General features: G+C 47.8%; 6 protein-coding genes and 1 pseudogene across 10 annotated transcripts in view; 5 read left to right on the top strand and 2 right to left on the bottom strand.

The window, feature by feature from the left end:
• Window positions 1–30,210: 30,210 nt before the first annotated feature.
• LOC147242204 (uncharacterized) lies at window positions 30,211–41,937 on the bottom strand. 3 transcript variants are annotated; one of them, XM_086190364.1, is made up of 5 exons: window positions 41,753–41,937; window positions 36,779–39,560; window positions 34,672–34,818; window positions 33,967–34,047; window positions 30,211–33,156 (listed from the first exon to the last, which is right to left on the bottom strand). In XM_086190364.1, exons 2-5 carry the CDS (start codon window positions 39,540–39,542, stop codon window positions 33,038–33,040), a joined length of 3,111 nt encoding a protein of 1,036 aa, XP_086046490.1. In that variant the 5' UTR covers window positions 39,543–39,560; window positions 41,753–41,937; the 3' UTR covers window positions 30,211–33,037. The 3 variants fall into 3 exon arrangements, with proteins under 3 accessions (XP_086046490.1, XP_086046491.1, XP_086046489.1); XM_086190365.1 differs by lacking the exon at window positions 41,753–41,937 and adding an exon at window positions 41,113–41,202; XM_086190363.1 differs by lacking the exon at window positions 41,753–41,937 and adding an exon at window positions 41,308–41,593 and having other exon boundaries at window positions 30,213–33,156.
• vsnl1a (visinin-like 1a) lies at window positions 41,716–78,285 on the top strand. The gene is made up of 4 exons (XM_086190366.1): window positions 41,716–41,988; window positions 49,135–49,301; window positions 73,946–74,161; window positions 76,338–78,285. The coding sequence occupies exons 2-4, from the start codon at window positions 49,140–49,142 to the stop codon at window positions 76,533–76,535; spliced, it is 576 nt and encodes a 191-aa protein (XP_086046492.1). The 5' UTR covers window positions 41,716–41,988; window positions 49,135–49,139; the 3' UTR covers window positions 76,536–78,285.
• A 1,280-nt stretch (window positions 78,286–79,565) lies between these two features.
• On the bottom strand, window positions 79,566–83,378 carry sf3b6 (splicing factor 3b, subunit 6). Its single transcript, XM_086190367.1, has 4 exons — window positions 83,219–83,378; window positions 82,277–82,395; window positions 81,825–81,963; window positions 79,566–80,139 (listed from the first exon to the last, which is right to left on the bottom strand). Exons 1-4 carry the CDS (start codon window positions 83,246–83,248, stop codon window positions 80,050–80,052), a joined length of 378 nt encoding a protein of 125 aa, XP_086046493.1. The 5' UTR covers window positions 83,249–83,378; the 3' UTR covers window positions 79,566–80,049.
• Window positions 83,379–85,123: 1,745 nt separating this feature from the next.
• Window positions 85,124–88,843, top strand: LOC147242201 (uncharacterized). Its single transcript, XM_086190553.1, has 6 exons — window positions 85,124–85,233; window positions 85,324–85,464; window positions 85,575–85,655; window positions 85,745–85,875; window positions 85,963–86,212; window positions 86,391–88,843. The coding sequence occupies exons 1-6, from the start codon at window positions 85,150–85,152 to the stop codon at window positions 87,516–87,518; spliced, it is 1,815 nt and encodes a 604-aa protein (XP_086046679.1). The 5' UTR covers window positions 85,124–85,149; the 3' UTR covers window positions 87,519–88,843.
• Window positions 88,844–95,852: 7,009 nt separating this feature from the next.
• Window positions 95,853–106,451, top strand: LOC147242200 (protein NLRC3-like; annotated as a pseudogene). Its single transcript, XR_015110761.1, has 6 exons — window positions 95,853–95,904; window positions 96,319–98,116; window positions 101,629–101,802; window positions 102,648–102,821; window positions 105,620–105,792; window positions 106,078–106,451. The product of XR_015110761.1 is annotated as a protein NLRC3-like (transcript).
• A 7,376-nt stretch (window positions 106,452–113,827) lies between these two features.
• Window positions 113,828–117,552, top strand: LOC147242199 (uncharacterized). 2 transcript variants are annotated; one of them, XM_086190552.1, is made up of 6 exons: window positions 113,828–113,935; window positions 114,026–114,166; window positions 114,277–114,357; window positions 114,447–114,577; window positions 114,665–114,914; window positions 115,093–117,551. In XM_086190552.1, exons 1-6 carry the CDS (start codon window positions 113,852–113,854, stop codon window positions 116,266–116,268), a joined length of 1,863 nt encoding a protein of 620 aa, XP_086046678.1. In that variant the 5' UTR covers window positions 113,828–113,851; the 3' UTR covers window positions 116,269–117,551. The 2 variants fall into 2 exon arrangements, with proteins under 2 accessions (XP_086046678.1, XP_086046677.1); XM_086190551.1 differs by having other exon boundaries at window positions 113,830–114,166; window positions 115,093–117,552.
• Window positions 117,553–136,702: 19,150 nt separating this feature from the next.
• meis2b (Meis homeobox 2b) overlaps window positions 136,703–137,500 on the top strand; it is a 25,614-nt gene continuing 24,816 nt past the window's right edge. Inside the window, exons 1-2 of the mRNA XM_086190559.1 lie at window positions 136,703–137,095; window positions 137,405–137,500. The exon at window positions 137,405–137,500 is cut by the window's right edge and continues 137 nt beyond it. Of these exons, the coding sequence (XP_086046685.1) occupies window positions 137,084–137,095; window positions 137,405–137,500 (108 nt within the window). The 5' untranslated portion in view covers window positions 136,703–137,083. The remainder of the gene's footprint in view (window positions 137,096–137,404) is intronic.

The raw sequence follows: 137,500 nt of genomic DNA, 5'->3' as shown, positions 1-137,500 counted from the left end.
TCGTTCAGTGGTTTGCTGCTCCTCTCTTGCTGTTACTGCAGATCCGCTGATTTTAACTTATTTAAATAAATAAATTCAAATCATTTAAATTTAAATAAAATGTATTTATTTGTAAAAAAAAAGAAAAAAAGATCAGATTTAAATTCTGGACCGCCTGGGCCGAGTGAATATTTTCTTTTGGAGTTTTTGAGTCGGACTCATCTTGAACTCTGGTCTTCCTTGTCACTTTCGGCGAGTCTTACGTTTAAACTAAACCTCTTTTGTTGTACTTCCTCTTTCATTTTGAAAGCATTTAGCTCCCACGTCGAGGTTTGCTTCGTACTTGCTGTCATTTTCTGGTTGAGTGTTGCCCAGGTCTTGTTCTCAGTCCTGGTCTCCGCAGCCCTGTTCCCACCTGTTTCTTGTTGTGTGATTGGTTCACTTTGTATTTAGTCTGGGAGGCTTTGCACATCAAGGCGTGTATTTCAAGTCTCCACCTACTTTATCTGAAGGGCTGAGTGAGAGAGACCCTCCGTGACTTCAGGGCTCCACGCCAGCAGCCTCTGATACCAGTGCAGCTCCATCAGCCTCACCTGCAGCAGCACACAGGGGCAGCACTCCTCCCTCTACCAACCTACTGCACCAAGCTAGCAGGAGCTCTGGCCTCACGGTGCTGTAGGGAAGCTGACCATCACAACAGTTAGCCACAACTGTCACGTGCACTGTTCTGCGTTTTGTGTTTCTGAAGAGTTTCACAAAAGTTAAAACAGAACAACCACTGAGCTGACCACCCAGTGAAGTGAAGAAAGAAGCTTCCAGTTAGGGATGTCTGAGACACGACATGGGAAGGCTCCATCTTCCCTGACTGCCGAGCAGCCTCAGAGAGAAGAGAGTCTCAGTGTAACAGATTTATCTACAACAAATGAATCATGTAAACAAACCAGGGTTTAACTTCAGGGGCGCTGAGGCCGACAGAACACACGGAACAGTCCTAACTTGGTGGAAGTCATCTGACACAGTGAAGACACCAAAGCGTTGCTGTGGTCCCCTCATACTTTGGTTCACGACCAACAGAGCTGTAAGTCCGTCCTGTTTTTCTCCTGCAGCAGCAGGAGATGAGCAATGACCACAGGCACAAAAACAGTCACGTGACCGGCGCACTGGGACGGCTGTGAGAGAGCTTGCAGCTATCCTTTAACAAAATGATCGACTCAATCGATATCCGTGAAGTGCAGTCCAGACAAATCAGTGGGTAAGAGATGGAGGCTCGGCACTGCAGTAGACTGTGTGGCCCTATTTCCTTTAAATATTATTATGATACATAACAGCTGTCAAGGCTCTGGCCCATTTCTGTGTACCTGTTCAGGTTACTGAGGCAAATATATATTAAATAAATATGTATTCCCCTGATGGTCCAATAGATCTCTCGTGAAGGTACATTAAAGACAATGGGATTTATTTTTTCTAAATCAAAACACTTTAATGTTGGGGTTTATTCCTGTCCAACAGCTTAAAAAGTCAGCATTGGTCTCGCATTTCTGACGCTGTGTCTGAGGCGCGTCCTGTCCCCGCTTGTCTGTGTTGGTGGGGCTGCAGCAGGGGTGCGGGGGCCTAGGGGGGCAGCCGGTGACAGCATGGGGATGGAAATCACCTTTCAATATATTCAGAGAACGTTCATATTCAGTGAGCACATCACACAGAAAACATAGCGTGTTTAAAAATAAAATCATGCATTTACATGAACACGTGTGTGTGTGTGTGTGTGTGTGCGTGCGTGCACAGGGGGGGGGGGGTATCTAGGGTGGGGGTTTATTGTGAAACAGCAGCTCAGGACTCAGCCGGGAGCAGCAGAGGACATGGCGGTACACGCTAGCTCCTATGAGTGCTTGAATATATGAGGCACTCAGTTCAAGCCACTGTGCTGCTCTGGCTGGAGGGTGGGGACAGAATTCAATGATGGAATACATTCAGAAAGACATTATGGGCTTCAGTACTGCTGTCAGTCTCTGGAGGCAGAGATGCTGGAATGAGTCACTGGAGGCCTCTCACCTTCCTAACTCTTGCGTGTACTTGTGAAATGCTATCAGTCACTGCAAGTACTCTTCTGCTTCCAGACCTGTAGCTTCTGCCCAGGTGCGTGCGAGCGTTGCTGGTTTCGGTCAGGATGCTGTGGGAGTCGACCTATGGGACAACACAACAGGTTGTTTGTGTGTCCATGTGTGCCAAAATATACATTCGTGATGTAGAAACCAGAGATGGGGACTCGGGTAGGACACTCGGCGTTTGAGGAGACAGCCAATTGAGTGGCCCGCTGAAGACAACGGCATTTACAGGCATGGCTTCACATTTCCACTTGCAAATCTGAGGACAGATTTGTGGATTTCCTCTACATTTACAAGTCTGTCCACGCACTCTCACCCCCCATAGACTTGGACTTGTGCTCACCAGACTTGAGAAATTTTGTATTTGGTGCGTTGAAGCGTCACTGCAACGCATTTTGGCCGATTAGCCTTGGAGTTCCATTGTATTCATGGATGTGTACAGAGAACTGGTGACAGTGAGCAGGGGGCGGGGCCTTTTTTTAAATGAACTAATTTATCAAGTGAATAAATCCATTTGTTACATTCTTAGTATTTCTATTACATCACGTTCATTTCTATTATAATTGTGTGTTTATCTTGATTCACTAACAAATGTATTTAACAACTGTCATAACAGAACAGTGGGCACATCTATTGTTGATTTTCCTACAAATTTGAAGATGACCTCATTTAAAGATAAAATCCACTGCAGGAAGTTGCCTCGAGGTTTCAACAGTGTAAAACAAGGACGCGTCCATGCAGACCACCAGAGTTTGGGGCACCTCTTGGTGGTGGGTGATGAGGAGACTGCCCACGAAACTCACTTGCTCTGGGTTTACCTGGACAGGTGAGCTGGTCCGTGTCGTGACTCTGCACTGATTACATTTCTCAAGCAAGGAACAAACAGATCCCTGTGAGACTGATATTGATGTCATCATCTGCTGACTGCATTTTTCCAGTTTGCCCAGTATGAACACACTTGCTTATAAATCAGATTGTAGTGTCGAGTTTCGCTGCAGAGGACCTGCAGTGCTTCTCTGGCCCATTCGGTTCTATCTGCAGTTCCTGTGGTTTAGCAGGGACGGCTGCAGTGGTCCCGCCACGCCTGACAGATTCCTCTCTTCAAAATCCCATCTGCTTAGTTCAGCACTCCAGCACCTGATGTACAGCTTTGCTGCCTTATCAGAGAAGAAAGACTCGTTTCTGTGTGTGTGCGTGTGAGAGAGGGAGAGAGAGAGAGAGAGAGAGAGAGAGGGAAAGAGAGAGAGAGAGAGAGGGAGAGGGAAAGAGAGAGAGAGAGAGAGAGAGAGATCCCTTACCTATCACCAAACTCCATTCACTGCAGTCGGAGCATACCCGACTATAAAACTCTGGTCATTCTTTTACACAATCACTGAGGCTGGTATGAGTCAAACTGACCACTTCAGTTCTGCAGCTCCATGTTTGTTTCACCTGCTGAGAGGCCATGATGAGCTGGAAGTGACGAAATCCTCCCTAAACTCATTTTGTTCTGGAAAATGTCCCTCATTTGCGATGCGCTGCTTTCATCCACCACCTATTTAAGCCGTGATGCATCACCCTAGCAGTTTGTGTAGGTTGCTTTATTACGAAGACATGCTGCAGATCTGTTTGGAACAGTTAGTTGGTTATAAAATGTCCCTTCAGAAGAAAAGGTCCCAGCTGACTTTAATGCTGTGATATTCAGCAGAGCAGCTCAGGGGTTCTGAGAGGGTAACGAGCCCGCTCAGAACCCCTGAGAGGAGGACACCAGCACACGACGTGACAGTGGCGTCGACACTGCTCGTCCAATCATGCTGCGGTGGCACAGGGAGACACAGCTGTAACCGCAGCAACATGACTCATCAACTTTGATTGTAGCTGGGTTTCACCTACAAAACGCCGCCGTGCTGGCGACGACGTGACGTGGCGACGTCTCCTCCATGGGCTCAGCATCTTTGAGGAGAAAGCGGCGGGGCTGAGGCGTGACATCCCAATGCTGCTTCAAAAAAACCATGACGGCTCCTGAGGAGGTTAGCAAAGATGCTGCTCGTGCATCAAGTAATGATACTAGTAAGAATAATAGTAACAACAGTAATGAATTGCATTCATAAATCACACCTGTAATGAGGCGAACGCTACAGGTGCTTCACAGTAAATAAAAAGAAGACGCAATATCGCGAAGAAAGTCATCGCACAAGCGAGGCAATCTGATGACTGACTTAAGTACACAGGGCACTAGAAAGAGAGGAACTGCAAAGAACACAAACTTAAAGCAACGGAGGAGGAGGAGGCATTTCCACTGATTGGCTGAAGTTAGCATGTGCTACCCGTTAATATGTCCCACAATTACCTGTTCCTTTCCCAGTATCTCTGATCAACTTCTCTGATGATTCTGTGACACAAAATGTAGCAGAACACTGTCGACATTCGCCCTCCCCTCTGCGGTGCAGTTAGCTGCCTGCTAGCTCCACGCTAGCATTAGCAGTGACATCTCATTGGTCAGAACCAGAAGTCAACGGTTCTTTGTGCCTTGAGGTTGTTCATGTTTAGAAGAAGGAGGAGGGTCGATGTAGCAGTTTACGCTGTACAGCCTTTAGCACATAACCCCAGCGCTGAAGTATAAATACTCCAGGTATTACTCCACTCCACGTGATTCCCTGTCTTTCATTCAAAGTTTTTCGAGGTAAACTGCAGGAGGAGGCGGTGAGTACTGCTCCTGGATAAGCGCTCCAAGCTCATCCCTGTGATCGGATCATTCGACGGTGATGGTTCGTTCGCCTCACATCCTGAACCAGCCTGTCATCACCATGGAGGCTGACTTCAGTGTCTTCAGGAGACGGCCAAAGGAAATCATTTTAAGATTTTACAAACTCACAAAATAGATTTGGGAGCCAAACTTTCAAAATTGCAATCACAAGACAGATTCTTTAGCAAAACCCTGCACTTTTCTTTTTTCGATTCCAAGTCAATTGAATTTGTGATTATCTTAAAAGTTTTGTTTGCAATGAAAGCCGTTCTTTCATTTTGGCTGCATGATAAAGACAGAAAGAAGACCTCAGCGCTGGGGGAAGCAAACCTTCATGAATGGCAAACACAAAAGAAAGCTTTGAATTCACAGACGACATTTTCAGATAACCGCACATAAATTTTGCCCCCAATACAAAGAAATTGCAGTTTGCTCTGAGAATAGTTTTGTTTGATTCATACTAATGAGGTGCAACTCCACGGGTGCAGCAGCTGCAATGCTTCACCTCAGTAGGATGACACCTGGGGGGTGACTCAGGTGTCGTGGCGTCACGGAGGAGCTGTGGCGTAGCGATGCAGAGGGGAGGGAGAGCTGAATTTATGGCTGCTGATCGTCTAAAAGAGTTGTGCATTTTATTTTCAGCACAAAAAGCTGAAACAGCCAGCAGACTGAGGGGATGTTGTGTGTCATGGATTACAAGCGCTGACTATACTTTTAATCGGTCATTAATACAAAAACACTGATGAGTGCAGCTTCGAGGCCCTGAGCTGTTCATCTGATCTGAGGCTTTAAACTCACAAGTGACGGAACGAGCACCGACCCTCCGGCTCTTGGGGGTCCGGGGGCCACGCAGGAGCCGCGGGGTTCACTGTTCCAGCAGTTTTCATCAGGGCCGCTTACTCAGTGTAAAGTCCCTGACCAGAAACTGATCAGTTACATCTCCACAGCCCTGAACCTCAACACTTAGTGGAGTAAAAAGCCTCATCAGCACAAACGGTCGCTTTATTCTGTGGTAGTGATTACGAGGAACATTGGGCAGCTCCAGTCGCTCTTCTTACTCTGTAAAAATGCTCTAAACACTTGATGGAAACACTGTAGTTTCCGAAAATATGGGCAATTCAGAGGCTCCCGTTAAGGACTGGAGCGATCGTACCGGCGGTGCTCACGTGAGGAGGTCAGATCAAACACCGCCGCTCGCGTCTCCGCCTCCCATCATTAAAAGCTCATCAGACGGGGACCAGAGCGTGTAAGTGGGAGGAAATATAGGAGCGCGTCACAGGACTTTGTTCTTAATGAAGTTTGTCATGAAGTATGCATGCATTAGCCATTAATGAAAATGGCAAGGGGGGAGGGGGGGGGCTTACTTGCTGGAGGGCCTAAATGATTAATTGATTTTTCACACAAATTCCTCCATTGATATTGATTACCATTAGTGCACTTTTAATTTACTGCTGCCAGGAGATCTTCCCGCTGTAATTTACATGAGTGATACAGGATCAGAGCGGTCTGCAGGCTGCGCTCCCGTTTTATCCAGATTACTGATATTCTCAGAAACACAGCATCAGATCAGACTGGCCGTGTGTCGGGAGACATTATTCATCCCAGGAGCTGAAGCCATTTTCATGTGGAAATGCTCATCCATGGTTTTGGACGACGAGCTACAAGAGGAGTTGTCAAGGGGAGCACTGGGATTCTGTGTGTCGAGAAGCTCTCGGGGTTTCAGACCCCGATTTCTCTCCCCGACCGACTGTGGTCACACTCTCACTGGCTTGAATGTATTCAGGTTGAGGACATTTGGACGTCCTCGTTAACCATCAAGGTCTCACCTGACGCCGTCCTGTGTTATGTCACAGCCTTGATCAGGTACCTACCCTACTGATTAACCTTCCTTAACCACCTGATCCACATCATTTTATTAGTTGAGGCTGCAGCTACAGCAGGAGATCGTGTCCTACATACCTGTGACCAAATCACAACTGGAGCACTTTTGCGCTACTATGGGTTTTTCCTTAAGTCTGAATTCTTGCTTGTGTTGTACGTCGCTTTGGACAAAAGCGTCTGCTAAATGAAATTGTAGAATTGATCAATTAAATTCCTCCCAACATTATTTCCAACTTTTCTATCCTGTCAACTCGTGACAGTTTCACTTCCGTTTCAGCTGGACGTTAAGGACGACTACAAGTTAGGAGAAATCAGAAATCTTAATTCAAGTCTTGATGGAAGTGTGAACGAGGACTCTCAGGGATGTGAGCCGCGAGCAGGTAGGAGGGCGGACACGTCGTAGTTTGTGCTGCCTCGTTCTAACCTCTCCCTCTGGAAGGGAAGTGAGAGAGACGAATGATTGTTGGACCTGGAGACGGACCAATCGCTGCCTCTTCTCCTCCGCTTAGGTGTTGCCCGCTTCACTGTGACTCATCGAAATATCAAACCGAGGCAGGCGAGTCTGCGACAGAGGAAAATGCCACGCCACTGGCGCCATCCTCTATGCGTCATTAGGAAAACAGAGCTATAAATGTTGTGTTGGAGGTATAAAATACCCCACAAACCATGAAATATTTACATCATAAACGTACACAGATGACTTTACTGGACTTTAACTGGAAAGTTCTAAAGACGCAATTCTGGTCGTGACTCTCCTGGCTGATATTGGAAGTGTTGCTCATAAATGTTCAAATTAACCCACTGAAGGACACAATTGGACCCGGTTCTGATCGTCCGGTCTTCATGGGTGGCTTCTGCTGGCTCCGAGCAGGCAGCCCTCATGAATCGTAATGTGTTTGGAGCGTCTTAGGAACGTCACAGCTGCCTGTGGGAGGATCCTGCTGATAGACGCCACTGACGTCGTCATCTCCGCTACCACTGTCTAAGCTTTCTTTTGGTTGTCCTCTCAGGATCTGGTGTTTTCTTATTAAGGGGTTTCACTCCAGAAGATTCTGGCTTACTTTTGAGCGTGTGGTCCATGTTTGCACGCTCCATTCGACTGCACCCTGACATAGCGAGGGGTTCGCGGGTCGGGACAACGGTCAGAAATGCTGTGAGACCTGGTCAGCAGAGCAACCCTCAGCGGTTCATCGGGAGGCACCTGAGCGCCATCAACGTCTCAAAAACACTCATGTTTAACCACGTCAACATTTGCCAGACATCATTAGCTTTGGAGAGTCAAGCCGTGCGGGTCTTCCCTATGAAGACAGATGAGGTCAAATAACCAGATTAAATAAAAGAGATAAATAATCTGGAATTAAGTATTAAACAAAGTAGAGCAGCTGTTTTCTCCTCTGCTGATTATTTCCAAATACGAATGTTAACGGACGAATGGGATGAAATCAAATTTCAAGCAGCAAAAATGGTGTTGACATTGGTTTAAGATGAAAAGATATTTTATTGACCTGAACTGATACAGTTGAATCTTTAAGAGGTCCCATTAGGAAGTTTCATTCCACCGGCGCGAGTGTGAACCCACTCTGATTGGCCCCATCCATCCCTCTTATCACCCCTCAATAACCTTTCGATACAAACACAGCTATGGAGCCTGTTTAAAAAAACAGTTTGTGCCTCCACTGTGCTTCTCTAACAGCTGCAGGAATAAATTAACTGTCAGGCATCCAAGATGAATGGCTACTTTTCCCAGATGGGGTGTGGGCTCCATGGCAACACTTCTACCACCTCTTAAAATGCTGCTCTGTTTTCGGTAGTGATTTACTCATCTGGGTTCTGTCTTTTGCCATCACAGAGTAATTAGGTTTTGACAAAATGCAACAAAATGTCCCGTTCAGCTCTTCTGCTGACAGTGGGCACGTCACTTTCCCAGCCTCGGCTTGTTGCTTCTGAATGCAGACTAAAACACTGCAAACAGGAAGGAGCATCACCTCTCCCCTGGTAGCAGGGCGGCGTCTCAGCTGCTCTCCCGCTCATCAGCTCCAGAGATCGTCAGCACTCCGTTCACTGGATCCCTGCTGTCTTAAAGCCTTCATTCCAGCCAAAGAGTAGCACCTCATTTCTGACACCATTTGGCGTGCAACCACGAGCCACGTAGTGCCGTTTAGTCCCACCCATTGAGCCAGACATCAGGCATATCAGACAGTTTATTTCTATTATAACCCAACACCTGAGTGCGTTTTTGTGTCCAAACCTAACCAGACCGTGAACACAGTTCCTTCAATCTGATCCTAAGATACTGGATTTGCTGCCAGTATTTTTGAGGGCCGTTCTCATTGCCGTGACTTGCTTCGCCAGACTGACGTTCCGTGTTCTGCCGGCAGGCTCAGCCCCGTGCTGGCCTGGATCTCATGGTCACAGAGAGGGAGACAGAGGCGCTAGCAAGGAGACATAACGCACATCTGCTCTCGTGTGTTGCCACTATGAGTCTTGTAGTCCAGATCAAAATCAGTGCAACATGTCTGACTGGTGAGAGAGACTCTGTTGCTGCCATTTCTTGAAATGTCCTCAGAAACACACTGGAGCGTACCGGCGTTTTTGATTCACCAACCAAGGCAGCCATATTCCCCCCAATAGAGAGCAGTCACAGTCTTTAAACTTGCCTCACCTCACTCACCCCGGCCATGTCAGCACTCAGACCTCCACTCACTGATCCTGGTCTGCCGCCTCTCTTCTACTCTGCTGCCACCAGTTGGCCCCCGTCGGTGGCGGAGGGGCTTGACGGTCTCCTGCCACACAACTAAACTCCTCCTCTATGTCGGCTAGTGACCGATCCTAAGCAGGATGTTAACTTTAACTACTACGTGACCTGTTCAGACTATGGGGAATGGTTAAGATGTGCAGTGGAGTTGTGTAAAAGTATTCAGAAGTGTTGCAGGAATAGCTGGTGAGTGCTCAGGGACTCGCACCAAAGACGAACACCATTTCTCAAAATAGCTCGTCTCAAAAGCCTCATCTCAGCAGGACGAAACCTCCAGATTGTTTTTCTCTGACCACCAGCGCCCTTCATCTACAACAAGAGTTCCTCTGAGACTTCGCTTCTGTTAAGTGGAAAAGCTTATTTACCTCCACTTCTGGCAAAAGATCAGATACCAGAGATCCAAGGTGCCTGAGTTCCTTTAGGACGAGCTGCACGTTGGCTGGCAGCATTTTGAAGGCCCAGAAGGATTGACGGAGACGAGCGAGGGAGGGGGTGGGTGAGTCGATGGTCGGGTGGCCCCACAGGCACATCAAGAGGGGACCTCTTAGCACAAGACAAGAACTGCTCTGCTCAGATTCGAGAGCACCTGGCAGAGAGAACGATCAGAATTTAGAACCTTAGCCAGGATCCTTGGTGGCTCAACAGCCCAGTGATCGGGATGGCATTTCAATATTATCCACTGACAACAACTTCTTCAAGCTAAACTTACTGATGTAAGTAATGTTGATGCTGTTTTGATGGTGATGAAAACATCGTGGCTTCGGTGAATATGTTGTGGTTACACATCGAACGCGTGTGTCCCGCGGTAAAGTTTAGTGTTTGTTGGTTTCTGTGGATCCGAACATGTTTGGCGTCGTCTTCAGCCGGTACAGCATCATTGGCTGTGACGCAGCTCTGGTCAAACCGCCACTGTGGAACTTCCTGGACCTCACATCTACTGTGTTCATCTTGTAACGTCAGAGTCTTTACGAGCCTGGATGATTGACAGATAAGAGCGGTAAACAATAGATGCCCGGACCTACACAGTTCCATCAGGCTTCACTTCCTGTCTGTGAGACTAAATTGAGGGCTGAAGAAGTCAAGAACAAATGTGTGTGAGAACATTTCAGGACCGAGGCCCAAGATTCACCGTGCCAGGGCTACACATACTCCCTTTGGGATCACCTCAATTTAAATGTCCATCTGTCTCCCTCCCCTGTCTGCTCTCCTCGCGGTCAGAGGTCCAATCAGGAGTCCTGACCAAGGTCATCACTGCTGCTCTTCCTCTTCCTCCCTCGCGACGTTTTTAATCCATCAACTCGTCACCCAGACAGGAACAAATCTTCTGTTCCCACCCAGAAAGCTTTTGGCCTCGACGTTGACTAAACCGGCTTCTAAAGGCAACACGTTTGACCGCCTCACTGCAGCTTTGCTGTTTCCACGTGTTAGCGGAGTGACAGTTGAAACACGCCCTCCCGGGCCTGCTCCAGCCAATCCCCCTCCGCCGGGCCCCTGAGACGCTGCATTATCATGCGGCAGCAGCAAAACTTCATTAAACTTTCATTGTGTCTTGGAGCGAGCTTGATGGGGGCTCTAAGCTGTCCGCCTGCATGTCTCTGAGTACATACGTTCCTCTCTCTGACTCACTCTCCTCATCTCTCTTCTTCTCTGGTCAAACCAGAGCTTGTTAAATAACACACAGCCCCCCCTGAGATTTGCTGCTAAGTGTGTTGTTGAGCGCACGGACCGGAGGACTCACTTACTCACTTATAGCTGTCTCTGCTGGTCTTTGAGCTGCCATTAAGAGTCAGGAGAGAGAGCATCTGCACTGCCAGCTGAGAACTGCAGGAAAGCTTTAACTTTGACTCTGTGTATGTGGCAAACCTCATGGCCCGAGCTGGTACTCTTCTTCTTTTTCTTTTTTTTTTACCAATGTTAAGTACTACGACTACTTCCACGGTACTGCACCACTGCAGCTTTGTCTGGAGCTTCCCAGCAGTGGGTGTGTATGCACCAAGTTACTCTCCACGGACTAGAGAGGATCCTTTTGTAAATGCAATCTGGAATCAATCGGACTTGCTTGTGGCAGGATTTGTAGAGCAGATTTATAGCTGCTCACCCTCCGCGTGCATTCGCTGCAAATGGGGTTTTGTTTCAGCCTCTGAGTCAACAGCACTATCTCACTATCTCAGCAAACATTTTATTAGATGTGTTGTTGAACCGGGTGTCAATATTTCTCTGAAAGCGTTATTACTCTCGCTGAGTGTATCATAGCTGCAGTGAGTCAAGGATCAAGAGACCCGCTGTGCTATTTTTAAGAGCTGATAGATAGACGTTCAATGTGAAGTTGATATTTCATGTTTGTTGGCAGCGATGTTGGCAGTGCTTAATTCATTATATCTGATTAAGTCCCAGCGATTTTCTATTCTGCCAGTCTAAGCAGCACAGCAGCGACGGTGGTGCAGAGAGCGCCGCTCCTCTCCTGCTCCTGCTAGAATTAAATTAAAGGAGGGACATTTGTTTTGTTTCTGTTTTTGTGTCCGCTCTCCCTCAGGGAGGATGCTGGAGTCCCACAGAAGCTGTACAATCAATTTTCCCCGTTGATGACTGTTATCATGAGGTGCTGGGCAAGTGTCGTTTCTGGTAAGAGAAATGAAAGCAGTAACAGGGACAACAGAAAAAACACTGTTACTGTCCGACTGAACCGTCACGATCCTCAGTAGAAATGGACTGAAAAGGTAAGAAACACTCAAAAAGCACTTGAACGGATGAACCATCTGTCTGTCCTGGCATCATTTCAACCAATCAGAGAAATGACTTCACGTAGAAGCTGAAGCCAGTGGGTAGATGGCAAACATGATCTTTTCCAAGGTGAAAAGCCTTCCCTGGCAGGCTTGGAAGAAAAACTGTCCAGTGTGCGGCGTAACGGATCCTGCAGTAGCATCACGTAGCATCATGTAGCATCACGTAGCATCATGTACCTACTGGCTCTGCAGCAGCCGCCACTGTTGTTTGGAACAGTTTTGCTGTCGTCACCTAAACCAGGCCCTGTTTTCTCACCAATTGGCCACACCACTTCTGGTGGGGACACGTGCACGGGGTCTCTTGTGAATGCAGTTATCTTGCTATAAATGCTTCTTCCTCTCAGCACCTCTTGACTCACCTGCACATGACCGAGTTCATTATGGTTTGATTCTCTCCCTGCTGGTAGTGTCAAGCTCGCCATGCACACGCTTGGCAATAAAAAAAATGGGAAAATTTGTATAAATGCCAGAAATAAGGAGAAATAATTTCTTCCTTCCCGCAATTTGGGATCGAATCTGTGAGCGTCCATGTTTCAAGCGATTGCTGGGTAAAATGTCTTTGCAACCCATCCAATAGCCAAGTATCCTTGAACCAGCCAGCCGGGCTAAATATAACTCATGAGAAGCTGGATTGGTTCGTGTTAGCCAGGCCCCGCTGCAGTGACAGCTGCTCATTCCAATCACAGGACGCCATTTGTCAGCGTGTGGCGTAACGGACAGTAGATCAAAGCATCCGCACCTTCAAAGGAACGTCTTCCCAAAGGTCCTGCAGTTCACTGGAAGCTCGGTTCCTCCTGGATATTCAAGCGTGTAGCCGCTAATTAGCGAACACAGTCGTATGAACAGAGTTGGCTTATTATTTTAAATGGTTTCACGGTTTGAGCTGCTCCTCAGTGAGCATGGAAATGATCACGACCAGCCACTAGTCTGAGCCCACATTAACTGGCTTCTGTTGACCACAAACTCAGCAGGGAAAAGAGCCTCCACCTCCGGTTCTGTGGACCCCCCCCCCCCTCCACACACACACACACACACACACACACACACACACACACACACACACACACACACACATCAACAGATGCAGAATGAGACACACAACAGCAGAAACAAGTCAAAGAGGGATGGAAAGTGAGACAAATTGAGAGACGGACGGTTAATTACCAGCCGTGACGCGTCCCTGAGTCTGTCACCTTGAGATCATTTAACATTCATGGGGCTAATTCTCAGACAGCAGCGGTGACAGCCAGAATAAAACCACCGCCGTCTTCCTCAGATGAGTGATGCTTGTTGGAGGGAAGGAAGGACGAAGGACGGGAAGAGGGGGTTGACACATGGCCTGTTACCATGGCAACGGGTCCCATGTTGACCTGCCGAACATCAATGAATTCCAGTTTTTTTTCTTTTCTCCTAGCTGGACTCTCTGCTGCTCTCTCAAGTTTGAAGCCGCTGACTTCGCTGTGACGCTGCCAGATCATGAGACCAAAGATGCTCTCTGCCGTCTACTGAAGATATCAGCCACGCTTTCATAGTCCGACTCCTGCAGCTTCACTCAAACCAGTCCAAACCAGTAAGAAACGTGCTGGTAAGACTTGCGTTGCATAAATCACCAGGATGTGTCTGACAGGCCGGTGGCTGGTATTTATGATGGTGAATCACTGGTACCGGCTGATCTTGGGCCACACGTGATCCCTCACCTCTGTCCAGCTGATACTAAACTTATACACTTACGCTTACGTATTTACACTTTTGTAGTGGTTATGGACGGGAGTATGGTAACACACTCCCGGATCAAATGATCCCAGAGTTTAATCAAAGGGCTTTGATCCTTCACCTGCATCAGAAGCGCTGCAGCAGTAGAAATATGAATACAGCATCATAACTCAAGTCCCTCATGCCGGCGGCCTCTGTGTGTCATACGTAACCGGTCACGACTCTCTTGCTGTTACTGCGTCAACAGGACGAGGAAAACCCAGGGATTCGCAGAAAGGGATGGAGTGTTGTTAGCTTAGCTACAAGTTAACAGCAGAACTGCTTTGACTGAACCGTTACGACAACAAGGCACTGCTGCTTTTACTTTGAAGGCAAGATCTCTGCAGTGGAAATGGTCTGAGCCTGACAAGACAGACTGAATGAAAATAAAAAGACCCGGTTTCCTCGTAATGGCGAGTAAACTTGGCTTCGGTTCAGTTTTGTGGGTAAACTGCAGATCGAGTCCTCGTGCGTTTGTATTTTTTTATAACCTGCAAAAGAGAAAACAAAACTTGACACCTTTATGAGTACCTTTACACCTTTTGTGTTTCTTCTTTGCTGATGCGTCAGCTTCACCACCACACACACATTAGAGAGAAGAAAGCAAGATGGAGGCTGAGACATGATGAATAGATGTGTTTCAGAGTAGTAAAACTAGTCACCGTCAGCTGAGCTGCAGAGGTCATGCATCCTCATCACCCCCCCATGACTCAACCACCGCTGGATGCTGCCGTGGTAACGGGGGTAAAAACAAAACACCTGCATCATACAAGCTTCCAAAGAAACACGCTGCACTGCAGGTGTGACGCAAACCCACCCGGACATGTCGATGTTAAACGTGAGACTTCAACCGTCAGCCGCTCACTGTCCCTTGTCCTCATTGCATGACAAGGTTTTCTCCTCGTGACTGCAGAGGCCGTTAGCTCGTAGCCACATCAGCTGCTGAAGACCGCCAACTCAGGCGTATCCACTCGCACGCTCAATACTGCAAGACTTTTATGTGGAGTAAATTACTGAAGTGAAGCCGCTCGGTACAGGACAGGAGTTCATTTATTTAGTTAATTCAAAGCTAATTAATGGAGCAGCTGCAGTGAGGGATGGACACGCGACACACTCACCAGACTGAAAGCTGACATCGTGAAGGGGTGAGATGATTTCTCTGGTTGGGATCTGAAGGGTTTGGTTTTAATGCTGTATTTTTTTCTTTCATGATGATTACTGTTTTGATTGATGGGTTTTTATTGACGTTCGGACCATGGGCACTGGAGGAGGACAAGTCAGGTATATTTTTTATGAAAATACAAAAAAATGTACTGCTTCAGGGTGTGTAATAAGAAAAGCCAGGTTTTTAACTTCTCCTCCACTTTGAACATGAAATTCTTCACTTCGATTCTTTATAATTCGGGGGTTTTAATTTGGGCGCGAGCGCTGACAGACGAGAGCCCTCTTCTTCACTTTATGCTTGAGTCTTGGGACAAGGGACTAAACAGGTTTTTCATTTTCAAAAAAAACATTTTGATAATTACCGATAAATGAATATATTTCTGTTAAATGATTTATTGTGTACCCAAACATGCTTTGGTTAAACCTCCCAGTTGTGTATTTTTTATATAAATTGCATGTTTGCTGGATCAGCACTCCTTTTTTTGTCAACACCATCAGAAACATGAAAATACTTTAATAAATGATCATTTTCACTTATCAGGCTTCCCAGCCCTCCTAGTTCTGCACACATATCTTGAAATCAATGAAATAACAGTCTGAAAGCCAGAAAAGTTCATGTTTAATGAATATAATTGAAATGCTACAGATGAAATACATTTGGCTGTAATCTTCAGACTTAACAGTGACATTTTTGTGCATAAAAACCACACGTGAACTTTGGAAATGTGTTATTCTCTGAACAAATACCCTCCAGGGAATAAAACAAATGCCCCTTTTAAAGAAATACTAAAAAAAGAAATACTGACACAGTTGACGACGCACCAGCGGAGCGGACAGGGCACTGACGGACTTGACCAATTCAAATGGAAGGAATGATAAAATCATCACCAACTACAAAAATCTCACTCAGAACGTCTTCTGAATTCTCACAAAACTCAAACAGATGAAAGAAAAACACCTGAGCTTCGGAGGAATTTCTTGAAAAACGTCTGAATGTAAGTGGACCTCATGAAATCCACGCAGAATTGCATTTTGTGTTCACTAAAATACCATCCATCCATTTTCTTCCACTTACTCCTGTTAAGGGTCGCGGGGGGGGTGGAGCCTCATGCAGACTCCACCCAGAAAGACCCCGTGATCCAGCCAGGGCTCGAACCCGGAACCTTCTTGCTGCGAGGGGACAGTGCTGACCACTGCACCACCAGGCTGCCATCACTTAGATACATTTCAGGTAAAATCAAAGACAAAGGTGGAAGACTTATCTTATTTTAACTTAACTTCTATTTTACATATATATATGTGTATATATATATATATATATATATATATATATATATATATATCATAACTACACAAAAAGAAGTTTTATATATATATATATATATATATATATATACATATATATATACATATATTTGTAGTCCATGATCTCAGGCTACTCTGTTGTTTACGTGCTCCAGTTTGGTTCAGGAGTGGGTACTGGGCATACTGGTTGAGCCTGGAGGGGTTGTACTGGATGACGCTTTTCAGAGGTTCTAAAAAATACATTTTGTGTAGTTTTGATGATGTTAATCTTTGGTGGCCAGGATGTTTCTGTTTCTGTGTTTCTAGCATTTTCTGAAATCTTGATTCACTGAGACGTGAAGCAGACAAAAAAAGAAAGGTGACGACACAGATGAGGGGCGGCTGCTGCTGACTGAGGTGGAGGACACACTTGAATGGCCGACCCCTCCTCCAGGCAGAGCAGAGACGCAGAGTTTGATTGTCAGTTGAGCAGGTTCTGCTGGTGAGAACGTTGAGGAAGCAGGACAGACGCAGGATGAGCAAAGGTCTGGCGTTTTCCACGTGTGACTGCTGTCTGCTCCCCAAAACACACACATGCTGACTTCACTTTAACTTCCAACCTTCTTATTAGCGTCTTCATTGACTGAAGGTCCGGCCATGGAGAGAAGAGCATGGGAAAGAGAACCCGGGGAGCGGTTGCATGTCCAATCAAAAACACATCATAGATTCTGGTGATTTGTTTTGCTGCACTGCAGCAGCGTTTCCCTCGCAGTCCTCCAGACACGAGGGAGAGGACAAAGAAAACCGAGGAACAAGCAGTCAGATCTCGGTTCAACTGTGCGATCGCTCGCTCCCGATCATAAGACATGACGCTGAGCTGACCCCTGGAGTTCTTCTTCTTCTATCATTCCTCGCTCTCAATGGCGTGCATCACCCCGTTAATCCTCTCTGATCTGCCATCACTCCAATCAACCAGTTTCATTTGGAGTTGGCAAACTCACCGTGTCATTTAATCAGCAGCACTAATACTCCTCCTTTCCCCGGCATTTCACGTCCCTGACCATCAAAGTATTTTATTAGCCTCAGCGCCAACGCAGACATCAATTCCAGAGACATCAATATTCGTCAGTGGAAGGCACCGCTCGCCTCTTGATGAAATGGACAGACTTGACGAGTCTCTACTTTCAGTGATACACCAGCTAATCCCTGCAGAGGAGAGTGAGACAGTTGAGTGAGGGAGCGCAGTCCTGGGTCAGAGTATTGACAGCCTCCCCCTGTAGAGGTCATCCGTCTCTACACCGGTTCAGTCCTGGAACAAACCCGCCTGCAGGGAAGCGATGGGGGGTGCAGGTTGGTCTTTCTCCCCCTGCATCAAGTGGTAAACTAGTCAGCAGTGACAGGCAAATAACCCAGCAGCCCCTAAAACACAAGACCACATTAGGCAGGTGAGACATGATTGGACGAGTGATGGAGGCGGCGGAGGAAGACTTCTGAACTTCACAACTGACAGGAAGAAGGGTGGACTTGGTCAGCCGTGTGTTCTTGGATGAGCAATGTGCTTCAAATGTTGAGGTGCTAAACACGAGCTCACGTCAACGCAGGTCAGTGCACGCCGGCTCCATCACACTGGCGCAGTCAGAAAAGTGTCTGCTCCTCCTCTGCACCTCTGACCGTCATCGCGTTGACCTTCGCTGTTTGCATTTTGGGAGTTAAGGCTCCACCCCCTAATTCTGTTTCCTAAATGTGTGTAACACCGTCAAACAGATTCAAAACAGGAGAAATAAAAACAGACGGTGGCCCCCACAGTGGGTTCCTCCAACTTGTCATCAGACCAAATCAGGCACTGATGTGGGCGTGTCCTTACGTGGCCCCTGTTCAGTAGGTTGTCAACTGCAATCCTGTTCGCCAACCACAACAAGCAAGAGGAAGACGATTCTTCAGCCCTGACATGAAGGCTGTCCTCCATTTTTTCTCCAATAAAGACAAATGGACACAATCTGAAGGAAGGAGAGGGGAACTGCAGCCAGACGGCGAGCATCCATCTATCTTCCAGGTTCTCCGTTGCTTAGGAAACAGCAGACGTTTGACCAACCAGTCTGAGTAATCCCTTCTTCAGTTTTCTTGTCAAGATCAGTTACCTACAACAAACACTTCCATTGCAGTGACTTTGCCTTCAAAATAAAAGCCCCAATGGTGGATGACTGGGATGTCACAGCTAGTCAAGAGTCTTCAGGCGTGTTCTCACTCAACGCAAGGCAAATTTTCGCGGGATCATTTGTTTTTATTCGCGCAAACTTTTTTCCCCCATGAGGAGAATTTATTTCTGCCATTTCTTTCCATCATCAACCATGGCTGACGTTGCAACCGTTGCTGGCTTGTACCTGTTGTGGAAGTCCCAGACACGGCAGAAAACCAAACGGTGCCATGTCTGGATCCGTGACACAAACCGGGGGCTGGGTGAATCCCACCGCCTTCTCCAGGAACTGCACTGGTCTCTGTACTTAGGCGTGCTTAGTGTCGTGAAGCTCCGGGTGACCACACACTGTGACGACTAGTTTCTCCTCCACTTCCCGACTCAACAATACTCAAACTCAAATTGAATATTTCCAACTTGCATGTGGACGAGAATATGCGAAATTCGCATTGAGTTTTCGCGTCATGTGATCGGTGTCATTCTCGTCGCCCTGTGAGAATACACGGGAAGTCGCGTCTATTCGCCTCCCTACTTAGACTTACATGTAATCTTAATGCAGGAAAATTGGCGTCACGTTTGGTGTGAACACACCTTCACTCGGAGGAGTTCTGACTGGAAGTCCGTTGTTAGCTTGTTGGTAGCCAGGCGAACGACCCGCCGTCTCCGTGCTGTAAATTTGCACGTTTCTATTTTTACGAAGATCATTCCATAATTGAATAATTGATAGTTGCACACCTGCCTTTTAGCCACCAACTCCAATCAGCGGATGCCAACTGGCCAAGTTATGAAGGGGACGGTTTGTCTCCAAGAGACCACCTCCTTGTTTGATCGCTGACCTGATAGGAGCTTAATTAATGTTCCTACTGTTATCAGTAAGTTGCTCATATCAAATGTGATTGGTTTGATTGACAGTATTATGCTTCACTGTGTTGCTGCCATGTGTTTCCCAAAAATAGATTTCCGTCCGGAGGAGTTGACTCCCCTCAAGTTATTCTTGTGATTACTGGATCTGGAGAGGGAGGGAGGGAGTGGGCCAGCCCATCCAGAGCAGCTTAGACCTTTGGGCTTTCAGAGATAACACCTAAGCACGGTTCTCTGCAGCAGCCGGAGACACACTTCAGAAACGCACGTGTTCAATGATCCCCTCAGTGCTTGGATTTATTCTCCGTGGCCTTCAAATGAGTTTTCCAGCCTGATGCAAGAAAAGTGCAGTAAGTTCCTCTTCTTCCCTGCTATCAGTCGCTTCCATGTCTGCTCTACCTTACCAGGCACCTAGCGACTTACGAGAAACACTGCAGTGAATGTCCATCAGCCTGTGAGCGGTGATCACCACAGTCCCCACAGCAGGTTTGTCCTGTCTGCTGTCGACCAGCACCGTGGAGATCAATGAGAAAATCAGTGACCCACCACGAATGGGGTGGGGTGGTGGTGGTGTGGGTACAGGATGAAAGTGAGTGTGGAGGATCAATGGATGTCCCCTCACCACTCCCACAGCTGAAATAAATACAGCTAATTAAGCAGTGGAGGGATCGCTGACTCTGAGACCTCCAGCCGAACAAATTAAACCAGATTCTGTATAATGTAGGTCTGGGGAAAAAAAAAAAATCAAACATTGCAGGCTGAGATCAATATGGCGTCTTAACTGCTGCCTCAGCAACTTTGGATCAGCACTGAGAGGCTACTTTCACTTTGATCGCACCCGTAAAATCTAGTCCCATAAAGCTGACAGCACTGGCCTCATCTCCAACATGAACGCCCCACCAACACTTCCTCGTGATCCTGGAGCTCCGCTGAAATGTGTTTCTCTTGCTTATGAATATTCACCATAACCCTGCCGGGCGGTGCGGAGTCCAGTTGAGGTCTGCTGTTCCCTGAATACTGAGTGGAGGTGGGCGTCAGTACGCCCTGATCCTGAGCACGTTATTTCTTAAATCATCTTCCTGCTGCGTGAAGTGGTTCGCTACATGACAAACCATCTCACACTCCTGACGGAGAAAATAAGTTTCGTTAACGTTTTTCCATTTCCATAAAAAAAAAAAAAAACCCACAACACAACAACCAACCTCACCAGACAGGACAGAATCACATGAAACAACAATATTAATTACAAAACATAGAATGGGGGAGGGGAAGTCTTCTTAAACAGCGAGCAGATCTTCCTCTGGTTACTTGGCATCTAGAATTACACGACGAAAAAAGTAGAAGCAGCAAGCCGAGCTGGCATCTGGGTTGCTCTGTGGCACCAGTCCCACGGCGAGGAAGTGCACTGGTTCACAGCAGTAAAAGCGGACGGACAAGTTTGAAACATCACTAAATGTACGGAAATAGATGAATATAGAAGCAATGGAACAGGATAAGGAGAGTAAAATAAACAGATACAGGGCGATGGACCGATATGAATATGTAAATATGTTACATACATCTATGAAGGGTTCAATACTGCACAGTTTTACCTAGAAGGCTAAATTTGTACACGTTAATGCACAGGTTTATAACTGCAAAGCTGAGTTGGTGTGTGTGTGTGTGTGTGTGTGTGTGTGTGTGTGAGAGAGAGAGAGAGAGAGAGAGAGAGACTTAGGAAAGGTGTAGAGCTTCATAAAGGATTAAATGTCTACAGTCGAGTCATCAGCCTGGTCACAAAGAGGCTTAGAGGTGATGAGAGAGATCTTAAAACCAATCCTAACACAAACACAGAGGTGAAAATATTCAGGAAGGCTTCTTTCACTCTCAAACTATAAATGAGGAAAAGCTCTTTTTCCAGATGAGAAACGTAAATCTGATTAAAGGCATGTCTAGCGTCTCCTCCGCTGAGCCTCTGGCCTCCTCCCTGGTGGACAAGTCATTAGACTGGGAGAGTGAGGCGGCAGCCATGGCGTTCTCCATAACGCTGTCTTGGAAACGTTAACGGCTCCGGCGCTGGCGGTTCCGACAGCAGTCCAGTCACACTGGTGCTGAAGGCAGGAGCTCCATCCAGCAGCTTTCCCAGAAGAAGGACAGCTGCTGGATGTCAAACGTCCCATCCCGCGAGTCGTCGGTCTGGGAATAACCCAGACTGGCTGTCCTGGATGTGCCAGAAATCCTTTTCTTTTAATTCTAATTTCATGTAATATTAGCAGCCCATTAAAGTAGCAACTGTTTTTAGACAGATTAGCAGCAGAAGTGCAGTCTTCTAAGAAGGAACGCATTCCCCAGCTAGTCCTCAGCAGATTAACGCCCTCGCCCATCAGGCCTGTGGGGTTCGCTGAGAGGCAGACCGTGAGGAGTCATCGGGTGCGGGGAATTTATGACAGCCCCTCATTTTCATGTCAGCTCAGTGGCAGAGAATCAGCACCGACACGCACCCTGAATATCAGCTTGTTTAATCAGCCCAACCTCTACATATGTGTTGACTTTGCAGACCTCACACAGCACCCAGAGGCTGGAGTTCCTTCTTCACAAATGCGAATGTTTATCGTTTTACATCTCGTGACGTACAGCAGCTTCCAGCCTGGACTATGGAGAGATGCAAAAGGCCAATGTTCAGCATGTGGGTGGATAAAAACGGTACCGCAGCATGTGTGTAATGAAGGACCATAATGGCGTTATGAGAGATTTTGGCACTTGTTAATTCAGGCTATTACTAAATGGCCCCACCTACGTTCCTCTAGCTGATAGGCTCTGGCCCAGATCCAGCATCCACACACTCATCTGGACTTTGCCTCACTAAAATAACTACTCCTCATCACCCAGCAGCACATTCTCCTGATGCCCACAACAGCTCCTGATACAGTGGACTCCCATGATGCCCTGCTCTGCCTTGCATGGCTAAAACACCACAATTACAGGAAATACTCAGATTCTTGAGTTGTTGGTCCGTTGTGTGTGTGACCATGTGTAGAGTGTCGTTTGGCTTCAGGAGCTTTTCTTCACATTCTTGTGCTGAATGACTTCAAGCCTACAGCCTGACAGCCCAGCTGATCGAGTCCCCTGTCAACAAACGATGACGATGTTTACATTCTCCCAGTATTCCACCACTGTCCCTTTTTTTTGTCCTCATTCTGAAAATGACAGGACGGAAAATAATTCCATCCAACTAGTGAGGCTCGCCAGAAACACCAGGTCACAACTGCATCCTGGCAGCACCAGCACCAGCAGGCAGCACCAGCACCAGCAGGCAGCACCAGCAGGTATCAGGCAGCACCAGCACCAGCACCAGCAGGCAGCAACAGCACCAGCAGGCAGCACCAGCAGGTATCAGGCAGCACCAGCACCAGCAGGCAGCACCAGCAGGTATCAGGCAGCACCAGCACCAGCAGGCAGCACCAGCACCAGCAGGCAGCACCAGCAGGTATCGGGCAGCACCAGCACCAGCAGGTAGTAGGTAGCAGGTAGCAGGCAGCAGGCAGCACCAGCACCAGCAGGTATCAGGCAGCACCAGCACCAGCAGGCAGCACCAGCACCAGCACCAGCACCAGCACCAGCAGGTATCAGGAAGCACCAACACCAGCACCAGCAGGTAGCAGGCAGCACCAGCACCAGCACCAGCACCATCACCATCACCAGCACCAACACCAGCACCAGCACCATCACCAGCAGGTATCAGGAAGCACCAGCACCAGCACCAGCAGGCAGCACCAGCACCAGCAGGTAGCAGGTAGCAGGCAGCACCAGCACCAGCAGGTATCAGGCAGCACCAGCACCAGCAGGCAGCACCAGCACCAGCACCAGCACCAACACCAGCACCAGCACCAGCAGGTAGCACCAGCACCAGCACCAGCAGGTAGCAGGCAGCACCAACACCATCACCAGCACCAACACCAGCACCAGCACCAGCACCAGCAGGTAGCACCAGCACCAGCAGGTAGCAGGCAGCAGGCAGCACCAGCAGGTAGCAGGCAGCACCAACACTATCACCAGCACCAGCACCAACACCATCACCAGCACCAACACCAGCACCAGCACCATCACCAGCAGGTAGCAGGCAGCACCAGCACCAGCAGGTAGCAGGCAGCACCAGCACCAGCACCAGCACCAGCACCAGCACCATCACCAGCACCAGCACCAACACCAGCACCAGCACCATCACCAGCAGGTATCAGGAAGCACCAGCACCAGCACCAGCAACAGCAGGCAGCACCAGCACCAGCAGGTATCAGGCAGCACCAGCACCCGCACCAGCACCAGCAGGCAGCACCAGCACCAGCACCAGCAGGTAGCAGGCAGCACCAACACCATCACCAGCACCAACACCAGCACCAGCACCATCACCAGCAGGTAGCACCAGCACCAGCACCAGCACCAGCACCAGCAGGTAGCACCAGCACCAGCACCAGCAGGTAGCAGGCAGCAGGCAGCACCAGCAGGTAGCAGGCAGCACCAACACCATCACCAGCACCAGCACCAACACCATCACCAGCACCAACACCAGCACCAGCACCATCACCAGCAGGTAGCAGGCAGCACCAGCACCAGCACGTAGCAGGCAGCAGGCAGCACCAGCAGGTAGCAGGCAGCACCAACACCATCACCAGCACCATCACCATCACCATCACCATCACCATCACCAACACCAGCACCAGCACCATCACCAGCAGGTAGCAGGCAGCACCAGCACCAGCACCAGCAGGTAGCAGGCAGCACCAGCAGGTAGCAGGCAGCAGGTAGCAGGCAGCCCCAGCAGGTAGCAGGTAGCAGGCAGCACCAGCACCAGCAGGTAGCAAGCAGCCCCAGCAGGTAGCAGGGAGCAGCCAGCACCAGCACCAGCAGATAGCAGGCAGCACCAGCAGGTAGCAGGTAGCAGCCAGCAGGTAGCAGGCAGCACCAGCAGGTATCGGGCAGCACCAGCACCAGCAGGTAGTAGGTAGCAGGTAGCAGGCAGCAGGCAGCACCAGCACCAGCAGGTATCAGGCAGCACCAGCACCAGCACCAGCACCAGCACCATCACCAGCAGGTATCAGGAAGCACCAGCACCAGCACCAGCAGGCAGCACCAGCACCAGCAGGTAGCAGGCAGCACCAGCACCAGCACCAGCACCAGCACCAGCACCATCACCAGCACCAGCACCAACACCAGCACCAGCACCATCACCAGCAGGTATCAGGAAGCACCAGCACCAGCACCAGCAACAGCAGGCAGCACCAGCACCAGCAGGTATCAGGCAGCACCAGCACCCGCACCAGCACCAGCAGGCAGCACCAGCACCAGCACCAGCAGGTAGCAGGCAGCACCAACACCATCACCAGCACCAACACCAGCACCAGCACCATCACCAGCAGGTAGCACCAGCACCAGCACCAGCACCAGCACCAGCAGGTAGCACCAGCACCAGCACCAGCAGGTAGCAGGCAGCAGGCAGCACCAGCAGGTAGCAGGCAGCACCAACACCATCACCAGCACCAACACCAGCAGGTAGCAGGCAGCACCAGCACCAGCACCAGCACGTAGCAGGCAGCAGGCAGCAGGCAGCACCAGCAGGTAGCAGGCAGCACCAACACCATCACCAGCACCATCACCATCACCAGCACCAACACCAGCACCAGCACCATCACCAGCAGGTAGCAGGCAGCACCAGCACCAGCACCAGCAGGTAGCAGGCAGCAGGCAGCACCAGCAGGTAGCAGGCAGCAGGTAGCAGGCAGCCCCAGCAGGTAGCAGGTAGCAGGCAGCACCAGCACCAGCAGGTAGCAGGCAGCAGGTAGCAGGCAGCCCCAGCAGGTAGCAGGTAGCAGGCAGCACCAGCACCAGCAGGTAGCAAGCAGCCCCAGCAGGTAGCAGGGAGCAGCCAGCACCAGCACCAGCAGATAGCAGGCAGCACCAGCAGGTAGCAGGTAGCAGCCAGCAGGTAGCAGGCAGCACCAGCAGGCAGCACCAGCAGGTAGCAGGTCACTCATGGGGGTTGCGGTACTTCATAAGAAGTAAAGGAACTCATGTGGACAAAAGTCAGAAGTGCAGGTACTCAGGACCAGTGAGTTCAGGCTCATTTCCTGCACCTGTAAGATGAAGAAGTCTTGTTTCAACTTTTGTGGATGCAATACAAAATCGTGTGCGGCGAAAAAACAAGAATGATTGTAATGCTGACTCTCATCAGTCTTACTTTTGATGCCTGAGATCATGACTGGAGCAGATCTATGAAACAAGACCTTTGAGGCGAAGCATTTGATTTAGGAGCCCTCAATAATAGCAAACATTTTCCTAACAGGTTTATGGACTCAGTTGAGTCACGATGCTGGATGATGTTTTGTAAGTTATATTCTCAGCGGATGACATAACAGGGTATGTTACTCACTGCCCAGCGCACGAAGCTCACACTGCTGTCAGGTGTGACTTGCAGCCAATACATGAAGTCATGAAAGCGCCCGGCAGCTACAGAAGGCACCTGTCAGAGTTACGGTGGGCCTCTGGAGTCCAAATGTGGCTGCACAGGGTAGGAATGGCGATACGGGGGCTGTAGTCTCTTTGTGCTGTCAGCTGAGTGAAATGGATCAATGAATGCTGATGGAGGGTGGGGTTTTCAGTGTTTTATGGCTGTCAGATTGGCCTGCACACACCTGCAGCTCACCTGAGTGTGTCTACACTCGGCTCGGGGTGGGATCTTACCTCCCCTCTGTGTCTGCAAACCAACACATCAGATACTGTTTGTGACATTCTTAATCACTTCTTCTTTGTATTTGAAACAAGCGTCACACATAAATATGTCCCCCAAACCATGCAGATGGAACTGGATTGTGTGGATCCCACTCCAGTCAATTTTGATTCTGCAGAAATTGCTTTCCTGTTTTGGACAAGACGGTCGAGAGACACCCGTTCTTAACGAGAAGCTTTCTTTGTGTTTATCAAGTGTATATTAATAGCTCTCCCAGCATGTTGCTGACAAACCAAACCACCAAAGACGTTTGTTGAGCTGTAATATCAGCCTCTCAGATGTTGTAATCATGCCTGGCCCAGGATGGATGTGCATACAAACTCCTGAGAAGAAGAGGCCACATGTGGTCCAGACCGCCTCTGACTGTGGTGTCAGGGTGGTAAATGGACTCGTTTTAATACAGCGCCGCTCTACCTAAGCAGCACTCAAAGTGATTTACAGCGTTGTCTCATTCACACACACACACACACGCTGATGGTGGAAGCTGCCATGCAGGAGCAATTAGGGGTTCAGTATCTTGCAGGTGTCACTTTGACAGGGTCATAGGGGGAAGTGAGGATTGAACCAGCGACCCTTCGCTTGCTAGACGGCCTCTTAACCTCCGAGCCACACCACCCATTAACACCATCTACCAGGTGGGTTCTATGAAGGGGGGTTCAAGGGATGTTTAGGCTTCAAGCGATGAGTGAGTGGCGATTTTTGCCTGAACCTTGTTAACCACGTTTCCATGTACTTCTCTGCCGAGGTCCTGATTGTGCGTCTTGGTTTGACCCACCAGGGGCTGACGGGACCTCCTGAGGGATTCTTTCCCTTTCCACCCAGGTGTGGGTCTGAGTTTGATAGAGAGAAGCCAGAGTTTAAAGCTACAAGGGCACTGCCTCGTGCAGAGCAGAGTGTTTTGTTTGGCTGATATTTAACCGTATTTCACCTTTTTATTTTCTGCCAGTTTTTTGTTGTTGTTGTTGTTTTTAAATGGCCGGCCTGCCACTGTCAGTGTTACCGCACCGGGTTTTCTGCCTCTGGGAATTAAATACACCAGGCTGGGAGCTGGGTTTGGCTCAGTGTTTGAGGCGAGCTGCTCAGGCAGGGTCACAGTCAGTATTTACTGACGTAAACCTTAAAATGTCCTCCACTCATGTGAATCCTGTCTGAAACCCCACCTTTACATCCGCTAGAGATTTGGGGTTTTTAATTAATTTTGTCTGTGGTTTTGATGTCTGTTTTTTCCCTTGAATTTGTAGCTGCCTCTTAATTGTTCTGTAAAGTGACCTGGAGTGTTCTGAGAGGTGCCTTTAAATAAAATGTATCATTAATATTAGAATCATTAATGAAAAACACTCTGAGCTGAGGACGAGGGAACCGGACACACACCAATCCTGACTCATTTGCAGGTTTTAGGACTCTGTGGTTACCTAAACCAACACAAGGTTACGGTGAGACTTCAAAAACAGGAACCCACAAACAAACGGGTGACATCACGCACGCTCATGTGTCCTTGTGACAACAACATTCATGTATGGCGACCTTGATGTTCAACAAATTACAAGTTCTGTATATGCTGCTGCTTCAAATGTACGGCTGAGTCAGCAGGAAAGTACTTCATTGGAGGGCAAACGTGTTACGGCCCAATGCTCACTGCATGTTCACAACATGTGGCTCTGCAGAGACAAGCGCTTGGTAGCCTGTGGTCATGAGCTCAAGGGAACTAGCCTGGCCCTCGCCACACTGCCTACAGTAAAATACATTCAGTAGGTGCGCAAACACTGGCCCGTGGCCCCCCCCTCCACTCGCCCCTGTCCACCTCACCCTCCAGCACCCACGAGGCGGCGAGGTTGCTGTTTAATCAACCAGCGCTGCTGTTTGTCGCACTCAGACGCTTTCCTCCCCAGCCGATGCCAATTTAATTAGAGCTTTTCAGAAGCAAGCAAAACAATAATGCAAAGTTGTGTCATAACAGTGGAGTGTGAAATCCCTCCTATTGTCCTCCGCTGGGCCACTCGCCGTCATTCTGCTCAGTACAAAGCAGAGATTAGTGAGCGGGCTGACCTGAGCACATCACTGCAGTGGGATACATTTCCAGTGCTCACAAACGGTCCACTTTCGAGCTTATTTAGACGTTAAACTCACCATTACAAACTCTGCTGATAGCCCAACATGATGATTTGTCATGGAAGAGCATCCTCTCAGCCGCATGTACGAGTGCCTACACTCGCTTTTGCTGCATCACAATCCAGTGGGGACTCACTGGGGCACAAGCAATGGATATTCTGGTGTATTTTTAGTCTCCAGTTCGATCATCTGATTCTGCTACAGTGGCCTGGTGATTGCTATTGATCCAGAAAAGGCAGCAAATACATACAGTGCTGTACTGTGTGTGTGTGTGTGTGTGTGTGCGTGCGTGTGTGAGAGAGAGACACTGCCTGTTTGCTTTGCAAAAAGGCTGCAGACAGCTTGATGCCTCAGCTTCTCCTTTAATAATAACACAAAGTTGCACCAGTTACAGTGCCGAGAACACTGTAAACAACTGTAGACACACACACACACACACACACACACACCTTAACGCTCTGGTGTATTGGAGAAATAACAGCACAAAGAAACAGATGAAGTTGTCATGTTTTCCTCCCACGATGAAACAACTCATGTTTCCTAGACACTTCCATTCTTTGCATCATTCAGGTTTTATCTATTTGGTCTTAAACTTCTAAAGGCATGGGACAGAAATTCCAAGCTGAATAACAAGAGCTTCCAGTTTAAATACTGGAAGCCATTTTAAATCCTGAAGGCTGTCACCCAATTACCACCTTCTTCTTTTCCAGTAATGAGCTTTCGAAGCACAGGCCTCGGTGCTTCTTACCACCTCAGTAAGCGTGAGGGGAGGAGAAAGTGTGTGTGTGTGTGTTCTACGCTGTCAAGGTCTCTCCACGAGCATAATAGCGTTACTGGGACTCACATGCTGGGATAATGCTGTCTTCCATTCTGCCTAATGAAAATAAACAAATGTGTTTGCATAATCCCTTTAATTTTAGTGGTTGGGAGGAAATTAAAAACACAGCGACGTAAATCACCGCCCGTTTTAATTCCTGGTATTGTCTCGCGTCGCGAATCCCTCGGTCATGCCAGGAGCTCATCATTTGCTGTGAGTCAATTATACAGAGAGGGTGGAGAATTCATTTTGTAAGAAGTTAAAGAGAAAACTTCTTGCTCTGCTGGAGCCTTTGAAGTCTGGCTGATTTGAATGTTTGTTTCATGTCACAGAGAGAAGCAGCAGATACAAGTGGAAAGAGAGCTAATATCACATCTGATGCAGAAATGAAGCATGTCGAACCTTCTACTGCGTAAAGTATGCTTTTATTGTGGGAGAAAAATCCATTTTTAAAGACTGCAGCCTCGAGTGTGCATCAATTAACCTTTGCTTCCGTCCAGCATTGATGAGGACCGAAGTGACAGCTGCATATATGTTACACACCCTTGTTTCTTCATGCAGTGGTTAATATCGTTACTTTGTTAATTACAGTCTTGCTTTTGGCCTTGAAACATAGCTGAGCTCAGAAAACGAGAAATCCACGATGTTCACGTGGCCAACAATGTGCAGAGCTGATAACTAATCCCTGTAGGCCTTTATCGGTAAGTAACATGCTTGCATTTATTCCCAAACACATTCAAAATAATCTTATAATCACTTCTAACCCAATGACACAAGATTTGAGGGATGGTTCAAGAGGGTCTCTCACCAGTCCAAGACGCTGAGTTTCCTGATTCGATGTTTTAGGCGAGTAAACAGAAGCCAGAGCTGAAGATCAACGTTCCAGCTGTGACTCTGAACAGACCCCAAACATACCCCCCCCCCCCCCGAAAAAACCCCTCCAAAGATCTCAATATTTTGGAGTGGTGGTCTTTCCTAGCCCAACATCAGGCTGAGAGCAAACAGCTCCCGTCCATGTAGTGATGGTTGGGTTCCAGTCCAGTCTTCATCTGCTCGCTGCAGCAGTCGGTGTGTTTCCAAATTCCCAAAGTCCAATTTTACCTCCGGTATGTGGGCCAACAACAATTTGAGAGAAGAACGGCGCGCAGGCATCTTACAGTGATAACCGTCTGACTCATTAACTGGAGCACTGGCTCAGCTTAATTTTCCCATCCTCATTATCATACAAGTGGCAGCACTGCCATGTAATTAGAGCCGGGAATCACTGAGTAACTCACAACTGGATACCACGGTCAAACTTTAACCACCACCACATTTTATCACCCTAAAATGATTTGGGGAGAATCGGAAATTGAAATCACACATCGATTTAGAACTGGAATTGAAGGAAAACCCCTCTGAGATGACAAAGGCAGGAATTTACACTGCATTGTGGTGAAACGTTTGTGCCTGTCGAGCACTCAAATCTCGATTTTGCAGTTCTTTAAAAGATTTTCTGCAGAGCACGGCACGTGCTGGCGAAGTCGTCAGTAATCCTCCACTCCTCCATCCTTCTGCATCGCTCTTCTGATTTGCGCTTCCCACTGGATCACAATCTACAGTAAATCGTTAAGTTCACCTGAGACCTGTGCGGCGCCTCAGGTTGTGCCTTTGCTCTCGTCTCCAGTACGTTTACCACTTCTCTAGACTGCATTTGGGTTCCAGCATGTGAGGATTTTTGGGGGGAACCTTTATTTTCAACCGTACAGCAAACATTCCTGACAGACTCAAGCAACAACAGACTTGCTGACTGTTTCTCTGCGCTGTCAGAAGAGGCACCGCTGCGTGCGTGTGACTGGCAGGTGAAAATGCCTACGGAGACTTTGTTCACGGTGCCGGTTGTTTTCATGAGATGAATCTATCTTTGCCGTCTGTGTAGAAAGTGTCACTACAAATTTATCAATATTTTGTGAGAAATATGAAACATTAGTGCAAGTAACACTCCCCTGCACCTCAAGTGATGTCTTCCTAAAATTAGATCCCCGCTCTGTGTGTGTGTGTGTGTGTGTGTGTGTGTGTGTGTGTGTGTGTGTGATCAATAAGAAACAACAATAGACGAGCTACTCCTCCAAGCTCTGGAACGTGAAGTTGTTAGAATAACAGAAACAGATGAATGAATAATGTATCAATCTGAAGACGATACCAACGAATGTCATTAGCAACTGAAAAAACAATCTCATTCAACTCATCCACCTGCAGCAGCCACAAACAATGCCTGATTAAAAGAGCAGATTGGCCAGCTGAGGCACCTCACTCACTGAGAGGTGATGCCCCCAAAAATCTCTTGGACTTCCTGGATGAAACGTGTGAATGAATCAGAGAGGTAACCATGACGACAACATCCCATGAAAACTTTGATCAAATACACTGAGATGGACCGCAACAAAGTACTGAATGCTCTTCACGAGACAAAACCGTGGTTTTTACACTCTTACGTTATGAAGAGGACTTCAAGACTACAAATTATATATTTCAAAAAATAAAAACAGGCAGATTGCAACTGCAATTTAAGGCAACCGTGCAGCAGCGGCTTGGTGTACAGAGAAGAAAGGACAGCAGTGCAGACGGCAGTCAGATGTCCTTGTGGAGTTCAAGGTGATGACAAAGCTGAGCATGCTAGCGTCTTAGGGAACTGATTCGGTTTACTTGTAGTCCATGAAAACTGACCTCGCTTCGTTTGTGCTGAGCCTAAACGCGCCTTTTATGTTTTTTGGGCAGCTGAATTTGATTTTGCTTTAGTTTAAGAATTTTAAACTGTGTTTTAAAATGCATGTTAGTTTTAGTCTCATTTGAGTCCGTTTCGTTTTTCTTATTGTTCGTCGACCAAACCCTCACTTGTGTGAACAGGTCGAGCGAAGAGTTTCCTCACTTTCCCCCACGTGATGTTTGTGGTTCAGACACGCAAAATATGGCCAGACTTCAGCCGCAAGAGGAGCTGTGATGAAGGGAAGAGGAAGGGCTGAGGTCATGGTCGTTCATCTGAGCCTGAGCACCATCAAGCCAGCAGACCCGTGCCAGTCTGTCCAACGGTCTAATCAGAGGCAGCAAAGATCCTGAGGACTTCATCCGTCTCCAGCTCATTACGAGTTCCATCATACTTTTGTAACGGTTTGTCCTTTTGTCTAATATAAAATTTGTCGGAGAGCCATTCTATGCAAAGATTGTGTTACTTTTGGTAGAAAAGCACTCAAGCTTGAGAATGACCTCCAGTTGACCCCCCCAACTCCTCATGGACATGTTGTAAACACATGAAGCCTTTTAATGAAACAACAGCATGCGGCAAACCCAGTGGTCGCTGCCCGTCAGTGAGTCCACTCACCAGCGCACATCAGTAGGAAAGCATCATAAATAATCCAAAATTAAATAAACAACATGTACCCTGAGTCAGGATTTCATCTTAGATCTTATAAATAGTAATAAATAACACAGAAGTGAAACCAACGAGGGTGCAAGAATATTTGATGCAATAATATTCTATCTATCAATCTATCATCCATCTATCTTTCTATCTATCTATCTGTCAGGAAATATCATCAGCAAGCCAAGTGCTGCAGCTGAGATGCTGGAACAGCAACAGCTTGTTGTGATGAGGGAGCCTCCCGTGAGTGTAGCAGAATCATGTGAAAGTGTGAAAAGAGACACTTCCCTGACACTCCAACTAGGTAAACAGACAGGATGTACCAGCCAGAACCAGAACACAACATTCCCACAACACGCTCAAGAACAGCAGAAAGTAGGAAGAACAAGAAAAACATCAACCATTTTCTGCCAATCAGAGAAAAATCAGTTACTGAACATGACAAAAAGCATTTGAGTGTTTAAGTCCTGATGTTCACTTGTAAGGGTGGGGGCGGTGTAGGTGTTTGGTCTTGGCTCTCTTCGAAAGTCCAACCCGGATTGGCCGTGAGCATGTTCTCAGAGGCTCCAGTCTCCTGGTCGGACCCAACATTCCTGAACACAACAATACAGCAGCACCGTGCATCATTCTTGCAGGCCCGCAAACATCCTGGTTTTACTGTCACCAGGAGCTGTTGCTGCTGCCAGCAGCTCCTGGTGGGTGAAACCACACCACCAGGTAGCAGGGACCAGCGGAATGGAGGGAAGAGAAGCGTGAGGCTGGATGCTACGAGCGTGACTTTAAGCACACAGTTTACTGTTTACAAGCTCATATTAAGTAGCGCTGTGAACTGCAGTGGCAGCCTGCTCACTTATACATGGTAACCACAAAAAAACCATGTTGCAATTAGTGGCTTTGCAAAATTATGGCTGCTGTTTTCTCGAGTCATGACCAGTGCCTGTTACTATTTTGAAAACAGCAACACACAAATGTTAGATTTGAGAAAGACAGATTTCAAAATGATGAGTATTTACTGTGCGTTTTCCTGATAACCCAGCAAGAAGACTTGCGATACCTTTCACCGTGCCACAATCACACCATCACACGTTTATCACGCCACGGTCTTTCACCAAATCATGCAGCACTAACAAGACAGAAATTCACCGTGAGCAGTGAAGAGCTTTCCAACAGCTGCAACATCTGCTTTGTTGAGTTTTTCTAGTTTGGTTTATCCGTTCCTGTCCTTCCTTCCCTCAAAAGTGTCTTCTGCGCTTGCACGGCCGTCATTCTAACTAAAATATTGTTCTTGATGTCTTGCTTTGTAAAATAAATGGGTCTGGTTAAATTCAAAAACAACAATCGAAGCCAGAACCATCGCTCTCACCGTGACAATCACAAAAGGTCTCAAAGTCCATTCTACTCACCGTGGGTCTGTTGCGCCCAGGATGGAAGACAAATGAAGGACGGAGACCACTCTGTCCTCTTCAGCTGCGTCTCCTGGGGCTCTGGAGGAGACATGCTGACTCTCAGACAGGGAGGACTGGCTAATTCTCTTGTAATTGTTGCTCTCTATCATTAAATAGAGTTCTTGCATTCATGCCAGCGTTATCTTCCCACGACAGGGAACAATGAAAGAGCAATGATTACTTGAATGTTCATTAGCAGAAACAGACAAATCAATAAAAGGAATTGTACTTCCTTTCTGAATTAACCTGGAGGACCTTTAATTTGACCCCCCCACGCTGTAAAAACTGGGAACAATGCAACACTGAAATTACTTGGACAACAGAAGTTGTACTCCAATTAGCATGTTTTTGTTTCAACTTTTTTCAGACTTGGATTCTGAAAAATGTTGCTGATGGAGAACGTCTGAGTTCAAAGTTATCGACTTTGATGACACTTGTTTTTCGTGTGCAGCAGATAAGCTCAGACATTCCGCACGCTGGAGCAAAGCAGCTATTTAATTCACGAACCATGTTAGAAATTTCATGCACTACATTTTAAAAAAGTGCACAGTTTCTGTAACATGAGAGCTTTTATTCCTTCCTAAGACTATTTTTGGCTTTGTTGTTGTTGCTTTTCACTTTTTGGACGGTGGCCAAAATGAATGAAATAAGAAAAGTACAAACCTTTGTGCTCCGGTGCCTTGTGTACTGGAGGTCCTTGGCACGGATGGCTGCCGGAGGGCACCTCCTGCTCACCGCCACGCCTGCCAGAGACAGGAGAAACCAGCGGATCACCTGCACACATGTCCAGGCTGTGGTCTTCTTCAGCGTCTACACACACAACAAAGTGCAGTCAGAACAAACGAGAGTGTTTGATGTTTGTGTGTCTTGCAGGGTGGGGGCGGCGTGGCTCAGAGGTGGAGTGATGATCCAGCAACGGAAGGGTCGCTGGTTTGATCCCCACTTCCTCCAGTGACCATGTCCAAGTGTCCTTGAGCAAGATACTGAATTCTAATGCCAATTCCAGGGTGAACCCGCCTCTCGCTCAATGTCAGCTGGGATAGGCCCCCCCCACAACCCTTAACGGATAAGAGGTATAGAAAATGAATGGATGAATAGATGGGTGGTTGGATGGATGGATAGATGGGTGGATGGATGGATGGATGGGTGGATGGATGGATGGATGGATGGATGGGTGGATGGATAGATGGGTGGTTGGATGGATGAATAGATGGGTGGTTGGATGGATGGATAGATGGGTGGATGGATGGATGGATGGATGGGTGGATGGATAGATGGGTGGTTGGATGGATGGGTGGATGGATGGATAGATGGGTGGATGGATGGATGGATGGATAGATGGGTGGTTGGATGGATGGGTGGATGAATGGATGAGTGGATGAATAGATGGGTGGTTGGATGAATAGATGGGTGGTTGGATGGATGGATAGATGGGTGGATGGATGGATGGATGGATGGGTGGATGGATAGATGGGTGGTTGGATGGATGGGTGGATGGATGGATAGATGAGTGGTTGGATGGATGGATAGATGGGTGGATGGATGGGTGGATGGATGGATGGATAGATGGGTGGATGGATAGATGGGTGGATGGATGGATGGATAGATGGGTGGTTGGATGGATGGATAGATGGGTGGATGGATGGATGGATAGATGGGTGGATGGATGGATGGATGGATGGGTGGATGGATGGGTGGATGATGGATGGATAGATGGGTGGTTGGATGGATGAGTGGATGGGTGGATGGATGAATAGATGGGTGGTTGGATGGATGGATAGATGGGTGGATGGATGGATGGATGGATGGATGGGTGGATGATGGATGGATAGATGGGTGGTTGGATGGATGAGTGGATGGATGGATGGGTGGATGGATGAATAGATGGGTGGTTGGATGGATGGATAGATGGGTGGATGGATGGATGGGTGGATGATGGATGGATGGATGGGTGGATGGATGATGGATGGATGGATGGATGGATGGGTGGATGGATGGATGGATAGATGGGTGGTTGGATGGATGGGTGGATGGATGGATGGATGGATAGGTGGATGGATGGATGGATAGATGGGTGGTTGGATGGATAGATGGATAGATGGGTGGTTGGATGGATGGATGGGTGGTTGGATGGATGGGTGGATGGATGGATGGATAGATGGATGGATGGATAGATGGGTGGTTGGATGGATAGATGGGTGGTTGGATGGATGGATGGGTGGATGGATGGATGGGTTGATGGGTGGTTGGATGGATGGATAGATGGGTGGATGGGTGTCTTGCAGGTATCACTCTGTCAATAACCTGGTCAATGATACCTGTGAAATACTTCATACACCAGAGTTTGTACTGATCCCTGTGTTTTCCTCTGATCCAAACTAAGCTTAAACAACTCCGTATGATAAATCTAAACACCTGCACACCCACTCTTGTCTAAAAGGGGATTATTTTGATTAATACAATTTTTTTAATTGACTGATGTCACAGTATGTGGAGTGACACAATGTACTCAGTAGAACACATAAAGTACACAATAATGTTTGAAACGTGTTTGATGTCTTGCTGTAACTCAACTGTAACTTCAGAGTGCTAATAAAACATGTCTTTGGCAAATGGAACTCAGTGGCTTTTTACTTCTTTGAGAGCAAGAAGTTACATCAAGCTTTACTTTACACCTAAAACTCTAGATTGTGGGTTAGAAAAGAGATCCAATGAGACCAAATTTGAGAGTAAAGACCTTTCATGAATGAGGCCTATTGTTCCCAGTTACCTGGTGACGTGTCTCTGTGGTGAGCCCGCTCTGGGCAGCTGAGGTGGTCTTTGGAGTTTAAAGCTTTACCCTCTGAGGCTCTGGTTAAGTCGCTGCACTCAGGTGATACGTCTCCAGTTTCACATGCGACGTCACTTCTGCCGATCTCAAAATACAAGTTCAACTCTCTTAAAACCAAGTCAAATTGTTGTTTCATCTCAAACTCAGAGCAGCGGTTCACATCAGAGCCTGGCCACTTGCTCTCAGAGGAAGCAGCGGGGGGCGGTGGCTGTTGGTTTGCGTCAGGTTTCTCTGGCCATCCTTGAGCAACGACGTCCTCTCCGAGTTCGTGACAACTGATATCGCTGTTTAAAAATCCATTTGCAATGTTCTCAGCGTGACACCCCGATCTTTCCACCTCCTCGCGGTGCTTGCTCGCCTCACCCTCCGCTCCTGGCATGGAGTGGTAAAGCTGTTGCTGGGGTGGTTCCAACAGCTGCCTGGGCAAGCTGGTGTGCAAAGGGCTGCTGCCCAGGCCAGCATCATCATCATCATCATCTGGTGAGAGTTGGATCTTTTCAAAGTTGTCGAAGCCCCCCAGCCCACAGTTGCTGAGTGTGATAACAGATGCCACTGAAAAAAAACTGTCATTGCAGTTTCGAGCTGTGTGGTCGTCATCATCAGTTTGTGAATGACGTCTTTGGGTGGAATCATGTGAACCTGGCACAACCGCATCACTTGTCGAAGGGAAACAGAATTCTAAACTCTCAACTTCATTTTCGACTCTGAACATCTCGGTTTTGTTTTGGTATTCAGAGAAACAGCTGTCACCTTGCTCATCTTCACCACCTACGCAGCCATTCGCTGATGTCATGGCTGATCTGTGCTGATTTTGCTGCGGATCATCGTCTGATATCACTGAGTAACCTTCTCTATCGGTTTTTGGCTCTTCCACTCTTGCCACTTCTTCCTGAGTTGCGCAATCCATCATCAAAACGTCAGTTTCGTACGAGTGATCAGACAAGCACGGGAGCTTTCTTCCAACGTCACCTTCAGAACGTTGCATTTCCTCTGTCCAGTCAATGATGGAGCGTGCGTCTTCTTTTTCTTGTCCATTTTGTTGAAAGTATTTCTCCTCTCGCTCCATGTCCTTTTCTGAGTTCCCATATTCATCCGTTTTTACTTCTTCTACAAAACTTGCCATTCGCCCTCCTTCTTTAATCTCAGATGTCTCGTATGTTTTGGCGGTCTCAGTTAGTGAGTATTCAGCTTCCTGTGTCTTCAGGTGGTCAAAGCTGACAATAAAGCAGCCTGACTGCTGCTGTTCTTTCAACTGATATCCCACAGTAGCGGGGCGTTCTTGTCTGCCGTCCCCAGCGGGATGAGGCTTGGCGGGTCTGTTTGGACTACTGCTTGGACTGGATTTCAAATGACAGCTGCTTTCATTGCCAGTCTTGCTGTGTGTCTCATCAGCGGTGATGGAACAGGACTGGGGTTCTGTGTAGACCTGAGACAAGCCATCTTTTTCGTCTTCATACTGCTGTGCTGCGCTCTGGTTTGAAAACCGCCCATTCTGATCAGAAGTTGGAGCCTTGTATAATGGATTGATATCAGAACAGAGAGAAGCCGACATTTCTATCTCACAGTCTTTTACTGATGGAGATAATTCTTCACCTGCAGTGCACACACAGTTGCAGTGAATCTTTTCAGGCTCCCAGTCAGTTTCACTCCAGATTGCAGGGTCAATTACACTGAAAGGGCCTGTATCATTATCTCCTTCAGCAGTGTCTTGACTGATCCTTGCAGGCATCTGAGTCTCTGTTGTGTGATCAGTCGCTTGGCTCTGCGGTTGAGCTGTCGTCTTGCCTGCAGTGTGCTCTTCTTCCTCACAGTGGAAGTCACCAGGACTTGCACTGTCCGTTACAATATTTCTGGCTACTGCTGCACCATCAGGAGAAAAAACTGACCTCTCACTGCATTTGGCTGCAGAAGAGATGGGATTTTGGCTCACGCTATCCACTTTGACTTGGTCTTTCCCATCCCAGACAACAGGATTTTCCTCTCCAGGGTTACAGCTAAATAATTCAGAGTCCAGATAATCACTGCGAGATATGTGACGATTAACCTCTTCCTTGATGGCGATGTTCTCAGTTAAACTGCTCTCCTCCTGATTACTCCTTCCAACCTCAGCAGATTGGCTATGTAACGGATCGTCACGAGTATCAGCCGACTGACGTCTGACCTCCTCATCACTTGGGGTGACTGCTTCTATTTGGCTGACATTATCTCGCACTCGTCTCCCATCCTCTGATTTCCGCAGCCGTTGGCACTCGGGAAGACTGGATGTGTGGAGCTGGGCTAATGCCCCATCTGCATCAGCCAGAGAGTAGGAGCTGAGCTTGTCAGTCTCAGTAAATGAAGCCTGCTCATATTCCTTGGGGTGAGGGAAGTGTCTCTCATCAGGGATAAAGCAGACTTTCGACGATCCCGTTTGTGAGGTGGCAGGGTTTGAAAAAGTTATTTGACTAAAAGGGGTTAATCTAGTGTCTTGTGTCTGCTCACGAGGGTTTCCATTTTTCATAATGCCAAACTCTTCTGCATTCTCTGGTAAGCGATTTGTCAATGAGCCAGATGCTTTTTGTAATGTCAAAAGCTCTGAGAGTTCCAGCATCCTTTTCCCATGGTTTGTGGGGGTGCAGTCTGCCCTTAGTTGGTTCAGAGAGAGCGGAGAAAGCTTTTCTGTCTCACACTGTGGACTGATTTCTTCCTGTGTGACTTGATCCATTTCCTCTATCAACTAAACCTAAAATAGAAACAGTGTTAAAACTGTGACTGAAAGCCACGCGGCTCAAACCAGCAAGTCTTGCTCTGGCAAAGGAATGCAATCAGGCTGAGCATGGCTCTAATTTATAGTTTCAGTTTTAAACATATCACTGCAAATCTACTACATATTAGGGACTACAGCACTGACCCAGTCTAGTTACTCATTACATGTTACTAGATGGTGATCTATGGAGCCTGAGGCAAATGCTGGGACTCTATTAACAGCCACCACACAGAGCAAGGGAGCACCAGGGAGGTGAAATGATTACATGATTAATTAGTCAATTGACAGAAAATTTACTGGCAACCATCTTAATAATTGATTGTCTCAGCAGCGTATATGGAAAGTGCACCATAATACTGTCACTGTTACGTTGCTCACCCCCCTTTTCCCGAAACTCAGGTAACTGGTTGGATTCGTGAAGCTACCCCATCTGGTCTCACACACGTGTAATGTGATCGGCCATATAATCAACACCACTGACAGGTTTTGCATTTAGTATAATAAAACAGAAAAGCAATAAGCCCCCCTCCGCAGGGGTTACAATGTCCAGTATTTACTGCAGCTGTTTGAGAAAAGAGATGATTTATGGGAAGGTCATTTTGAAGGTTGTAGTTTATGGTATTGCTGAACTTTTCTGGGTTTTACTTTAAAGCATATTTCATAATTTGTCCATTCCATTTATTTGAATTAAGGCGACACCATTTTAGGGACAACGCTTATTACACTGTTTATATAGTTAATTCTTAGTATTTAAGGTAATCTTTTATTAGTATTTAAGGTAGTCTTTTATTTTGTTTAGTTATTTTAGTTTTATTTATTTATTACCTTGCTGCACCGTGAGTCCGAGAGGACTGAAATTTCATGTATGCTGTATGTCGAGCATGTAAAGCATATTTGACAATAAAGTTGGCTTTGATTTATAAGCCAGAAATGACATCCTCCAAAACTGTAGTTAGAATAAGAAACACATCTCTTCTCTTGAATAAAATCTAAACATTATAATCTACATTATAACCCACATGAAAGAAGATTTAAGGCAGGGCTGTTTTATAATCAGTATGAAACCTTTCAGGGGTTTAAATGCTTTTGCTGTACATAAAAAGTATTATTGACAATATGAGTTTAACAATTATTAAACAATATCAAGCTTCAGAATGTTATTATCATATGAAATGTAAAGGTCAACAAAATAGTTCCTGCTGCCATGTGTAGGCTTTGTGGGTGGAATTTTAAATGAACAAGGAGATAAATATCAACCTACCACAAGTTATGTAATATTTCTCCACTAATTTATTCATAACTTTAACTATATAGACAGATGTAGATAGATATAGTTTCTTGCTGTTGAGAACACTCGTGCTACCCATTTCAGTCGCAAATATTTTATTTAGCTAGCTTAGTTAGCTGCTAACTGCCTCTGGTTGCTTGCTAGCTTTGTTTGTCAGGCTAGTTAAAATTTAGTATTTTTCTCATTCAGATAAAAAATTGACTTTCTCATCAGCATGGCAAACAAGTTTTTAGAACTTGCCGTAGGGTGACAGTAGATATTTGAAGCATGTTGATTAAAAAGAAGTGGACGTAATTACTAGGCCTCCAGACCAGCTAGCAACATTAGCCATCATTGTTAGCACCAAAAATGAACAGGTGGACAAATTACATCCAGGCCTTAGGACATGAGCGGTTTAGCGTCCTCTCATCGGCTGTTAACCTCTTGGACACTCACCTCTATTCTTCACACTTTCAACACGTAGGTTAGTTTAAAATTAGCAGCCAAACTAGTGAGGTTAGGTTAAATTCGTTAGCCACAACTGAAACCGATAGCTAGCGACTTAAAGGTAGTGTGGCGCCAAACTGCAGCGTCTCTCCGGCCGATAGTGATGAATGGGGTCAGATCCACATCTCAGCCACGACACATCACGTAAAACCGTGTCGGTTGATAATAATTTGTGGTGCCTTTATTTTTTCCGTCATGTTCACAGTGTGATCCCATTAAATGAATAAACGGGGGGAGGGTGAGAGAAATGGAAGGATGAGCGCATCTCTCTCCCTCTCTCCCTCTCTCTCTCTCTTCCTCTCTCTCTCTTCCTCTCCCTCCCTCCCCCCGGTATCCGTCTCCTCCTCCCGGTACATCATCACCAGTGTGCGTTTAGCAGCATCATCCTACGCACCTGCACCGCTCACTTTCTGTCGAGGCTGACTTTCTCCCGCAACAACAACAACAACAACAACAACAACAACAACAACAAAATACAATAAAACACCGCAAAATAACACAAAGCAGCAGCGCGGAAGCAGCAGCGGCTCGACCGAGGAGCAGCTCCACGCGTGTTCACCGTCACCGTCACTGTAGTTGGACCTCCAGACATCAGACCGGACTTCTCCCGTTGACTCTCACTCTATTCAGGTAGGATGGATCCGTGCCATTTTGGGTTTTTCGCTTTGTTTCACACAGTGACACTCAGTTTTACCTGCACGATGCAACCTGGTGCGTCATCCTTTGGGCTTCATATTGCTTTGTTGACCCCCCCCCCCCCCCTTAATTCCTTTTTTCGTGAAAAATGATGACGGCATTTGTGATGTAACGGTACAGCTTACCTGGCTGTTTGATCACTTTTGCAATTTGCATGTTTTGCACGCAAAAATCTCCACTCGTGAGCATCACATGAACATGCTTCATGCTGGGGTTTACTCTTCACACACACACACACACACACACACACACACACACACACACACACACACATCAGGCTTGGATTCAACAGAAGTGGAGATATTGTCATATTCTTATAAGTCTTTTATTTGGTAGTCCAGGACTGTGTGTGATGGCTTGGAAGAATGCAGAGTGATGTAGCTTTTATAGTTTGTCCCTTATGTTTTGTGTGTGTGTGTGTGTGTGTGTGTGTGTGTGTGTGTGTGTGTGTGTGTGTGTGTGTGTGTGTGTTGGACGAAGGTTGGGATACATCTCCGTAACCTACCTCATCTTCAGCTACCTCTTGCAAGTTAGTGCAGGTATGACCACCTCTCCTCCACCAGCCTCTTCAGGATTGTGTGCCGCTACCTCTCCTGCGCCCTCTCACACACACACACACAAAGACAGACACACACACACACACACGCACACATCTTAGACAATGAGGGTTGCACAGAGAGCTTTAGCCACTCACGCTGCATTGTTGCCTCTTCCAGAAGAGGCTCTGCCCGTCTCTCAAGGTCATGCCTGTTGGCAAGTGATGGTAAAGGGACACGGTTATGTAATAGAGCACCGGCTGGTTGGGGAAGTCTCTGCTGCTTCCTCACAAGGATCTTAGTATTCGATGAAACGGCTCTTATCTGTACCTGCTTGCTCATGTGTAATATGTTGGGTTTTTTTGGGGGGGGGGACTCTGACAAGGCCCCAGTGGACTACAAGACAAAGGGCTATGACTCAGGTTTGTGCGCTGCATTGCACTGCAGACTGACCCACGGTCTGGTACCCAGGACCCTCATTTTTCAGGCTAAAATGAAGCATTTAGCGACGATGCATCACCTGTTCTCTGTAGAGAGGAAAAGCTGGAGCGAAACACGACCACGCATACAATTAAGAGCAATCAGTGGGCGTGTTCTGGGTTTTCTGCCAACAAGGGCGCAACCACCGTAAATCGCAACCTCATTACTTGTGCATTTATTCTTTATGCATCTTATTAAAATCGTATCTCACCTGTGTTTATCCCACGTAATTTAATGATGTCATCACGCTCACACCACAGGCTGCTGACTGCCGATCAGTTGCTGAGCAGAGAGATTTTGTTCATCGTCTTACATTTAAAGATTCATTCCCTTGCTTTGTTTCATAAAAAATGAAAGATTTTTCCTGGGCAGTCGGTGGACAGATGAGGGCGGGACGGCGCCTCGGCGCGGCAGAGAACGTACGGAGGATGAGTTGCACCGTGAATCTGATGCATCTGAGAGCTGAAAGTTTGAATGGCCAAATGCAAACCTTAAACCAGCCAGACTGAAAATGAAAAAGGGAGAGCGTTTTTGAGGATGTGTAGGAGGACACCCCTCCACACCATGTTTTCCTCTTCTTGCATCAGGCTGAAGCTCGCGCCGTCGCAGGTTTTTACAGAAGCAGAAGGACAAGCATGAAAAACTGTGATGCACTGAAATGGTCTGCCTGGGTGCCTCATGATAAGCATAGGAGGCCACATTGTCATGCAAAGCTGGGCCACTGGCACCACTCTGACACAATACAGACGCAGATGCAGCGCCAGTGCTGCGTGAATGGAGGAGGGAACACTGGCGTTTGGACGCAGCGTGAGCAACTGGAGGAGAAATATGAAAGCTGAATGAACGCTGAGAACGGGAAGTGTGTGCCTTTAAGGCGGAGATGTGAGATGCGACCACCGGGCTTCTTTTGTCCGATTCATAAACGTCCTACATGCAATAGCGTGACTTTCCATGCTCTCACATTCTTGAGGTGGTGGTCATTCACGCTGCCGTTTACGCTGTAAACATGACCACTCACTCTCATTCTGTTCATACGTGAAGCTGTGTCTGCTGGTTTTGTCACGCCTGCCAGCACACACACCTACTCAGTGACATAATGGCAAAGCTGCCGTCTCCTGGACACGTTTCTACTGGGACACGTCCCTCGCCGTGTGCAGCGTCCACCGTGAGGCTCAGCTCATCCTCTCTGACAGCATTTAGTCCCAGCAAAGTGTTTGCCGCTAGCTGTCACGGTGCACTGCGACTCCTCTCAGCAGTTATTTTTTATATTTTGATCCTTTTTTTTTTTTTCCACTGGCTTTTCCCATGACCTCATATTCAGAGCGCCTCTCTCTTCTGCTTATTGCTGCTAGGAGACAATAAGAGTCGTTTTTCACCGCTGCAATTCTGCGTTAACGTGGGATGCAGGATGAATTTGAATTTAATCAAAAATTGGGTTATGGCCCTCTGCAGAAACGCAGAGATGTCCTGCCTACACATCACGAGCTACACATTCATTCAGAAGACATCTTTGTTTGATGCAGATTCCTCAAAAATCCCTGCATTCTCATTTTAAAAGTTGAACATTGACATCATGACAACTGCAAATCCATCAAAATGATCTTTTTTTTCCTAAATTTTACAGGACAAAGTTTCTCCCTGGTTGGCGTGGCTGCAGTGGCAGCACTGAGGGGTGTGTCTTGCACACGACGCAGTGGTTCAGCTCTGAACTGGGGAGAACACGAGTCAGTTCAGAGGACAGAACCAAGGTTCTGGAATTTTCATTGGCACCGGTTTGTTGGGAAAAGGGTTTTTACAGTGCCTGACTGTGCTTCTGTGGATGTGAGAGGCAGAACAAATGCCTGGGCTTCCATCGTATAACTCATGGCTCACCTACCAGATGGAGAACTTCCTCCGCACTCACAGGTCGTACCATGAGTTCCCCTGCAGATCTGGGGCTTTAACAGTCATGATTCAGAGGACAGGGAGGGAGGGAAGCCCATCCACGCTGTGTCCAGTCCAGCCGGGCCAGAGATCGACGGATTGGTTTGATGTTTTGAGCTCTGCTTCAGGCTCGTCTCACACTGGTTTCATGGCACGATTGTGAGTGGGGTTGTGAGTGAATGACGGAGTCGTCCATTGAGGCTTGGTCTGGCAATTCTGGGTAATGCAAAAACGGAGTGGCCCACCCGGGGGGGGGTGGGGGGGCGCTCCCCCCCTCCCACCCAGCAACACGGGGTAGAATGAGCTGCTGTCCCTGGTCCACTTGATGTTGGAACAGCTAATTTGATTGGTGATAACAGGGAACCAAGATTGTCAATAGGCTACCCCCCCCCCCCCCCCATGGAGCTGTCTAAGATAATGTGTGGCGTAAATTAGCCTGTGAGATGGAGACATTTAATAGCAGAATTAAAACGACAAAAAGCAGAAGTTAATTTTAAGTAAAAAAGGAATTGAGAAGTTGCTGGGAAAAAAGGGCCATCACATTTGTCCTGGACCCCAACGCCTGAGAAGAGAGGCTGGGTGTGGAAAACCTAACGAGGTTGTCACACGGAGTGTGCAACAAAAAATATCTCATAGCCCCGTGAAGATGTGCAGCTGCATTCAGTTCCTCAACTCCATGACTAAATTGTTTATTTAGGCTCACCGAGTGGAGGGGCGTAGATTTGATGTTTAGAATTCTAAAAAAGGATTGGCTGATGCTGAATCGTTTGTTTTCTCCTCATTGATATCTCTTTTCAGTTGTGATCCATGTTGTGAGCTCAGACTGCGACTCCTGCTGTGTGTAAGGACGGAAAGCGTCGTCCAACGGGGGAAAATGCTGTAAAGTCCCCATTTGCGCAACGCTGAGGTGAACGACAGGAAAGCAAAATGAAATGATAATCAGACGATGTCTGTCCTCATGATGCACAGCCCCAACACAAATGCTGATTCATCAAAAATCTGAATCAGCATGAAAAGAAAATCCGAATGAAATGTGTGGGCTTCGGTGTCCAGCTGATAGAGGGGGAGGGATGCACAGGTGCAGGCCATGCATCTGGTTCTGGGCCTCAAGCAGGCAGAGACCAGTAAGCTGTTCCAGTCTTACTGGAAGGATTAAAATCATTGTTTTGGTTATTGGATTTATTCCTTTAATACCCATATTCTATTTATATCTCTCCGCCTCGGTGTTCTCGTATGTTCCAGTGTTTTTTTGGTCGTGTGGATTCACATCTCAACCCTCCGCGCCAGTACATTTTGTTTCCTGGTGAATGTGCTTCATGTGGAGCCTGAATGAAAACATGTTCAGAGAAATTGGATTTCAGGGTGAGGTGGATCTATCTTTGGAGAGAGGCAGATGTTTACCAAATTGTGGTTCCAGGGCTGTCTGAGCTGCTTGGGACGGTTCCAGAGGTCCACACAAAACGAGTTTCGTCACCAGTTTTCCCTGACGTCTCTGTCATTGTGTGTGTGTGTGTGTGTGTGTGTGTGTGTGTGTGTGTGTGTGTGTGTGTGTGTGTGTGTGTGTGTCAGCTGCCCTTGCTCTCCATTAACAATGTAGGCAACCACATTAAATCAATCAACTGAACAACTGCCTGCACACACACACACACACACACACACACACACGCACGCTTGACAACATTTAGAATAATCCTGTGGATTAGGTCCTATATGAAGAAGGGAGCTCTCTGTAGTAACTCCAGCTCAGTCGCTGCCAGATAGAGGCTGAAAATAACACTTTGAGCTTCTTGGTCAAAGTTAAGCTGGAAGATCGGTTCTGTTGAGCCAATATGATGCTAAAGCCGCTTGATTTTAGCAGAAAAGGTTGAGATCGGGGAGCAGCTGGCCCGGCTCCGTCTTCTCATTCTGGGGTTGCCGCATAAATCGCATAGAAGTCAAGAAATCTCAGTACCGGTCAAGAAGCATGGCAGCACACTGAGCAACCAAAAACTCATCGCTTCTTTGCTGGTTTGCGCATGTAGACGATGTGTTAATTGCTCAGCTTTTAAGGCTCTCGTAATACAACAAAGCAAAGAAGCATTTATCCTGTCTTGTTTTTTTGGGTTTTTTTTTTTTGCTGTTTGTTTTAAACCTTATTTTCATTTCCTACTTTACATTTAGCAGCTGGTTTGCATTCACCTCACTGCATTAATGAGGATCCTCCTCGTTTATCCTGCAGTTATTTTTATCAACCTGTACTGCTGTAGTCTCAGCAGGCACCATTTTGGAAACAGGCTTTGCAGCCCCTCCAGGGTGTGACGGCTGAAGTGCATTACAGTTCTGCTGACTTGTGATACAATCGAAGCATGAAAATACTACAAACAGTGCTGGACTCAGACCTGAGGGAACCAGAGGGCCAGTTTGGTCTTTTCTGGGGGCCAAATTTTTTGATGACCAACTCTGAAAGCACCACAAGCTATGAAAGCTTGTAACGTCATTACCTCACAACAACTGATGCATGACCCGTCTACCTGTCGTTAATGAGTTTCTCTGCGCTGCTTTCACATAATTCTGAAATAAATGGGAACCAAGACACGCGATCGATCACCAAGCACATGACCTGTTTGTGGAAAATGAGCACTTGAGAGGAAAACTCTCAAACTGAGGGAGAACCAAAGTTGCCTGGTAGGCTTCACTGGAGGTGCATGTGGAGAAAGACTTGTACAACATGTACGAATACCTTGTGTTACTCTTGTTTTAAAGCTTAAACACTCCTCAAAGTGGATGTCAGAGTGCTGTTCGTTTGCACACGTTCATGTGTAAGCGAGGGACTTCATGGAGATCGATTGGCGTACACATTAGCCAGCGGTGCTGAATGTGCATAAAGCTGCATATTGGTGCATGGGGCGCGGTAGAGCATGTGTACCCGCGTTTGAGCCTGCAGAACCTGCTACTTCTGAGTAGCTCTCTGCTTACAAATGTGGATACATTATTTCATCATGTGCCCTTTCAGATTTTCTCAGTGTTGTCAGACCCATCGCTGGGTTTTTCTGACGCTCAGAACAATGTTTTACAGACGTTTTTTTGTACAATTTAAGTTTATAGAGAGGAAACATCTTGGAGCCACAGTGCACCACATGTTAGATCAGGGGAGGGGCATAAAAATCAGAGAAGCACACGTCATCAGACACAAAATTAGTACAGACTCCTGAGCGCATGAGTCTCCAAACCTTTGAATTGTTTTTATAAGAAGAGAAAGTAGAAGGATTTTGCGGTAGAAAATACTGTGAGAGATGTTCAGCCGTAGGTTTGCATCTATCAAGAGATAAAGTAGTAACACTGGGCCTCAGGACTGAAAGAGGGGAAATTTATTTTGTATTTCATGAGACCTTTTAGAGGCCTCATAAAACATGACAGTCGTAAGTCCTAGTAGGAGCGAGTGTTCCGAAAGTCTAACCACGTAATCACGGGCTGCTTAACAAACAGTCGGGGCAGTGGCAACATCAGCCTTGTTTGGGTTGATCAGCTTCACCCAGACGCAGCTGCCCAGCAGAAAGTAGAACACTTGAGTTTCTCTAAAAGGTCACAGCCGACTGCTGCTAAATCTTCATTTACTGACTCCTCACCACGGTGGAAGCAGAAGAGCAAAGCTTCACGTGAGAACTAGCTGAGGGCTGGTCGGGCCAAGTGTTTGGAGTGTGTTAAAAACAGAGTGAAAACTAGATGCAGTCATTGAGATGAATACGTACGTCGGGTACATCACACGGCTCTCGGTCCATTTTCTTCTTAAGTATGAAATAGATACAAATAAGTGCTTCTATATTTGAAGCAAGCACATGAAACTAATGCAAGCCTCTCGAAGGTAGACTGGAGCGGACAGGTTCAGATTACATCAACTGGGCATATTGGTAAATGGGGGGGGGGGGGTAATAACTATTACTAATTTCCAACATGTGACACCTGTCCTGATCCTGGATATAGCACCCATTAGTCTGTTACTTCAGCAGTTCTCCAGAAATGTCTATTCTCAGCTTTGATGAATCACTCTTTCAAATGCCCTCATAACATAATGGATATTGTGTGTGTGTGTGTGTGTGTGTGTGTGTGTGTGTGTGTGTGTGTGCGTGTGTGTATGCACACCCTGTACCTTCTCTTTTGACAGGCAAAATGGGGAAACAGAACAGCAAGCTGACCCCTGAGGTGATGGAAGATCTGGTGAAGAACACAGAATTTAACGAACACGAGCTGAAGCAGTGGTACAAGGGTTTCCTGAAGGACTGTCCGACCGGCCGGCTCAACCTGGAGGAGTTCCAGCAGCTCTACGTCAAGGTGAGGCTCCACTGGCTCCCTTCCAGTTGATGGGTTACACACGTATTCTTCCAGGAGTGTGTGCTGGCTGCACACAAACACAGCACACGAGAGGGTTCAGGACTGGAGAGTTAGACTTGACTAGAAATGAGAAACAGAAGATGTGACATGAATCATAGTGTAGCCAGATTGTCTAAAGCCAAGTGAAATTTCCTATGAATGGAAAAGAAGAATATTTTTACCCAGACAGTTTATTGGAGTTCAGTAAAGGAGAGCGGTGTCGAAGCCATGTACTGCTGGCACAAGCCTGCCATTGCTCGATGATAGTTTTAGTTTGCTCTCCACGCCTTCAACTTCCTGTGCGCTGCCATTTTCAAGGTCCCTCTCACTTTGTGACACAAGAAGAACCCCTGAGCTTGAACCAGAGTGAAAACTGACTCAGTTGAAAAGAAGAACCTCAGCTGGTCAACCTGGCGAACCTCCACTGAGCTTTGTTTTGGTCTCCGTCAACTCCAGAGGGAGACGTCTGGTTCAGCAGTAATGGTGCTGGGCGGTTATGAGGGACTGAGAGAAGGACAGGTTGAGCAACAGCGTTAAAGCGATAGAGTGGATCGGCACGTCACAGCCAGGCTAGAACATCGTTACTGTTTAGAAATAACAGATAAACTGTGTTGATGAAGTGTCACTGTCATACTTCCTTCCATTTGGTCTGATGACATTTGGAAAGTTCTGAGAGCTACATTATAAAATATTTATCTAGGTTCCAGTCAGCAGAGGGCTAAACTGAAGTAGTCGTGGCCAACTCCGCTGCTATGATTTTGCAGTAAAACGCTCTACAACTGTGGATAAATGCTCTGAGCACCAGGCATCCTCTCACATAATGACTCACTTCACATCGGCAGCTTGATTAAATGATTTGCCCACATTCAAGTTGGCAGATTTAGCGCCGTAGCTTTAAAGTAGCAGGCTGTAAAACGAGCAAGGATCTGAAGTAAGCTAACACAGGGCGTTCCTGTTGATGGCAGGCTGCCCCGTCTTTCATCACGTGGGGCAACTGACTGTGAAAGCTCGTCAGGGTGCGTCCGAACCGTCTACGTTAGCATAGCAGATGACTTGGTGGTGAGTTAGATATGACGTTTACAGAGGAACGTTCTACTTCTTCTGGTACACAGATGAGATATGTTGGCGTTTACCTTGACACGTTCTGCCTGTCGCAGCAATGTTAGACTGTTTTTCCTTGGAGTGTTTTCCAAGCAAACGTAACCAGACCGCGGGGAGCTACGCAACAACAGCTGATGAGACACGTCACAGCAAGACCAGTGACATTCCCGGGGAAGTCTGCAGGACGGCTGTCGAAACATGTGGAGGTAAATGCCAACATATCTGAGAACCAGAAACAGAAGAACTTGGAGGAAGACTTGAGACTCGATGAACCGGCTGGACCGTTGATTTCTGTGGGTTTCCCTCCGCTGGTATTTTCAGACTTGGTTGGGGAATCGCTGCTCTGAATCAGCACAATAAGCACTCAGGACTTACATTCACATAATAAACTGTCAGGCTGGAGCAGACATCCTGCTCTGATCCCATTCGCCCCTCTTGTATCTGGGCAGAAAACCAACAGAGAGGCAGATATCAGAGACGCTCAGATGAGTAATATTCTCATGCTAATATGTAGCCCACCGTATCTCATTACCTCTGACGGAGCAGTGGGAATTTATTCAGGGATTGAATCATTTTGTCTGGTAAACAGGTGGATTCAAAATTACTGAAGTATTTTCATAAAATCGCAGCTTCAAATATAGACTTGTACAAATATAGTCTAAGAGGAGTACTTCATCTTCTGGTTGTAGTACTACTCTTTCCTGTCACGGCCAACGGTAGATACAGAAATAAGGGCTTTCCTAAGTGGACCTTTTTTATTTGTACTTGTCTTGTAAGCATGCATGAATGTATACATGTATGATGTATGTACATATGCACATGCGTAGGGTCTTTATGTGTATGGCATGTCTGTACACATGAATCCTTATTTATGAGTACACGTGTGTACACAGCAATTGATTGAAATTTAATTGAACTGTGATTATGACACAGTTTTGAGTCAAAATCCTGTTTTAAATGGAAGGCGGCGCTGCAGGGACGTCCTAGCCTGGTGAAGCTGTGTTGGGCAGTGACGGTGGATTCTGGATGTGGTACTGGGTTACCCGTAAAACCACCTGCTTACCAGTCAGCACCCACCTGCCTCACACCGCCGCATCAACTTCTACAGATTTCCTATGAAAATGAGAGTAATGATGTAGAGATGAACGTGATTGTCCGCAGTCACCTCTGACTGTGGCTCCTAGAAAGTAAACACATTATGAAGAAAAAAGCATTAATTGTGTTATTGAAGTACAATTGGGAATTGCTGACCTGGAAATTTATTGAAAAAAAAGAACAAAACAGTACATTCGGTGGCGATCGGGGGGGGGGGGGTTGTTACATCAGACTCATCTCAGCATCCTGCTTGTACTGTATACACTTTAACTTCTTAAGAGTTCACAGCCCAGCAAACACTCCGAGCTGTGTAGGAAACAGGCATTCATCTCCTATCACTGATGCCAGGAAATGCCAGAGGGTGCTGGCGTTATATAAGCCACTCCTGGGCACCGGGGTCAGGAGTGCTCTTCCTCTAAATGCCAGTGGAGCTCATGCATCAGCTGACGCCAGGAGAGAGAGAGAACAATCTTTTGAACACGTGAAGGTTCGGCTGCCAGGATACCAACGAGCTAATATCAGAACTAACGGCAACACTGGACACACTTGTTTTCCATTCAGATGAGTTTGTGCCATTTCAACCTACTGAAAGCATGAAATCTCTTTTTTGTATTATTATTAAACATGAACCTGGTCAGCAGGGAATTTGCAATAAGAAAGAAATGAGAGTATTCCTTTAAATCTCTTTACAGCAGATATAGGAGGGTGCGCAAGCGACAGTGGCAGGAGGATGTACAGCCACACAAGTGGCCCAGCTCCAAGGGGGTCTTGTAGGATTCAGGGTGAATGCTGGTATCGACGCATCCTATTGTGTTTCTAGGCAACAGTGTATCAGTGATGGGGCTTTATTTAAATCCAGAGGGCTGATAAGTGGAAAAGCGGTCTGCTACGACCTCACATTAACAGGACAGATTGTTCCTGTGAAGAGTGACTCTGTGTGGGTGTGGGTGGGTGTGGGTGTGGGGGGGCTTCATACTGTATGTTTGGTGGGAGGGAGATAGAACAGCGTGTTGGTGTCATTTGAAAGCAAGAAACAAAGAGGGGCAGAGATGGAAAAGTGTGAGCACGAAGGCGCGTGTCCACTGCGTTGCCGCCGTCAGCGCCATGATGAGCTGAACCTGCGTCTTCACTGTGCATGCATGCATGAGATTGGCAGGCTTGGACTTACACCTGTGCACTGAGAGCTTTGCTTTGTGACAGCTGTCCAGAAGCCCCCTGCCAGGGTGCTAAATGCTCCTCCGCTCGGCGGCCTGCCTGGAGTTAATGCGCTGTTTTGGTTGGACATTCGCATGCTGCTCTCTCACCTTTTTTTTATGTTGCTCTCTCTGTGCTCGGTCTTTCACTCCTTTCATTCCCACTGCCTTTGTGAAGGAAATAATCTCTTAGGCTATGAAAAGGGAGCGAGAGGAAGAGAGCGCGATAAAGAGGGAGAGACATCAAAGATCAGCAGAAAAAGGAAGGAGAGGCAGCAAGTTATCGGCTGCAAATAAAAGGTGTGCGTATCTGAGGGCAATCCTGCAATATCCATATTTGATGTTGTTGTGTAGCAACATATAATCAGCGGGGTTTCTTTGTATACTTGATGCTTGTTCCAGTCTCCTTTGATCAGAGGTGCTGTGGTGAATTACTCAGCACATCATTACTGAGCTGGATTCAGAAGTACGGCCAAATGGATGGAGGCATTTAAGTCAGAGGCCATGGAGTCCAGTTGGTGAGACCATTTAAATGTCCATGAGTGAGATGGACAGAAGGGAGCAGCGGTGTGAATTTACTTTGTGCGTCACAGAATTGATTCTGATTCTGGAAGAAGAGATGAGCAGACAGATGAAGGAAAAACCTCCTCCGCCAAAGCCTCTCCGTTGAGTCGTTAATTAGGAGGGGAAAGTGTCAAAGCCCCCACCACCTAAATGAGTATCAGGTGGACGACAGCGTCCTCCCAAGACTCTTTCAGGTTTTAAGGACTTAAATCTGAGAAAGGCAGCAAATCTTAATATTCTAGGAAGTCGGTTTTGTTCACTGTGTCATCAAATCCTGAGCTTAGCGTTGATCAGTGATGAAATACTAAATACATGAAAAGGGTCACTGACAGATTGGATTGACAGTTGTGATTTTTAGTTTTCCATACAATCCATCATTTCTCTATAGAAGAGTGAAGGAAATGTTCCCCTGTGCAACTCCATCCATCATCCATCCATCCATCCGTCATCCATCCATTTTCTATACCGCTTATCCGTTAAGGGCTGGGGGGTGGAGCCTATCCCAGCTGACATTGGGTGAGCGGCGTGGTTCCCCCTGGACGGGTCACCAGTCCATCACAGGGCCATCAGGAGCAGGGGTTCAGTGTCTTGCTCAAGGACACTTGGACATGGTCACTGGGGGAAGTGAGGATCGAACCAGCGACTCCTCGGTTGCTAGACGGCCTCTCTACCTCTGAGCCGCGCCGCCCCCCTCCTGTGTAACTCTGACTGTCATATTCTCAGTCATGGCCGTCTCTCGTCCTCTGGGAGAGATGCGTCTGTACTCGTGAATCCTGACCAATCGTTCCGCCATCATGGAACTGGCCTGCCTCAGGTTTTTGTTCCTCAGTGGATTATCGCTTTTAGTGGCGTTGCCAATCCCAGACTGTGATGTAAAAATAGAAGAGAGGTTTCTGCACCAATTCGCACTGAAACGCTTGTATGGCACAGCGTGTGAAATCTCTCATCTCTGACACGCCAGCCGCCCTGGGAGCCATTTGTAACAAGATAACGACACTCCCTGAAACATTAGGGTGATAGATTTTGTCGCTCGATTTTTTTCTTGGGTTTGATGAATGCAGAGACAGCAGGCGCACTCTCATAGCCATGAACACAAGCACATACATACACGCACACCCAAACACACACACACACACATTACATAGAGTAAATGATGCACCCTTAAGGACCCCTCTAGCCAGTGCTTTACAGGGGCCATATTATCTTTTATTTCATAATTTATTACCAGTCTGTGGAGTCTCCAGAACGCTGCTAACGTTTTGCCAAAAACCATGAACCTGCAGTCTAGCGTCTTTAGAACCTTCGTTTAGCGTGAAACGTGCGGCTTCCATGTCTGTTGCTTTAAATGTAAATATGGCCACGTTGCATAAGGATGCCTTAACCACGCCCACCAGAGGGGAACCCAGCGCCGCGCTGCAGTATGCTACCAAGTAGCTGCAGGATAGAAATGAAAATATTTTATGGAAATCAGCTGTCAGAAAGCTGGATGGAACATATTGATATCACTGTTTTCACTTTAAAATGTTGCTGCTGATTCACACCATTCATTCGCTGATGGCAGCAGACCTGCCGTCAGAAATGCTGGCCTGTTAGCACTCGCAGTACATCAAGTTGTATGCTGGAAAGCTAGCGAAGGCGCTTGCAAAAATAATGGTGTCACTACAGCCACATTCAAGTCTTCATCAACCAGTTTTCTCTCCTTAAAGGTTCAGGTTTTTCAGTTCGGAAGCTGATGAAAAGTTAGTCCTGGGATGTTGTTTTTTAACCTGTTTGTAGTTCTTAGCTAGCAGATGGACTGGGCCGCGAGAGACCTGAACACGACACAAGGTCAGCGGAGAGTGCCGAGCCGGCCTCCCCTCTGGTGTGAGCGTCCGGCCTCTTTTACTCTGTGATTGGGCCCACAATGGTTGTGACATCACAAATCATGCTCAGAGGTTCACCCGCTAAAGTGAAAAGAGTTGCACAGAGAAACTTTCAGACGGTGGAAACCGATAACCTGCGTGTGTGATGTTGTGTTTACATCCATGAAGATCAGATTTCCAGACAGAATAACAAGGGGACGTTAACGATAGTCTTGTTCATGCTGAAGTGTGTGTGTGTGTGTGTGTGTGTGTGTGTGAGTGTGTGTGTGTGTGTGTGTGTGTGTGTGTGTGTGTGTGTGTGTGTGTGTGTGTGTTGGTCGACAGTGACACGAATGAGCATCAATACCATTGGTCCTCTGCCAGTTGGTGCTTTGTTGTGCTCATGACCAACAGTTTCTGCTGCACACAGCAACTCCGTCTGTTTCTCCTGAACTCTCACACTCTTCTGTTTCGTCGGGTGGAGGACGCACTCATGAATACACAGAAAAACACTTTTATGTATGAACGCTGCATCTAAGATCTGTAACGGCTGTCTGATCCTCCAAGCAGGCCGAAAGGTTTAGAAATACGTGTCATGGTTGTCGTATTGGTGTCATCATGCATGAGGTGAGAAAAATGACAACATTTGAAATGATCCAGTCTGAATGTTGGATGTCTACTTTGTTGTTGTAGATGAGAGAGATGAGGGGGAGAGGAAACGGCTCTGCTGTAGATTGGATCCATTGTTGTGACACCAGCCCACGCACAAACACACACACAAGCACACAGAAGCTGACCTGAATATGGATGTATGGATGGATTCCGCTCTGTTGCGCCTCGCTTGCGTAGCCACGAGGCTTTTGCTGTTGACCAGTGTGGAATGTGTGCATTACTGTGGAGTGGGTGTGTGGGTGTGTGTGTGCGTGTGTGTGTGTGTGTGTGTGTGTGTACACCTCTGAGACTCCATGTCGCCTCCCTACACATACGGAGGCTGGATGATAGGAAGGTAGATGGAGCGTCAGACGGACTCATCTGGCCAGCAGCCTGTTTGTGTGAGGAAACATATGTCACCTGATCACTGGAGACAGAGGACAGACAGCAACGAAACAGATGGATCAGTAGATTGACACAGAAAATGAGCCACGGAAGCTCATCTTTTTTCCAGGAGGCGCCATTTGAAAATACCTACCTAATAATTCACCTGGACACACGGAGGAACTGCTCGTCCGCTGAGGAAGGAGCAGAGAGACAGGTGAAGTGAGGAGGCCCAGTGCTGGAGCTGCCACCAGCTCATGGGGGAATGCTTGGACGTGTACAAAATCCAAGTTCACATTAAAACATTACATTAAAATAAAAATGCTGTTATTTTCCTTGATGTTACGAGCGCAGTCCATCATCAGCCACTTCTGTGTTGATTGGCATGAACTTAAATCCCCTTTGGTCAGCCTCGGCCTCGACCACGTGCCTCTGGTCCCCTCTAGTGGCTCGGAGGCACATAACATCCCAAAACAAACGAAGAGTGGCTCAGACGAGGTTTTAGCTTACACAGAGACAGTTTGGGGAGCATGAAATAGGATGACACTTAAAGCCTTGGTAATTCAGTTCAAATGGATCTCACAATATTAATTGCGTCATTCAGAAATGAGTTGCATCAGGCAAAAACAAACACAGTTGTGTTTAAAATGTTTTGTTGGGACTTTTTTAGTGAAGAGGACATTTCACAGTCAAATAGATTGACTGTTATCAGTATGTTATTGTAGATGTATATCAATAAGACAATATGGTGGCGAGGACCTTCCCAAGTCATCAAGACAATATGATGTTCTTGTAAAGCTGCTTGATAAAGTTGATGGGTCTCTACACAGTCGATGTCCTTGGTGCTGCTAGGAAAACAGGTCCCATATTGATATACTGGCTGATACTCTTGATTTTACAGCCGGGCCGAGTGCAGATGGCCGACGGGCGTCTCTGTTCTTCCTCTGCTAGTTTATTTACCGCTAGTTTTGAACCTGCACACCGGTGTATTACTGCCATCTAGTGGACTATATTCCCTCTCATTCCGCTCCTGCTGACTGAAATCAGGATGGCATCGAGCAGTGAAACCTGATGTCTTTGTTGGTTCTGGTTCTTTGTTTCCTATCTAACTGGTTTGAACGCCATCTCTGAGTGAGACCAAGGATGTCTTACTGCACCGCGGTTTCCATATCAGAAAATATCAGATAAATCAACTTATCCATCAAAACCAGCTGATCAGTATTTGACTTGGGCTCTATAAAAGTCATTTTTCACCAAACTATTTTGTTACCGACCATTGTGTCAAATTTCAAGGTCCCTTGCTCTGTTCAGCTTGTCTCCGTTTGGACTGCTAGAACCAGTTTGAACCAGTTTGCACCAGTGCGTCCCAGCCCCTAATACCTTTGCAGTGGTAGCAGGTAAGACGCTCGTGTCTGCCACGCTTTATGATCGCTCGTTTCTTGCCAGAGCGGTGTATGGTTAGCGGTTTTCGAAGTGGAGGAGGAACGTGAAACAGAAGCACGCCCCCAAGTCACCTCCGAGTGTCTTTGTTGTGTGAGCGTTAGCAGGGGGTCACTGATACAGAGACAGGAAGTGAAGCCTCACAACTCCTGACAGCTGTGGTCTTGAGTGTCAAACAACATCCCTGCAATCAGTCTCCCTCAGGTTCTCGCTGAAGCTGTTTGAGGGAGCACTTGATGTACTTCAACGGTCATTCTGAAGGCTGTAGTTTGCGGTGCTGTTGAACTACACTGGGTTTGACTAACATAGAATATCTCATCCGTCCCATTGGTATGAACGAAGGTGACAAATTACTTGGAACGGCTCTCAGAATAATCCAGCGCAGTGGACAACTTAAGCTGCTTCAATGAGGTCAAATGTTTGTGTGACTCGTGACGTAAAAGAAGATCACCTGTGTTTCATGTCAAGTGTTAACGTCTAATTTGCTGTGTTGCAGTTTTTAGATCAGGATTGTCTCTGGCGGGTTGTCCTGGGCGCGCCTGCAGCCTCCTTTTGAACAACAGCGTAGCATTTTTGAAGATGACCTCCACGTGACTGTTATTGGTGATAGCTAACATGAAGCTTTTCGGACTGACGTGGCGTCGCGTTAATATGACGTTGCACAGCACATGAAGTGTGACAGAATGAGCCTGTGACTGTGTGGCGTCTCCTCACATCACGTACGCTGCCGTGATCTTTTTCAGCCTTCAGTGTCGCGCAGCAAAAGCAGGTTGTCGCTCCTCCTCGGAGGTCTCACAGGGAGCTTCTCTTTGTTTGGTGACTGCACCCTTTGGTCCTGCACCTGACGTGTCTTCACGGATGTGCGCGCCCACTCGTGTCTGGATCAACCAGCAGCGTTCTCTGTTTTGTCACACATTCATAGCAGCTGATGGTGTAGGTGTGTGTACACACTCCTGAATACATAATATCAGTTGTTCCTCCCACTCCTCTATCTCATTACATGTCTCTCCTCTTCCTCTTTCCTTTCCGTCATCTCTCACTCCTTTTCTCCACTTCTCTCTTTTCCCACCTCCTCTCTCGCCTCCTTTCCTCTTGGTCCAAGCGGGCTTGTGGCTGTCACGCACCAAAAATAGCTTTTGTCATCTCAGAAGCTCTTATGCCATTCTCCATCATTGTCTCAACACAGGCAGACACACACACACACACACACACACCTCCTTAAAAGCAAGACGTCTTTTTGTTGTTTGTGTTGTTTGCTCAAATATAGAAAGATGCTGAGCTCAGAGAGGTTGAGTAAACCAAGGATCAGCCACTCATCCCAGTGTGTAGTTGAGACGCGGACTTACGTCATTTTCTCAAGCACAAAGTGTTTCTGCAAAGCCTGAAGTTTTCCTGTAAGATGGTCTGAGGTGAAGAACGTGATATGATAAACAGAGGATAGAGAGGGAGAGAGACAGGTTGCTCACATGGGCTGATTTATAATAATCGATGGTTTTTGACTTGTCAGGTGTTCCTGGTTTCACTGTAGACCCTGCAGCTCCAAATGAATTATTCAGCAACAGCTGCTGCTGCAGTCCTAAAGGAGGGAATAAGGAGAAGTGGGATGGTAAGGCATTTCTTAGGGAGGGCCGATTGATCCTTGAAGGCCTCCATGAGAAGTTGTTATCATGGAACACAACAAAGCTATCAGGCTCAAATCGCTTTATGTACTAACTGCACACAGTGGGGCGGTAGGGAGATGACGCTAAACTGGTTAGGAAGCCACTGGGCCAGCAAACATCCACCCATGAGAGGGATGCTGGATCCCCGTCGGCCTGACCTACAGGAGGGGAGAGAGACAGAGAATCACTCTTTGCTGTTATCTAGATTTCTATTCTCCTAAATACACAAAATGATGAAAAACAGGATCGTGTCTGTTTTGGAAAATACTGTGCTGCTGAGATATTGTTATTGTCTATTTCAATATGTGGTGGAGGTCAGGTCAGGTGAAGTCGGATGGGTCTTGTTGAGCAGTGGAGTGGCCATCCAGTCCCAGCCCGGGGTGCTTTGGAATAGGATATTATTAGGTTAGGAGCCTGGCGTTCCCTCCCTCTGCTCCTCTTATCCGCCGTCTCATCTTTGTTCTCTCGTGTGTCCTATTTTTAACTGCTTTTCCTCTGTAATATTCTGTCTGTAATCAAACATGTAGCTCGTCCTATTGACAAGAATATTTTGACAGTTTGGGATGTACAGTGATTGAGAGTTAGATGAGAAGACTGATACCGCAGCATCAAGAAGCAGCACCTTGCTCGCTCTAAAGCGGAGGAAACGTCCGCCCCCCAGCGGGTGCTGGAGCCCCCCAGCCAGGCTTCCTGAAGCAGCTCCTGCTGGATATGCTGCATCCTTTTTTTTCCACTCTTCCAAAACAAATGCGCTTCCTCCACGCAAGCTGAGAAAGTCAAGATCATAACAGCATGAGGCGAAGGTGTTCATGGGAAATGCAGTCTTTCTTCTGGCCGTAGCACCTGTTTCAAGGTTCGATAAAGCAGATGGAAGGATTTGTTAAATATCGACATGTTGCGTTAGCGGTGAAATTTTAGAATTCCACCGTGGAGACATAACTGCTTCCACCCTTTGCAGTCTCTGTCTTAGGCTAAACTAGTCTCCTGTCCTTCATCCTCAGCATACACACAAGCCTGGTATCCATGTTGTTGCACAACTGGCAACTGAAAAAATAGATGAAGAAAATACAGTGATGGTTTACTTCTGGAATCTAGCATGGGGAAGATGTTATATTTAGACACTTCCACCTCTGTCTCCACTACTTTGCTCTCAGATTCTCATGATCAGATAAAAGTTTTAGAAGCTCAGCATAATCTGCCTGTCCTGCTCCGCCTCCATCGTTTCATCTTCATGACCCTCCCACAAGCCTCCCACTGCTGGAAATACGGATGCAAGGACGACCAATATTGCCAACGTGTTTTGGCTGAGATGGGATAGTGGGTGCATCTTTCAAAATGTAAAGTGACAAACTGAGGTGAACTGAATGAATAAACGATGAAATACATGAAGGATGTAACCTCATTCAAGCCTCCAGGAGACAAAAGATGCCAGCGTTTGGGACTTCAGATATGTTTGTGGACAAGGTGGTACCTTCCATCGGATCAATCCATCAAAGAAACGGGGTTAACACAAAGGTTGTCACGTGGGACTGCTTCAGCACAAGTGAATACCGCTACTCACGCAGAGCTTTGTAAAGACCTGGCAAAAAAAGCGACGCATAAAATACACACCGTCACGTTGGGGAGGGATGATCACCAGTAGGTGCTGTCCTCCAGAGTCGGTGGTAAAACAACCGTTCCCCCAAAGTCATAGTAATGAAGGAACTTGTCATCACTGGTAACAACAGGGCAACAAGGAGGCCTAAGCAGTAGGATCCAGCAGACTTGGACGAGAGCAACAGGAACATGTGGGGATTAATGGAAATGAACAGGAACAAGCTGGATATTTTGGATTCATTTTTACCAGCTGTACTTAGAGTAATACTTCACCCAAGAAGTGTATTTTGCCATTCAAATACTCACTGATAAGTGCCTTGAGCGCCAGAGATGTTTTTCCCTCCATTCATGACCTCTTTGTGACTCCAGAATGCCGAAAGTGCCAGCCACATTTATTTAGCTTGAAGCTAATAGAGACTTGCAGCGAGTAAGACAGTTGCTGCGTGAGCAGTTTGTCTGTTTTAGTTCTCAGCAAAGCACTAGTGGATTACTGAGTACTGCCTGGGAAACAGCTGTATTATTCCAGACGATTCCCAGGTGAGAGTTTGTAATCAACATTTCTGGACAGGCTTGCTCTCGTTAGCTATCAGATGCTATTAGCCTCAAGCTAATTATATGTGGCTGGCTCCTTCTGCATTGTTGATTTGCAAAGAAGTGATGCAGGAGCGGGAAAATGGCTTTGTGGGCTCGAGATGCTTGTCTTTGAGACGTGAAAGGCGACCGTGTTAAAGCAGGACTTCCAGAACAACAGCTGTGTTGCTTCTGTTCTCGCCTCAGCAGACGAGCGCGTGCAGACGCTGCAGTCTCAGGAGGGCGCCTGCCCCCCACAGCATGTTGACCTGACTGCGTTATTAGAGGGAAATGATGCCGATGAAGAGCTGACAGTTCCATGTTTGTTCACTTCAGATTCAGATCAGGTTCACTTTACTGTCATCGTAACGAGTACAACGAAAGGTAAGGTGCAGGCTTTGCAGTGCAGAGAAAAAATGTATATAAAAAAAACAACACAAAAACAATGTAACAAACAATGCACAATATACAGACTTACAAAGTCTAGGGAAGGCATATACATAAACATGGTTTTCATGGTTTACTGAATATATGAATAGAGAGGTGGGTGCAGAAGCCGTGGGAACTGCATTGACGGTGGATGTTTTACAGAGGCAGTGACGGTTGCAGGACATGGACCTCCTGCACTCATGTCGTTGAGGAAGCATTGATGGCTCTGACAGCAGTTGGGAAGGCTCTGTTTCTCAGTCTGTTTGTCCTGGTTTGAATGGCCCAGGAGCGTCTGGATGGTGTTGGCTCTCCTGAGGCAGTAGGAGCCCTGAAGGTCCTCCAGTCTGGGTAGAGGGCACCCAATGACCTTCTCAGCCATTTTGGTGACCCTCTGGAGCTCTTTCCTGTTTGCCCCTGTGCAACTAGCAAACCACGTACAGAGGCAGAATGTGAGGACTTGTGTCTGTCACGCCATCTCTTTTGCTAGCTGCAGATGAGCAGTGTCCAACTTATTCATTTAGCACTAATGTGAGTTGATCCTCAGTCTGATCCTGGATCAGTGAGCGAGACTAGACTTCCTTCCTGTTCACTTCCTGACCTCCTGGCAAAGCTCACCGTCCTATGACTCTCCAGTTTCAGTTTTCTTCCCTTTTTATGTTGTTTTGTGGTGTAACAACTTGTTGTCAATGCTGGAATAGAGATCTCTCTCTGCCAGATTCCCACCATTGATTCAAGCTCTCCACTGAAGTGTCGTGCTGGCAGCGCTGCCTGGAGGAACAGCCAATAGGAGCGCGCCCTCTCTGTGAGCTGACCTGTGATTGGTCAAAGCCTCCCTGTTGAAGCGAGAGCTCGCTAAGCAGGAAAGACCAGAGTCTAAAGGAGGTGCGGTTGTCCCGTTTTCTCTCAGGTCACTTGAATTCCATCAATCAACCTCTTTGCCACCCTAATCAGAGTTCTTCCTCGAAAATTGTTTTACTTTTTGTGCGAAAAAACTGGACCCCCAAAATGGAAGAACATCAGAAACCCGTTGAGTGTTTGTGGTGCAGGTGGTTTGAAAGTGGGCCACAGACCTGTTTGTTCCAGGGCCCCTCTGTCGTCAGGAAGTGCTCCTCTGTATTGGTACTCACCTCCAGGTTAGAACACATTTGGATCTCTGAGTGAGATAAATGGACTCATGGATGGAGGCAGCAGGGACTCCAAGCACAGGAACGTCTGGCCTCCACATTCAGAGGGAGGAGGCTTTCCATGCGTGCGCACATGCAAAGATATGAGCAGCCATATATCCTGAGTTTAGGCCCAGAGCGGATTGATGAGTCACACACAAAGGAGATAAACAACGACGTGGAGAAAGCAGAAAAGAGGTTGCATATGTTTTGGGCCTCTTTTGTCTTCCTTTCCTCTGTTGGTTCGGCACTTAAAGACTACCCATCCTGGACAGGCCGCCAGCGTCCTTCCTCTCTGCTACCTTGCCTCGCTTGGAATTGCATCACAAGGAGAAGAGAGGAACCCTCAGGTCTACCTGCCAAACCTGGCAACCAGCAGTGAGTCACACGCTGCTTCCCGCCCTGCTTGGCTGCTTCTGCGTTTGATTCAGATCAGAGTCAGAACTGAAGAGGAACACGAATGAAAGCTGATAGGTTGACACATCTAAAGACAGAAGGGATTGTTGCATCTGGTTTATGGACACTAGCAGGTCTGTGCATTCATGGAGAATATCATGTATTTACCTCTCCTTTCTTTCCATACCTCCTCAGTACCAATGACGGGCCTCCTCGACTTCCTCTGATGCCTGAAATATGTTTCCTCGTGCAATAGTGCCATCTGCTGTCCTTGCTTCCCCCTTCATGCTGCGTTAGAGCTGCCAGATGGGGGTTTTGCAACTGCAGATAAACCGGGGTCAGGGACAGGTGAGCACCGAGTTTCTCTCACATCAGAGGCTGCTGTCTCCTTCACGCGTGCCAGTCAGGTGAGAGGAGGTCTACACGCTGAGTCACCAAACTGATGCCGTCACATGGAGGATTTCAGCATTTACCACTCTTCACTCATCTGGAGGAATCGACAGCCATTTTTACCGTATTGGCGTGGCGGTTGATTAACAGCTGAACAACATGCTAAGCAGCGACAACCAGACTGCGGCAGCTGGAGGTCAACTCAGGATTTGTGGGGGGGATGGTGGTGATAATTGCACCACAGTTGCAATGATTTAGGTGTTGCACTTGCTGCTCGGCCATGTTGTGCCATTATATTTTGATTTATATTTTGAGAAACTGGGAGTGCAGAATTAGTGTCTATTTAGCCAAAGCAGCTATAATCAATGGTTTATACTGAGAATGAAAGAAATGGCTAAAATGCCACAGGTGAGGTTGCTCCTCTCTGCCGCCCTCCTCGTCTATACGAGCTGTGTGATGAGGTCCAGCTGGACCGCACGCGGCCGAAGTGGTTGTTGACTCTCAGCGCTATCAGGTTGTCGTTTTTGGCCACAGCGGGCAGGCGTTGTCAGAGAGGAGCCGTACATGTAACACTTAGCCGGTGGCTGGTGATCGCAGTGGCGTGTTGGGTGCTGCCGTGCCATATTACTGATGATAACGTGACTTGAATGAATGATGATGATGATGCACCATGAAGGATGCGAGGAGCAATTGATGAACCTCAGAGGTGATGCCACGTGTGTGAAAGTGTTGCAGCAACAGCTCCACTTTTAAGAAAAATGACACAAACAGTAAATTAGCTAACTAACCAGCCGGCTAATGGCTTCTGCTAGCCTCTTTAGCCTCAGCGACAGTGATATCTCAGCAGAAACCCCTCTAATAGGAACAAGAGGATGATTTCAAATACATATTACACAGTAGATTGGACTGAGCGTCTGTGCGTCCGTGCATGTGTGCAGACCCCGGAGGCTTGGAGGCAGCAGCAGCTCCAGCAGTGCACGAGCTGAACTGCTCTATCTGCCTGGCATGTCGCTGAGGGTTTATGTAAGAGCTCACGCAGGCTCTGTCTCTCTCACGCAGACCCCCTCACACACCAACACGCCGTAAAGACCCCGCCGATGGATTATGCATGTGTTCCCTTTCTCTGTCCCTCCCAAGCTGTTAGATTCCTCGCTGTTAATCAGCATCTACATGACGCTCTGACAAAGCAAAGCAAACAACCGTGTGCAGCGATTGCCAGTGCTGTCAAGCCAGGGTCCTGCCAGTGGGTTTCTGCTCGCAGTCGATGCATGAAACGACGACTCTCCTCACCGGGGTCACAACACCAGTCCCCACACATCATCATCATCCGATAATGGCAGTTTTTTTATTACATGCTATCCTGTAATTGAATGACATTGGATAGATAGAGCTGATACAAGGCAGCAATGCACCTGAAACAGGTGGCCATTCACCATATGGATGGTAAAAGAAGAGGAAGGTCATAGGAAGCTCTCAGCAGCGATTCAGTTAAGCAGGAGGTCTGTGACGCTGACAGACATCATCCCTGTCGTGATGACGACGGCGGGAAAACTCAGCTTCAAACGTCACCCTGTCATTAAACCAAGATCATCAGCAAAATCAGATATGAACTCAATGTATTCATATGTGTTCTCACCTTTTATTCTTGTGTTCTAGACTTCTGCACAGTGGGAACAGTCCAGTGAGTCCCCTTGGTAACCACCTAGAGACGAGGCAACACTGCCAGCTCCAGGCTAACCTGAGCTACAGAGGCTCTGGCGTTCCCAAACTGAACGCGTCTCACACACATATAAAGACTGGTGTTAGATGTTGCCGCACCACTGCAAGTTTTCCACAGACAGATTTCACCACTTGAATTTCCCGTGCATTTTTAAGCTCGTAGCACCTTGACTTTGTCACCAGTGGCGAGGAACAGCTGAGATATACACTGCACTCAACTGACGGGACAGGGTCGAGGGCCACGTCTGGGGTGTTGAAGAGGTAAGGCTTTAGTTACCCGCTGGAATCGTCAGTCAGAGTTCCATTGGATGCTGAACTGGAATGCGTCACATGGAGCCGTAGGAAGATGGAATCCATTTTCTCTGGTGAATGATGAGATTTTTCCGTGAGGCAGAATTATGTGGAGCCATATTGTTAAGGCTGGCTGAGCTCTCAGACAGTCTGGGTTGTGTTCGCGTGTTACTGGGCAGCTGAAGCGCGTGGACGAGGATGGACTTGGGAGAGAGAGGGAGCTTCTGAGAGAAGAAGGGTTGCATTTGTCAGGTGTGATTTGTTACTGCAAGCATATGAGATGATGTTCACTCAAGATTTTAGTATAATAAGTAGTGAACTTGGGTCATGACTTCTTCTGGAACACAAAAAAAGTGTTCCTGGGTTTTCTGTCCCCACAACCGACGACACGACCACGACGGCCTCATGGGAACCGAGGCACAGGGCAGCAAAGTCTCCTGGAAAGATGATGAATGTTGATTTGAGTACTTTCAGTACTCTGTATGAACCTACTGAAAACTTTATCCTAAGTGAGCAACCTTACTCAGTTGTGCACGTGTCAACCAAGGCTGTCGCTCCTGGTGCCGAGCACATCGACATGCCACACACGCTGCCGCGGCTCCGTGACATAGATGTGGTGATGGTGGCAGCTGGAGCCGAAACAGTAAGGTTTTGAACCTGTCTGATAAAATGACCAGCAGGAAGGGTCTGAGGAGCCTGGGGGGGGGTCAGCTTGTGACTCTGTCTCAGGTTCTCACTGCGAAACGTTTGTCCCCCCATGCACGACTTCCACTGGAAACGGAGCAGGGCTGAAACTGTTGCCGGTTTGTTCTACTGCCTGTTTGTGGCAGCAAACAGCAAAGAACAGGAACATCGTACGCAGGGTTGGTGCTCAAGCTGGAACAAGTCCTTGACCAACAAGTGACAGTTTTTGCCTGAAATAATGTGATAAATGTCCTAAATTGAAGTGTTGAATCCAGTGGTAGGTGTGGTTCACAACCCTCCAGTGCGGGTGCCTTTACTGGCACCTTGACTTTGACACTGGTGCCTTGCCAATATTTTTTTCAATACCCATTCAGACATATTACAGTATATCAACGCAACAGATGTTAGGTTTTACTGTAGCTTCCAGCTTCTCTGCCCACCTCCACCCCTGCTCCTCCTTTATCGCTTATGAATGTGATAAAGATGATTTTTGACTGGAGCGGTCCTGACTGAACTTAATCCGTCTGTTTTCAACCTTCCACTGGGGGCACTTTTAGATTCGTAAAGACTGAGATCGCAGCCTGGAGATGTTTAGCACTGGATGAGTTCTGTTGGTGCCGTACAAGTACCCAAGGTCGGTGTTCAGCCTGGGTATGCCTGTGATGAATGTCCAAATAACTGACAAAGTCATCCATGGGTGAACCATAGTGGAGGAATGGTTAGTTCATGATCAGTAACCTTGATTTAACAGAGCTGTCTTTGTGATGAAGAGTCACATTTCGATGCGTCTTCTCGCGCCCGATCAGTGACACTCCCAAAGGTTTGCCATTTTATTCCATTTTGTCCATTTGGAGCTCTCGTAACAATAATCCAGTTACATGGAATCTGCAACAGAATGTTCATATAGTAAATAAATCATCATGGCACTGAAATCCTGACCCTGGCGAGCTCATCGCTGGAAGCTTTTAAGCTGCAAGATGTCTGTCCAGCTTAGCTGTTATCTGAAGAGCTGGCAAACCCAACTCCACTCTGGAAGCGTTGCCAAACGTTTGCGTTACCCAACTCCAGGCTTCTTTTCCAACCAAAGAGAAGTTCTGAACAAAGTCGTTTGCCGCTGACTAATGAGCTTTTGATTTGAATGGCTGTCGAATCGCTTCAGTAGCTGCAACATTCATCTGTTCTCTGATAGTGAGGCTCGTCACTGAAATGGCCTTCGTCTCCCTCACTCCTTCCTCTTCTCTCTCTTCCTCCTCGCCCCTCTCCCTCCGTCTGGATCAGCACCAGTGGCAGCTTGCAGGCCGATTATGAGGGCTTTAATGTTCTGCTCAACAACAGCATGGTTGGAGTTCTGTGTGTGTGAGCCTGGGTGTTGGAGTGGGTGCTGTTTTTACAGAATAGGCATCATGATCATTATCACACACACACACACAAATACAGTGACATTGGCCTTTATTGAGCCAGCTGTGCCTGTCCTCCTGGCTCCCTCCTGCGTGGACGGTCTGGCGTGCAGCTTCTCCTTTGATGGCCCACCGTATCAAACAGCCACAAGCGCTGACAGGAGCCAGATCAGGAGAGGAACAGGGCTTGATGGGAATGTTAGCAGGCTAATGTCCGTAGCTGTGAAGGTGAGGACTCTGGCACTTCAAGCCTTGACTGCTTGTTCCATGGCAGTTGTGTGCCATCTAGTGGACGGTTGCCGTGCACCTCTCTGACGTCGTTGCTGGTAACAGAGCCAAGAAGAAACTCCGAGGCAGGAATTTCACAGTCTTGTCACTCTGTCCCACTTTCCTCCTCGCTCCCCTCCATTTTTACGTAACACCGAGTGTTTCATAACTTAACAGATTGTCGAAGAGCTGCAGTGGCTTACGCTCCCTCCCTCCCTCATCACTCCGCTGACACCTTTCCATCAAATCCACATGCCTCCTCCGGTTCCTCCTGGCGGGGCAAGCAGGGCGAGGCAGGAACATGTTTGTGTGTGTGTGGGGGGGGGGGCAGTGTATGTTGGAAGGAACCATGTCCCGTTTAAGCGGAAGGCATCAGGCAGTGTGTGCAGTTTATCCTGGCAGCTCTTTGCTGGCGCCCCTCTCAGAGGGCTTCCTTCCTCAAATTAGTTTGGCTTCTCCACAGCATAGGGCCCGGGGGGGGGGGGGGGGGGCTGTCACACTCCATCCAGCTCTCTGTCACACACATTTAAATCTTCTCTATCTTCCCTCTCATGTTTTCATTCTCCTCTCCCTTCTCTCATCCCATCTCTCAGCATCCGCTGCCAGTATAGAGCACACTTTCCTCCTGTCACAGAGTTCTCATGGGTGGGTCTTTGAGCAAATGGGCAGATGGTCTCTCTCTCTCTATGTTTTGCCTTTTTATTCTGTACTTCCTTTTGATCTTTAATCCCATGATCCCATTAGGATTCATGGCCTCAACTCCAGGCAATTTGCTGATGCTGCGGCTGTTTCTCTGCAAAGGGCTCGGTCAGCGGCCTCGCCTGTGTCTGTGTGTGATGCCGCTGTCTACGACACGCACGGGCAAGGACACAGGCTTGGACAGTCTCGTACTCGGGTACACACACCTCAAGCCTCCCCACTCTGTGAAACTGAAGCAGATTTGGGCTCCCGCTCCTTCCTGAAGAGGAGCGGGAGCTGCTCTGACTCACAAGTAAAGAGCTGTTAAAGTCACTGCGGAGTGTCGTTGCTCAGCGGGTGTCGTCTTGGTCTCATGCTTCATTCACAACTTTCCTGCTTTGATTCATTCTCACCACGTTCATCAGTGGAGTCAGAGGTTAAGCTCCTGGACAAACTGCATGATCTGGTGCCATGACTCAGCACATTTGTTCTCCAAAGTCCAGTGTGCTTGACGAGTGTGATGGCTCCCTCCTTCGCCCACGGGTACGTGGTCATGACATGATGTGGCAGCTCAGTTCACACAGAGGATAAGTTCCACTGGTACTTCGCTGCCCACAAAATAGTGGGCCTTAAACCAAGTAGAGAAAAGTAGCGACTAGCACATAGCAGCTCAAATAGCAGCATTTATGAATGCTAGCCAATGCTACTGAAGCTTTTGCTGCTGGTGTGCAAACTTGTGAGGAGGTAGGAATGGTGCAAGGCAGGAGTTAATGTGAGCCGGATCCTGCCGGAACGAGATCCGGCACCTCTGAATTTTGGCCTCCCTGTGTTCCGGTACTTATTTGGGCAGATCCGGAACCTCTTGTATTAAAAGAAAATTAAAAATGTTTTTAAAATGTTTAAAATACAACAATAATGTGCATAGATAAATTTACAGACCAAATCCTTAGAATTTCATGATGTTTATTAAGATTCAACGTCATTTGAAAGAGTCGGAGATCTGTTGATGCGCTGACGCCAACAAACCACGCCCGACACAAACAAATAACCTTTCGAAGTTCGCCGCCTCTGAGGAGAGAGCAGAGAGGAAATAAGCAGTTCCTGTTTCAACGCCAACATCTCGAAAAGACAGTTAAATTTGCTGTTTTTTCAAAATGAAGGAAGAGTCGCATGACGCTTAAAACGAGGCAGAAAAGTCTCCACAAGCGGCGACGAGGGCAGCTGCAGCGGTCATGTTGACGAGCAAAATCGGCTGCAGCAGGAGGCTCGCGCCGCCACAGCGAGCCTGGTTCACCTCCAGCTAGCCAGGTTCACCTCCAGCTAGCCTGGTTCACCTCCAGCTAGCCAGGTTCACCTCCAGCTAGCAAGGTTCACCTCCAGGTAGCCAGGTTCACCTCCAGGTAGCCTGGTTCACCTCCAGCTAGCCAGGTTCACCTCCAGGTAGCCAGGTTCACCTCCAGGTAGCCTGGTTCACCTCCAGCTAGCCAGGTTCACCCCCAGCTAGCCTGGTTCACCTCCAACTAGCCAGGTTCACCTCCAGCTAGCCTGGCTCACCTCCAGGTAGCCTGGTTCACCTCCAGCTAGCCTGGTTCACCTCCAGCTAGCCTGGTTCACCTCCTGCTAGCCTGGCTCACCTCCAGCTAGCCAAGCCGGGTCTAACGTGATGTGGGGTGTCTTGGACAACTGAATGGTGAGCAGACCGTCTAATAAGAGGCCGCCGTGCCAATCTTTAAATACCGTAATAATAATAATGGAAGATTTGTGTGATTTATTGTGAGCTCTTTTTTGTTTGTTTTTTCAAGTCGGACCTGTTGAGAAACGAACTGCTGACTGTAGACTGTAAGTCCACCTGTGGTGATGAGGGCACTCACCTGTACAGCGCAGAGGAGGCTAATAACTGTGAATTATCGTCATAATGTTGATACTATGGATATTATTTGAAATGGAGGCTTGTAAGTCCCACATCATGGCAAGTGGGCATTTGTTTGTTGTTTTCTGTGTACCTTCCGGGACCTGAGCCCCTCTCTCACCCCTGAGCTGTCATATGTACTTTGCGTTCCGGTACCTCATGATTTACAAATTAAGCACTGGTGCAAGGCGACCGAGCCAAGCTTGACTCAGGAATTATGGGGACAAAAACAGAGTAGTGGCCCCACACCTCAAAATCTGCTGGATTTGTGAATCCTCTGAAGGAGCCGGGACCAACCCGTGGTAGCCTAGCACGGTGAACGGTAGTGGAAGTGTTAGCATATATCAACAAATTCACATCAGTACAAAACGGTCTTTGCCTGCATCAATAGACCAAGAACCAGAGCTGCAGTTCCCCTTTGTGAATACACAAAGGGGAACTGCAGGCTTTGGAAGCTGAGTGCTAACACTTCCCATCCGCTACCATTCATTGCGCTAAGCTAACGAGTCCGGCCTGATGCAGAGAGGGGTGTCAATCTTCTTGGCTGACAAATGAGTGCGTTTCCCCAAAAATATCTTTTCTCACCTTAAAGGGTTCGTATACGTGTGTTTCAGCGGCCCCCAAATTATCAACAGAAATCAACGGACACACACGTGTAAATGCACAAAATAGAAGTGCCAAGAAACTGATCTACTGTATCTGTCGGTCTTCATCACCTTAGTCACACAGTGATGACGGCTATTTTTTGTAGAATAAGAGTATCGAAAGTTTTCAAGGAAAACAACATTAAATACAGTGTGTTCACTTCCTCTGGTGAGGCTGTCACTGCATCAGCAGCTCCATCCCTGCTCGAGGAGAGCAGCGCTCGTAGCGCTTTTACCAGAGAGGTCAAGTGGAAGGTTATATAATGAATAGCTTAGCCTCTCCTGGCCACCCACAGGGTCCCCGGGCTGCAGCGAATGACAAGCCAAGCAGGCGCTCAGTGGTCATCCTCAGAGTTACTGCGTTAACCTCTGATCTTGTAGCGCCGGGGCGCCGAGGTGACTTGTAGAGGATACTGAGAACAAAGTTGATCCATATTAGTTACTGCTGTTCATACAGTAGAGCAGGACCATGGATGGTGGCCACATCGGACTGCGGAGGTCGTGTATAATCACATTGTGTTGCATGGTGGGCTTCATCCTCTGGAGAGTGCCTGTTTTGGGGGTTTTTTGGTGTATTTTTGTATTTGGGACTTTTTTTTTTTCTTTCAATATGTCAGTTTGAATGATTCTTGGCAGACAGCACAGTTCAGAACGATGAATCAATGACTCGCTGGTCTCAGGCTCAAATACCTCAACTCCAGGTTTGCAATTGTAATTAACCAGCAGTCGTACCCTGCATCGCTCAGGAAAAAACTGATGAAGGGATCTTCTTCCCTTTCTTTCCTTTTTTCCAAACACAACCTATAAAGCGAGCCTCCCTGAGCCTAGAAGTGGACATGGTCTTTGCAGAAAATCCCATCCTGGTCTTTTCACTCAGGTTTGACTGAGGAACACCCACACAGGCGGGAGCATCCCGTAGTAGCTCGGATTATTAATTCACAGTTTTAAAGTTTATTTTAAGTATTTGCTCGCTTTTCTCTTCACAATTTGGCACAAAGGGAGCAGTTGATTAAGGAGGTAATAACACCTAATGAGAGGTCCACACTCCCCAAGTACCTCAGAGGGTCTGCTTGATATCATGGCCAAAGGAGAAGACAAGACCTTGTAGACCACCGTCCCCACCCGAGGGTTTGACTGATTGAAGGTGTTTGCCACTCTCAGACATAGGATGGACCATAGGTTCCATTTGTGGCTCAGCTATGAGCTGGAAAGTTGATGTTAATCTATTAGGATTCAGCGTTCAATAAATGCCACCAGGGGGGCAGTGGAAAACCCCTCCAGAGGGAATTAAATGCACTCGTCTCCAGAATGGATGAAGGGTCGTGCCTAACTAACTGCTAGGACAGCCTCAGCCACACACCTCCTCGCTGCTCTCTCAGCTTCCAAAGCCTGTAGTTGCTCCTCTGTGTATTCTGGTTCAACTGGATCAGGTTCAGGACGCCAGTGTGTCCAGCAGTAATCCTCCTCATCCTCTCTGACAAAGTCCGCTGTGATTCGTAGCAGCAGTCGCTCTTCTAGTTGTCAACAAAGGTTTCGCTGACCGAAGTCATGATGGGGTACTGCCTCTTGTCACGAAGCTTCACAGGGTATTAAATAAATGTTTGCTTGTTTTTACAGCAAATATCAACTACAACTTAAGCTCTATGTTTTGGATAAAAGTGTAATTGATGAGTTTGGAGATGTATGCTCCGCCTCTATTGGCTCCGCCTCTAGGATGATGGCGGATGATGATGATGATGATGATGCCAAAAGTGTGTATCCAAAAGATGGCATGGACCTTTCATAAGGTGTTCAGTAGAAGGGCTGGGTTTGCGTGCATTTATCAGGAATCTGTAGGCGGCCAGCAGTTAATCAAGTTGAATCCACAATCATCGCTGTTGCCCCCTGCATCACCGCAATGACAGACGCAGCGTTACCAAGTCTCGACGGAAATGTCACGCCGTGGCAACAGACGCTGCAAAGGATTGAAATAACGTTTTGTAGCCTCAAGGTCACGCTGATGCTCCTCAGGTGGGTGAGGAATCACAATCCCTCGACCCTGCGTACGGTCACAGCGGTGGCGCGCTGCAGGGTGCCGCCGTAATGAGAGAGGCGTCTTGCTCCCGGAGGACTCATGAGTCAGGAAACATCCGGCTGGGGAAATGTCTCCACGGGCCGGCGACCTTTACCTTCCTGAGCAGAAAGCTCACCTCCAGGGATCAGCGAGATGACTCTCCAAGTGTCGCTGCTTGTTTTGAAACACAGAAATACAGAGAGGCGCACTAAAAAGAGAGTCGAATCATGGAATGAGAATAGATCATCAAAGTTCACTTCATTACTGCAGCTAATGAAAGTGCATTGATTGGAATCCAGATCGTTTGTTTTTATCACGTTCTAGATAACCTCGTCTGTCTTCATTCATATGCCCTCTCATTGCCGAACGGCCCCAATCATTCCTGCTCCTGTTTTCAGCAGGAAGCACGGTCGGTCTCTGGTGCCGATGAAACACCGGCTGTGGAAAAAAACACTCTTGTTTACGTCCTTTTCCCACATTTCCCTCCAGTTCTTCCCTTACGGGGATGCGTCCAAGTTTGCCCAGCACGCCTTCAGGACCTTCGACAAGAACGGCGATGGCACCATCGACTTCAGAGAGTTCATCTGCGCGTTGTCCATCACGTCAAGGGGCAGCTTCGAGCAGAAACTCAACTGGGCCTTCAACATGTACGACCTGGACGGAGACGGCAAGATCACACGGGTGGAAATGCTGGAGATCATCGAGGTACGACAACAAAAACTGAAATTAGTAAAAATATGCGCCCAGGTTTTTTCATTAGGGACATTTGGAGGTGCGGGTGGACAGACAGGAAAGCTGCGGACAGCTAGCAGTTTCCAGGCTTGATGCTAAGCTAAGATCTGGATATTTCACTCGGGTTGGTAAAGATAAAAAATAACGAGCAGACATAAGAGGAAGTACCTTCAGGCTCAGGCCCTAAGAAATAAAAGCAGGATGTGTGAAGAGTTGGCTGAGTGTTATGAATAACAGTCATATCAGTTGCCTGATGATAGAAAGAATTCAAGTAGGAAGAAAATGAGTTGTTTCTCATCTTTAAAAGGCCTTCAACAAACTCTGGCGATACTTGCTGTTGTTTCCATGAGAGCAGTAAAAACAGGCCGTGAGCACTTAAATGAAAAGGAGCAACAAACACAGGAGAAAGGTCGATCACGCCCGTGACCCTCGACCCCATGCGTGGGCTTAGCTTGTGAATGGAGAGCTGTCATTGGCTCATATTTGTGATCGTTGTTGCCTCTGAACAGTGAAAAGTGTTCTGAATGATGGAAAATGACAAAGTTTTCCACCTTGTAAAGTTCTCATCAAGCCCAAAATGTTTATATGCGATTAATTGAAATTAATCCGTCAAGTCATGTAATTAATTGTGTTTTTCAAACTCTTGACAACCCCAGGAAATTGTTTTGCATAGATGCGCTGAATTCAGGATATCGACTGAGAACAACACTTGGTGTGCTACAGGAGCGGCCGAGCAGCGGTGAAGCTCCAACCTGTCAGTTCTGGGTCCGTTACCCGTGTGGGAGCCAGAACCGGTGCGGATGTGGAAGAATTAGCCTACCATGAATAACTTGCTCATGCAGCAACAGCCCCCGCTGGGCCGGTTGAGGCCCATTTAGGTTTAATCGAACAATTCCGCTGTGTGTGAGTGGGACTCGGCCGTGGAACAGGGCGTATCCTGGGTCAGCACGGGCGTTTCAGGAGGTGTGAACGTCCACCTCACACCTTTGAGACTGGGAGAAGCCTTCGGATGAACCACTTATAGTTACCTGTCGATATCACAACCGAGGGACATCAGTTGAACTTTAACCTCCTCGGCCTCTTTTTGTCAACACTGCTGCCCCCAAGTGGCCAAAAACAAGTAAATAACGCAGTTTCAAGCTTCTCCTACTCGGAGACCTTCCCCTCTACTGGTGCATTTTGCTTGTAGGTTACAGAGTTGAATGTTGGTCAGAAGGTCAAACGCTGAGGTAAACATATGGAGCAGTCATCCCTGACTGAGAGTTTTCTTTTTCAGTAGAGTGACAATAAGGTTTGTTTGCGGTATTTGCTGGTTTTCTCTACTCACCGGTTTGCTCGTTGTTATTAGCAGGTCTTGTTATTTAAAGGCTGCATGTGACACTTCCTCTCATGTCTCGTGTTCTTTTTCATCCGCTGACTCACAAGGATGCAACACTTTAGGATGCTGTCCCTGTACGGAGCTAAAGGTTACAGGGCAGAGAGCCTGCAGGGACCGACAAGACACTAATTATTCATAATTATTCATACACAAATAATAGAAAACAAACAACAAGGAGAAAAGGGCACGTGTGGAGAACATTCGTCGAGAATAAGAGGTGCTGACGATGTGATTCGCGTCCCGTCACTCCTGAGAGGTCCTCAGCAGTAAAGGGAAGAGGCCTGTTGGCATCTTTGCTTCTCTCAGCGAAGACGCAGGTAACGGAGGCAAAGATGCTCTGATAGTCATTTGTTAGGGATCAAACATGTTTGCAAAGAGCAGTTTTACCTCCCAAAAACAGCATAAGCGTTGATTTACATCATTTCAATATGGTTTCCCCCTTTTTTAGCCGACTGCTATGAATATCATTTGTTTTCTTGTCCATCCATCCATCCGTTACCCGTGGCTGGAGTCTATCCCTGCTGTCATTGGGTGAGAGGTAGGGTCGCCCTGGACACAGGGCTCACGTACAGAGACAGACACCCACCGGCGCTGCAGAGACGCCAGTTAACCTAACGAGTGTATTTGTGCTGGGTGGGAGGGAGCAGGGGAACCCAGAGAGAACCCACGGGGGGGAACATGCTCTCAGACCAAATCAGACTCTGTGGCCTGCCCTGACTAAGGAGAAGAGGTATGAACCTTCTCTCCTCTGCTCTCTGTCTCCCCCTGCAGGCGATCTACAAGATGGTGGGCACAGTGATCATGATGAAGATGAACGAGGACGGTTTGACGCCTGAGCAGAGGGTGGACAAGATCTTCTCCAAGATGGATAAGAACAACGACGACCAGATCACGCTGGAGGAGTTCAAAGAGGCGGCCAAGAGCGACCCATCCATCGTATTACTGCTGCAGTGTGACCTCCAGAAATAGGGCGGGAGGGCGCCGAAGCACTCCACCAGCCGCCACGGACTGCACAGAAAGAATTTCATGTTCCATTCAGTTTGCAGCTATTTCCACTGAAAAAAAAATGCTTGGACTACCTTTCAATGGATCTGCTTCTTGTATTTGAAACACTCGTGTGCATGAGAATGTTATTTGCTATAAAAAAAAAAGATCTACACGCAACATACAACTGTGTGCAAGAGTGCGGGTGCACACCACAAACACACAGACACACACACACACACACACACACACGCACACGACATATTTACACCTCGCACAAATAATATATATATAGAAATATAAATATATATTTAAATTATTTAAAGATCAACTGCCAAAATGTGAAGTGTGCAAAGTATTTTCCATACAGTTTCATTCTACTGGAGCTTGCGCATCAGCGATACGCCACATTGAATTCGCCGCTACTCTATTTATTGTTCCGAGTTTACTGATGCTAGCTGTTCATGTCAACCCAACCAAATTCCTATGATGATGTATCTGCCTCCGATCAGACACCGGATCCATCCAGTATTAGCGCTAGATGAAGCCGACGGATCCACGTTCGTCCAACTTCCCAGACATGCTTGTACTGTCAGTAAACAAAATGTAAGCGTAGTTTATTTGCATGCCTTTAGGTTCTGCCTTAAAAATCTCATCCTTTTGCATCCTGCGATGGAAGACAGAAAGCCTTATCAATGAGATTCCTACTGAGGGCGAGGAGAGGGGTGACGTGCAGTTCTCGAGGCGTTCTATGGGATGTCATTTCTGTGGTATTTTCTTTTGACTGCTTTAACTGTGGGAGCATGTTTCCTCGTAGACTAGCTGTATATATATGACTAAGAATTAAATCCCTGTCCCATTTAAACACACTGGCTCATTGTCGACCAGCAGACGTTGAAGGCGAAGGAATCCATCGTTTGGGAACAGAAAGAGACACATTTTTTGATTTTTGTTCATTTTGCCGGGGAGCTACGACAGTAAAACTCCCCGGAACAAAGGCTTCCTTCAGGCTTAGATCAGAAATGCAGAGTTCTTCATGTGTTGTGGGGAGGTTCTGGACGTGATCATTTTACCCGACATGTCACCCATGACATTCACTTTTTAAATTAGCCCGCAGGTTGCATATCCACAGAGGCCTGAAGAAGGCCGGAGCAGCATTTGAACTCATCCTTGTTCGTCTTTTTCAGTGGAAGTAAAGGAGGAGGAGGAGGAGGAGGAGGAGTGACTGGCGTTTCATTGTACACTGTAACTAAAGGACAGCCCGTACATGTTTAGATTTATTCACGCGCCCCTGCCTCCCCTTCAACCCTCTAACTACGTCTCTCCTTCCAATGTTTTTGTACTTTTTTACTCCCTTCTCTCACACATTGTACACCTGCTGTTGTACGTAGTTAACGCAGAGGTTGAGTGACGCGTGGTACCTCCTGACATCTGCTCTCCCGCTGCAGACAGAAAGGAGATGTGATGGAAAGAACGAGCACACAGCCCACCGTCATCTCTCAGCTGCGGCTCGGCTCGTCCCCGTCCGTTTATAATCTGAATTTATTTACATTCAGGCCAGACAAGGTTTCTAATCTGTTGTTATTCCTATTACTGCTATTAAGAACAAGATACCAAACGTAAGCAAAAGCAACCGTGTACAAGGATTCTTTTGTAGCATGTATTGTGTCCCTGATGACATGGCTGCACTTCTCCCTGTGTTGTGATTTACTCTAATAAAAGGAACTCTATGGGCTCTCGTCTGGTCTCTGTTCACTCAGAAGGCACCCTCCTACGTCCCGTTTCTCCCCTCGAGCGCGTCGCACCTGAACCCTCAGACCTACAGCGTTCATCTTTACCAGGACTTTTCCTTGACCGAGGAACATTTCCAGAGGTAGTCTGAGGCCGCTGTTGATCACACATGAAAAATGACAGGTGGAGTCCATGTGACGAGTGACCGGCGTGCATCTGCCAACAAGGGACTGACAAGCTACCCGCTTTGACGCGCCAACATGTTGGAAACCTCACCAGTACAGAGACTCTTTTTCTCAGCTGAGAAGATTCCAGTTGGTAACGCCGCCTACTTTCTGTCCCCTCCAAGCCTGGGTGGCGCTGTTTTTCATTTCCATGATTTTGCGATTTATTTTGAGGCCGAACACTCGAGGTTAACCACTCATGACACTGGCAGTGCGCTGCTGTGTGCGTGGTGAGTTCACCCTGTTTTGCCAACAGGTGAAAGCATGAAGTAAGATTCCATAAATTCTTCACTCGGTGGCAGGTTGAAAGACTTGTGTCCCAAATGATGGCGTAATAATTAGAAAACCGTCCGTTCAACCTGGCTGCTGGAGACGGTTTTAGTCTTAGGGTTCGATTACTTTCACCCTCATTCTGTTCTTCTTTACTCTTTCTAGTTTATCAAGATGAGCCAGTTGTCATTTAGTCGTGCTTTACTGAACAATACTGATTGCACATTTTATCACCTCTTTTATTCACATTTCAATCTTGTCTGCAGTTCTTCAGTGTGCACCAACCTCCAGGTCTGGAAAAACTATTGGGTTTTTTTTTTTCAATTTCTGTCTCTTCAGTTCTGTCGTTTGCTTCTGAAACACTTTGAATTTTCAATGTATTTCTTTCAAAAGGTGTAAATAAAGCAAAGACCGTCTGACTTCACACAGAGGAGCTTTGTGAAAGCAGGACAAATAAATCAACCAACTTCAAGGCCCAGTATTCATGAAGAGAACTTTTTCCCAGGACCTAAGAACTCCCTTGAGAACCGGTTCATGAAGAGTGAAGGCCTGTTTGATCACTCTTGGTCATCGGGCTAGAGAGAGTCCAAGTTTCTAAGATGGGTTCTCTCTCCTTCCGTGCTTCGTTTGAGGTAGTGTCCCTGTACAACCACCAGGTGTCACTGTTAAAGGCACAGGACCCCTGCTCACATGTGGGACACCAGCACAGCAGCCTGGATCCACACGGGTTAACAGACGCCAGCGTGCCCACGTGACACCTACAGGATGTCAAACAACACAACAGCATGTTAAAGAGAAAGATTTATTTTACACACAAAACCCACTTTAAATATCCAGTTTCAAGTCAGAGATTTTCAAAATAAGAGAATTAAAAAAAAAAAAAGACAATCTACTCCTAAAACTCTGTTTTCTGAATCCTGGTTCAACTTCATTCCTGGTGAAGGTTTTCTCGCATCGGTCAGTCACATGAACAGCTGACACAATTTAGATGGACTTGTGGGAGAAAAAAATCATTCTCAGTGACGGACAGAAACAAACCAGCGATGTCAACTCAGGTACAAAGTACCTAAATGTTTAACTGGTCGTGGTAGAGAGACGGAAAAATTAAAAATTAAAAAACAGTTCCTTGTTTCCACAAAATTCAAACTTAAAAAAAGAGGCCAATTATATTTTGGCAGGCGAATCAGTAAATCATCTCCAGCAGAAGCAAAGCAACATGGGATGTTTATGGAGACAGAGAGGAAAGTCTGTACATGGGGGGTGGGGGTGGGGGGCTACTTGGGTGGGTCTGTGTTGATGCCGTATTTCTCTTTCAGGAGCTTCAGCTGTTCCTCTTTCTTCTTTGTGTCCATCTTCTGGAACGCCTGCACACAAAGTCAACAAGAGTGAACTCAATCAATGAATGATGACGCTGTTACACACACACTCAGTTTCACCGACTGGAACATCACCACTCTCTCATCGAGGGGGGAAACCATGACAACAACAATCTGAGATTCCTGATCCGACCTCGCAGTTGTGTGGTGCCATCACAACACTGATGTAACAACTCTGAAGTCCAGAAGCACGAAAGTGACTTAAGATGCGACTGAGCTGCGCACCTTAACGTCTTCTGCAATACGCTTGAATTTTGTTGCAAACTCAGCAAACTCAACTCTGGGACGCTGTCTCCCCGCAACAATCGGACAACCCACACGAGCGTGCAGCTGATGTGGTCTCATTTCAACTCCACACTGACGAACCTCTGCTATACGCTGGTCCTTCCTTCACACACAGACGCGCCATCTATTTGGGTTGTTTCCTCCTCTTGAAGCATCAAACATCAAGCATTGTGAAATTTACTGAGAGCCACAGAGCCACAGCAGCCACTGCCAGAAGAAGACAGGCATCCACGTTACAGAGACGCAACTGTAGCTGCAGCACCAACACCAAACACCGGTGTCATTACATCAGAACACACGTAGCAGTAACTGGCACGCTGCAACGTCTATTCAGGAGTGATGCACAGAACGCGTGCAGAGCTGCGGGCCTGGCGAGCCGGGAGGATGGGGTCATAGAAGGTAACGTTCTCATGAGCAGCGGATGGGTTGCAGGTGGTGGAACGGAAAATCATGACTGGGGAAAACTTTCCTCAAAACAGCTGAGAGCTGCAGTCCTGCTGATGGTTTTGTTTGTTCACCATGTGTGTGTGTGTGTGTGTGTGTGTGTGAGAGTGTGTGTGTGTGTGTGTGTGTGTGTGTGTGAGAGTGTGTGTGTGTGCATGTGATCTCATACACCTCTGCTGCAGTAAAATTTCTTTTCATTTCAAGATGATCTGGTTCAAAAATGTGTAACCAGAGAACAGTCACCTAGACATTGTTTGCCTTTGTTCAGATAGAGAACAAGAGAGAACAAGAGGAGAGAACGGGAGGAGAGAACGAGAGGAGAAAACGAGAGGAGAGAACGAGAGGAGAAAACGAGAAGAGAGAACGGGAGGAGAGAAGGAGAGGAGAGAAGGAGAGGAGAAAACGAGAAGAGAGAACGAGAGGAGAAAACGAGAGGAGAGAACGTGAGGAGAGAACGGGAGGAGAGAACGAGAGGAGAGCACCGGGAGAACACAGCCCCACCCTCAGGCTCTTCAAAGGTCCATCCCACCGTCTCTGACCTCTCCCCAGTGAAAGTGGAGTGAAATGTATTCGTGGTTAGTCCTTCTTGGATTAGTTTCGCTGCAGAGGCCACCACTCGCCACACCTCCTTGACTTCGCTCCACACATTTTGAATGAAATGTCTGCGAGGATGCAGCTGGCTATCAATTATATGGAGTGGAAAAACAATTCCTTCAGGTGGGCGGCGGGTAGATGAATGATGTGGATTCAGATGAGGCCAGAGCCCTTCTGTGCATCACTGCGCAATGAGAGGGCTGCATTCTCCATGCACAGACCGGAGCCTATCAAAGCACACAGGGGCAGGACAGCGCGCTGGCGCCACTTGCACAAAGGTGCCGCAGACTAAAGTAGTTCAAACCCAGAGCTATAGCCACGCCTACATATGATGCAATGGTCATACGTACTCTGTTGGCATTGTAGTAGAGGACCACCAGGTAACGGTTGCAGACATTGAAGCCTGACAGGTGGTCACAGGCATTTTTGGCATCAAAAATGTCTTCATAAACCACATAAGCCGTTCCTCTTGTTTCAGGCGTGTTCCCTCTGAAAGGCAAAGCACGAAGGTCATGACAAGCATCCAGCAGGTGACCGGGAGCACAAAATCAATTTCTGTGCGGTCCCAATAGGAACTTCATCAACATCAGTCTGCTCTCCTGTTCAAATGATTAAACATGGAGGCCTGGGAGTGATGCATCATTCCGAACAGGATCAAAAACAAACCTTACAAACAATAATTAAAGATGTTTAACATTTACAGGTGTTAGCGATGGCCCTCCAGCATCCACACGTCAGCGATGCATTCAACATCTATGTTGCAACCATGTTTTCAGTGCTTGTCCCGTTTAGCTTCACTTACGTTCTGATTTGACGAATTGGGCCGTATTTTCCAAAGATGTCGTACATCTCTTCAGCCGTGATCTTGTAAGGAAGATTCCTGATGTAGAGGATTCTGTTGACCTCAGGGGGCAACCGGATCTACAGCAACAGCCAGACGCAAATGGTGGAATCAACAACCCAACTCTGTACAACCCGCAGAGTCCCTCTCTACTTTTAAGGGACATCTGAAGACTCAACTGTTCACTCAAGTCTGACCCTTCTCCTCTTTGTCCTGAGAGGTGGAACGAGTCAGGAGGTTTGAGACCTGGCTCTTAATGAACACTCAGCACCGACAACGTTGAATGTTGAATGTGTTGACTGTTGAAAGATATCATTGATGCTGAATTATTAGTTGAGGTTACATTACAATAAGAAAAACAAAAACAAAACCGGCACTTCTTCTGTCACTAGATGGCAGCACCTGTGGCCAATCCAACTTAAAACACTGTCGTATTTAAGGTTCTTTTCCCTCCAGTCTACACTTTTGCCTGTGTCGTACGTCACTTTGGACAAAAGCGTCAGCTAGAGGAAATCGTAGAAGTTAATTAGAGTTCCACACAGAGTTTAAAGCAGTAAAACCAGGTCTCAACCACTACGACTCAAGAACATAACCCACATGAATCCCCGGGTGTCACCAGATCAATAACGCCAAGTCTAGAAAGCGGCGCCGCCTTTAAAATGTCACGTCATGGCGTCACAAGCTCTATTTAAACCAGTTAGTTTAGTGTCAATCAGTGGTATCAGGTTAGTCTTTCTTTTCATTTGCCAGCTGAGAATGTCGCGCCTCAGATACTCCGTAGCAGGCCTTGTGTTTTCATTGCGTTGGTAAGCTAACAGGCTAACAGGGTGCTAAGCTAGCTATTCGCCGACCCGAGCTGGTGTTACAAGTTGTGTCTGTCCCAGGGTGTAACGGGAGACTTACATTAGCGCGTTTCGCTGCTTGCATCGCCATGATGGAATGTTTTAATCGCTAAACGACACCGCTACTACACACTACACACACGGAGCTTTTCTTCACTCTACGCGTCAAAATGGCAGCGGTGGTCGCTCATTGGTGACGGACTTCCGGTACCCCTGACGTAAAGCAGCGCAGTGCTGCCCCCCGCAGGATGACTGGAGACCCACACTCCCACACAAGTCGTTCCGTGGAGCGACAGGTCGTGGTTGTTGTTGTTGTTGTTGTTGTTGTTGTTGTTGTTGTTGTTGTTGTTGTTGTTGTTGTTGTTGCGGTTAACTTGAGACATAAAAAGCTGAGCTCATGAGGGTTAGACGCACCACACGGACCGTTCACACCAGTCCGCCTTCAAACATTTATGTTGTTATATTGTTGTATTTTAATTCTTCATGCAACTGTAACAACACAACAAATTCCTCATTTGTGTCAAAACCTACTTGGCAATAAAGCATTTTCTGAGTCTGATTCTGATTCTAATTATTCTGTTGTAATATCTGAATTCGTAAAAGACCAGCGAATTTTTGCAAGCATAGTTTGGAAGTTTCCTCCTGCACACCAGGAGCTGCTGGACAGAATTCTCCATCTGAGACTAAAAGTCTTTAATTGCTTGAGTTATAAGCATAATAAACCTTTATGTGTCCCACAGCCGGGACATTTCCACTGCTGCAGCAGCCAAAGGTTGACAGAATGATAAGTACAGCAAATAAAGAGCAACAGTGAAAAGTTATTGGTTGAAACACGAGAAGGAGGCAATGCAGAGACGGCGGCAAATTAGAGCCCCGGATCAGCTGACATCAAGAAGAGGATGCACTCATCCACCTCTGCCTCCACCTCCACCTCTCCTGGTTTCTTTCATTCCATTGACATGATAGCATCGGTGGTGTCTTTAGCTGTTTAGAAGCTGTCCAGGTTTGCTGGCTGCTCTCAGAAGAATCCAACAAAGTGTCATGTGACATCAGCATCGAATCTGATGGAGGTCCACCGTCTCCAGGGCCGAGGGGATGTTTCTGGAGATCAATGAAGTGAATAAATTTGGAAAAATGGTCAACGAAGGTAATGCGGCGTGGGAGGAAGCGATGGTGTGTAAATGGATTAGACTCCGGATTCCTTTTACTATTGTGCAACAACGCCACCTGGGGGAACTTTGCATAAATGTGGAGAGCCTCATCACCCACGGCCTCCTGGTGTGGATTCATAGCTGCACTGTGGCTGAACTAAAGGCTCTGGAGCAAGTTAGCAAGTCAGCACAGGACAGGACCCAGACACGACCCCCCTCACTGACCCTCATGTACAGATCCAGATCATCATCATCATCATCATCATCATCATCATCATCATCATCACCATCATCAGGTCGAACCCCCTCAGCTGCAGGAACTCCATGAGCCTTATTGGTCACTTGTGTCCTGCTGTTATTGACTCATGAAATCAGAATCAGGGGAGTTTTCAGATCTGATCTCAGAGCCTCATTGGCTGTCAGGTTCCACTCCGCCCTCTCCTGTCTGTTCTACCTGTTCAAGGATTCATTCTTTTTTTCTCCATCTTTCACTTTTTTCAGCTCTTTGCAGCTTCACTGTCACTTTGCAGTTTCTGGAGGAAATGTTTCTGAGGGCCTGAACACGGAGGACTACATGTTCTCACACTCACTCCCTTCTCGATCCACGTGAAGGAGAACGCGGAGGGAGGGCGCACGCTGGCGTAGGGCCAGAGTTCTGATGTCAGTGGAGATGACAGAAGCAGATCACAGCGTTCAGTCAAGATGACAACATCAGAGACACCATCACTGACAGCAGCCAGTGATCCTAGGATGACAGATTCAAGGACACCGGAGTGTAAAGGAACACGTTTCCTACTCTCTGCAAACACAAACCAGTCTACCAGTCTACCAACAACTCAGAATGGTTCCCTATCAGGAACTGGTTAAGCTGGGAGAGGGCGCATTCGGCCAAGTTTTCAGGGCCAAGGAAACGGAAACTGGCAGAGTGAGTAGCTTCAGCTGGAATAGGATCAGACGAACTGTTGTCATTGACTTAGTTTCCATGTATCAGCATCTGCTCTCATGTGTCCCTCAGATTGTGGCTCTGAAGTTTATTGAAAAAGATGGTCGCTCATATCAGGAGATCCGACTCCTCAAGAGGGAAATGGCCATCATGAGCAAAATCCACCATCCCAACATTGTGGCGTTGTTCAGCTGCTTCCAAATGAAGAAATATGTAAGACAGCGATGAATCTTCCCTCTGAATGCCTCCTGCTCTCAGGTGGATCCTTGATCCGCTGCACCATCGTCTCATTGTGTGACCAAATCTCTCCACTGTGTCAACAGCTTGTTTTTGTGATGGAGTACGCTGGAGGCTCCAACCTGCTCCAGGCCCTTCACGATCGTGGGACCTTCCCAGAGCACCAGGTACTCCTTCATTACACACAGTCACGCCGGACATGACACTCACTGAGGCTTCACCCCATCAACATTTGCATTTCTCTCCCTCTTCCAAGGTCCAGAGGTTTTCCTGCCAGCTGCTCTCAGCGTTCCACTACTTGCACTCACGTCACATTATTCATCGGGACGTGAAGACGGCCAACACTGTGCTGGGGGACGATGGCGTGGTCAAACTGTGTGACTTTGGGTAAGAAGATTTAGATGTTGAAGGAAAACATGGCTGTGAGCGTCATCATCTACAAGTGTGTTTATACGTGATGCCGTTCTGTCTCAGGTTTGCCAGGGTCTTGAGGAAGCCCACGTCCAAGCTGACGTACCGGATGGGAACCGCAGCCTTCATGTCCCCTGAGCGGATAAGGGGGGAGCCCTATGATCACACTGCTGATCTCTGGGCTCTGGGCTGCACCCTGTTTGAGCTCCACACTGGGGAGCTTCCCTTCTACTCAAAGTCCAGACGCCAACTGATGCAGCTCATCCTGGAAGGCTCGGTTGAGTGGCCCAACAACATGAGCCCCAGCTGCAAGGTACAACAGCTCCATCCTTATACTGCATCCTCAGCTGCTAACTAGCTAGCTAGCTACTGTGTTAGCATGCTCAAACACAAGCTAACGTTAACAGCCAAAAGAAGCTTACTGCTGCTTATTAAGACAAACAAAAGTGTAGCGTCCTGCTCACCGTGACCATGTGACATCTCCTTTACAGAGTTTCCTGAGAGGTCTGTTGACCAGAGACCCTGAGGAGAGGCTGTCATGGCCCCTGATCCTGACTCATCCTTTTGTTGTTGGCGGTGTTCATCACTTGGATGAGGACGGTGACGAGGAGGAAGATGAGAACAGACCCGAATTTGAAGACAGCAATGAGACGAGTGACAGTGATGAGACCAGTGAGGAAGAAAGTGATGAAGACGATGATGAGATCAGTGAAGAAGACGTGGATGAGGACAGTGAAGAAGACGAGGATGAGGAAAGTGAAGAAGACGATGATGAAGACAGTGAAGAAGACAAGGATGAGGACAGTGAAGAAGACGAGGATGAGGACAGTGAAGAAGACGAGGATGAGGACAGTGAAGAAGACGAGGATGAGGACAGTGAAGAAGATGAGGATGAGGACAGTGAGGACACCAGCGATGAGGAGAGTGATGAAGCCTCTCAGCATCCACAGCTAGAGAACCTGGTTGGAGACGGCGATGAGGGAAATGGAGACAGGAGGATGAAGCTTAACAACCTCCGATGGATCCGTAAAAAGCTGGGTCTGAGGTCCACCACGGACAGAACCAGGGAGGACAGGCTCCAGGCCCTCTCCTTGAAGACAGACATGCAAATCCTCCATCTCAAGATGAAGAAAGAGATCGAGGCCATGCGAGAAGACGCTGCTATGAAGGAGCGTTCTCTTCGCAGGGAGACGGAGAACCTGAGGGTGACGCTCGAGGCCTGTGTTGGAAAACTGGCCGCTGACCTCCAGGTGGAGAGGCGGAAAAACGCTCTCCTGGAAAAGGAGCTGCAAGAGGTCCGCCTCCGTGAGGAGGTCAGGAACAGGAGTGAGGCTGCTCTTGAGGTGGCAGAGACCCACCAGGTGGAGCTGCACACAGAGGTGGGGCTTCAGCAAGATGAAGTCAGGGAGGAAAACCTGGACCTTGAGAGGATGCAGCAGTCGTTGGACCACGGGAGGACCTCCAGAGAGGGGGAAGAAACTGTTCCAACAGCCCCTGAACCTCTGGAGGACGCTGCTGTGCCAGAAGTGAAGAAAAGGTCCTTTTGGAAAACAGCTGGGCTCTGTCTGGGGCTGACCCTGATCCCTGTGGCCGTAGCGGCCCTTATTGTCAGGCGCTGATGACCCAGCCTGGGTAGGGGCTGTACTGGTGGATCAAAAGTTCTGGTTGTCTGATGAGTCCTGTATTATAAAGCAGTAGTTCTGAGGGTCCAGGGTCTGAGGAGCCTCCCCAGCAAGGATGGGATAAATAATTAGGGCTCAATCATCAGCTGATCTTCAAATGTAAGGAATTCAGGGGTGCGTAAAAGTAGCTCAACTGCGCCCCCTAGATATGAACATGAAATTCAGCAGAGCAACTGTGGAACAAGCTGGTCAGGGGCTAATGCTGCTGGAGCCTGGCAGGGCGGGTCTACTCCCTGGATCCAGATCCTCCTCTCCTGGCAGACCTTCAGAGGACTTACAGCTGACTCATCATTTCATGTTGTTTTCATGCTTTATTCATTAAATGTTCTTTTGCTCAAAGTTGTTCTGACACACAAGTTGAGTTCACTAAATAAACACTGAGTTGGTGAGTACATTTGTCAAGACCATGTTGGCCTCCGTAGTGTCTGTGGACCCCTGCCTACTCCGACCAGCGACGACATGTTTAGCTGGACGTCATCGTTCAACTGCTGGCTGTCGAGGCGGCGCCCAGCAAACCAAGGGGGCTTCCTCCTGATGTTCTCCTCAGCTTCCATCAGGAACAGAGACTCCAGCGTCTGCTGGTCCAGCCTCAGTTGCTCCTCTTGGTCGTGGCTCCATGTGAACGCTGCTACTCTGTCCCTGACAGCTGAACTGAAACCTGGAACTCAGGTTTCTGTTTGCTTTTAGCTTTACTGTCTTCTAACTCTTAATAAAAACATGGAATTCTAGAACCCCACGTATTCAAACAGCTCAGGATTTGTTTGGAACCCACATAAAATAAGCATTTCATACAAAGGTACATAAAAAACCAATTTAATGTTATGTTTTGTATTTTGTACCCCACAAAAAATGACTTGAGTTTAGGGTATACTTATTTGCAGTCTTTTGCGCATGTGTAGTTACCATTGTCTTCCAGAAGAGGGCGGAAGTGGTGCGGTAAACGGGAAAGGAAACGCGGTGCAACGGCGTTTCCGGGTTCGACGTCAAATTGACAAAGACCAATGAAACATTTACTCTCAACCTCATCGTTCTTTTGGCTCAGTTTCACAGTCACAAGTGTGAGTTCACCCATTAGAAAGACTTCCATCCAGGTGCTGATTCTCTGTGACTATCAGAATGGGTCCAGACCCTCCTGCCCCCAACCAACCCCCGCTGGTCCCTGAGTCTGAGGGAAGCTCTAAAAGCATGGTGGTGGTGCTGGAGAGGTGAAGGTGCGCGTGACCGAAGGAAGTGAGGAGCAACAGCTGATGTCTGAGAGGATGAAGCAGATTCTCTCATGGAGCTCCCCCAACCAGGAGAACTGAGCTGGCTCAATCCAGCCTCAGGGTCCCTGTCCGAGACCTGGTCTCTGGTGTCCAGCAGCAGCACGTCGCTCCTGAAGCCCCGGACCTTCTTGACCGCCGCGGGTCTTCGGACCTCACGCCCCCCTCGCCACATCTCCCCCAGTGCTTCCTCGTCTCCTCCTGGTGGAAGAGGACATGAAGCAAGAATTTAAAGGAAGAGTGGAACCTTCTGTCTTTCATGATCAGTTCTTTGCACCGATTGTCATGTATTTGCTCCTTTTTTTTAGCATCAGTGAGACATGTTTATTCTACTTTTCATTATTTAGCCTCTAGTGATTTGGTATAGTGAAGAGTCTTCATTTTCTTAGTTCTTGCGTGCTGCGGCTGGTGGGGCCTCCACCCGTCCGGTGGTCAGAGTTCAGTCACCTTGGATGTGACTTTGATTTGTGGCTGCACATCCTTGTTATTGAGGTGTTTCATGCTGAACTGCGTCTTTTATGAGAATCAGGCTTTTTGCTCTCTGCGTTTTAACAAGTGATTGAAATTCAGATGTCGGGGTACTTTGTTCCGGCTTTAGAGCAGTACTAAAGTCGGCCAGCAGAGGGCGCGCAGAGCTCGGGAGGAGCTTCATGCCAAATTGAGGTGAAGTGGAGAAGAAATCCTCCAGCCGAGCTACGCCGACGCTAAACGCTGCCCCTCTTGATTTGTCAACACAGGTGGACTACAGTTCCTTTGAAATACGTAAATACATGTACCCGATATAAGGGATAATAGTATTGCGAATAATTTGACTATCTTTAATGTTTGAAGTTGAAGACTTTGTCGTAATCTTTTCAATAGAAAAAGTTTGCTACATGCTAAGCTAGCAGAACTGTTGCTAGGTAACACCGGAACAAGGAAATGTTCTGAGGTGTTAATATTTGTTCTGTATCAAATCCAAAAGGCATAAAAGGTTCATGTAGTTATGTGTGTGTGTAGATGTCATTTAATGAAGAAATATAATTTATAGCAACAAAGAAATTCTCTCCTTTTTCGGTGTGGGTTTGCTTGGTGTTCTCTAGTTGAACGTCTGTGTCCCCCTCCCTTATCTTATTATATTGTGTTTTATTTCATATTGAGACTTAGATGGTCTTAAATTATTGTTTTGTGTTTCCTGCGTCAAAAAGCTGGAATCAATCCTCCAGTGCAGTCATGGAGAGAGCGGCTTGGAGGTGAGAAGGTGGGAGTCCCTTTCCTTCAGGATGCATCCAGGTCGCCCTTCAACTTGGCCTGAACAAAGAAAAGGTTTTTGACCCCGAAACCAAGCTGTTTGAGCTGCAAACAAAATTGTGAGATGATCTCAAATTCTTTTGAATTGCATTTTTAAAAAAATGTAAATGTGGAAAGATTTGCTCCCAAACCTGTTTTGTTTGATCGCATAAAAAAGACACAAAAACCCTGATTTATGTGGCAGCAAATCTTTTTGACTCTCAAACAAAATCTTAAACTGCAAGCACAGGTTTTTATTTTGTAAGCGAAACTTTTCATTTGCAAAACTAAATGCATTAATAAACCCACTTAAATCATAAAAATAGATTTGCTTGCAATTAAAGGAGAATATCCCAAAAGGGGCAGTTTTGATCACAAGTATCTGGTGATTACAATTTTGAAGATTAATCTGATTAGAAGTTTTGATTGTATGATAAAAACTTGTATTGATGTAAATATAATTTATGGGCGGCGCCGTGGAGCAGTGGTCATCACTGTGGCCCCCAGCAAGAAGAAGTGTTGTCACCATACTGGATTTCAGACTTCGATACGATATTTTAAAAATATTGACGTTCGATTCAATTTGCGATACCAAGCAGCCACTCAGAATTTAGTGCAAAATGTTTTTTATTTAAAGAAAAATAAAGAACTTTATTCTTGAGGTAGAGAACTTTTTCAAGTTGTTCTGTACACATTAACAGTATGCAAATAAGTTTTAATATATGTAACCTACCGTCCATTAGCTTTAGCCAGCGCTCGCTAACTAGACAACACGTCAAAGTAAAGCCCGATAGATGTGATAACTCCAGGCAACAAGGACTTCAAGTTCTACTGTTACCAGCCTCCGGACCTCTAAATCTACTCAGGTGTCTACCAGTGTCTGTCTTGGAGGAGCTTTGCTACCTTCGCCGTGTTCCCTCCTTTTGTCGGCTCAGTTCTGTTGCATCCCTTGCATATCGGCTTGCTGCTGTCCTTTGGCTTTCCTTGTTCATCCGACTCAAATCCAAAGAACCTCCAAACAGCACTTCAGCTGTTTTGTTTATTGATTAAAACTGGTTGTGAAGGTCCTGCAGACGCCATCTCATGGCAGCTTACACACGTCGAGCGACGACTCTACAAAAAAATATAGCCAGCGCTGTTTGTGTGAGCGAGGCAGGAGGGGAGGGGCTGCTGCACGATGGCTCGCTCCCGAGGGCAGCCCTGTGTGTGTGTGTGTGTGTGTGTGTGTGTTGGTGGCGCATGTGTAAACCAAGGAGGCAGGTAGAGTGTCAATACTATTGAAAAGTCATTTCGTACCGTTTTTACCTTTCAAAATCGATTATTTAATCAATAAATGGATATTTTTGACAACGCCAGCAAGAAGGTTGTGGTTTGAGCCCCGGCTGCAGCACGGGGTCTTTCTGTGTGAGTCTCCATGTTCTCCCTGTTCCTGCTGGGTTCTCTCTGGTACTCCAGCTTCCTCCACAGTCCAAAGACATCAAGAGGGACCAGGTTAATCCAGACTCTAAATTGACTGTAGGCGTGGCTGGTAGAGCCAATGGTTGTCTATATGTGTTGAACCTGTGATGGACTGGTGACCTGTCCAGGGGGAAGGCTGCTGGGATAGGCTCCACCCCCCGTGGCCCACAATAGCATAAGCAGTCGACAGTGGATGAATGGATGACAAAAAAATCATTAAAAAATGCTGAAATCAACACATTATTTTTTTGATAGGTACTGATGTGATGAATTGATACAAATATTTAGAATCAAATACATTTATAAATATACTGTATAGGAAATGTTAAGTGGTTTAAATGAAAAACATTAAACGTGTGATACGACCTGCCAAACCATCAACACCACCGACAGGTTTTGTCCTGAGGATAATACAGGAGCCTCTCAATGAAGCTCCTCTTGGTGCTGATTATAACACTCAGTTTTCTTGAGTCTGTTTGAGAGAGGAGTTGATTTACGTTGGTCATTTTGAAGGCTGTAGTTTGTGGTGCTGTTTAACTACACAGGGTTGATGTGATTGAAGGATCTAAGATTTGAGGAGTTCCTCAAAGGCTTCCTTCTACAGTCTGACTGTCTCCCCACTTGACGTCAGCAGCCTCCCACCCCCACTGTGGACAGTAGGGCTGAACAATTTTAGCGATATTTTGTTTCCCCAGAGAGTATTGATTTTTCAGCCGTGAGTATCGGTACATTGAGCCCCATTCAAATGCCCCGTGTCCCACACTTTGCAGGAAGAGCAATTGGGTCTTCCAGCCACTGGTGTCACTGTGGAGCATTTCTAGTTATCCAGATGGCGACGCCTTTCTCATCCGATTAGAGCTGAGAGATCCAGGAGAATGGCGGCGAGTATAAATCCAGCGCCTGCAGGCTTAAATGCAGATGTTTGGAAGCATTTTGGGTTCAAAAACAAAAAGGAAAGCGATGATTGAGACTGAAGTATGGCGGTTTGTCACACAAACTTTAAGTACTACCACCAACCTGCGAGCCCACCTAAAACATCATTACCCGAATAAGGAAATGCTAACTGAGACAGAGCCAAAGAAGCTGCAGTGTGACCCAAAACAAACCACCGAGGTCGCAGAAAATTCCAGTCTTTAACCTACTTTACTTGTCACGATTTGAGACCTCATTCGGTGGTGGAAAACACCGGCTTTAGGCGCATGGTGAACGCGATGGAGCCCCGCTACCCGCTATGCTATAGTCACCCGCTAATTGAATTATTGGCTGCCATGGTTTCTTTTTAGTGAAGCTGGTGGCTAGACCGGCTAGTAGCTGCCTCATATGTTCATTGTCAAGATAAAAAAGCTATCAAAGAAGGCCACTTGCTGCACTTGAACTCTCCGTTGTTCACTTTACTTTTCAAAAGCTTGTAAGATACAATTTTCACTCAGTTTCAAGTAATGAAACTAATTTCCTCACCACATCTTGGATTCATTTTGTCCAGCATTTGCAAGCTGCCAGTCAGAGCCTGATGTTGTGTAAATTGATGCTTTCTGTTCAGTTCATTCACTCCAAGTCAATGGAACTCACAAGATGTCACCAAAATCACTTTTTCCCTTTAAAATCTTTCAGAAAATGATGTAAGTGTATTGAATTGTACCGTGAGCTGAATATCGTGATATATAGTATCGTATCGTATCGTATCGTATCAAGATTTGTGTATCACCCCAGCCCAATTGAAAGTCATCCTCCACGGCCTCACGGAACTCCTCCCATGTCAGAGTTTTTGCCTCAGTGACTGCAACGGCTGCACACCGCTTGGCCCGCCAGTGCCAGTCGGCTACCTCTGGAGACTCACAGAGCAACCACTCCCTGTAGACCTCCTTCTTCAGCCTGATAGCTCTCCTCACCTCTGGTGTCCACCAGCAGGGTTGGGGATTACCACGAGCACCAGCAGCCTTGCGGCCGCAGCTCCCAACAGCCACCTCGACAATGGCAGTACGGAACAGGGTCCATTCGGGTTCAATGTCCCTCACTGCCCCTGGGATGCGATCGAACCTCTGGCAGAGGTGGGAATTGAAGGTTATCTTGACAGGTTCTTCCACCATGCGTTCCCAGCAGACCCTCAATACTAGTTTGGGCCTACCAGGTCTGCATCGCGTCTTCCACTGCTACCCGATCCAACCCACCACCAGATGGCAATCAATCGACAGCTCAGCTCCTCTCTTCACCCGAGTGTCCAGAACATACAGCCGCAGATCAAATGATCCGACTATAAAATCGATCATGGACCTGTGACCTAGGATGTCCTGGTGCCACGTGCACCAATGGACATCCTTGTGTCCGAACATGGTGTTGGTTATGGACAAACTGCGACTTGCACAGAAGTCAATAACTCATCACCACTTGGGTGGTTCAGGTCAGGCCTGCGGTTCCTCCCTATCATGCCCCTGCAGATCATGCTGTCATTGCTCATGAGAGCGTTGAAGTCCCCCAGAAGGACAATGGAGGCCCGGGAACTCTGAAAAGGGTGGGCACTCAGAACTGCTGTTTGCCACATAAACATGGACAAAAGTCAGGAACCGATTCCCAGTCCCAAAGCCGGGGGAGCATCCCTTTCATCCGCAGTGGTGAAGCCCCACGCACAGGCAGAGAGTCTGGGGGCTATCAGAAAGCCCCCCCTGGCCCTCTGCGTCTCACCTGGAGAAACTCCAGCAAAGGAGAGAGTCCAACCCCTCTCAAAGACTCAGGATGCGGAACTGCAGCTATGTGTCAAAGTGAGACTGGCTATATCGAGCCAGTAACGTTCAACCTCCTCCACCAACCCCAGCTCCTTCCCCTCCAGAGAGGTGACATTCCGTGCCCCGAAAGCTAGCTTCCATAGCCGGGGATCAGACCACCAAGGCCCCAAAGATGTCTCTCAGTGAATCCTGGAATAACTTGATGCGACCTCATGGAGGTCTTGAAGCAGGGAAATGAACTCAACTGCTGGTGCTTGGTTCCATCTGATCTGGAGCTCATCATTGAGGCAGGCAGCACCATCTAGTGGAGAGACAGAAAAACTGCATGGATTGATAGTTAGTTTGTGATGGTGATTCGTTCTTTTGTCAGACTTTAATGTTGGATCTGATAACAGCTCTTTTAGTTCAGAGCCGCTAAAACAGACAAAGTTCATCTTTCCTGGTGGAGTCCAAAGGTTCAGGTCTTCTTGCTGCTATCAGATGACTTTCTTTTTCCAGACAGAGAAGAATGAACGTCTCTCCTGCATGTTTCTGGAGACGAGAAGGATTTGAACGTGGAGGAGTCAGAAGTTTGTGTCCTGAGTTGTGAAGCTTGTTGGACTAAACGAAGGTGGTGGTGTGTTTGTGTGAAGGTTGGAACTGTGATATGAATCAGAGTGAGGACACAGAGGAGGGAGCCTCTCCCCGGAAAACAAGGCTGTACTCCACTGGACCTGGTCCTGGTCCTGGACTCAGCTGTATGTCATTCAGAAGCAATGACTCTATGCATCGGGGGATTCATTTCAAAGATGGACAACAGTCTTCTGGCCAGAGGTGAGCTTTGAGAACTGAAACTCATTTTTCTCATGGATTTTTTTTATCATCATCTTTAAAACATTTGACCCTCAACATTTTCTTGTTTTCCTGGATGAGTTTTCCTGATCATCAGGTTTGATCAGTGTTGTTTCCATCAGGTTCTCTCAGAAGAGACCAGACCCCCCCTGAACCCAGCTGTGCGTCCATGAAGAGTGATCGGTCTATGGATGTTCCTCCTCTGTTCAAAGGTGGACTGGAGGCTGATGCCAGGTGAGAATGTAAACTGTGTGTTTTGATACGATCTCTTCCACTGCCACTGCTCATGGCTGTGGGCAGGTCTGGGACCAGCCACAGACCCACCACCTCAGGATGTGCTGGGTCCAGGTCCCTGCTACCATGGAGGTCCCTGGTGTTCCTTTACTATTTGTTCTTTGACTTCTTCATGTCTTGACAGAGTTTATCGGCAGAACTCAGATGGTCTCGGTGGTGAGTCCATCCAGCAACATCCAGCACACCTGGACTCCATCTTTATGGTCCGTGAGGGTTCAGTCACTCACTGGAGACCAGCAGGTTTTCAGTCACATGACCTGCTGTTGCTTTCACTCATTTCACAATGACATTTCTTCTGTTCCAGCTGCTGGAGGAGAAGATTGTTGACTTTGTGAAGAAGGAGCTGGAGAGAGTCCGGATGGTTCTGAGTCCAGATGAACCAGAGGAGTTGTGGGATGATGAGGAGGAGCAGAGAGGCGTTTCTGAAGATCACACTGGACTTCCTCAAGAGAATGAATCGGGAGAAGCTGGCTGACCGTCTGCGCAGCAGTAAGATGATTTTAACAGCTTTACAGCTGGAGTGCATCTATTTTTATCTCCATGAAGGTTCCTCACATTCAAGCCCTCGTCAAAGGAGCTCTCACAATCTTCATGAAGCTCATGGCTGCAGGTGAGTCTCTGCATCTCACAGCAAGTAGACCTTCTTCAGTGCGGACGTTCCCACGCTCCTGGGAGGATCCATACTGAGCGTGCTCTGTCCCTAGAGATGTAGCTATGGTGGAACCAATGATGTAACACTCACACAGTACAGACCATCACATTGTCTCATTTTAATTTTGGTTCTGAGATGAAATGGAAGAATGCACCGTGAGTCCAGCCTCCTTCCTACAGCACCTGGATTTATCAGGACCAGGGTGAGTCACAATCTTCACCCACGACTCCGTTTGTTCTTTGTTCATTCAGGAGGAACTGCTGCAGCCTGCCGACGTCAACTGAAGTCCAACCTGCAGAAGAAGTTTGAGTGTGTGTTTGAGGAGGTCGCTAAAGCAGGAAACCCAAGCCTTCTGAATCAGATCTACACAGAGCTCCACATCACCGAGGGAGGGGCTACAGAGGTCAAGGAAGAACACGAGGTCAGACAGATTGAAGCAGCGTCCAGGAAACCAGCCACACCAGAAACAACCATCAGACTAGAAGACCTCTTTAAAGCCTCAGCTGGAAGAAAGACAGCAGTCAAGACCGTGCTGACAAAGGGAGTGGCTGGCATCGGGAAGACGGTCCTAACACAGAAGTTGACTCTGGACTGGGCTGAAGACAGAACCAACCGGCACATAGACTTCATGTTCCCGTTCACCTTCAGAGAGCTGAACGTGCTGAAGCAGAGAAAGTTCAGCTTGGTGAAACTTGTTCATCTCTTCTTCTCTGAAATCAAAGAAGCAGGAATCAGCAGGTTGGAAGAGTTCCAGGTTGTGTTGATCTTTGACGGCCTGGACGAGTGTCGACTCCCTCTGGACTTCCACAAAAGCCAGACCCTGACCGATGCGACCGAGTCCACCTCAGTGGACGTGCTGCTGACAAACGTCATCAGAGGGACGCTGCTTCCCTCCGCTCACCTCTTGATAACCACACGACCTGCAGTAGCCAATCAGATCCCTGCCAAGTGTATTGACATGGCGACAGAGGTCAGAGGGTTCACTGACCCCCAGAAGGAGGAGTACTTCAGGAAGAGATTCAGTGAAGAGGAGCAGGCCGAGACCATCGTCTCCCACATCAAGAGGTCCCGAAGCCTCCACATCATGTGTCACATCCCCATCTTCTGGATCACCTCGACCGTCCTGGAGGACGTGCTGACCACCAGAGAGAGAGGAGAGCTGCCCAAGACCCTGACTGAGATGTTCATCCACTTCCTAGTGGTTCAGGCCAAAGTGAAGAAGGTCAAGTTTGATGGAGGAGCTGAGACGGATCCACACTGGACTCCAGAGAGCAGGAGGATGATGGAGGCTCTGGGAAAACTGGCTTTTGATCAGCTGCAGAGAGGCAACCTGATCTTCTATGAGTGTGACCTGACAGAGTGTGGCATCGACATCAGAGCAGCCTCGGTGTACTCGGGAGTGTTCACTCAGATCTTCAAGGAGGAGAGAGGACTGTACCAGGACTGAGTGTTCTGCTTTGTCCATCTGAGTGTTCAGGGGTTTCTGGCTTCTCTTCATGTCCATCCGACCTTCATCAACTCTGGTGTCAATCTGCTGGCAGGCAAACAACCATCCTGGCGGTCTAAAGTCCTCAGAAATAAACCTAAACTAAAACACCTGCTCCAGAGAGCTGTGGACCAGGCCTTGAAGAGTCCCTATGGACTCCTGGACTTGTTCCTCCGCTTCCTCCTGGGTCTCTCACTGCAGACCAATCAGATCCTCCTGCGAGGGTTGGCGTCACAGGCAGGAAGAAGGTCCGAGAGCAATCAGGAAATAGTTGAGTTCATCAAGACAAAGATCAGTGAGGACATGTCTCCAGAGAGAAGCATCAACCTGATCCACTCCCTGAATGAACTGAACGATGGTTCTCTGGTGGAGGAGATCCAGCGTCTGCTGAGATCAGGACGTCTGTCCTCAGCTCAGCTGTCTCCAGCTCAGTGGTCGGCTCTGGTCTTCATCTTGCTGTCCTCAGGAGAAGATCTGGACGTATTTGACCTGAGGAAATATTCAGCTTCAGAGGAGGCTCTCCTGAGGCTGCTGCCAGTGGTCAAAGCTTTAACTGAAGCTCGGTAGGTGGATGAAATCCTGGATGTGTGAAGACGCTTTTACAAGTTTAACGTAATTCGTGATGAACACCTCTCCTTTTCGACAATCTCATTTGTCCAAAGTGACGTTGAACACAAGCAAGAGATTAGAGTGGAGGGAAAACCTTAGTAAGTACGACAACCTGCTTCAAGGTTGATTGACAGGGTCTTTCTGTGTGGAGTCTCCATGTTCTCCCTGTTCCTGCGTGGGTTCTCTCCGGTACTCCAGCTTCCTCCCACAGTCCAAAGACATCAAGAGGGGACCAGGTTAATCCAGACTCTAAATGGGCCGTAGGCGTTGGTGGGAGAGCCAATGGTTGTCTGTCTATATGTGTTGGCCCTGCCATGGACTGGTGACCTGTCCAGGGTGAACCCTGCCTCTCGCCCGAAAACCTCTGGGATAGGCTCCACCCCCCATGACCCCCTAACAAGAATAAGCAGAAGAAAATGGATGGATGGATAATTTAACCACGACTGACCAAAACCAATAATTCAATATGAACAATATCTTTCAACATTCAACAGATGAGAACATGCATGAATAGAGACCAGAACGTGGTGGAACAGGGTGGACATTTGGCCGATGTCACGTACAAAGAGTTTGGTCAGAATTATGAGAGCAGAACGTCCTGAGCTGGACTACTAGATATTTATTCTAGTTTAACAAGGCCTCCTCCACATGAAGGGAAGGCATTCATGAAGTTCTGAAGTTCCATCCATCCATTGTCTCCTGGTTATTCCTATTAAGGGTGTGGGTGCTCTGTTCTTCCTGAAATCAAAGATGGTTTCCTTTGGTTGTGGGGTTCAGTGTCAGGTTGTTGACTGAACACCATCCATCCATCCATCCATCCCGCTTATTTCTATTAAGGGTCACAGGGGGTGGAGCCTATCCAAGCAGCTACAGGCGAGAGGCGGGGTACAGCCTGGACAGGTCACCAGTCCATGGCAGGGCCAACACAGAGACAAACAACCATTCACACTCACAGGTTGCACTGCACCACTGTGCAGCCGAAGTTCTGAAGTTAAACAATGATATTCATGTTATGTTTCTGCAACAACTGATTAGAGGAGTCTTTTTGTTGTGAACTCATAATCCATGTTAATCTGTTTTTATATTTTTGTTACTTCTCCTCCTTTTCCTCTGTTGGATGTTTGATAAATTCCCTTAAAGAGGCTATTTTTCTTTTTAAAGACTTTCTCCAAACCCTTTGTCAACCTTGGTTTTCTCCTCTTCAGGAATTTGTCTGAACTCGTTCCAACAGACAGCGTCGGTCAAAAAGAGTCCAACATGGATGTAAGAACTCATCCTAGGATTGACTGATAACCTCGACAGAAACTTCCTGTCAATCAGGATTCTCAAGTTCTGCTCTGAGCCATAATTGCCTCTGGTGATTTATTCCCATTGTTGATGTCATTCTGGAATTTATTAAACTGATCAGTGCGTGACCCGGCGCTCTATAAACACAACTGACTAATATGTTTTTGCATCTGTCAACCTCAGTTTCAGTGGTCACACATCCATCAAATTATCAGTCACCATGGTGACCTGATCAGGAAGCTGACTTTTAAGAGCAGGCGTCACAAACAGAGCAAGAGCCTCCTCTCTCTCTGACCCTGGTTGGACTAAACATTTCATAGCCTCTCCTCCATCCTGCAGCTCATTCTTATCATTCAGCCAAGGCTGCAAAGTTGCTGTCCACTAAATCTCTGCTGATACTGATGACGGTCGTCTTTAGTTGTGGAGAAGTTGCTGCAGAGCCTCCTGCTGGTGAAGTGAAGGAATGAAAACTGCTCCTTTTGACTCTGGGATCAAACTCCTCTTTGGGATAATATTCACAATTCAAGCTGATGTTCTGGTAGAAGTGGATCTCTGCATCTGTGCCATTTTCTGACTCCTAACTTGTTGGATCTTGAGCGCAGAAGACTTCAAATGTGTAGATTCACTCATTTTCTTCCAGTTTTCCCAGATTTATCACTCCCCAAACTAAAGTTGCTGATATTTCACAGCACAACTACATTGACTGTGGGACATCTCCTCACTCCTCTCCTCTCCTCCTCAACAGTCAACATTGCCGTTAATATTGATCAAGGTCTTCCACGTCTCTCACCACTGTCACTTCCTGCTCAAGTGAGCGTTCAGTCTGACCAGGACTCTCCAGGTCCTCTCCACCGGTCCTGAATTCTCTTTCTCTTTGTCAGGATTCTGTCTCAGTCTCAGCGTTTCTCTTTGTGAGAGGCTCTCTTGCGTCGCCACCTGGACTCTTCAACTTTTCTGTCTGCTTTGCACCTCAGCTTCATGTTTCCTGCTCACAAATGGAACGATGATGCTGAGCCTGTTGTTGTGTCTCTGGTTTGGTGGACGAGCAGCGATCTGATCCCTGTTTCTAGGAACCTCTTTGTTGAAGAACTGGATGACCTGCTGCTCAGGTGACTGCAGTTCACCTCTGGGTGCGTCCTCACCCTGCTGGTCAGCAGCTGTGATGCTGCAGAGGTGCGGTGGCTTGTCTCAAGTCCAGACATCACCAAGTCATTGTCCTTGTTTATTGCTCCAGATCTTCCGCTCTTTTTTTTTTTCTGTCCCTTCATTTTTCTCTTCTTTTTCTTTGATCACAGCCTTCAGTTGTTGCAAAACAACTTTCCTGAGAGATTCCAGGTAATCCAATACGACCGGTGTTTCAACACAGTGTTGGACACGTAATCACAAGTGCCCAAAACATCCCAAAATAGTCGAGAACAGTCAGGCAAGTTGAGGCTTTATGTTCTTGTGAAGCTGTAAACTCCCTGTACTAAGTAGGTGTCCAGTTATTTTCCTGGCGTTTGATGGATGGTAGAGACCATCAGCACAGAGCTTCTAACCTGCAGCCATCTTGCTGATTGCTGTGAAAACATCATGGAACGTTGAGCACTTTTTTGACAGGAAGTTACCAGACTGAAATGGCCCAGAATAACAGGAATAAGCCATTATCATGATTTTACTCTGAGAAAACCTCTTGATTGTTCTTGTTTGTTACAAATCTGTTATTAAAACTGAGTATAATAAAAAAGAGTCAGACCTCTGGGTTCAAACAAGGTTTTCATTGTTAAAGTGATACTTCACCCAAAAAGTGTGTTTTGTTTTTCAAGAACTCACCAGTAGGAGGCGTGAGCTCAGACATTTCCCCTCCTGCATGACTTTTTTGTAACTCCAGAATGCAGGAGGATCCAGCCACGTATATTTAGCTTGAAGCTGATGGAGACTGACGGCTGTCAACAGCTAAAACTGTCAAGAAACTTCAGTTTATAAAGTCTCCAGGTCACCATCAGGTAAGACCCACGTCTTCTTTATCTGGACATGTTTCTGAGAACCTGACAGTCAAAATACAGTCTTTGGGTGACGTATCGCTTTAAAGATGAACACTAAAGAGTTAAAATCAGTCACTGCAGAACATGAGAACAGATTTCATCATTGATAAGTTGAGTATTGACACCATGTTCTCAAATGTATATTTGTTCTTCAGGCTGGAGGAGTGTAACCTGTCAGAGAGAGGCTGTGCAGTTCTGTCTTCAGTTCTCAGCTCTCAGTCCTCCAGTCTGAGAGACCTGGACCTGAGTCAGAACCTGCTGCAGGATTCAGGAGTGAAGCTGCTGGCTGCTGGACTGCAGGATCCACACTGTCACCTGGAAGCTCTCAGGTCAGGGAAAGCTGAACCCAAGCAGAGGAAAAGCCTTTTTCCAGAGCTCCCCCTGGTGGTGCAAATGGCTCAGCGCGGCGAGAGGAGCTGTGGGTCCTGCATCCTCAGTTGATCTTTGAGGCTTGATATCATCAAGATAATGCATTTATGAAATATAGAAACTATTTTAATAAAATATTTCAAACAATTGATAGAAGTGAAGAAGCACATCAAGTATTTGTTGATGTCTTTCAGGACGTCTGTTTACATCCTCAGGCTCAGACTGTTCAGCTGCCGGGAGTCTAAAGCTAAAGGCGCCGCGTCAGAGGTTTTAGTGGGCACTTTAGAGCAACAACTAACCTTCTGCCAGAGGACCTGAGGGCTGCACTGTTGCACACTGTTGACCACTAGACACCCATGCTGGTGGAGACCAGCAGGTGCTTTAACAACAAGCCCACAATATTAAAATCAATGTGGAAACGAAAAGGCAACCAGTAGAAAGACTTCGAACCATGAAATGTGTCTCTCCTGGTTCTGGTCAGTTCTCAGGCTGCAGAGTTCTGACTGATGACAAATGTCCCAAAGGTTGAAGGTCAACGTCAATGTGACATCGTTTTCCTTTCTTCAAGGCCATCTTAGTGCCATCGTGAGGGATTAATGATGATTTCCATTTGACCATCATCAAACTTTAAACGTTCTATCGAAGTCCTTACAGTTCTCTTGAATGTTTGAAGATGCAAATGAGGCATCAACTCCAAACGTCCACATGTAAAAGCTGATCATGAACCAGAACATGAGAACAGATGTCATCATTGATTAGTTGAGTCTTGACAACATGTTTTCAAATGTGTCCATTTCTCCTTCAGGCTGGTGGACTGTCAGCTCTCAAAGAGAAGCTGTGCAGTTCTGTCTTCAGTTCTCAGCTCTCAGTCCTCCAGTCTCAGACAACTGGACCTGAGCCTGAACCTGCTGGAGGATTCAGGAGTGGAGCTGCTGTCTGCTGGACTGAAGGATCCTCACTGTCACCTGGAAGCTCTCAGGTCAGAGAACAGCTCTGATCTCATCAGGCCTCCACCCATGGTGGGAGGTGTTGTGTTTTCAGGGCGTCCTCCCTCTGTCCATCTGTCTCATTCTCCTCAAGGTCATTGTGAGGGAGTTTCTTTACATTGACACAAACCTTCATGATTAACTGATCACATTTTGGAGATCGAGGTCACTGTGACAACACAAAACCTGTTCTTCAATGAAGCCATTTGAGCCGATTTTCAAGCCACGTGAATTTAGTTTAGTTCGTGAGGGCCGATCGTGACCCGATTAGCTCGCGACCGGCCATCTGACATTTGGATGAATTTCAAACGGGTCAGAATTGTTGGTCAGCGTCATCATGATCTCGTACAGTGGAAGCAGAGCTACGAGCCGTTTCTCCAACTTCATCTGAAACCTCTATACACGGGATGCAGGTTGGTTGCTATGGCGATGGCATTAACACCTGTGTTGCGTTTTCCTCTTTGACGACGACACACACGAGCCAGAGAAACTCTGGTTAAAGAAATTCTTCTTAGACTTCAACAACTTACCAGCAATTTATTCTTCATATTCTTCTTCAAGGTGTAAAACAACGTCCTCTGAGCTTCCAAATGAACACTGATTGACAGTTGCTACCACCCAGAAGGACCAGCAGGGGTCCACAGCTGGACTGACTGCTGCCATGGAGTCGTGAGCTTGGGCTTCACATCACAAACCATCTGATCACACATTTTGAGCTGGAATTTACCATTTCTGAAATTATACAGTTGCCATCCAGCTGAATTCACATTCTGACAAAGTGTCACTCAAGCATCTGATAGCATGAAACACAAACACAAGTGAAGCTGCTGTGCAGCAAAGTGACGGCAGGAAGATGCAGGAGAGCTAGAGGAGGGTCCATCAGCAGAACTGTCTGATCACAACGATGAAAGCCAAAGTCATGTGACTAATTCATGATGAGCATCGTCTGAAGATGCAGTTGAGCAAGTTTGATGTCAGTTGACTAAGAGGGCTGTCAGAAACCGGCTTGAGCCGGGAAACATGGATGGCGGGATGCACTCGGAGGGACGAGGGAAGCTCGTGTCTCACCGCTACGGGATTCACCACTTGAGAGACTTCAAAAGGCTACAAGTAGATAACGGGGCAAAAGTTTTCTTGAGTCCATCTGAAGTGGGATATTCTTAGAGGATAACCAAACTTTCTGACCTGGGCAGTACGTGAGGGCCGGTGTCTGGTGTCGGTCAGCCAGTCGACAGTTCCTCTGAGCAGCGTGGAGCAGGGCGGAGTGAGCACTTCTCCATATCCTCTGGCAGGGGTGGAGATGATGCTGAACAGATGGGACCGCGATCTCCCCCTCTTGGACTGGGAACAAAGGGGGAAGGTAACCAAGAGCAGACTCGAAAGATGTCATACCTGTGGCAGCACTGTTATGCACACATTCTATCCAGGCCAAATGTGGACTCCAGGAAGCAGGGTTCTGGGCCGCCCAAACCGCAAAGCTGCTTCCAAGTCCCGATTAGCTCACTCCGCCTGCCCATTAGTCGGTGGGTGGAAACCAGAAGACAGACTGAATGATGCCCCGCACACAGAGCAGAAAGTTTTACCAACTTGGGAGGCGGACTGGGGGCCCTGATCCGAGCCGAAGTCTAATGGGATGCCACAAAGTCTGAACACATAATGTCCCAGGAGGTCCACTGTCTCCAGTTTCTGGAGAGCAATGAAGTGAACAAATTTGGAAAAATGGTCAACGAAGGTAAGTATTGTGATGTTACCTTGGGATTGGGGCAGTCCTGTGACAAAGTCCACAGTGATGTGAGACCAGGGGCGATAAGGAACCGGGAGAAGGGAGAGGAAACCGACAGGCAGTGTATGTGATGTTTTCCCATGGCCACACACCTGGCAGGTGGTAACAAAGGCTTTTGGGTCCGCATCCGTAGACGGCCACCAGAAATGACACTGCAGGAGTTTGGAGGGTTCTGGTGAACCCTGGGTGACAGGCCTGAGACCTCTCAGAGTCAGGAACAAACAGCCTTCCAGGTGGGCCGTTGCCAGGACCCGGCTAAATGCACTGCACCTGTTTAATACTGCCTTCGATCCCCCAAGTGACCGCCCCCAGCACACAGGAGGGAGGAACAATGGTGTCTGGACTCAAGGGGGACTCCGGGTGGGGGAAATGTCTAGACAGAGCATCTGGCTTGGCGTTCTTGGAGCAGGGATGGAATGTAATGGTGAAGTTGAATTGGTCAAAAATTCAAGCCCACCGGGCCTGGCGGGAGTTGAGATGCTTGGTTGTCTGGATGTAAGCGAGATTCTTGTGATCAGTCCATACCAGGAATGGAATATCCGCCCCCTCATGCCAATGCCTCCACTCCTCCAGGCCAGCTTTACAGCCAGGAACTCAAGAGAGTTCCACTCTGTAGGGCGTGAGAGGTTGAGCTGAGAGAGAATGGGAGCAGGACAAAATGCTCTTTGAGCCAGAACGCAGCCACAGCCTGCGGGAACCAGATGAACAGGATCTTGGAGGACGTGAGACGGGTTAACGGGGCTGCTATGATGAGACCAGATGGACAGAATCCAGCTGTTTGTCAACAGTTAATCTGGAAATCCTGCTGGTAGGAGAGTACTGAGGCCTGTTAGCTTTGTTCCTGAGGAAACTGTCACTGTGACGGTGCAGTTGGACCACAGCCTTTAGCCTGGTACTGCTAAATCAGCTGTAAACACCTCATGACCTTGGAGTGAAGACCAACATCTGAGAGGTTCAGGTTCCAGGATTTGGTGAATCAGTGACTTAACTCTGTTCTCTTCACTGCAGGCTGGAACGTTGCGGGATCAGAGAGGAAGGTTTTACTTGTCTGGCCTCGGCTCTGAGCTCCAACCCCTCCCACCTGAGAGAGCTGCACCTGAGCCTCGATCATTCAGGAGGCCCAGGAGTGGAGCTGCTGTCTGCTGGACTGGAGATCCCCACTGGAGGCTAGAGACTCTCAGGTAGGAACATAGAAGCAGAGCTTCGGAACAACACTGCACGTTCTCCCCAGAACTTCCTCAGAACTGATTCAGCCATATTTGCTTTGTTCTCCGATGTTTGACCAGACGTCAGACCAACTGTAGGAGGCCCTGAGAGATGTTGAGGCCCCAAAGTGACATCAAAATATTTCTGGGAATTCTTTTGATCATGACATTATGACGATGGCGAGCGTTTGCTTGTGTTGAGACACCAAACCTCCTGCTGAGGCTCATCACCACCACTTCTTTGTGATTTGTTTCCACCAGACTTGCGCCCGAGCCTGGTGGACTTGAAGGTGACTCAGCGTGTGGAGTTCCTCTCCTGAAGGACGAGGTACTTGAGTGCGTCCTTGCTGGACTCTCCCTGCCCAGAAAAGGAGTGTAGAGTTTCCCTGTGCATCTTCTGAGCCCAACCAGCGGAGGTTGATTGACGAGGCTCAGTTCCCCAGAGAGCTTCAAGATTCAGGCTTGTTTGTACTCCTGCTGACCCCTGACCCTGCTAAACCCTCCTGATGAAGGTTTCTGTTTGCATTTGAAGAGAAGATCTTGACACGAACATTTTATAGACTTTCCAATGATGTTAAAATGAAATAAATGTTTGATTTACAAAAACAGTGGTGAATTCCCCCCAGTGCTCCCTCTGTCAGCCCCATCTATCAAAGGGATTCTCTCTGATATTCCACCCTTTATTAAGGATGAAATTATTGAACAGGCTTCATCTCGTCATGGCAAATTGGTGTCGCCAATGAGAAAAATTGCCCAAACAAGTAAATCACCCTTCTTGAAACACGTCGTGTCTTTGTGACGCTTTGTGTTTATGGTTCTGAAAGACAATAAGGATGTAGATTTGATCCTGAATGTACCGCTTGAGGATTTAATCATGCAGTCTATGGAACATGTATGATGAAATGTTTGGTTGAGGCCAGACTGGTCACGTCGTGCAGGCTTGTCCTGATGAGAGCGCTGACCCCGCTGATGGTTCGAACAGTAAAAATGGAAATGAAAAGGTTACAGAAGGAAAAGGCGCGACCTACGAGGTTCCCTTTAATGAGGAGGGTGTTGGGACAGAAGCCCGGATATCAGGTGGGGGAGCAGCGCCATCACTTGTTGATACACCCCTTGACCAGGTTTGTCCTGCAGGTTCAGCAGGGACAGGGATTGCCCAAGCTGAGTCAGGTATATGCGCAGGTAACTTGCAAAACGTTTTCATGTCGGCAGATGATTTTGATCAGTCGTGCGATGATGATAATGAGGTTGGGGGTGAAAGTTCACAAATGGAGGAGGAAAAGACTGTTTTTACCAAAGAAGAGGAGACGAAATAATGCACCTGCTAAAAAGAAAGATGTGAAGGGTGCAGTCAGAATCAATCCTACGACCCTGAAAGTGAGAGCGAATCACCTGCAGCCTGCCTAAGAACAGTTTCCCTCCTCAGTCGTATGGCGTTGATATGAAAACGTTCCTCTTACGAACCAAACATGTTTGGGATGTGCAAGTTGACCACTTTTCCCCAACGCTGAACAGTTTTTGTTAAAAATAAAGTTATTTCTGGCCAAAGGGCTTTTTACAAATCAGGAGGGTGACCAGCTGAAGAAGTTCATCACAAAGATAAGCCTCCTTTTAGGGTACTGGAGTGGGATGGATTCTCTCACCAGAGCCACAACACGCGTGTTAGTGGAGGCATTGCTGTTGTGTCTGCTCAGGGTTTTACCCCAGTCTCCTATGAAGCTGCTGAGGTGGTAAATGGCAGATTGTTACAAGTTAGGGCTGTTTTTGAAGAATGTGTTTTTGTTTTTTATCTGTGTGTCTGCCCCAACAAAAGCAGTGGAAAGGACACCTTTTTTAGATACGCATTCTACTGCTGTGGCCGGATGCCACATTGAGGAATTTCTAACGGTGAGGATTTTAACTGCACGGACGATGATTTGGACAGGAATCCCACCGAGCCACACCTGCTTTCCTGGAGGAAGCTGAGAGAGTGCGTCCAGACACAAGGCTTGAGTGATGAGTGGAGGCAGCAGTCTGCTGGACATCCAGAACAACATGCTCATACATGTCTGTCACTTGTCCCTTTACTGAAAACTTGGAAGATGACATCCTGCCTTATGACTGTTTTGAATTTCCCAAAAGAGAAACTACAGAAACTACAACTAAGAGTGGCGAGTAGATGACAAAGTGGCGTGCTGTGTTACTGATAATGCAGCCAACACAACAAAAGCCATGAACATTTGGCAGTGGACCCACCACCCATTTCTCACACGCACAATTCACCTAACTGTTGAAGTGTCAATGGAGGTGGTGAAACCAACATTGGACAAGGTGACGGCGATTGTTGAGTTTTTCCACAAAAGCGCGGCTGCCACAGAGAAGCTGAAGTCCACGCAACGGCAGATGGGGATGCCAGAGATGAGGCCCAAACTCAACATTTTATAGGTCGACACGCAACCTCGAATCCAAAGATGCCATCATCTCCACCCTGGCTGTCATCAATGCTCCTGCTGGAACTCTAAGTCAAGAGGAGTGGGAGACAATGAAAGAGGTCTGCACCGTCCTGGAGGCCTTTGAGCAAAGGACTGTGGACTAAAGTGCTGAAAGGTACCTTGAACAATTTAGTTTTTACTTTGCCATATACTCCAATCTTTCAATGTATAGTAGTAAAATACTATTTATACATTATGCATTAATTATAAACAGAGCAGTGTATCAAATAACAAACAAAACCTAATTCTCATATTTGCTGTTCTTTTTCAGCGATGTCACAGCCTCCAAAATGCTTCCTCTCTGCAAGGGTCTGCAAGGGTGACAACCCACCACCTATGGGGTGTAAACAGTGGGGAAAGCAAAGGAGGTGCCACCGCTCTTCGTTCATCCACGGACAGAAAACTCCTCAGAATGGAATTCAACACTGTGCTCTCTGAAACCGCTGCACTGGACCCACGGTTTAAAAAGTGTGCCTTTAGCGACAGCAGAGCTGAAGACGAGGCGCTTCTAAGAATATCAGCAGCAGCAAAATGCAACTCCACCAGTCTGACAGCTTCTCCATCAGAGGGCCAAGAGGAAGAAGTTGGAGCAGGAGCAGGTTCACAAGAACCACAAACTTGTGTTGTATGGAGGCTCTTTGACCAGAGAGCAACAGGAGACATTCCAAAGAGAAATCCCACAGCTGGTGCTGGACTGGAGGTGAGGTCCTATCTTGAGGAGCCCCCATCCAAAGAACAGTCCTCTTTTTACAAATATTCAACATTTTAAACTGTACATATAATATTTATGCATTTTTCCCATATATATTTTAACCAGGTTTAGTATGATGAACTTTTGTGTGAATCCAACTATTTACATGCTGTGTTCCTGGCTTTATGCTCGATAGTTGGAGTGATTTCAGACAGGGCTTCATTGCTGTTGTTGCTCCATCAACTCAACATCCAGCTGGTCAGTCTGGATCGAGAGGTCCCACAAGGTCTTAGCTGGGCCTCCTCGTGCACCTTCCATCCTCCATTCTTCCATACTCAGTGCAGATGTTCCTGTACACTATGACAGCTGCCTCCACTGTGTGCTGAACAGTCTCAGAGGCATCTTTGCACAGCCGGTACCGGGGGTCCTGTCTGGTGTGGTATTGTTCTTGTACTAAGTGCTGAGTGCCCCTGTGCTGTCTTTCAGTCCAGCTGTTTTTTCCAGCAACTGGTAGGATTTCTTGACATCGGCCACTTTTTCTTTGTGTTGGGTTTTGTTTGTTTGGAGCATTAGACAGTGGTTCTAACGCTCACCAGTCCTCGGTCTTCCTCTCTCCACTCAGGCTACAGTCTCAGGATGCTGGACTTGCAATGGCAGGGTGTAAGAGTTCCTGATCAAGACCTCCTTCTTCCCAATGAGCTGACTTGTGAGGAACTGCCCTCCTCTTTGGAGGTTTTTGGCGGTGGCTCGCGTCTTTGCAGCCTCCTCGTGATTTCCATTTGTCTTTGGAATCCCAAGGCACTTGTGCTGTCCTGGACATCTGCAATGCTGCCTCCTGGTAGTTCAACCCCCTTGGTACTGATCACCCTCCCTCTCTTTGATACCGTCTGACCAAACTTAACTGGTTCAATGGCGTTCTGATGCTGTCGCTGTCCACCCCACAGCTCTCTGGGTCAGATTATGGAGTCTCCTGTCTACTATCATTTAGTGGGGTAAACTACAACCCCTGAGGCTGTGATAGAACAGAGCATTCAGTTTGTTTGGAATCCTCCCACCACCAAACTCGTCACCTCCTCCAGCTGATACATCACAACACAAATCTGCTTTGAGAGACCACGTCCAGAAACCTGCCGCTTGGTCCTCTGACAACAAGCTGGTGCTGGACTCTAAAACAGAGGAGTTGGTGAAAGACTTTGGGAGGAAGAAGGAGGAACCTGCCCATCTTCAGATCTAGGAGCCAACTTGGAGAGGGTCAGGGACTTCCAATGTGTAGAGCGTCATCACCCATGGCCTCCTGGTGTGGTTTCATAGCTGCACTGTGGCTGAACTAAAGGCTCTGGAGCGAGTTAGCAAGTCAGCACAGGACAGGACCCAGACACGACCCCCCCTCACTGACCCTCATGTACAGATCCAGATGTAGCCCTTCGTATAGCGAGAGCAGCCTACTACTACTTCTACTCGACACTAATAGAGGAACACAAAAACAACCCCAGGTTCCTCTTCAGTACTGTAGCCAGACTGACAGAGAGCCACAGCTCTACTGAACCAAGCATTCCTGTTTCCCTGAGCGGCAAAGATTTCATGGACTTCTTTAATGACAAAATTGTCCTTATTAGAGAGAAAATTCACCTCCTCCTGCCATCAGCTGACAACATGGCACCTATAGCCTCAGAAGCCTTAGAGGCTGCTGGAGGACCAGACGTACACTTTGACAGTTTTTCTACCGTTAGCCTTGATAAGCTCAGTTCAATCATTTCCTCTTCTAAACCATCCACCTGTCTCCTAGACTCCATCCCAACCAAGCTACTTAAGGACTCTCTACCCCTCATTAGCCCCTCCCTCTTAGATATGATCAGTGTGTCGCTGTTATCTGGTTACGTCCCACAGTCCTTTAAAGTGGCAGTAATTAGACCTCTTCTCAAAAAAGCAACCCTGGATCCAGAAGTTTTGGCCAACTACAGACCAATATCAAATCTTCCCTTTCTCTCCAAAATTCTGGAGAAAGCAGTTGCTCAACAGCTGTGTGACTTTCTCCATAGAAACATCCTATTAGAGGATTTCCAGTCAGGGTTCAGGAGTCATCATAGCACAGACACAGCACTCGTCAGAGTTACCAATGACCTCCTACTAGCATCAGATGAGGGGCTGGTCTCTGTGCTGGTCTTATGAGATCTTAGTGCAGCTTTTGATACCATTGACCACCATATCCTTCAATGGAGACTGGAACATGTCATTGGCATTAAAGGAACTGCACTTAACTGGTTCAGGTCATATTTACTAGGTCAATCTCAGTTTGTACTTACTAATGATAAACCCTTGGAAACCACTGCAGTCACTTATGGTGTTCCTCAAGGCTCTGTGCTTGGACCAGTCCTCTTCACCCTTTATCTGCTTCCTCTCGGTCACATTTTAAGGAAACACTCAATTAATTTTCACTGTTATGCTGACGACACACAGCTGTACTTATCAATGCATCCACATGAAATAAATCAGCTGACTAAATTGGAGGCCTGTCTAAAGGAGATAAAACCTTGGATGACCCTTAATTTCCTTTTATTGAACTCCTATAAAACTGAAGTCATTGTCCTGGGCCCAAAACATCTTAGAGACACCCTATCTACTGAGAAAGGTACCCTGGAAGGCATTACCTTGGCCCCCGGCACTACCCGAAGGAACCTAGGAGTTCTCTACGATCAGGATCTGTCCTTTAACTCCCACATTAAACAAATCTCTAGGACTGCTTTCTTCCATCTATGTAGCATCGCTAAGATCAGACACATCCTGTCTCAAGAAGATCCAGAAAAACTAGTCTGTGCCTTTGTCACTTCCAGGCTGGATTACTGCAATTTCCTCCTACCAGGCAGCACCAGTTGGTCCCTAAAGACTCTCCAGCTGGTCCAAAATGCTGCTGCCCGCGTGTTGACGAGAACTAGTAGCAGAGACCAGGTCTCTCCTGTACTGGCCTCTCTCTGCATGGCTCCCTATCAAATTCAGAACAGAATTCAAAATTCTTCTTCTACCATCAAAGTCCTCAACAGTCAGGCACCTTCATATTTGACAGAGCTCCTAGTCCCCTATTACCCAGCTAGAACCCTTCGCTCCCAGGATGCAGGGTTACTGGTGGTTCCTAGAGTTTCTAAAAGTAGAATGGGAGCCAGAGCCTTCAGCTATCAGGCTCCCCTCCTGTGGAACCGTCTCCCAGTTTCAGTCCGGGATGCAGACACCCTCTCTACCTTTAAGAGCAGACTTAAGACCTTCCTTTTTGATCAGGCTTATAGTTGGGCTGCTTAGGCTGGCCCTTAGATATGCTGCTGTAGGCTCAGACTGCCGGGAGATCTCCCATGGTGCACTGGGCTTCTCTCTACTCCTCTCTGTCCTCCTATATTTGTCATACATAAATCATACTCATACGTATTACTAACTCCTCTTCTTCTCCCCTCATCCCAGATCCCGTGTGCTGCTGGAGGAGGCTGCAGACCTGAAGAGGCTCAAGCTGCCATCCGTAGCCGTCCCCATTGAGCCTGGGTCTGCTCGACGTTCCTGCCTGTTAAAAGGAAGGTTTTCGTTGCCGCTGTTGCAGGATGTGCTGCTGATGGAGAATTGTTGGGTGTAGATTCATTGAAGGAGCGTGGTTCTAGACCTGCTCTACCTGTAAAGAGTCATGAGAGAACTTTTGTTGTTATTTGGCGCTATATAAATAAAACTGACTTGACTTGACATGTACAGGACCCAGGACTGCTGTAGCCTGGGAAGCTCCCTGTTTACCTGCTGCCCTCTGGGGGGCTCGACAGCTCCATTCAGGCCTGCACCTCTAGATTTAGAAACAGTTTTTACCCGAGTGCCATAAAACTGCTCAGCTCGTAATCATGGGACTTGTGTCCCTCCCTGTCTTTATCATGCTGCTCATTTATTCACGTTACTCTGCTACATCCATGTAGAGCAGCTGGTTGTCACGTGTGTCCTGTCAGGGTTCCTGTAGCTGCTCCCAGCGTCCAGGACAGAAAGAGCTCCAGACGCTGTTCCAGGGAAACAACAGTTCCTCCTTCAGCTGATGACACTCATGAAAATATATTTAGGGTTATGTTTCCTTTTTGCTGGTAAACTTTGTGAATCGTGATGATCAGATGCTCTGTCACTGCTACAAATACAAAGATTTTGTTTTTAATTTCAAAAACATCAGAATCTAGGAATGGAATCAGGAGGGTAGAGTGGAGCCGACCCCCCTCTACCCTCCCCTTGTCTTTGTGGGAGGCCACAGCGTACCAGGTGATGATGATGATAACGAAGGCTGGTGGAGTGCATCATCATCATCATCATCACCATCATCAGGTCGAACCCCCTCAGCTGCAGGAACTCCATGAGCCTTATTGGTCACTTGTGTCCTGCTGTTATTGACTCATGAATCAGAATCAGGGGAGTTTTCAGATCTGATCTCAGAGCCTCTTTGGCTGTCAGGTTCCACTCCGCCCTCTCCTGTCTGTTCTACCTGTTCAAGGATTCATTATTTTTTTCTCCATCTTTCACTTTTTTCAGCTCTTTGCAGCTTCACTGTCACTTTGCAGTTTCTGGAGGAAATGTTTCTGAGGGCCTGAACACGGAGGACTCCATGTTCTCACACTCACTTCCTTCTCAATCCACGTGAAGGTGAACGTGGAGGGAGGGCGCACGCTGGCGTAGGGCCAGAGTTCTGATGTCAGTGGAGATGACAGAAGCAGATCACAGCGTTCAGTCAAGATGACAACATCAAAGACACCATCACTGACAGCAGCCAGTGATCCTCGGATGACAGATTCAAGGACACCGGAGTGTAAAGGAACACGTTTCCTACTCTCTGCAAACAGAAACCAGTCTACCAGTCTACCAACAACTCAGAATGGTTCCCTATCAGGAACTGGTTAAGCTGGGAGAGGGCGCATTCGGCCAAGTTTTCAGGGCCAAGGAAACGGAAACTGGCAGAGTAAGTAGCTTCAGCTGGAATAGGATCAGACGAACTGTTGTCATTGACTTAGTTTCCATGTATCAGCATCTGCTCTCATGTGTCCCTCAGATTGTGGCTCTGAAGTTTATTGAAAAAGATGGTCGCTCATATCAGGAGATCCGACTCCTCAAGAGGGAAATGGCCATCATGAGCAAAATCCACCATCCCAACATTGTGGCGTTGTTCAGCTGCTTCCAAATGAAAAAATATGTAAGACAGCGATGAATCTTCCCTCTGAATGCCTCCTGCTCTCAGGTGGATCCTTGATCCGCTGCACCATCGTCTCATTGTGTGACCAAATCTCTCCACTGTGTCAACAGCTTGTTTTTGTGATGGAGTACGCTGGAGGCTCCAACCTGCTCCAGGCCCTTCACGATCGTGGGACCTTCCCAGAGCACCAGGTACTCCTTCATTACACACAGTCACGCCGGACATGACACTCACTGAGACTTCACCCCATCAACATTTGCATTTCTCTCCCTCTTCCAAGGTCCAGAATTTTGCCTGCCAGCTGCTCTCAGCGTTCCACTACTTGCACTCACGTCACATTATTCATCGGGACGTGAAGACGGCCAACACTGTGCTGGGGGACGATGGCGTGGTCAAACTGTGTGACTTTGGGTAAGAAGATTTAGATGTTGAAGGAAAACATGGCTGTGAGCGTCATCATCTACAAGTGTGTTTATACGTGATGCCGTTCTGTCTCAGGTTTGCCAGGGTCTTGAGGAAGCCCACGTCCAAGCTGACGTACCGGATGGGAACCGCAGCCTTCATGTCCCCTGAGCGGATAAGGGGGGAGCCCTATGATCACACTGCTGATCTCTGGGCTCTGGGCTGCACCCTGTTTGAGCTCCACACTGGGGAGCTTCCCTTCTACTCGGAATCCAGACCCCAACTGATGCAGCTCATCCTGGAAGGCTCGGTTGAGTGGCCCAACAACATGAGCCCCAGCTGCAAGGTACAACAGCTACATTCTTATTCTGCGTCCTCAGCTGCAAACTAGCTAGCTAGCTACTGTGTTAGCATGCTCAAACACAAGCTAACGTTAACAGCCAAAAGAAGCTTACTGCTGCTTATTAAGACAAAGAAAAGTGTAGCGTCCTGCTCACCGTGACCATGTGACATCTCCTTTACAGAGTTTCCTGAGAGGTCTGTTGACCAGAGACCCTGAGGAGAGGCTGTCATGGCCCCTGATCCTGACTCATCCTTTTGTTGTTGGCGGTGTTCATCACTTGGATGAGGACGGTGACGAGGAGGAAGATGAGAACAGACCCGAATTTGAAGACAGCAATGAGACGAGTGACAGTGATGAGACCAGTGAGGAAGAAAGTGATGAAGACGATGATGAGATCAGTGAAGAAGACGAGGATGAGGACAGTGAAGAAGACAAGGATGAGGAAAGTGAAGAAGACGATGATGAGGACAGTGAAGAAGACAAGGATGAGGACAGTGAAGAAGACGAGGATGAGGAAAGTGAAGAAGACGATGATGAGGACAGTGAAGAAGACGATGATGAGGACAGTGAAGAAGACGAGGATGAGGACAGTGAAGAAGACGAGGATGAGGACAGTGAAGAAGACGAGGATGAGGACAGTGAGGACACCAGCGATGAGGAGAGTGATGAAGCCTCTCAGCATCCACAGCTAGAGAACCTGGTTGGAGACGGCGATGAGGGAAATGGAGACAGGAGGATGAAGCTTAACAACCTCCGATGGATCCGTAAAAAGCTGGGTCTGAGGTCCACCACGGACAGAACCAGGGAGGACAGGCTCCAGGCCCTCTCCTTGAAGACAGACATGCAAATCCTCCATCTCAAGATGAAGAAAGAGATCGAGGCCATGCGAGAAGACGCTGCTATGAAGGAGCGTTCTCTTCGCAGGGAGACGGAGAACCTGAGGGTGACGCTTGAGGCCTGTGTTGGAAAACTGGCCGCTGACCTCCAGGTGGAGAGGCGGAAAAACGCTCTCCTGGAAAAGGAGCTGCAAGAGGTCCGCCTCCGTGAGGAGGTCAGGAACAGGAGTGAGGCTGCTCTTGAGGTGGCAGAGACCCACCAGGTGGAGTTGCATACAGAGGTGGGGCTTCAGCAAGATGAAGTCAGGGAGGAAAACCTGGACCTTAAGAGGATGCAGCAGTCGTTGGACCACGGGAGGACCTCCAGAGAGGGGGAAGAAACTGTTCCAACAGCCCCTGAACCTCTGGAGGACGCTGCTGTGCCAGAAGTGAAGAAAAGGTCCTTTTGGAAAACAGCTGGGATCTGTCTGGGGCTGACCCTGATCCCTGTGGCCGTAGCGGCCCTTATTGTCAGGCGCTGATGACCCAGCCTGGGTAGGGGCTGTACTGGTGGATCAAAAGTTCTGGTTGTCTGATGAGTCCTGTATTATAAAGCAGTAGTTCTGAGGGTCCAGGGTCTGAGGAGCCTCCCCAGCAAGGATGGGATAAATAATTAGGGCTCAATCACCAGCTAATCTTCAAATGTAAGGAATTCAGGGGTGTGTAAAAGTAGCTCAACTGCACCCCCTAGATATGAACATGAAATTCAGCAGAGCAACTGTGGAACAAGCTGGTCAGGGGCTAATGCTGCTGGAGCCTGGCAGGGCGGGTCTACTCCCTGGATCCAGATCCTCCTCTCCTGGCAGACCTTCAGAGGACTTACAGCTGACTCATCATTTCATGTTGTTTTCATGCTTTATTCATTAAATGTTCTTTTGCTCAAAGTTGTTCTGACACACAAGTTGAGTTCACTAAATAAACACTGAGTTGGTGAGTACATTTGTCAAGACCATGTTGGCCTCCGTAGTGTCTGTGGACCCCTGCCTACTCCGACCAGCGACGACATGTTTAGCTGGACGTCATCGTTCAACTGCTGGCTGTCGAGGCGGCGCCCAGCAAACCAAGGGGGCTTCCTCCTGATGTTCTCCTCAGCTTCCATCAGGAACAGAGACTCCAGCGTCTGCTGGTCCAGCCTCAGTTGCTCCTCTTGGTCGTGGCTCCATGTGAACGCTGCTACTCTGTCCCTGACAGCTGAACTGAAACCTGGAACTCAGGTTTCTGTTTGCTTTTAGCTTTACTGTCTTCTAACTCTTAATAAAAACATGGAATTCTAGAACCCCACGTATTCAAACAGCTCAGGATTTGTTTGGAACCCACATAAAATAAGCATTTCATACAAAGGTACATAAAAAGCAATTTAATGTTATGTTTCGTATTTTGTACCCCACAAAAAAATGACTTTGCTTGTGTGCAGTTACCATTATCTTCCAGCAGAGGGCGGAAGTGGTGCGGTAAACTGAAAGGAAACGCAGTGCAATGGCGTTTCTGGGTTCGACGTCAAATTTTCTTGTCTCAGTTTCTTGGCTTAATGGACAACAAGGGAACGGAAAATAAAACTGAAGTGTCAATTTAATCGTTTAGGGGGAATTTTATTTCTTTGGTCGATGAAAAGAACTGTTTCATAACTGTCAGGGGAATAAAAGACATTGTAAGTGTGGACATGGGAGTGTTGGCGTAAACCATGGCGGCCTTGTGTTCCAGCTGAACCAAACAGGAGTCCTGATCAGTTCACTCCTCCACCCCTCAGAGAAAAGTAGCTGCATCAAGTGTTGGTGTAGGCAGGAGCTTCTAGCGTGCTAATGATGAGCTAACGTTGCATTCACTGATATCAGAAAAGTCAATTCTACAGTTCGTGAGTGACCGGAAGCTCCAGGACACTCAGGAAGGGAGCAAGAGTCCAAATGCTTCTTATTTATTTATTAGTCCTGTGAAAATATTGTAGCCAGGGAATTTCTTTCTTTCACTTTTCATATTCCATCTGTCCATTTTCTACCTCTATCCTGTTAAGGTCACAGGGGGTGGAGCCTATCCAAGAGGCGGGGTTCACCGTGGACAGGGTCGCACTCAACTTTTATTTTAAAAGTTCGAAAATAACTGTTGCTTCAGTCGAGACTGTTAATACCAATGAAAACCAGAGTGGATAAAATGTTTTATGATCATAAAAACTTTCTGTAGAAGGCAATTCAAGAACAATTACAAAAAAAAATAGTCTCCTTCTGACAGGCTTTTATTTTTAAGTTTATTTGGGGTTTGCTGAAAGTTTGTGGGGAGTTTGTGAGAGTGAAGTAACTCAAGAGGTGTTCTATGTTCTAGGGTCTTCTTAACGGCCTCCCTCTGACTCCTGCTCTGCTCACTCTTGGCGTTCTCCCCCTGAGCTTCATGAGGTCGTCACCTGGAACGGTCCTCCAACAGTCTTGAAGGAGTTCCACAGGTGCTGAGCACTCGTTGGTCTTTTGGCCTTCACTCTGCGCTTCCCTCTCATCCCAAACATCTGGACTGGGTTCAGGTAAGGTGACTGTTGGCCAGGTCACCTGGGCCACCCTCCATCTCTCTCCTTCTTGGTCGGGTAGCCCTTACACAGCCTGGAGGTGTGTTTGGGTCGTTGTCCTGCTGAAACCTCAATGACGGAACAACTAAACGCAGACTGGATGAGATGGCGTGTTGCTGCAGGACGCTGTGGCAGCCATGTTGGTTCAGTGGGCCTTCAGTTTGAATAAATCCCCCCAGTGTCACCAGTAAAGACCCCACCATCACACCATGCTTCATGGTGGGATGCATGCATGTGGAGACCGTCCCTCCACCTCTTCTGTGTCCCACAAAGACGCGGCAGGTGGAACCACAGATCTCAATGTGGACTCATCAGACCATAACCCAGATTTCCTCTGGCCTCATGTCCACTCCTTGTGGTTCTGGTCCAAACAAACCCCTGCTGGTTGCTTTTCCTTCGTCGTGGTTTCTTAGCAGCTGCTGGACCATAAGTGCCTGATTGGCACCGTCTCCTCTGAACAGTTGGTGAATACACACATCTGGCTAACCCGGGTAGTCAAGCAGCAGCGTCCTTCCTGGCTAACCCGACTAGCCAAGCAGCAGCGTCCTTCCTGACTAACCCTGCTAGCCAAGCAGTAGCGTCCTTCCTGGCTAACCCGACTAGCCAAGCAGCAGCGTCCCTCCTGACTAACCCGACTAGCCAACCAGCAGCGTCCCTCCTGACTAACCCGACTAGCCAAGCAGCAGCGTCCTTCCTGGCTAACCCGACTAGTCAAGCAGAAACGTCCTTCCTGGCTAACCCAACTAGCCAAGCAGCAGCGTCCTTCCTGACTAACCCGACTAGTCAAGCAGAAACGTCCTTCCTGGCTAACCCGACTAGCCAAGCAGCAGCGTCCCTCCTGACTAACCCAACTAGCCAAGCAGCAGCGTCCCTCCTGGCTAACCCGACTTGCCAAGCAGCAGCGTCCTTCCTGACTAACCCGACTAGCCAAGCAGCAGTGTCCCTCCTGGCTAACCCGACTAGCCAAGCAGCAGCGTCCTTCCTGACTAACCCTGCTAGCCAAGCAGCAGCGTCCTTCCTGACTAACCCGACTAGCCAAGCAGTAGCGTCCTTCCTGGCTAACCCTGCTAGCCAAGCAGCAGCGTCCTTCCAGAGCTAGAGTGTCACTTTTGTTAGCGAAGCTCAGACGTGCACAGAGAGCCTGTAGTGTGCAAGCTGGGTTTGCGGGGATCTTAGGACTCTCTGCTGTTAGCTGGAGGAGCAAACTTTTCCTAGTGATGAATAGCCTACTTGCTTTTCTGAAGAACTTCCTGATATCCACTTCTGTCACACACACACACACACACACACACACACACACACACACACACACACACACACACACACACACTGTACATCTCGTGTATGCCAGCGAGGTTCAGGGAAAATGTGTGTTCTCTGTATAAATGAGTGGAATGGGTTGGATCGCGGCGCACTGACGCTCGCTCACTCTACCGGAGTGAAGACAAACGGACGGATTGATGTCCATATGGAAGCCAACAATGGCGTATTCTGGCTACTTAATATCAAATTTGTAGGCACATTTTTGCAAATAAAATAAAATTTAAAAAAACAAATAAATTTAACCGTTTTTTTTCTCTGAGTTAGTTTGTGTGATAACCAACTCAGTTTACTGGGAATTAAAGCTGGACCACAATCATTACATTTACATTCAAACTTTTTATGCCACATTTGGAACTCTAGCTTGATTTGGGTTGTTGTTCTCATTATGCGTGTATTGGCATCACACCCCTTCAAAGAGTGTGTGTGTGTGTGTGTGTGTGTGTGTGTGTGTGTGTGTGTGTGTGTGTGTGTGAATGTTTGTTTCTTAAAACTGGTTATTCTACGACCTGGGTAGGTTTACGTATGATCTTATCTTTATCTCTAAGGAGAGTGTTGATGGTCCCAAAGACGCCACTGCTGGCCACACCAGGATCCTGGTCCATTCATTGCCAATGTCTGTGGTTCGTTGGTCACTGACCATCAGGGTCAGGTTCAGATGAATTCTCTCTCTAAAAAAAACAATCTATACAGTACAGATTGTGTCAGTCCCTACTCTCTCATTCAGTTAAAATCTAATGACTTCATCTCCATTCAACTGTCAAATCAAGTGCAAGCAACAGTCAAGGATGTGAATACTACTACTAATAATACTAATCACGATGCACACGAATCGTCACACCTTAGAAGACAGATGAGTCCCACCGAAAAATCAATCCACCAATCATGTGCTTCCATCTCACAGTACAGAAATAAAATCATGACAGTTGAGAAACAAGATTTCTTATCCTAATGAAGACAAAATATTAAAATGCTTGAACCGGGTATTTTTTTCCTCGGGATTTACGCCTCTCCGAGGGTTTCTCCTCCCAGGGTCTCAGTAAGATCGTCACGCTCCAGTCACGTCTGGTTTCAGAGAGTGAATACATGCTGAGGACCCCCATTGGGGCTTACGCGCCACCTGCTGGCGAGGCAGGGAATTACATTTTCACAAAAGCGAACTCTGTAACCTGTTGCGGGTTACATAAACCATACCACAGTACCGAGAGGGGCTGAATAACTAAAATAGGCCTAATGACGCCACAGTCGAACTCTGAGGAGCTGCTAACTGGTGATTCCTGAGGCTGGGGGCTGGGATGAACTCAGCAGCAGAGGACACTCTCGGTCTTCCCCTCCTGGGCCGTCCTCGTGAGCCGGTTTCATCGTAGCTCTTGATGCTTTTTACCACTGCACTCAGGGACGCTTTGAAAGTTTTTACAGTTTTCTGACTGACTGTCCTGTTCTGAGGGTACTGATGGACGGTGGTTCCTCTCTACTGAGCTGATGGTTCCCGCCATGACATGAATTCTAGCAGCTGTCAAACAGAGCTGGCAGCTGTGGAGCAGCCTGACTCCTGCTCAGCTCAACTGATGCTCCCAACCCAGGAAGAAGGCAGGGAACTCCAGCAATGAAGCCTGACAAGGCGAACCTGACAGGTGAAACCGCTGATGACATCATGAAGCTCCCTGAGGGAAGGACGAGGGTTTGCAGCGCTGGCAGCAGAGCAAAGGGAGGTGACTTTGAGGAGCGAGAATATAAACCACCTTTACTGTTATTTCAGAACTTTTTCTTTGCTGATTAATCCCAGAAATCCTGCTTCATGTATTTGAGGTCTTCAGTGTGAATCTACAACGTAGAAAGAAGTAAAAATAAAGAAACAACATTGAATGAGGAGGTGGTCCAAACTTTTTTACTGGTAGTATATATATATATATATATATATATATATATATATATATATATATATATGTGTGTGTGTGTGTGTGTGTGTGTGTGTACTGCTCTTCTGAGGGAGGCTTTGTTGACTGATTTGTTGTCCTGTATTTTCGTGAAGCCGTATCCCTGATCGAGTTGCTGTCATAGGACTCTGTGTGAAACCGTTGTGACATCACGGCGAGCAGGAGTCACCGAGGTCTTTGATGTGAGGCGCGTTTCTGAAGGTCTCTGAAGTCTGTAAGTCTGGAACCAGTGGCTGCTGCAGCTGCGTTCACTGGAACTTGGAGATCAGTGTTTCAGTAAATGGTAAACTACCTGTCAGCTCTGTGGGGGCCCAATTTGAAAGGGGGATTGCGGCCCCCGGCCCCCGGCCCCCGGCCCCCAGCGCGGCCTGCGCCCTCAGCTCTAGTTTGACTCCCCTCTCGGTTTGTCCTCTGACTTTACCTCCGTATGCTATCGTGCAGCTCAGTCAAGCTTGTCCAGACAGTCACATGACACTGTGGGTGACACTGCGCTTCCTATTTACCTAATTAGGCCATGTGTCACTACAGGAAGCAGTGAGGCAGCAGCTTCAGCCTCACTGATGCTCACGGCGCCACAGCAAGCGCCCGAGTGGTCCGTAAACGTAGAGATCAAATGAGTTACTGAGTCGTAGAAAAGATGGATCAGAACCCAGAGCCTCACCCCGGTTCTAACTTTGATCGCTGGTCCAGCCTGACAGGCCACACAACAGCAGGCTTCAAACCCACGGCTCCTAACAGCTCACGACCTTTGTGACCTGAGGAGAGAACGCGTGTGCTCCTCCAACTACAAAAATCATAAAAGGCGGAGTCAGCACCGAGCAGACCTGCGCCTGCGTCACCTGAGGGCGTTTGAGACCACACGCCTCCAACTGGGCCTGATGTGTCACACAGGGCCCGCACAGCTGACAGGAAGCGTGTGTGGGTTGGGTCAACATTCATCAACCAGTTTGATAAGTGTGTGTGTGTGTGTGTGTGTGTGTGTGTGTGTGTGTGTGTGTGTGTGTGTGTGTGTGTGTGTGTGTAAAAAGTGTCAAAGTGCTTCTTCCTCAAATCCCCTCAGACATGTAGAAGGTCTGAAGGTCCACCAAACGCCTGAAACATCAGCCCAAACCACAGTCCAGCTCACGTGCCAGTCAGTCCAGACAGTCTGGGGACGCAGAGGTGGAACATTCCTGAACACTCACTCAGACATTAAAGACTTCAACTGAAACGGAGCCGGGATTTTACTGGAGGATGAACGTGGCCTCCACTTCTGCTCGATTTCCCTCGTAACAGTATGAAAGGTTGCAGCATGAGTTTGATTTTACCATCCGCCATTTATCCTGTAGGTGGCGCCATTTAGCTGCACAGCCACCACGCAACGGCTGTTCTCTGGGGAGCCAGCAGGGGGCGTCGCCTCTCCTCGCAGCGCCTGTCACATTCTTCACATTAAGATGCAAGGCGGAGGTCAGGCTGTTACAGCTCGGGATTTATGTCCAGGTCCGCGCCAGGGGCTGCAAAATGATTACGAGCTTCTTTAGTATGTTTCTTTGAGCCAGACATTTACTGCTCTTGTCTATGAACATGATTGACCAACGTAAAATCAATTCAAATCCATTAAAACCATATTGCTTTATACAGTTTGTGTGGTTTGTGTGGTAAAGAGGCTCTTTCACGTTAAAGCTCAGTTTCCAGCTGATTGATGTTGGATTTCAGCTCCGAACACAGCGAGGGTGAACGAGAGCACCCGACTTTTATGCGGCTGACTTAAGAAATGGTCACTGAGCCAAAGTCTTTGTTCGGGATTAACAATTAAAATCCTCCCGAGGAGACATAATGAGCTTGCTGATTTCTCCCCACAATGCCCAAGGGAATAAAAAAAAGAGTATATGCACACACAAGTGCTTTGAATGGTTAATGACCAACAAGATCTTTAGTGACAGTAAAGAACACGGACCAAAATAATGAAAGACGAGGACTTGGAACCTCTCTTTTTTTGAGTGTGTGATTTATATTATGAGGAGCAGACTGGAGGCAAAATATGAGTAATATCAAGGACTGATATAAGAATACTAGGATGATGAATCACTCTCTGTGCCGACCGCCGTTCTCCCAGGCACACGGCAATAATGCCTATTTTTCTTCATTTGGCTGCTTCCATTCTTTGGATACCGAGCGAAGAAAAACCATACAGTGAACAGATTAGTGCAACTTCTGTATTGAGTCTTGGTAGGAAATTTCCCGGCCAGAGCAGCGTGAAGTGAGGACGCCACTGCTGTTTCTGGCACCATCCCATCGTGACATGGGGGGTGCCTGCGAAGACGCATGTAAATAAACAAAATTAAACCCAAAATGTGCTGAGTTCCGACATTTCCAGGTGTAGCAGAATCGTTTACATTCAAACTTTTTATGCCACATTTGGAACTCTAGCTTGATTTGGGTTGTTGTTCTCATTATGCGTGTATTGGCATCACACCCCTTCAAAGAGTGTGTGTGTGTGTGTGTGCATGCCCAGGTAAGGTTGTTGGCTGGAATGCTTTGACTTGACGTCTGCCCGCGGGATCCGGAGCATTTTAACCACCAAACGTCGGTCGAGGGACGTTTGTGCGTGAATGTTCAGAAACTGTCATGAAATTTAACAGCAAGAAATGGGGGTTCTCCTTGTTACGCCTGCATGGATGCGCCGTTCACACCTCTGGAGGACAAACGCTGCTGTGTGTGGACTCAAGTTCATAGAACTCTTTGGAATTTAGACTTCCTCCTCATATGACGTCACACGACCACCTATGCTGTTGCCAGACACCGTGGCATTACCATTCCATACCTGCAGAGCCACAGAACACCGACGTTTCAGACGCCGTTTCTGCAGGTTCCACACAATTCAACCGCCACCTAGAGGACACGGAGAGTTATACTTGCACCTAAATCCATTCAGTGGTCCTCACGGTGGCCCCCCAGCAAGAAGGTTGTGGGTGGAGCCCCGGCTGCAGCACGGGGTCTTTCTGGGTGAGTCTCCATGTTCTCCCTGTTCCTGCTGGGTTCTCTCTGGTACTCCAGCTTCCTCCACAGTCCAAAGACATCAAGAGGGACCAGGTTAATCCAGACTCTAAATTGACCGTAGGCGTGGCTGGGAGAGCCAATGGTTGTCTGTCTCTATGTGTTGGCCCTGCCATGGACTGGTGACCTGTCCAGGGGGAAGGCTGCTGGGATAGGCTCCACCCCCACCACCCTTAATGTAGGACTAAGCGGAAGACAATGGATGGATGGATGGACTCAGAACGGAAGTTACAGGGAACTTTTCACTGCAGGTCTCGATGTGCCCCATCACCACCATGACACTAGTACTTCTACTACGAATAACATTTATAATTACACCACTTATAGCAATACTACCTGCAGAAACACCTGGAGGAGACAAAGGGAGACAACTACATGATGGACAAGCTGCAGTTAGTAACAGGAGGACAAATGTATAGCGATAGAGAGGGAGACATGGCGAGAGGACCGCGTTGCATCATGGGAGATCCTCTGACAGTCTATCAAGACATTAAAAGGCCTTTTTTAATGTAGAACTTTGATTTATTGCTTTTCTCTTCTTCTATGGAGGTAAAGCAGCGCCTCTGTGTTTCCTTCGGTTTCTGTTTCTCTCCTTCTGTTGTCGTTCTGCAATGCTGTGTTTTCTCCCTAAATCTGTTCTTTTATTTGTCCTTCATCAAGACGATTGACTGCACAAACTCCTACTACTCCCCCCAGCCCCCCCGCACGCCAGCCTGGGTCTCGGTGAGGGGCTGAAGCTCTGCGGAGGAAGCGTCCATCAGTGAGCAGAAATGTTCCTGCCACTTTTCCATGTGTTTCAGCTACTTTGGACTTCAGCGCTGAAGTTTCCTCTCTAGGTCCTCGTCCCCCTCTGAGAGCTGAGGTCTCCCCCCCGGGGGCGCCAGACAGTTTCAGACGGACTCTTGTGTTGTTCCCTGCGTAAAATATTCACATAACATCAACACGATGTATGTCGTCATAGATGTGTTTGGGTCGTTTCAAACGTCATCCATCCATTGTCTACACCACTTATCTGTTAAGGGTCACGGGGGGCGGAGCCTATCCCAGCTGCCATTGGGCGAGAGGCGGGGTTCACAGTTTAGAATCAATAATTCAGTGTATAAGAACTAAAACTAAACAAAGCATAAAGCAATACCCTGCTATATTGTTTAAAACGCTCCTCTACAGGCCCCCCCCCCAAAAAAAATCAACCTCCTGAACTACTATCTATCTATATTGATAGAATACAAATACCACATCAGACGCTTTAAAAAGACCAGAGGGAGTGACAGCAGCAGTGATCAATGTCATGTATTAGTACTGCACAGGGAGGTATCGGATGAATTATGCTGCGAGTGTTCCTGCGCTCTGCTCTACTCACTGTTCCTCAGCCATGGCAGGAAGCTGCGAGGAGGCAGCGCGACTGCCATCTTTGCTCCTGCCGGCTCTCAGACCTCTGGTCCAGCGTGAGGTGTGGTTAGCAGTGGTAGCCCAGTGACTCATGGGAGTTTTGAGGCCAGCAGCTCTGCTCCGCCCTGTGGGTTTGTTGTGGTGACCATCTTGATTCCTCATCGAATGATAAAAGTGACCAAGCAAACAGAGCAAGGTTTGTCCCAGACTCTTTGATAACAGCCGGGTGATACACCCCTGTTTTGGTTCCAGAGCGTGTGTGTGTGTGTGTGTGTGTGTGTGTGTGTGTGTGTGTGTGTGTGTGTGTGTGTGTGTGAGACTCTTGTCGAATTTTCAGGATGTTAAATCATATTCAATTAGACAGGTAATTTTTCCTACCACCCTGTACTAGATAAGGCTTTTGAATGAATATGCGATGATATTCTCTCTCGTCCAGTGTTGCAGATTGGATATTGCTGCCGTGCTTTCTAGGCTGACTGCTACAGGGTGATTAATGTGTTCATTTCCCGTTATTAAAGACTAGAGCAGCGCTGCAGGCTACAGATATAGGGCCTCGTCATAAATCTTAGCCAAATGAACAGTCAAATAATCGCTCATCGGAAATGAAATCTGGGCTCATTAATACTGACACCCAGACTGGGGGAAGAGTACACACACACGCACACACCCACACCCACACACACACGGGTCTGGGGTGTCTCATTCTCATGCAGCCACACACAGCCGCATGAATACACACAAATACAGATGCACACAGAATGAGGACTGTGGGGGGGGGGGTTCTGGTCTGGTCTGCCACCTTGGCGCACCACTCAACAATGACAGGCTAATCATTAGCGGAGAACACACACAGGCTCATTGTGCGTCTTCTCTCGTGTCTCAGATCTCACACAGAGAGCAGTGACCCATAGGTGTGAGACAGAATAATCACAGACTACAACTGGAGCGGTGGACGATGACCTCGACGTCACGACTCCCCTCACGAGCCTCACCAGCACCTCTCGTACTCCCATTGATTCCTGATCCATACAGTATATTGTCTGATCCGTGTCTGGTTTTTTATAGTATTTGATGCAGTATTTTCACATGCAAAGTTGTATATAAAGCACATGCTAGGACTGTTCCAACCCTCGTGATAAAATGTTCCGAAGGATTTTAAATATCCCATGGATTCAGAGGGTCACTGCCCTGATGTCAGGCAGCCACCAGCGTGACATCACTGTCATGTGACACAAAAAATGTCTGATTAAAGCTGCCAAACTCACAGATGAAATGTTGATATTATAGATAATACAGAGAGATAAAACTCAATGATAGCATGATGTCATCTGGACTGAGCTGCTCTTTGTTCTTTTATTGACTAAATCCAACTTCCAGACCTGGGTGTGTCCCTGGGTGTGTACCTGGGTTGGGTGTGTCCCTGGGTGTGTCCCTGGGCAGGGTGTGTCCCTGGGTGTGTACCTGGGTAGGGTGTGTCCCTGGGTGTGTCCCTGGGCAGGGTGTGTCCCTGGGTGTGTACCTTGGTGTGTAACTGGGTGTGTCCCATGGTGTGTGCCTGGGTGTGTCCCATGGTGTGTGCCTGGGTGTGTACCTGGGTGTGTCCCATGGTGTGTGCCTGGGTGTGTCCCTGGGAAGGGTGTGTCCCTGGGTTGGGTGTGTCCCTGGGTGTGTACCTGGGTAGAGTGGGTCCTTGGGCGTGTACCTGGGTAGGGTGTGTCCCTGGGTGTGTACCTGTATAAAGTGGGTCCCTGGGTGTGTACCTGGGTAGGGTGTTTCCCTTGGTGTCTACCTCGGTGTGTCCCATGGTGTGTACCTGGGTGTGTGCCTGGGTAGGTGTGTCCCATGGTGTTTACGTGGGTCGGGTGTGTCCCTGGGTGTGTACCTGGGTAGAGTGTTTCCCTTGGTGTGTACCTGGGTGTGTCCCATGGTGTGTGCCTGGGTGTGTCCCTGGGAAGGGTGTGTCCCTGGGTTGGGTGTGTCCATGGGTGTGTACCGGGGTAGGGTGGGTACCTGGGTGTGTACCTGGGTAGAGTGGGTCCTTGGGTGTGTACCTGGGTAGGGTGTGTCCCTGGGTGTGTACCTGGGTAGAGTGGGTCCTTGGGTGTGTACCTGGGTAGGTGTGTCCCATGGTGTGTACCTGGGTGTGTCCCATGGTGTGTGCCTTGGTGTGTACCTGGGTGTGTGCCTGGGTGTGTACCTGGGTGTGTACCTGGGTGTGTCCCTGGGTGTGTCCCATGGTGTGTGCCTGGGTGTGTACCTGGTTGTGTCCCTTGGTGTGTGCCTGGGTGTGTCCCATGGTGTGTGCCTGAGTGTGTACCCGGGTGTGTACCTGGGTAGGGTGGGTCCCTGGGTGTGTACGTGGGTAGGTGTGTCCCGGGGTGTTTACGTGGGTCGGGTGTGTCCCTGGGTGTGTACCTGGGTAGAGTGTTTCCCTTGGTGTGTACCTGGTTGTGTCCCATGGTGTGTGCCTGGGTGTGTCCCATGGTGTGTGCCTGGGTGTGTGCCTGGGTGTGTCCCATGGTGTGTCCCTGGGTGTGTCCCATGGTGTGTGCCTTGGTGTGTACCTGGGTGTGTCCCATGGTGTGTGCCTGAGTGTGTACCCGGGTAGGGTTTTTCCCTTGATGTGTACCTGGGTGTGTCCCATGGTTGTGTACCTGGGTGTGTCCCTGGTTGTGTCTCTGGGTGTGTACCTGTGTGTGTACCTTGGTGTGTGCCTGGTGGTGTACCTGGTTGTGTACCTGGGAGTGACTGTGATTGCTCATAGGCACTCACATGTTAACACTGAGCATGGGACATGTTGACGAATGTATCTATGACATCTGATTCTCGGTCCGCTGGCATTAACGGGACAGTCGGGTTGTTTCTGGCACTCCTCGTTTCCTTTGGGGACAACATTCCTCACCTGCACAATGTCCACATTCCTACATGCAGCCAAATCTGCCGTGCTCTATATTATACCAGCTGTTTTACAGACTCATGGGGAAGTTGGAGTCACACCTGGTTTGGTGTCTCTGAAGGAGGTCTGGACCCGGTGGGCTGCAGCTTATTTGTTTTCAGCTGAAATCAAAGAGTTAATGGACAACTGAACAGCAGCTGGATAAAGAAGATGTGGATCACATCCAGCATGCACGTGAGCGGGTAAACAGATGCTCCTGAGGCATTTCTGCGTTTGTTGGCCAGCGGTCACCTTTAGCTACAAGCTAAGTGTTTGTGGTTTGTGTCTTTCTGACTTCTGGACACACAAAGAAAGGATTCTGGGTGGAAAAAAATCATTTTGTGAGCTCAAGACACCTACTAATGAGTACTTGAAAGGCCCAAAAAATTACTTGCAGTTTTGAAATATTAATGTCCTTTGGCGGGGGGGGGGGGGGGGGGGGGGCTCGAAAAAGCAACCAAGGCCGCACATCACAAATGTTGAATTTCCTGAAGATTTAAAGGAATCACATGTGTCAAACATTTCATGACTTCAAGGCTTGAAAGCTGAAATGTGAGGACTTGAAAAGCAAAATACACTTTTTGGTTCAAGTATTCACGAGTAACATTATTTAAAAAAAACAAACATGAAACCCAAACACAGAAGCAACAAAAGTATTTATGACCATGCAGGTTTCTGGGCTGCGAGCTAGAATTATTAAGTTTATCAACTGCGGTCCTGTGGCAGCCAGCTGAGGCACAGCAGCAGCTCCTTTATTAATCCTCCTCAGATCTACTTGTGTTCATGCAACAACAACTAGCATGCAGGGGTTGATCACCATGGTGACTGATGGGTTGCTTCATGAGCAGGTTGATGGTTCACCCGAATGATGGTTACCTCTTCTTGAAGGCCGTTGGTGTCTCACAGAGCGAATCTGAAGCTCTGTCCGTGAAACCGGTCGTTCAGGGCGTCTACCAGGTGGGCCAAACTCAGTTCACATCCCCTGCCAGACACTTGAGGTCCATTCACACACACATTCACACGTGCCAAAACACCCCTGCAAACCCCTGCAGCCTCGGCATCGGTGTGAGGCCAACCCTGCGTGACCCTGGGTGATTCAGGGTCGGCTCCTGGTGTTCTAGTCCCAGATGCTACGAGAGGCCGGAGCTCCACCACCAACAAGCGGCACTGAGACTGACACTGACAACAAAATGACAGCAGCTAAAAATAAAGCAGAAACTCCATCACCGTCCTCCATGCTGCTGTTACTCGTGTAAGATCGTGGTCCAAGATGCCTCACTCTGGTGCTGTTTTGACCATCACGTCTTTCTTGTGTGGCGACCGCATTGGTGACGTCGCTCAGGGTGAGCGTGTTTTACCTCTCAACCTGTCAGTGTCTGCAGTGGGAAAGTTTGCAATTGCAATTTTTAACACCATCTTTGAAAAATTGTAACCCTCCTTTTGAAATTAATTTACACCATCCTTCCGTCCATTGTCTTCCGCTTATTCTTGTTCAGGGTGGTGGGGGTGGAGCCTATCCCAGCAGCCTCCCCCCTGGACAGGTCACCAGTCCATGGCAGGGCCAACACAGAGAGACAGACAACCATTGGCTCTCCCAGTCACACCTACGGTCAATTTAGAGTCTGGATTAACCTGGTCCCTCTTGATGTCTTTGGACTGTGGAGGAAGCTGGAGTACCACAGAGAACCCAGCAGGAACAGGGAGAACATGGAGACTCACCCAGAAAGACCCCGTGCCCGTACTTGAACCCGATCCCTCTTGCTGTGAGGCGACAGCGCTAACCACTGCACCACTGCACCACCTGAAAAATGATAACCCTCCTTTTGAAATTAATTTACACGATCCTTCTGTCCATCCATCTTCTCCTGCTGATCCTGTTAGACCCTGTGCTCCAGCCGGGGCTCGAAACCGGAAGCTTCTTGCTGGGAGGCCACAGTGCACCACTGCACCACCGGGCCGTCCATGGATTTACACACTTTTAGTAAAACTGCAAACATTGATTTCTACGTACGACTTTGACTTTCCATCCTGACCCACGTGAGCGAGCTGCTGTGGGTCACAACCGGTGTGTCATCACCGTCCCAACCTTTCTAGCCTACTGAGAGACTCTGGTCTGCCTGGCGTTGGAGGGCGTTTGACCTCCAGCCCCGCCGTGAAAGCCTGGATCTCATTGTTCTGTTTTTTTTTTTCAAATACAAATGTTTTTCTTTTCTTTGAATTCACTTTTGTTTTCTGAGGCCAGTTGTTGAGGAATAAAAATACACCCCCTTATTTTAAATTAACTGTTTGTTTTATCCAGAGTCAACGTCTTTACAGGTTTGGATGCATGTGTGTTTACTTCATGTATGACAAAACATCATGCAAACTGCTCTGCTCTGCATGCACAAGGAGCTAAAGCCTCAAGTGTTTTTCCATTTCTGCTGTCAGCAGCACTTAGAGCTTGATGAGCTCATTCAAACGTGTCAGCTCTATGGATGCAACACCACTGAGATTGAAGAAGGCGATTTTGAGACCTGTTCACTTCTGCATGAGATGTTTCACTCGTTAGGTGGGAGGTTTACTGATAAGTGTGTTGAGTTCCACCAAATTAACCTGTGATTAAAAACAAAATCTGCCCGAGCAGTCAGAGGACAACTGTAAACTCTGTGAGCGGTGGACACAGCTGCTGCTGGTGTGAGCCGATCCTACCAGAGACGATCAGCGGCGTGTTGGGAGCACAGAACGGCTGCAGGAGGAACTTTCAGACGATGCTGGGTTTGATAAACCTCGATTCTCCCTGAGGTTCCAGGGTGATTACAGGTTTAGCCTCTCAAACTCCTGTCCAGCGTGTTCTTAAGAGCACGACCAGTTGTCGGTGAACGCCAGATCTAAACCACAAACAAGGGCCGGGAAAAGGTCAGAGGTCATGGAGCAATGATCAGTGAACGCCTGGAGACCATCTTCACCATCATCCAACAACATCTGCCATGGAGCAGCGGCACTGAAAGAGTCGAACAGGTCAAGAAACTCCTCCTCCTCCTCCTCCTCCTCCTACTACTACTCCTACTACTTCCACTACTACTACAACTACTCCTACTACTACTCCTCCTTCTACTACTACTCCCACTCCTACTACTATTACTCCTACTCCTCCTCCTCCTCCTCCTCCTCCAACTACTCCTCCTCCTCCCCTTCCACTACTACTACTACTACTACTCCTACTACTATTACTCCTCCTTCTACTACGACTACTACTACTACTCCTCCTCCTCTTCCTACTACTACTACTTCTCTTACTACTACTCCTCCTCCTACTACTACAATTCCTCCTCCTCCTACTACTACTTCTCTTACTACTCCTCCTCCTCCTACTACTACAACTCCTCCTCCTCCTCTTCCTACTACTACTACTACTCCTCCTCCTCCTCCTCCTACTACTACTCTTACTACTACTCCTCCTCCTCCTCCTCCTACTACCCTTACTACTACTCCTCCTCCTACTACTCCTCCTCCTCCTCCTCCCCCTCCTCCTCCTACTACTACTCCTCCTCCTCCTCCTCCTACTACAACTACTCCTCCTCCTACTACTCCTCCTCCTCCTCCTCCTCCTCCTACTACTACTGCTGCTATCATCTTAAAAGAGCAAGTTAAAAAAAACATCAGCAATATTAGACATCACAACACAAAACCAACAATGCGATGAACAAAGAAACGGATACTTTGCATTGATACATGAGGGAACGGGAGGCCAAGGACAGGTGTGGAGGTTTGGCTCTGGATCGGCAAGTTGTACGAGGTCCCTTCTCTGTAATCAACCACAGTTAAGTCGACAGGGTTCCTCACCAACATTTACAGTGCGTTCTCATTTAGGTTTGTTCTACTCACTCTGCAACCTTTGTTTGGACAGCTTCTTCTTCCACGCATTTCAATGCAGAAGCTCCACTCAATATCAAAACGCTCACAAAGTTCGGGGTGATGATGTAACAAACACTCGCAGCGAGATGTTTGTTTATCTCGTGTTGGTTTCCAGCCGATTAATCAAACCTCCCGGTTCATGTTCTGGCTGCTCGTCTTTGAATTGTTTGTGCTCTTTGATTGATACAGCGGGACGTTCTTTAACATCAGAGGGACGTAGGGCTTCCTGCGTCTCTGCGCCTCTGCCGTGAGTGAGGAGTGAGAGTGCACGGCCAGGTTTGTGACAACTCTCTTAACTCTTCACCAGAAAAATGACAACCCGATACGCGTCATGCTGACTCCTGGCTCTCATCGCATCTGCTGCTTTAATCAACGGAGGCACACTTAGTTTTTGAACATAAATGTGGCACCATCATCATTTCATTCATGCATGTTATGTTATATTTGTTCTATGGGAAAACACAGAACCAAATGTCCATGTTGGGATGCCAATAAAGCCTTGACTCTTGAATCGTAACAGTCGTTTTACAACCGTGAGTTCGTCTGACTGCTTGTGCCTGAACTTTCAGGTGATGATGGCTCCGTTTCTCCATTGCCAGCTATATTTTGCTTTCTACACGTGGAACTTGTCGTCTCAGTAGTTGAATTATGGAACACTCAGGAAGCTGCAGCTGGACCGCAGAGCTCTCTGTCTTTAATGAATGGTTCTCCTAACTTATTCATGGCTTTGGGAGGTCTTGCGTAAGCCTGGTCTGATGGTATGTGTCACAGGTTGGCAAAACTGTCTGTCACAACCACGGATACGTCAAACGTCCTGACTCAGCGCAGCAGAGCCAACTTAAAACTAGCTTGGAAATTCTTTGGAAAATAGTTTGTCACCTTTGGAAGTCATAATTTTTGTACCAAAGTCGTCAAAAGAAGGCATTGGCATCACAAGTCCCAAAGAAGCACTGAAGAACCACTGAGGAAGTGACGACCCAGTGATGGACCACTGAAGAACCAGTGAGGAACCACTGAAGGACCAGTGAGGAACCACTGAAGAACCACTGAAGAACCATTGAAGAACCAGTGACAAACCACTGAAGAACCAGTGACGGACCACTGAAGAACCAGTGACGGACCACTGAAGAGCCAGTGATGAACCAGTGATGAACCAGTGACAAACCACTGAAGAACCAGTGACGGACCACTGAAGAGCCAGTGATGAACCAGTGATGAACCAGTGACGGACCACTGAAGAACCAGTGATGAACCAGTGACGGACCACTGAAGAACCAGTGACGGACCACTGAAGAGCCAGTGATGAACCAGTGATGAACCAGTGACAAACCACTGAAGAACCAGTGACGGACCACTGAAGAGCCAGTGATGAACCAGTGATGAACCAGTGACAAACCACTGAAGAACCAGTGACGGACCACTGAAGAGCCACTGAAGAGCCAGTGATGAACCAGTGATGAACCAGTTACAAACCACTGAAGAACCAATGACGGATCACTGATGAACCAGTGATGGACCACTGAAGAACCAGTGACGGACCACTGAAGAACCAGTGAGGAACTACTGAAGAGCCAGTGATGAACCAGTGATAAACCAGTGACAAACCACTGAAGAACCAGTGACGGACCACTGTTTGTGTGTGTAAGCTTGACTCAAAACTTCACCAGTAGATGCACACGTGGTTTGGAGATTTGACCTTAGCTCAGCTCACACACACACACACACACACACACACACACACACACACATACACACACACACACACACACACACACACACACACACACACACACACACACACAGACTCAGACCTGCCACATGCAGGCTGTTTGTGACCAGCACTCATCCAGCATTGTTCCACATCGCACGTGAAAACACACGTGCACCGGTCCTCAGACACACACATACAAGAAAACACATCTGAACATTTGAGGAGAAACTGCATGCAATTACACATCATTTCAGGTTTGCATGACAGACACAGACACAGACACACACGCACATGCACACACACACACAGACACACACGCACAGACACACACACACACACACACACACACACACACACACACACACACACACACACACACACACACACACACACACACCGCCCCTGTTCCACCTCCACCCAGGTCTCTACTGGCCTCCTTTCTCAGCCAGTTCTGACAATGCTAATGATTCTCACTGGGGCACAGGATGACGGGTGACAGAGCCAGCCAGACCGGCGGGTGGGGTGGGGGTGTATGGGAGGCTTTAAGAGTGAGCGGTGTGTGTGTGTGTGTGTGTGTGGGGGGGGGGGGGGTAGAAGAGGAGGTCAAGGATGGTGGTGCACTGGCCCCTTCCCTGATGATGCGTCGGGAGGGATGCATCGCTCCCTGGCTAAATGGTAATTTATTACATGTAAGACAGGGCCTGACACCCTGAATCAGCTTCCATTCAGATCACATTGGCTGGCCTGGGCGTGGGGGGGGGGGGGGGGGGTGAAGGGGGAGGACGAGGTAAACATAAAGGAGGAGAAAGCGGAGTAAGAAGGAAATAGAGAAACTACATGGAAATAATATGCAATGAGGAGCTGTGTAGCCTCAGGCAGGCTGCATGTTTTGCCTGTTTCCTTATAGTTGGTATATTTATAATTCAAATATACGCCTTAAATAATTCACAGGCACCGCAAATCAAAGGGAAGTGTATCATTTTTTTATATTGAAAAAAAATCAAGAAATGCTCTAATTTTTAGGCAAATATTTCAAGAGCGTGAACAAGGAAGAAAGAACGCCAGCTGCTGAAGACAAGAAGAAAAGAATGTGAGTTTATCTAGAGACCTGCATATAAACCCCCCCCCCCCATCACTTTGGTGGGTGGAACATCCTCATAGGTTCGATTATTAAAAGATACGACGATCAGCCTCTTCCTGTCACTTCAGTCTGGTTCCACTCTTGAAATGCAGTTTCACCTCCGTATTCAGGTTTGAGAGTCAGCGTTTACCAGAAAAACAAACTTTAATTCGACTTCTCCAAGTGTTTATTGATCGACGTCATTGGCAGGTCATCAGTTGCCATGCAGAACTCAGAGGCAGAGCGCAAAAAGGAAACTCCTTCTCCGATTAATAGAAACAGGAGGCCCTGACATTTATTGAACTTTAATCATTCAGTGGGTCTGGTGGACGCTGCTGCACATGAACTCCAGATGGATGAGACGCCACCACACCACAAATCACGAGCAAACTCTGACATCATGACGGTGGGAGTCACGTCATTACGTGATGCTAGGCCATGGACCATGACCTTTGACCTCTGCCCTCCTGGGGAAGAGGAAAGAAAGATCAGAAGTAAGAGTGGTAATGACAGCAGTATTGGTAATGGCAGTACTGGAGGCTTGGAGCGAGGAGAGAGACAAGCTGCACAGAAACCAGACGCACTTAAGACGGAATTACCATGCAGACACTTTCAAAATAAAAGCATCAAAGTTTCGCCACTTTTGCCGAATTTCTGCTTTTTGTTGAAGGAGTTTTTTTTTTTTCTGGTTCCTCCTTTAGAGAGAGTCCCACTAGTCAGTCACTGGTCGCAGTGGCTAATACACATAAAAATGTTCTAAACGTTTGGAACTGGGTTTTTTTGTGCTTATATTTTGGGACCAGACTGAGAGATCGAGAGCGAGTTCTCACTCCTGATGGGGATGAGAGCAGCGCGCGTCTGAGGGAGGCTCCTTAGTTGTAGGAGTACTATTTTGAAAGTAAGAACCGGAAACTGGCCACTCACACTGCGCCCCCCCCCCCCCCCCCCCCCCCCCCCATCAGCGTGTCCAGCAGATCTCTGAGCGGTCCTATAAGCGGCTCCTCAGCCGGTTTGCGGACAGTGAGCGTGTCAGCGCGCAGCGACATGGACGCGGGAGCGGAGTGAGGCAGGAGCACTGAGCCGCGGCCCGCAGCGCCTTCTTCCAGTCCCCGAGTCCGCTGATGCTCGGACGCCGACGTCTAACACGCCCATCCCGCAGATGATCCCTGATCCTCCGGTCGGACAGGCGCAGGAGACCCGGGCACCAGTTGCTGTGCAGCTCTTAGCGCACTCGGTAGCGCGGACCAGGACCATGTTCCGGTCTGGCTTCTGACCGCCGGGTGTCGACTTTCATTTGGACTCATTTGTGCAGAAGAAGAAGTTCTAATTTCCCTCCTTCTGGATTTTAAAGTCTTCATTTGTCTCAACGCTAAACTTCGCTTCCCGCCCCGGGTGAACTGCGTGGAGATGGCGCAGAGGGTACGTGGGCATCCAGGAGAGCAGATTATTGCTCATCTTTATGGTTTTAATAACGATCGCATGATGTCACATCCTGAGCTCAGTGCTTAATTAATCCCACAAACGCAAAATTAATTATTTTAATTGATTTTATTGTGATGAAATAAAAACTTGTAGTAAATTTGTGCATTGATGTTTCTGACAATTGTTAATTCTCAACACCGTAAACCAACCACACGCGCGCGCCGTGGGAGTGTCGTTCTAGTTGATAGCGCGTGGACCGGTGTTTCCATTCCTGTTTGCGGCTCTAAAGACTTCCACTCTCCCCAGTACGACGAGCTGGCTCACTACGGAGGCGGGATGGACGGAGTCGGGGTCCCCACCTCCATGTACGGAGACCCGCACGCCCCCCGCCCGCTGCCGCAG

Source organism: Aulostomus chinensis, chromosome 20, assembly GCF_037954235.1.
Source record: "Aulostomus chinensis isolate RoL2024-O1b breed Wild chromosome 20, RoL_Achi_v1.0, whole genome shotgun sequence".
NCBI lineage: Eukaryota > Metazoa > Chordata > Actinopteri > Syngnathiformes > Aulostomidae > Aulostomus > Aulostomus chinensis.
This window is presented reverse-complemented; position numbering and strand designations above follow the sequence as displayed.

Excerpts from the sequence above, each read along its gene's own strand:
- LOC147242199 (XM_086190551.1), top strand. The coding sequence starts at position 113,852 with ATGGTTCCCTATCAGGAACTGGTTAAGCTGGGAGAGGGCGCATTCGGC. Across the intron at positions 114,578-114,664 it reads GTCAAACTGTGTGACTTTGG|GTTTGCCAGGGTCTTGAGGA; the intron begins GTAAGAAGATTT and ends GTTCTGTCTCAG. Across the intron at positions 114,915-115,092 it reads ACATGAGCCCCAGCTGCAAG|AGTTTCCTGAGAGGTCTGTT; the intron begins GTACAACAGCTA and ends TCTCCTTTACAG.
- LOC147242201 (XM_086190553.1), top strand. The coding sequence starts at position 85,150 with ATGGTTCCCTATCAGGAACTGGTTAAGCTGGGAGAGGGCGCATTCGGC. Across the intron at positions 85,234-85,323 it reads AGGAAACGGAAACTGGCAGA|ATTGTGGCTCTGAAGTTTAT; the intron begins GTGAGTAGCTTC and ends TGTGTCCCTCAG. Across the intron at positions 85,876-85,962 it reads GTCAAACTGTGTGACTTTGG|GTTTGCCAGGGTCTTGAGGA; the intron begins GTAAGAAGATTT and ends GTTCTGTCTCAG.
- vsnl1a (XM_086190366.1), top strand. The coding sequence starts at position 49,140 with ATGGGGAAACAGAACAGCAAGCTGACCCCTGAGGTGATGGAAGATCTG. Across the intron at positions 49,302-73,945 it reads TCCAGCAGCTCTACGTCAAG|TTCTTCCCTTACGGGGATGC; the intron begins GTGAGGCTCCAC and ends ATTTCCCTCCAG. Across the intron at positions 74,162-76,337 it reads AAATGCTGGAGATCATCGAG|GCGATCTACAAGATGGTGGG; the intron begins GTACGACAACAA and ends CTCCCCCTGCAG.
- LOC147242204 (XM_086190364.1), bottom strand. The coding sequence starts at position 39,542 with ATGGATCAAGTCACACAGGAAGAAATCAGTCCACAGTGTGAGACAGAA. Across the intron at positions 34,048-34,671 it reads CAAGGCACCGGAGCACAAAG|AGCCCCAGGAGACGCAGCTG; the intron begins GTTTGTACTTTT and ends TGTCTCCTCCAG. Across the intron at positions 33,157-33,966 it reads CTGGGCGCAACAGACCCACG|GAATGTTGGGTCCGACCAGG; the intron begins GTGAGTAGAATG and ends TGTTGTGTTCAG.
- sf3b6 (XM_086190367.1), bottom strand. The coding sequence starts at position 83,248 with ATGGCGATGCAAGCAGCGAAACGCGCTAAT. Across the intron at positions 82,396-83,218 it reads AAGCAGCGAAACGCGCTAAT|ATCCGGTTGCCCCCTGAGGT; the intron begins GTAAGTCTCCCG and ends CTGTTGCTGTAG. Across the intron at positions 80,140-81,824 it reads TCTACTACAATGCCAACAGA|GCGTTCCAGAAGATGGACAC; the intron begins GTACGTATGACC and ends CTTTGTGTGCAG.